At 36.0% G+C, this 144179-nt stretch overlaps 1 protein-coding gene across 25 annotated transcripts; it reads left to right on the top strand.

The window, feature by feature from the left end:
* The first annotated feature begins 12644 nt into the window (after nucleotides 1–12644).
* ZNF644 (zinc finger protein 644) lies at nucleotides 12645–117221 on the top strand. Of its 25 annotated transcripts, XM_019414113.2 has the most exons (11): nucleotides 12645–12926; nucleotides 13723–14320; nucleotides 35500–36108; nucleotides 38037–38190; nucleotides 42988–43048; nucleotides 64266–64301; nucleotides 93427–96464; nucleotides 96647–97252; nucleotides 99167–99289; nucleotides 114607–114709; nucleotides 115517–117221. In XM_019414113.2, the coding sequence occupies exons 5-11, from the start codon at nucleotides 43005–43007 to the stop codon at nucleotides 115707–115709; spliced, it is 4143 nt and encodes a 1380-aa protein (XP_019269658.2). In that variant the 5' UTR covers nucleotides 12645–12926; nucleotides 13723–14320; nucleotides 35500–36108; nucleotides 38037–38190; nucleotides 42988–43004; the 3' UTR covers nucleotides 115710–117221. The 25 variants fall into 25 exon arrangements, with proteins under 25 accessions (XP_019269658.2, XP_019269655.2, XP_019269657.2 ...); XM_019414110.2 differs by lacking the exons at nucleotides 35500–36108; nucleotides 38037–38190 and adding an exon at nucleotides 16987–17031; XM_019414112.2 differs by lacking the exon at nucleotides 38037–38190.
* The last annotated feature ends 26958 nt before the right edge of the window (nucleotides 117222–144179 follow it).

Consider the following 144179-nt stretch of genomic DNA (forward strand, 5'->3'; position numbering starts at 1 on the left):
ACGATTACTTTTCCTATAAAAAAATTCATTATTGGGGCGCCTGGGTGACTCAGTCAGTTAAGCATCTGACTCTTGATTGTGGTTCAGGTCATGATCTCACAGTTGTGAGTTTGAGCCCTGTGTCAGCCCCAGCACTGACAGCATGGAGCCTGCTTGGGAATTCTCTCTCCTCTCTCTCTCTCTCTTTCTCTCTCAAAATAAATAAAAATAAACTTAAAAAACTTTATTGGGGCGCCTGGGTGGCTCAGTCGGCTGAGCGTCAGACTTTGAATCAGGTCATGATCTCACGGTTCGTGAGTTCAAGCCCCGCATCAGGCTCTGTGCTGACAGCTCAGAGCCTGGAGCCTGCTTCGGATTCTGTGTCTCCCTCTCTCTCTGCCCCTCCCTTGCTCACCCTCTGTCTCTCCCTGTCTCTCAAAAATAAATAAACATAAAAAAAAGTTTTAAACTTAAAAACTTTATTATTACCCATAGGGATAAAGAGATTAATACTTGATCTCTTTAGGGATATTGCAGAAGAGTCCCCTTTTTCCATTTTGTTCCTTTGGAAAATTTTCATTGTCACAAGAAAGCTTCCCTCAGGGGCAATTACAAGACCATTTTGTCTTCCTGTGCAATTAAAAAAAAAGTTGCTTTTTTGGTCCTAGTGCTTCTTTGCAACATTTTTTTCTTATTAGTCAGGTTGGCTATCACTGCTCTTTTCCAAAACCTACTGCCAAACTCATCAATTTGTATCTTCAACCCTTGGGGATTCATTTTTCCCCTTTTCACTAAAAGAAACATCCCTTATGCATCTGTGTATATTTTTAATTTTATTTTTTTGGATCACAACAGTAGAGGAAATAGCATGTATAGATCTTTTTATATCTTGTTTTTTCTTTTATTACTGTTAACTGTCTCTTCTTAGTGCTCTTACAGACAGAATATTGACAGTCAGCTAGGTGACCACTGTGCCCTGGATTCTGGCCCCAAAACATGAGCTCATGTAAGATTTCGTACTCTACTGAAAACAGATTTACAAAAGTAGGAAGAAACTCTTGCTTTTCTGTCTTCCTTCAAAGCGGTGTGAAGGGATTCCTAACCCAATGGTCAATACGTCTAAATACACACTTGTATGCATTTGACTATTATACATCTGATATCTCTCTTTTCAGAAGGCAAAGAAACTAATTTAATGTGTCACTTTCATTGTATGCAGTAGAGCCACATTATTTAATATGTAAAGATTTCTCAATAATCTGTTATCCAAACTGAGTGAGATACCAGGTTAGCATTCATCTTTAGTGGAAGGTCATTGTGAAAGTTTATTGAATTTCAAGGGAAGAAAATACCTGGAGCTGTTGCTGACAGTGTACTAGATGGCTGTGTATACTTCCTTTCACCGTTGGGTCTCTAGCTATAGATCCTAGGAATTCAATATTGGCCATATACTTCTCCCAGCTCACAATACTCACCCTAGAAAGAAGGAACATAATTGAGTCCAGTTTGAAAATGGGGTCATGTGATGGAGTCACCTTGATCATGGATGGTCAAGTGATCTGTAACTGGTGTGAGTCCCATGGTGACCTATATACTTAGGTAGCGTGTGGTCTCCTGAAGTCTGCAAGGGATCACAGTAGAGCCTGGGGGAGCACATTGCTTATTTAGGCATGGAAGCCTGAAAGCAGGGACCATATTTATTTAGACTATTGTATCTTCACTGCCATTAGACGCCTCATACCTGAGTCAAAAGACTCAATATATATTTTCTGGGTGAACGGATGAATGAACAAAAAATGTCTTGATATGCCTAACAAAATGGTGGAACAGATGCCATAGAAATCTGAGTGCTCAAAAGATTTCAGAAGTTTCTGAAAGATGTGTTCAGAGAAGTGAGAGAACTGTTCTTTCACTTGTACTGCTGACTTGTGCTAGAGAAAATTACATAATTATACAGAAGTAGACATTCTTGTTCTCTAATATCAACGGAAACCCCGATGATGTCCAAATGTTAATGTCTGGGCTCACTCACTCTCTGCAGCAGCTGTTTCGGACTTGCTCCACTATCCTCCAGCCTTCTGCCTGCCTCCTTCAGGTCACTTAGTATGGAAAGGCTTGCTGCCAACTTTACAGAGAAATTGGAGGATAACATCTAGCAAAAGAAATAATCTCATCTGCCTGACACCTCATGTAGAAATGTGTCAAATGGGGGTGTTATCTCTCCCTGTCCAAGTCTAATCTTAATACCCTTCTATTCCATTCCTTCAAGGAACTCACTCCTTCCATTATCTCTTAGAAAATTTTTAGTTTTTCATGGAATCTCTTTATTGAAACTCTTTTATTGAAGCAATAAACTGTACATCTTTAAAGTATATAATTTGGTAAGCCTCCGAAGCCATTGTTACAATCAGGATAATGAAATGAACATATCCATCACCTCCAAATATATCCTTGTGTCCCTCTATAACCCCTTACCTCCACCCTTGTCTCTTTTTCCTCTTCCATGGCAGGCAAACACTGATCCGCTTTCTGTCACTATAGATTAGTTTGCATTTTCTAGAGTTGTGCCTAAAGAAAATCATACATTAAATATTCTTTTGGGTGGCTGGGTTTATGCACTCAACTACTGATGGACTTTTGGGGCTATTACAGATAAATCTAGCATGAACATTCTTGTATAAGCCTTTGTGTGGATGTATGTTTCTTCTATCTTGGGTAAATACTCAGGGGTGAAAGGGATGAACCATATTAACTACATGGTGTGTATGTTTAATTTCTGAAAGAAACCACCAAGCTTTTTTCCAAGGTTGTTGTATGATTTTACGTTTCCACGAGCAGCGTAGTAGAATTCTAGTTGCTGTATATCCTGGGCCACACTTGGCATGGTCAGTCTTGTCAATTTTAGCCATCTTCCAGGTATATTGTGGTATCTCTTTTGTGGTTTTACTTTGTATTTCACTAATGACTAATGAACATTTTTTCTGGGCTTATTTGATGTCAGTATATCTTTTGTTGGCAAAGTAACTGTTAACTCTTTTGTCTACTTTTTATCTGGTTTTTTGTTTACTTATTGAGTTTTGAGAATTCTTTATATGTTATGAATGTAAGTCCTTTAACAATTAGGAAGTTTGCAAAAAATTTCTGCCCATCTGTGGGTTTTCTTTTCATTCTCTTAACAGTCTCTCAAAGAACAAAAATTCTTAATTTTGATGAAGTTCATTTTATCATTTTTTTTCTTTTATGAGTAGTGTGTTTGGTGTCATTATTTCAGAAATCTTTGCCTAACTTGAGTTCACAAAGGTTTTTTTTTTTTCCCTAGGAGTTTTCCAATTTAGGTTTTACATGAGGTCTATGATTTGTTTTGAGTTAATTTTTATATATGGATTCAAAGTTTGCATATGGATATTCATTTTTTCCAGTATCATTTGTTGAAAACATGATTCTTAACTGAATTGCCTTTTCTCCTTTGCTGAAAATTAATTGACCATGTATTTGTGGGTCTATATCTGGGCCCTCTATTCTCTTCCATTTATCTATTTGTCTATCACAATGCCACACTGCCACACTATCGCGATTAGTATTTTCCATGCTGGTTACATCATAGACCACTTGCCAGCCTATGAATTGGCCAGTCACTGCAGCCAAGTGTTAGAGGGAGCAGGCTCACAAAGTACAAAGGAGAGTTGCTGAGAACTATCCATGTGGGCTGAGGGCAGGACAGTTTCCTTTAACATGTGCTATGGTTATATGGGCACCACGTTCTATCCTGAAAATATTCCACTCTTTCTCTGCCTGAAGTTTTACTCCCTTCAATAAATTTTTTAAGGGGGTGCCTGCCTGGCTCAGTTGGTAAAGTATGCAACTCTTGATCTCAGGATTGTGAGATCAAATCCCATGTTGGGCATGGAGCCGACTTAATAAAAAATACAAAAAAAGTTTAAAACAATAATAAAATATTTTTTTTTTTTTTACATAGTAGACCTTTCTAATCTTATAATTTCCTTTGAAAACTTCATCAGTCATTTCCTAATTGCCTTTAGGGTAAAGTCCAAGATTCTTGACCTTTGAGATCCAACGTCTGCTTTCCCTTTCAGTTTCAATTCTTAGCATTCCCCACTCTCCAGTTGTGCGCTATATTCTAGCCATGTGAATTGCGTGCCATTCCCCAAACATACCACCCTCTCTTGCTCTTCATAGGTATTTTTCATATGCTCCTTCTACATAGAAAATTTCCCTCCAGCTCTTTTCCCCAAGCTAGCTTTTAGAAGTCTTGTAAATCTTAGCTTAGCTATAACATCAGCTCAGTTCAGCAAATGTTTGTTAAACAACTACTATGAGTTAAAAACTGCACTACGAGTAAGAGATACAATATGGATATCTAACATCCTCATGTAGCATAGAGTCTACAGGAGGAAAAGGACATAAACAAGTATTTATCTTGTGAGTCTTAGTAAGTAAAATCCATATCTACAATGATGTAGAAAATAACATCTAATAAAATCATGTTCCCCGATAATGCAAAACCAGTGTGATACATCTGGCCATTAATCCTGTCCTCTGCCCAGTTTCCATTTTCAAATAAGTTAGACTAACATTCTTAAATTGGGGTGGAGAGAGGCAAGGTGAAGTGGAAGAAGTGGGATTCTGTATTCCCAATATTCTCTCGACCCAATCTTCCTGGATTAAGTAAGTGAAATGGGTGCCAAGTAACTGAAAGTAACTGAAAGTAACTGAAAGATTCCTAGAATCAGTGCTGTGATTTTGGAATTCCTGGCTAGTTACAGGACCTAGAATCACTCCTACTATATTTAAGCTGGAGAGGTTAAGTACCAGCAGATTGCTCCAAACTCTAGCTGAGTCGAGGATGAATTTTAGTCACACAGCCAGACCTCTGGAACTCTAGCCAGCAAATTATACAGGCTCACTCCAGTTGTTTCATTAATCTCATAATAATATGAACTTGTAATTGATGAAATCGAATTTGGGGGCTCTATTTGTTCAGTCGTGGTGGGGGTTACTGTACGTAGAAGACAAGTATAACAAAGGGAAAACAAAGAGGTATGTGGGTGTGAAGTAAGGGAGTGGGGCAAAGCCTCTCTGAGACAGGGATATTCAACTGCAGCTTGAAGGGTGAATAGGAGTTAGACCAGGTGAAGGAGTAGAAAGATGGTTCCAGGCAAGGAGAGCCTTCTCTGATCCCCCAGACTAGCTTAGGTCCTCCTCCTTGGTGTTTCCAAGGCCCTACTGTGTGCTTACTTCTGTCTTACATTTATCACACACACCCCAATGGTCTTTTTCTTCGTTCATCTCCCTCCATTAGACTGTAAGCTCCTTGAGGGCAGAGACTGAGTATTTAGGACCAAGTAGCCTATCAATTCCCTTTGTGTGAAGTGGAAACACCAAGAAAGACTCTCTGGCAGAGAGATTAAAAAGGTGATGCTCTAGGGGTGCCTGGGTGGCTCAGTCAGTTAAGCATCTGATTCTTGATATTGGCTCAGGTAATGATCTCATGGTTTACGATTCAAACCCTGGGTCTGGCTCTACACTGACAGCATGGAGTTTACTTGGAATTCTCTCTCTCTCTCTCTCTCTCTCTCTGTCTCTCTGTCTCTCTCTCTCTGTCTCTCTCCCCCTCCCTCCCTCTCTCTTTGCCCTTCCCCCATTTTCACTTTCTCTCTCTCTCTCTCTCTCTCTCTCTCTCTCTCTCTGTCAATAAATAAATAAATAAATAAATACTTAAAAAAATTGGGGGTGCTTTGTGCAGAAGAATTATAAATGTGTAGTGCAGACCCACAGGTGTGAGGATTGCTCCACAAGGAAAGGCACTTTTGTAGGAGGAAAACAGCATCCTTTCCTGAAGAAAAATTCAGCCCTGCACTATGGGCACGATTTGGTGAGTGGAAAACAGGCTGGATTTTAGCCTCCACTTCCTGCTTGGCTGAGTATCTTTGTGTAGTGTACAAACTCCACAGCTGTACGTAGTGAGCATGTGGATTTTTCACTACAGTCTCTGCAGTGACTAGTAAAGGGCCTGACATGTGGTAGGTGTTTAAAAAAAAATAGTCCATGGAAATGGAAGCTTAGACTAGGGGTCCCAGCGCTGCCTTAGCACCATGTGTATTCCAGATTGACAGCTAGGCTATGGAGGTGCCTGGCAAAAAAAATGGTGGTGCTGTGTGGAAGGCAGTCATTTCCAGCAGAAGGCTCACTATAGCCACTGAAGATAGCTCGTCATATCAGGGGAGTGATGGGTAGTTGGTAGGACCTGTTCTTAAGTATCCCTTAAGGAACTTTGGGGCAGTTTTATCTGTCCTGCAGCGGGAAGTGGTAACAAAACCCATGAAGGTTACTTCTGGGTTACTTTAGTAGCAAAGAAAGTGCTTGTGTATGAACTATCCTTCAATATTCTGTATCTTTTGGGAACATAGCCCAATTATAACTGATCAAATGAATTGAGAAGACAAAAGCTTGACATAGGTTTTAAACTTAGTAAGTAATGATATACTAGGGCAACTGAGTTTATGAAAGTCACCTTACCAAAACAGAATTTGAGGAGTTTCTAAAAATGTCAGTTTTCTAAGGCCTTGCCAATTGAAAGGTATGCCATTATTTTATGAACCCCTAAAAAAGAAAAAAATGCCACTTACAATCTAAGATTTGTAAAACATTTTGATTTCAGAGCTGTTACAATATTTAAAAGAAAGTGCTATAGAACTGATGGAATATGGATTACAAAACACTTCATCTTTTAAAAATTTTTTTATTTTTTATTAAAAAATTTTTTTGATGTTATATTTTTTTTGAAAGAGAGAGAGAGTGTGTGTCTGTGTGTGCACGTGAGCAATGGAGGGTCAGAGAGAGGGAGACACAGAATCTGAAGCGGGCTCCAGACTCTGAGCTGTCAGCACAGAGCCCGAATGGGGGCTTGGACTCATGAACCGTGAGATTGTGACCTGAGCCGAAGTCGGACGCTCAACTGACTGAGCCACCCAGATGCCCCGCCATCTTTTTTTTTTTTTTTTTTAAGATTTTATTTTTAAGTAGTCTCTATATCCAACATGGGCCTCAAACTTACAACCCCAAGATCAAAAGTTGTATGCTCCACTGACTGAACCAGCCAGGTGCCCCTCCATCTTTGTTTTGTTTTGTTTTAATATATTGTTATATATCTTTAAGGAAAATAAGAGTGATTTTCTCGGTGAGAACAGACTAACAGTTCAAGTTCCCTTGACAGGTACATCTTCATGGCAGAGTGCAGTTTGCTATCAAAGTTTCATGACACCATCTGTTAAGATCATTTTCATATCATTCCATGCTCACTGAGCAAGTAATTCGGTGTTCCTGGCACCCTTCTCTACAGGGGAGGGAATGTGTTGATCAATCTGTCTGAGAATTCTATTATGGTTGGCAGTCAAAACTTTTACTGTAAATTAATATATTAACATGTGATTTATGCACTTGTCTCATATATTTCATGGACCTGAGCTTGATCAATTATGGTCTAATTGATTCCCAACCTGCAAAGCTAAGAGCCAAACCCTAGAGGAAAATGACTCCATGGCATTATCGTTATCACATGAGGCACTAGTTGAACAATAAGCTGACCTCTTTCTTTGTCAACTTTAAAATGCAAGCAGCACTTTGAGCATGTGACTTTTGATCTGTTTGCCATAAGGCATTTTTGAGAGTCGAGAGTGTTCTGTTTACTGTCATATCTTCCAAGGAGCCCAGTACATACCTGGAACATTGTAGGCACCATGTGAATATTAGAAAAGAGAATGGCTCTATATTTTCAATACACCATTCAGGTCCTAGTAGAAAAGGATTAAATTCATTAGCTACCTGGAGACCAAAACCATTCTTCTATGTTGAAGTGAGGTATGTCAATCAGGAATGCATCTGACAGAGTTTGTAAGAAAAAATTTAATGTTCTGGAATAAAAAGAGAAATGGATAAGAAAAATGAAGATGACATTATTGTGTCATATTTTTAACCTGTATTTTAATTTCAGACTAAATTTTTCCTAAATCTATTTTTTAAAGATAGATTAAAGATATTTTAAAGATAGATAGGTACTGGAGGCACCTGGGTGGCTCAGTCAGTTAAGCGTCCAACTTCGGTTCGTGAGTTTGAGCCCTGTGTCAGGCTCTGTGCTGACAGCTCAGAGCCTGGAGCCTGCTTCCAATTCTGTGTCTCCCTCTCTCGCTGCCCCTCCCCCACTCGCACTCTGTCTCTCTTTCAAAAATAAGTAAAACATTAAAAAAATTTTTTAAAGGTTGTAACTACTGGGGTGCCTGGGTGGCCCAGTTAGTTAAGCGTCTGACTTTAGCTCGGGTCATGATCTCATGGTTCCTGAGTTTGAGCCTTGCATCTGGCTCTCTGCTCAGAGCCTGCTTCCGCTCCTCTGTCTGCTTCTCTCTCTGCTCCTTCCCCCCAACCTGTCAAAAATAAATAATATTTTAAAAATTAAATAAAGGTTGTAATTTTCCTTCTTCAATATACTTATAAAATTTAAGTAATATATGATAGAGATTTTAAGGTTTATTTTGAAGATATTTAATTTCATTTACAAATTGAGCTAGAGATATCAGAGTCAAAGTTCTAATTATTAGAATATAGTAAAAAGGAACAGATTTATACAGTTATATCTCCTAATTATTGATTACTAAAGAAATCAACACGTATAATGCAATATATTGGCTTACTATTTTATGTTCATTTTCTATAGTAAAGCACATGGGATGGCTGAAATTGCAGATGCCCTTTTTCCTTGGATGGATCTCAACCAAATATCCCAGAACATCTGGAATCTTTCACTGTGGAAAAAATAAACAATAAAGGCATTTCTCAAATTTAATGTGTGTGGAAATTTGATGAAGTCCTACTGAGGGCTTTCTTCTAACCAGGAGAAAGCTGGCTGGTTTGTTGCCAAGAATCCTTGAACAGTGGCATTTACCTATAGCCTCAGATTAGTCTGTCAGCCTTATGAGTCCAGTGGCTCAGTTGCCATTTCCCCTTCTTTCCTTTTCATTTGTTACTGAACCCACTGCTGTGGCTGAGTCATTCCACTGACCTTGCTCTTACCAAGGTCACCAATGATCTTGTATACCCAGTGGACACCACTTATCTTTCATAACCTCTTTGCTACATCTTTGCAGGATGTGCAGAGCCTCTGCTTTGTGTTCGCCAGTCCCATTTCCTTTTCCTCCAGGGCACACTGCCTAACTACATTTCCTAGGCTCCGCCTGCAGTTAAGTGGGACCATGTGATTAAATTGCTGACTAGTGGAAAGTGAGAAGTGATTTGTGCCACTTCTGGGTTTGGCCACTTCAACTTACTGCACTCATGATTCTCCATGTGTACTCTCTGTCTCTTTGCAGAGGATCTAGTAGGAGACTCTAAGACCTTCGCGGATGGCAAAGCCAAATGGTGGAAGGAACTTAGGTGCCAGAATAACTGCTTTGAGGCCTCCCCTCTCCTTCCCACTCACTGCAGTGGAGTGTGACCTGAATAATAATGAAACTTTACTGTGTGAAGCCATTGAGGTTATTTGTAATGGTGGTAAGCCGTTACCAATATTTCCTTGGCTTTGGTGATGTTACACTTGTGCCTGAATCTCCTTTTATGCCCCTGTCTCTCCATTTCTTTTTTTTTTTTTTTTTTTTCCTTTGAGAGAGGTGGGGTAGGGGCAGAAAGAGAGGGAGAGAAAGAATCTTAAGCAGGCTCCGTGCTGTCTCCACAGAGCCCCACACAGGGCTCTATCTCATGAGCCATGAGATCATGACCTGAGCTGAAATCTAGAGTTGGACACTTAACCATCTGAGCCACCCAGGCACCCCTCTCCCTCCATTTCTTGTTTCTTGGACTTCTCTACTTATTCCTTAAATATTTTTTTATTTAAGTTTCCATGGTCCACTGTTTTCTTTCTCTACATGTGTTCTGTGAACAAGCTTATGTACTTTCATGGTCTACTTCTAATATGTTGATGAGATAGAGTAGTAAATGTGTTTCTCAATATTAGATGTAATTTTTACTAAATATTAAAAAATACATGTATACTATCTATCTGTCTATTGTACCATGTTTTACAAGGTTTTGTTATAACTATGATTTTGAAATCTTTGTTATCTATTTCCTCAACTTCCCCCTCCCTGGTAAGTTGAGAGTTGGTTATATTTTTTGTCTAGTTCTTTTATTGGACCGTAAAAACTCCTCCTGCATTCAACTACTGTTTATTAAATATCTACGACAAATGGTCTTCTTTTTGCTGCAGTGCCCGTACGGCGCTTTTCATGGAGTAAGCAATTGGTGAATGTTGTTTGAGCACAATTATTTATTTCATGCTTGCTCTGTATAAGGCTCTGTGCTGATGTTAATGTGAGACAAAATTAAATATAAGACTTGATTTCTATTGACTTCATCTTTCTCTATGCCAAACATCCTTCTACTTCCACCCCAATTGGCAAACATTCTAATATTTGCAGTTCTACAAATAAGACTGCCTTATAGTCTCGGTACTCAGAGGGGAGTCCAGAACTAGTGAGGCCCTAAGATAAATCCAAAACTTGACTTTATTACTACGATAGTAGATTAATCAAGGTTTTTACTTTTTCTTTTTGCCTGGAATTTGGAAGTACTAGAATGTGGAGAACTACCTGCTTTTATCCAACATCAAACTGTATTTTCTTCTCACCTGTATCATTTGAGACTACAGCTTACTTTGGATCTTTTCTTGGGTAATTCCATTCACTGGAATAACTTTCCTCTTTCTCTCTTTCTTTTAAAAGATTCTTAGTCAGATGCACTTATCAGAGCATTATTTTATTACAGTGAGTAGAGGTGCTTTGTGAATTTTCTCCCAGGGTCAAACTGTTTACAACATCTTGATGTTTATTCTCAACTGCCATTTCCTTTCAATGTCTTTAACTATTTTGGCACTGTACTACATATCTCGTCCTTGGATTTTTCCAGTTGCTTACATATTTGTGTTCTTTTTGCATTACCTTATTCAAGCTTTCCACCCTTATCAAGCTTTTTGACATCTATTTTGTAAATAATTTCATCAACTATTACTACTTTTACTATTATAATTACCACTATTACTTGTACTACCATATCTATAGCATTACAATTTAGTTGCTGGATTCTAGTATCAACAAACAGCATCATTAGTGAGACAAGTTCCTGATCATGGTTGACTTCTAAGTGGTTCTATTTGCTTGTGGCAAGATCTGCCTGCCCATCAGTTAATTGGTAGTGTACGTTCAGAACGGAAGCAACAGAGTTTGTTGGCTTTTTTTGTTTTTGTTTTTGTTTTTTTGTTTTTATGGTAACTGCTTCTGTACGGATACAATGTCATGAAAATTTTCATAGTACATAGGATTTTTATTAATTGTAAGTCTAATAGTAAATGGAGAATGTCTGATTTTAATGATTCCACAGATGAAATGACCCAGAGGGCACCCCTCTCAATTGGCTGAAAAAAATTTTCATTTACATAGTATTATTTACCCATTTGTGTAAATACAGAAGGAAAATTCACATTTTAAAGAGTCTAAAGAGCTTCGTGACTTTGAGAAAATTACCTAGCCTCCCTTTGCCTCATTAGGTTGTAATGAAATTAAATGAGTTGGAGCAATGTTTGGTACCTAGTAAGCACTCAAAAGTGTTAGCCATTTTTATTATTAATTAATGCAGCAAGTGTAAATATCTGTTCTTGGGGATCTATGTCTGCTGCTGCTGTCATGATCATACAGGAAAGAGAATGTCCCTCATTCTTGTCAAATAAGCACAAATATGGTGTATTTCTCTGAATGCCAATAACATCTTGAGGGTTTGGAGAAGCACAGTTTATGATGGTTGCTAAGCTAATGAAAGGGTTTTTGTTGTTGTTGTTGTTGTTTTTTAAAGAAGAAAACAGATTCAGAAAAGATGAAACATTTATTAAGACAGGACTAGTAGATTCCTTGGGAACTTTTGGTTCATGTCAAACATGTTAGCAACTTCTTGTTTGCTCAGTTCGAAAGCAAGAGAATAGCCCCAAGTCAGTGTTTCTCAAAGTGTAGTGTGTGTAACTCTGTCCTCAGACTCTTGAGGTGGATGCTTGTTAAAAAGGATGATTTCCAGAACTCTTTTGGGACCTACTGATTCTTTGAAGGGTTAACCAGTATCTCAAGTGCTTCTTATATAACCTTAATTTGGAGACTTCTGGCATAATGAGTAACACAGGGACAAAGTATCCTCCCTGCACTTGAGATTTGAAAGAATCAAATTGGGCCAAACCCAGGGCACCTTTTAGGGCAGCCTGCTCCGCTAATTGAGTTGCCACATTTGATGCTTCGCCTGGCCATCAAGCATCTCCCAACAATTGGCTCCCTTAAGATCCAAACCTTCCTCTGCCATTACAGTTGTGACTGGCAATCTTGAGTTCCTTTGCTCTTTTCATCAACAGTAGGACAAGAAAAGGAATTTTGGCACTCTAGTGATCATGGAAATCAAATACGGGCCTGTTCCACCTTAAAGGGCCTAGGCTTGCCTAAGTGCTTGGGTCTTGCAGAGTTTGGGCACCACCATATTTGGAGCGTGCCTACTTTGGGGCGGGAACCTCCTTGAGAGTGATTAGGTCAGCGCTGGGGGAGGTGACCTTGTTTGGTTTCTGGCACCCGAGAACAGTGGTGCACTGTTTCTGCTGCCCCCGTTTGCCTAATTGGCCCAGGCGCTCCACCAGAGCAAAGCCGCCCTAGAACTCCTCGCTGGCCGCCCCCGCGGCTCGCAGCTCGGTAGAGGCGGGAAAGCAGCGCGCCTGCGCCGTGGGAACCGGGGCCGGAGGCGAAAAGCGGGGAGCGGAGGGGGGCCGTTGGAGCCGAGTAGCGTACAGAGCGGCGTGTGACGCGGGGACGCCGCGCGCTCCCAACGTCGCCCCGGTTTGACGCACACGGCACCAAACTGTGAGTTTCAGGGGTTATTTGGTCGGATTCTCCGGGACTCGAGTGGGTTTCGGGCCTCTGGGCTGTGGCGGCGGCGGGATTGAGGGTGGCGGAAGAACTTGGGGGACCCGACCTTCGGCGCTCGGGCCCGGGGAGCTACGCCCTAGGCTGGGTCCCAGCCATCCAAAAGGACGCGTTTTGCCGCACAGGCTAAGATGGCGGCGGCGGCCGAGGAGGCGGAGTTGGTGCTACACAAGGAGCCCGGGCCCCGGGTTCGGGGAGGCGGCGGCCGCGGCGGCCGCGGGGGGCGGCGGAGCCTGAGGTGAGCGGCGGCCGCCGCCGCGGGGCGGGACTCGGCGGAGAGTGGGTGGGGGGGGGGGGGGACCTTTCCGCGGCGGCGTCGGAGGATCCGGTAGCGGACACAAAGGGGCTGAGCTGGGCACTAGACTTGGGGGTTTTGTTTAGTCACATGAAGCCGAGCAGCCAGTGAGCAGTAGGGGGAAGGGGCCGAGATCCGGCGGCTTGGGGAGCCTGGCGGTCGCCATTGCAACGCACTGAGTAACGGGGCGGTCCGAGAGCAGTCACCAACCCCTCTCCGGGGCTGCTCGGTTTGGGCCAGAAGCGCCAGCTCTGGCATTAACTGCACACACCCCTCCCCTTACGTGGGACCGGGACCGCATAGACCTCCCCTCCCCCTGTTCTGCAAGATCTTATGCCGCTAGGTGCCTGGGAAGTAACAGCAAGAGGTAAATCGCCCAAAGTGTTTGGGTTGCCAGGGGCTTGGTGGGTGTCCAGCTAAAGCTTTTTGCTTCTCCAGGTCTGATTCCCTGGCCTTTGTGTCCCTGGGAGCTTAATCTCTGCCAGAGGAAAGCAGGTGTGCTCCACTTCTCCCGTGAACCTGAAGATGAGTTGTCCCAGACCCTTCTCAGTGATTGGAAACTTAGGTGGTGGAGCTAAAGGTTTCTTGTTACGAGACTTCCACAGACGACTCTCGTGTTGGGATCCATCCATGGTTTAGCAGCATTAGTGGAAAACTTTCCTTGAACTGCCTAAGTAACATTGACATAAATTTAGTTGTTATAAAACTTTCATGTCTAGACTTCAAATTTTGTGTGGTCATTGAGAAGTACTCAACAAGGGGGTAAACACAATGGGGGCCTAAATGATGGTCCTGTTTTGTATACAAGTCAATAATTACAACAGGAATACCAAAACACCATCATCTCTTCTGGCCAGTTCTGACTAATGCCAGGCTTGTTGCATCTGGATGATAGATTAGATTTGCCTTAATAGTATATTGCCTCTCTGCAGTAGTTTAGTTACATTTCTTTGGTCCAAGAAGAAGGAAAGCATTTCAAAAAATAGACAACTCAAGTTACTCAAAGGAAACCTGCTGTTTGCCTTCAGTGTCATGTGTAAGTATCCAGGGAAGTTGATGGCAGTAATACTGCTTTGGTAGCTTTGGTGAGAAAAAATTAGTTTTTATGAGGAAGTTAGAATTTTGACATTTTAATAGGTGAAACATGAAGGCTTGACCACTGTTGATGCAGTGATATGTATATCCCTGTTAAAACCTCTGTAGTGTGGATTTTAGAATTGTAAAGTGACACTGCACTTACGGCTACCTCATACTTTGTATATTGGTATTAACTAATGTTTGAAGTACAGAATTTGGAAACAACTAATGTTTTGGCCAGGTCACGTTAACAAGAGTAAGTTATGTGATTGCAGGGTTAAAGCACATTTGGATTGTTAACTTTAGATCTCTGTTCAAATTAAAATTTGAATTTTTTAATATGACTTAAAACTTTCATTTTCCTTGCTTCTTTCAGATACAGATTTTCCCCCTTTAACTTTTCATCTTTTAATAGAGAACACTCTTACTGTATTAACGAATAGGAGATACATCGACATTGGCAAAATGTATTACTGAATCATGTGGTTTTGGAGTGGAAGGAATCTCAGGGAACACCTAGTTTTACCCACTGTTTTATAATATATTAAGGACCAAGTATGATTAAGTTAGTGAATAATGGAAAATTGTCTTTTCAACTTCTACCTCATTGCTCTTTTCGTTGATCACGTTGGTGGGATGAAAAGGTGACTGTCTGCAGCTAATGGTTAAAATAAAACATTTAAATAAGTGTGGTTGAAAACACTTATTAGATACTATTATATTAATGAGAACTTCTGTGACAATAAGTTAAAAAGTTTCAATTAACATGGTGATACAGTTGTGAAAGTGACTTTCAGTGAAATAATTTCAGATACAAAATACAGACATTTCAGATAATTTGGGGCCAATGTTGCTTTTGAATTGTGAGGTTTTCAAAAAGCAGTCTTGACCCAGAAATTAAAAAAAACAAAAACAAAAAAACAGCTTGATGAACTTCTTGGAAGATTTGAAGTAATTGCCATTACTACAAATTATTACATAAGAAATGCGATGCTGAAAACAGTAATGCGAGTGCCTTCATTTTGTAATGGTAGCTTTTTTATTGGGTGAATGGACATGACAGATTAGCCCTTGTTAAAAGCAACTTTTTAAGATTTACTACTACTGAATAGTAGTAGATCTGTAAGATCTGTTAGGAAATTCAAAAGTAGCAAAATCACTTATGGTGGGATCCCTCAGTTCTTTAACTTCTTTGGATATCAAATATAACAAAAACTTTTAAATCATATTGAGGTTTTAAAGCTTTTATTGGTCATTTAGGGTACATTTAAATTATTGATTTTTCTAAGAACTACTTCTTAATTTTCAACACTGAGTAGATTTAATTACATTTTAGTCATGTGATAAATCGATTATTCTCAGATTATTAGTAATTACAAAGTGAGTGTTATCTGCAAACCTTAAATATTTTGCAGTTTTAATTTGTTATTCAAGTTATATGAGGAAGAGTTTTGGTGTGGTTGAATTGAGACTGTATTGGGTAGCATGAGAAGAGGGGAGACTCAAGGACAGTCACTAGAAGTGGTGAGGATACCTAAAATTTAGACAGATTGGTTGTCAGAAAAGATCAGGTTTATCCCAGACATACTGTTAGTGTTAGGGTTACCTATTTAGACTCTTCTCAGGGTGTGGGACCAAAGGAAAAGAGTGGATCTTATTTTTGTAGGAATGCTTTTCTCATGATTGCTTTTCAGGCAGTCTTAAAGGCAGCAGTTTGCCCTGAATTCAGAAATAGGTATGCTGAATTATCCAGTCCTAATTTTATACCAGTCCTTTTAAAAAGGTGTTTTTAATTTAATTGATAGCTGTATACAATAAAACATGAGCATAAAGAATAGCAATTATGATATTTTGGGTAGGTATTCAAATGAGCTCTAGTTTTTTACACTTATTATCATTAATCCCAATAAAGACTGTTTTGTAGATGGAATCTGTAAATGTTTACAAAGTTATGAGATACAGCAACGATTAAGGCAGTTCTAGATGTATTGTCTGTTAATAGAGAGAAATAGTTGCTTTTAATATTACAGACCATTTACATCTTTGAATTTTCAGAAAATTGACAGTAATCAATCTGATTCTAGCACTAGCTCACCCTGCTGGTTGGCTGAAGTATTTCTGTTCTTCTCTTAAAAACAAGTGTAAAGATCACTTGAGACCTAGAAGGTAGAATAGCAAATTAAATTCATGGTCTTTCTTCAGGAAGGTGGGGGTCTCCATGAAAAGGGTGTTTCTCATCTCTAGGGTCGTAGTTGCTCTACTGTTAATTTTTTTCTAAGATCTGCCAAATTTGAACTATGGAGTTACTATCTTTGAATTTAGGAGGAACTCTTAATTATGGGGAGATACTATGTTTTTGTCCTTTTCAAGGACAAGATTCAAGATAGGACATCCTTTGACAATTGAGAAATGTTAGCAAGAAAAACAAAAAGTCCTGTGACATAACTTTCCAGGAGGAGAAAAGCAGAGGATCTCAGGGGGAAGAAAAGAAGCATGCCAGGACAGAAGCAGCAGTGCACACTTCTGGATGGAGGAAAGTGAGGCTGGATTAAGATTAGTGTTTCTAAGATATTTCCTTTATACTCTCCCTCTACTAATCTTTGCTTTACCTCTTCTGTTTGCAAGCTGTAGCCTTCCCATTTCATTTGGGATTCTTGGAACTGTGATCTTGTAAGTAACTTTGCGAAAAGTATAGATAAGTGGTTTTTTCCTTGTAATTTAATTCTGTTGGTCTAGATTGTGGTACAGTTGAAGTTGGTTGGAGTGATAAATACAATTTTAGGTATTAAGCCTTTAGTATGTATGTCTTTCATTGAAGTTGAAAATACAGCTTTTAAAAGCTTTTAAAAGACTTTTTGTACAAAGTCCAGAAACTTAAATAAGTCAGGAGTGAAATGAGTAATTTAAAATAAAAAAAATGTAACGAAGTGTTAGGATGAAAGTACTTTACAGTTTACAAAGCATGTTTATCTGTATTCTATCAATTATCTATCTTTTATAAAAGATTAACACTTTTATCCTTTCTTCTGTGGTGTTTATCCTTTTATTTGAAAGCTGAATGCATATTTTTTTCATCAGTTTCTTGAGGAAGATGATAATATAACTAGTATTTTCAAAACACCATTTATTGGAAAGAGAATGATGGCCATTTGTTTGTTGAATGGTTTGTGAAGGTGGATAAAAGCCTTGCCTGTTGCTTACTGTTGATTTGCTGAGTATTACACACATACACACACAGACAAATGTGTATATATACACACACAGGAAATCATAGTTGCATTTATAATTGTATATGAATAAAGAGATAAGATGAGCTAAGGTTTAAAAGTGTAAGCTTTGAAGTAAAACTGATGGGGTTAAAATCTAGCTGTGGTGGGGGTACCTGGCTGGCTCAGTCAGTAGAGCATGTGCATGTGACTCTTGAGACTCGCTCTCAGGGTTGTGAGTTCAGGCCCACGCTGGGCATAGAGATTGCTTTAAAAAATCTAGCTCTGTGAGCATTAGGCAAGAGGATTTAACAATAATAATCTTCATAGAGGCTTAAAGTTTACATTACATAATTCATGTAAAGTCCTTAGCTTTCTGGTACACAATGGGTGCTGAGCAAATGTTAGCTTTTATAATAATAGTAATAGTTACTACTATTGTTTAATTTTTTTATAATAACTTGAAATTTTCACCTGCAAGTGATTTGGAATTACATACTTTTGCTAGTGTTCCTTTTTTAGACCCATGTCTACAAAGGGAGGGTTGTTGATAAAGGAAGTTAGATGTAGGCATCAAAGTGTGCCTTCTCCAGTTCTAGCAGCAGAAGCTATTAACCAGGTTCAGTATTTCAGGAGCACATTCCCTTTTAGTACTGTCAGCTGATGAATAAATGCACTTGGAAATGAGTGCATTTTAATGTGAAGTTGTTTCCCAGCCAATGTGTTGATTTATCTTGGTTAAAACATTCTGAATTTCTTTACTGTCCTTTAAATTTTTGACCATTAGTGGCGGGAAGAGGGTGAGTGGCTGTATGTATTTGTATATAATATACTTTTAAACCCCAGCTAAGAGAGAATAGCTTCAACAGCAGCTAGATTGAGAGGAGAGGTATGTTATCATTTTGTTGCTTTGTCTGAGTCAGGGGAATTTCCTCAAACAGCATTTCCTTTTGCTGTTTTCCTCTCCATACTTTGTTTTGTATTTGGGCTGGTATGGTCTTAAACTTACTTGTATCTTTAATTTTTCTTCTACCACCTATGTCCCCCACCACCAACATAGATTTTAAGCTTTTTATTTAAAAGCTAGTAAAAGTAATTTTAAGTTCATGTGGCAGAGAGGTGTGAGCATGAAAAGTTAGAAGTTTCAGATATGCTTAATATTTTCAGCAGTTTGGAAAATGAAGGAGAGAAAAGTTACCCATTTCTTATCACCATTATATAATCATTAGTATTAAAGGAAAGGGAGATGAGGGGCGCCGCGGTGGCGCAGTTAAGCATCTGACTTCGGCTCAGGTCATGATCTTGTGGTTTGTGGGTTTGAGCCCTACATCAGGCTCTCTGCTGGGCTCTCTGCTGTCAGCTTGGAGCCTGGAGCTTGCTTTGGATTCTGTGTCTCCTGTTTTCTCTGCTCCTCGCCTGCTCATGCGCGCTCGCTCTCTCTCTCTCTCTCTCAAAAATAAATATTAAAAAAAATTTTTTTTAAAGTTAAGGGCGATGAGACCAACATTAAGCATCTACTCTGTATTCCTTATAATAATGTTTGATGTATATATTCCCGTTTTATATGCAAGGAAACAAACTCAAACTCAGGTCATGTAGATAGTAATTAGTACAGCAGCCAAGTTTGAATCTTAGGTATATCTTGATTCTATAGATGAAATCTTTCTACTGTGCTTTCCCCTCCTTTCTATCTGTACTTTAACCTAATTATACAATTTGTAAGTTTTATTTCCTACTTATAAAACATTATAAAAGCATTTTTCTGCCTACTCTTATTTTAAGCGGTGTCATATTGCCCACATTGTTTATTCATACCACCAGATAAAGGCTCTTTGTCTTGGCTGCTGGATATTGGTACAATCATATTGGTCAAAGTGGAGACTGCCTTTTTTCTTTACTGAGTGACCAAGAAGAAAAATAATGAAGGTTAATCAGAACTAATACTCTTTGGGATTAGAAATGCTACAGGTTTAATAATATCTACCTGGTGAGACATTTAACTCAAAATTGGATATATGTAAAATGTAGATGACATTTTCAGTTTAGGCATGTGAAAACAACTTTTCCTATATTTTTATACTTTGAAATGCTGTAAGTTTCCCTGTTAGAAATATTTAAAAAGTGATATTAAAATTAAATAGGCACTTAATTTTGTTTGGTTACTATTTGTAATTCCTAATGTAATAACCTTTATAAAAGGGAAAATACTGAATTCTTATACTTTAATTGGGTGGATGACGTATATTTAAATATAATTTGTGGGGCTTTTATAAATAAATTGTACAGGGCAGCACTGACCAGTAGGAATATGTTGTTGTGCTACAAATGTGATTTAAATTTTTCTGTAGCTTTATTAAAAAATGAAAAGAGGGGTGCGTGGGTGGCTCAGTCAGTTAAGTGTCAGACTTGGGCTCAGGCCATGATCCTATGGTTCTTGAGTTCGGGCCCCACGTCGGACTCTGCTGACAGCTCAGAGCCTGGAGCCTGCTTCAGATTCTGTGTGTCCCTCTCTGTCCCTCCTCCACTCACACTCTGTGTCTCTCTTTCTTTCAAAAATAAATAAACATTAAAAAAAATTTTTAATAAAAAGAAATAGGTAAAATTAAATTTATTAATGTATTTTATTTAACCCAGTATATTCAAAACATTATTCCAATAATTGAGCTATTCTGCATTCATTTTTTTCACGTCAGGTCTCAGAATCAGAAGTGTGTGTTCTGTAATTAAAGCACATCTCAATTCAGACTAGCCAGACTACTAGTGCTTAGTAGCGACGTGGCTTTTGTATTGGACAGTGCAGATATAGTTAGTTCTGTACACATATGGAGAAAGGATAAAGTAGGAATTGAAATGAGCCTTAAAGGGTAGCTAAGAAAAGAGTCTGCTGGAGAACAAATCTGTAAAGTGATGGGAATTAAAATAGGAGACATAATTTGAAATCAGATAATAGAGGGACTTGAATCTAGTTTAAGGAATTTGTTTAGTATGGGGGATGTGTGTGTAATTGTATGTTGGAGGGTGCCTAATCATGTCTTGTACATGAGCAGTTAATATCAAATTAATCAAATTAATATCAAATATCAAATTAATCAAATATCAAATTAATTTAAGTGAGTTAATATGAGGCAGAACAAGGGGCACTTGGGTGGCTCAGTTGGTTGAGCTTCTGACTTGATTTTCGCTCAGGTGATGATCCTAAGGTCATGGGATCAAGCCTCGTGGTGGACTCCATGCTGTGTGTGGAGCCTGCTTGGGATTCCCACCCCCCTCCCCCTGCCCTTCTCAACCCTGCTTACGTTCTCTCTCCCTCTCTCTCTCTCTCTCTCTCTCTCTCTCTCTCTCTCTCACACACACAAATATGCGCGCGCACACACACACGCGCGTGCACGTGCACACACACACACACACACACGAGGCAGAACAGGAAAAATGCAGAAGAGTACTCACAAAGTCTTGTAGGTCTTCTAAGGGGAAAAAAGTGTGCTTAGGGAATATTGGTATTCTCTGATTAGCCGTATGATGGAGAATGATCAAAAAGGAATTGAATTGAGAAAAGGTTTTTAGATTTGACCATTTTTTGTAAGTTATTTTTATATGTTTTATTTAGGTATAACTTACATACAGTGAAGTGCACACATCTTATGACTACACCTCAGTGAAATTTTTCATAGAAGCATACACACACGACTTCTCAGATAAAGACAGTAAACATTTTCTATATGGAAAAAATTTCCAATTCCCCCTCCAAAAGTGACTACTGTTTTGGTCTCTATCACCATAAATAAGTTTAGCTTATATTTGAACTTGATTGTGGCATATTTGTCCTCCTTTCCAAGGGTAGTGAGAGTTGATGGCTTGAATCTCTGTCTTTTCTGTCCTTGTTTGGCATTATGTGAATTTGGAGGTAATCAGATGATAGATGGTTGGTACCATAGCTCTACTTTTTTTTTTTTTCCAGTGTGGTTTATACCAAGATCAGAGAGGTGTTTCTTAGTTTTCATTAATATTGATTCTTCAGAAGGTAGTTTTATGACTAGAAATTTGTTTAGAATGCAGAGATTTGAATTGCTTCTGCAGATAACATAGTTATCTGGCTTGCTTTCATTACAGTATTCTCTAGGCATATAGCCAAGAAGTAGGTAGAGGAGGTCTTGGATTGCCTCCTAATATAGAGGTCTTTTGGAACCTTTTTAATAGTAGCTTCTAGGCATTATGTAAGTTAGCTTTCAGGCATTGCAGGTTACTTAATAAGGTATTTGAGTGTTTCTGATTGTGATTGTAGGGATAAGAGTAAATTGGTGTACTTCTGTTTACAGCTAAGTATGCATTCTTAACCTGAAAGATTTTGACATTTATTTATGTGTAAAGAACCTAGAATGTTACCTTAAGGACAGTTACACAAACATTTGAATGGTTAAAATCCATGAGAGACACTTTACAAAATGAAAACTGAAGTGGAATTATTCATCATGATTTTGACTTCTAATGCTTGAATCAATTCTGTTTTTCAAACGGAATTAATGGTTACAACATTGTTTTTTATAAATACTGAGCAGCAGAAGCCTTGTTTACTACTGCAACAATTGGTGCTTTTGGGAGAAATATTTTTATTTCTCAAATATGTATTTTATAAAGTTGAAACAGTACCTAACAATGAAAATATGTATCTTTACATCCTAGTATGCCTAGTTTTGAAGAACAGATACGTTTCGTAAATTTGTACAGAAGTGGACATGAAAATACTTTCTCATTAACATTTGGATTATGAATGCTTTTGAACTTATGGAATGAGAATATATAAAGTTTTGTTTTTTTTAAATATGTAGTAAGTTTGCTTAATATACTGTAGCCCTAAGAATTTTATAGTTGTCTTGAAATAAAACCTTATATATCAACTTCTCTTATGTAGGTTTTGCATTTATGAAGTACAGAAGGCTAAAGCAAATTGGTTAGATTAGACATTGAAAAAGTGTGGTTATTATCTACAAAATATTAAGACTTTATATAATATCTTTTGGGCCAGATTTAGAAAACCACAAACAAAAACAACTAGAATGTTATTAATTAACAGCCTTAAGAGCTTTAAGAGCTGACTTCTCCAGATAGAAAAAAATATTTTTAAGGGTATGTTCTATGTTTTTGTGTTGTTTTGATGAAAATGAATGTTATATTTGTATTTAGTTTTGGGAGATTGGATTTTTTTTTTGTATGCAGAAAAACCTTATTTTTGTGGTTGTATGTTCTTCAACCTTTGCTTGTTTTCACTGGGGTAGTTATTATACAGAATTCACTTAGTATCTTACTAGGGTAAGAATGCTAATATATGGAGTAAAGGATATGGTTCCTGTTCTGAAGAACTTATGATTTAAGACACAACTTGAAGAGCACTTAATAATGAAGCATTTGAATTACTGAGTTGACAGAAAATAAAATGAATGGTATCTAGTAAGACTGGACTAATTAATTAAGCTCCTTGGCAAAAATATTTTTCTAATCTAGGTTTTGAAGAAGTGGTATGAAGATTGGTGGAGAGGGAAGGAATATTGGTGGAGAGGTAGGGGAATAGTTATGTTAAAAAAGCACAGAGATGGAAATTGTGGAATGTAAGCGTTTCCCTTACTCAAAATAGAGTCTATTTTAAATGAATGTAATGAAGAATAAATTTGATAAGATGTGGCCCGAGCTGGGGGAATCTAAAGAAGTTTGGATTAGAAATTAGAGATAAGGGATACTCCTTAAGGCCACTGAACAGAAATAAATGAATAAAAATAAAGAAAGATTAGCAGCCAGATAGAACATGATTGGAGAAGAGATTGAAGTCAGGAAGGCCAGTTGGAGGTTATTATCTTGGTGGGTGAGAGGGAAGAGTAAGGATGGGTAGTTTTAAAATCAAGCAAGTGGTGAACTATGTGGCTCCTGTTTGTCATGCAAAGTTAAAATAAGAATGGAACGCTTTTATTGTCTCATTGAAAATAAATTTACTTGGACACACAATTTGCAAATAAATTATTAACACTAACTGGGATACATTCACCTTGTTCTATTAAAAAACTGATGAGCTTTTAAGTTTGGTTTGAAAACGAAGTAACACCCAAGGAAGTTATGCTGTAGTGGTATTTTCTGAATTGCTAGTACTTTGAACTAAAAAAAAAATTACTTGAATATTAAGAAGAGCTTGTAATTGTAATGTTGTATTCTGAGTTATAATAGTATATTTTAGACATGGTTTAAGAGACAGTCTGATTGGTATAGGAGTTGGTGGGAAAATAGATAATAAAATTAATAATCTGGAATACCAGTGTTTAAATTTGTTTTAAAATAAATACTTATTTCAAAATTTAGGAATAGTTGAGAAGAACACAGTGTGTTGGTAGGGGAAAAAATAATCCTTATAGTTCCCTCTGAGCAGTAGCATTTTTTGATATTTAAGATGTAAGATGTTTGTCTATATTGGGGTTTTTAAGGGTGTTTAAATGGAATGGATACTGTGTCTTATAGTAAGATTCTTGTTTTTTTATTTAAAAAGATTTTTTAATGTTTATTTATTTTTGAATGAGAGAGAGACAGAGTGTGAGGTGGGGGTGGGGGGTGCAGAGAGAGAGAGGGAGACACAGACTCTGAAGCAGGCTCCAGGCTCTGAGCTGTCAGCACAGAGCCCGACACAGGGCTCTAACCCACAAACCGCGAGATCGTGACCTGAGCCAAAGTCGGACACTCAACCGACTGAGCCACCCAGGTGCCCCAAAATTATTCTTAAAAGAAAAGAATTAGAAAAATATGAAAAAGTTTAGAAGTAAAATAATTAAAATTTTTTATTTCCCTTTTTTAGAGTTATTAAATGGAACAGAATTTGGGAGTTTATAGAGCCTAGGAACTTAAGGTAGTATGTTAGTCTTAGTTTAACAAGTTTACATTTTAACTGTTCTCACAGTTAATAAAGACTTAATTTCAGTAAAGAAGTTAGTGAGATTTCTGGCAACATGATAAAATAGGCAAGTACATTTGACTGTGTCCAGGTTACCTGTTGAGACATCAACTAAAGTAAAAGAGAATAGGCTGTCACCTATTGTCACTGGAAGTAGAGATCCATCCATCATTTCTGAAATTGGTATTTTGGTATAAAGAGTATGGGTGAGATGGGATGACAGTAGAACTATTCACTCTTCTCTGATTATCCTGAACTATTGATATGAGAATAGGAAGCTTGCAGGAAAGCCCTCCTCTGAACCTCTTAAATATTTCCCTGTCTCTACCCATTTGTGCTTGGAAACTTCTTAGAAATAGACATATTTCCACCTTTGTGCACTGCTTGGGTCTACGTAAGCTGAGAAGCAATGAAAAATCATCACATGCTTGAGGAGAGGCTGCAGTTTGAAAGGCCAGATTGACTATTCCGTATACATTGAACCTACTGAAAAGCTCATACAGAAAAGAGGTGGAGGAGATAGAGATAATTTGTGGCTATGATGGGATCAAAAATCTTGTGCTATGGCATTGAATGCCTTAATGGTGACTCTGCCATTAAGAGTGGTAGAAATGGCATCCTAAGAAGATGTCCTTTAGTGTGATATTGCTTGTCCACCTTCCTCCTGGTTCATCTTATTTTCCAAGACTTACCAACTCCCTGTCAAGTTTGATTAACTGATAGCCTTCCAGCAGCTTTTTTTTAATTTAACAGGAATTGGTCCTCCTCACTCCCTGCCTTTGCAGATTGGATTAAAAATTTTTGGTGTGTAGTTTTATGAGTTGTATCTAAGACATAGTAGGAAATCTAAATCATTAAAAATAAAGGAATGGCAGGGTGCCTGGGTAGCTCAGTCTGTTAAGCGTTCGACTCTGCATTTTGGCTCAAATCATGGTGTCACAGTTCACAAGTTAGAGCCCCATATCAGACTCTGCACTACCAGTGCAGAGCCTGCTTGGAATTCTCTCTCCCTCTCTCATCTGCCCCTCCCCAGCTTGTGTGCTGTAGTGTGCACACGCTCTCTCTCTGAAAACAAATAAATAAAGTTAAAAAAAAAACAACAAAGGAATGGCAAAAATACTAAAACAAGTTCATCAATATCAAGCAAAGGATAAAACCTTTTCTAGAGTAAAATGAGTGAAAAAAGAAATTGTTTAATTAATAAAAAGTTAGAACTAAACTCTATCAGCTTGGAATTGTGTGTGATAAACAGCATTGAAACATGAAGTAATGTTTCTTTAGAGAAATTAGTAACACTAGTCTTTTTTTTTTTTTTTTTTAATTTTTTTTTTTTAACGTTTATTTATTTTTGAGACAGAGACAGAGCATGAACGGGGGAGGGTCAGAGAGAGAGGGAGACACAGAATCTGAAACAGGCTCCAGGCTCTGAGCTGTCAGCACAGAGCCCGACGCGGGGCTCGAACTCACAGACCGTGAGATCATGACCTGAGCCAAAGTCGGACGCTTAACCAACCAAGCCACCCAGGCGCCCCAACACTAGTCTTTTTAAGAGAGTTTAATTTACCTCTCAGAAATTAATAGATCAAATAAACTAATTAAGGATATGAAGATTTGAATAGCAATAGATTTTATTTAAAAGACGTATGTCAACCTTTGTTCCAAACAGAGAATACGACATTCTTTTCAAATCCCTGTGAATTTTTTAAAAAATCGTGTTTTGAGTTTCAAAGAGAATTTGGGTTCTAAATAAGAGGAATGGCGTAGGCCAGTATTTTTTTTTTTTTTTGATTAAACAATAAAACTAGATATTAAAGCCAAAATGATGTTAACTACTTGCTTGGATGATGAAAACTGTGTCCTGTTGGGATTTAAGCTTCAATTTCGTACTATTTAGAAATGAACAACAATGAGTATATGACATGAAAAAACAGATGAGATTAATATTCATTTAAACATGATGGGTTAAAAAACTTTCATTTACTTTGCTATCCCTACTAGAATTGGAATAATGGTTTTCGTTTGTTTTTTTAAAGGCATAGGGTGTCAGGGACAAAGAAAACTGAAAAGTTGATCACAGAAAACTCTGGAGGCTGAAAAGCAACACGTAGTAACTAATTTTGTAGATCTGAGAAAACTGAATTTTCTGCTTATTTTTGGGGAAGGCCTAGAATTGGTGCCGTAGATCCTGGGGTTCTTCAGAAATTGGTAGCTTCAGGTACTTTTGAAAGAATTGTCCAAAAGTCTATAATAAAAAATAAGCAACACTCATGGTACCAGGAGAGGGTTTCTTACCCTCAAGTTTCTTCTCTGTACTGGAGAACTCTACACACAGCTTGGGTTAAGGGTGTCGTACTAAATAGTATTGACTAGAAATCTACATCCAGGAATCCTCCCCAGCCTCTTTTTCTCTACTGGTCCTGAGAATACTGGGTGTCAGGCTTATAACTCCAGATGTGAGGTTGGAAGATTAATCCTGTCATAGCAAACTAATGATCAGGAAAAAAGGCCAACAGATAATAACAGATGTGGATTCACCCAGAGAAATGGCCCAGACTGGTCCACATCCTACAATGACACCTACCCATTAACGCATTTTATAGACAGCCTTTAAATGTTTCATTTTCAAATATGACATTAAGGATCATTTGAAGATAACCTCAGTATGAAAGAGAAAGAAATAGAAACAGTTCAAGAAGAAAAAAAGTTACTGGAATATGTTTGGAAGTAAGATAAATTCTATCTTTGAAGCAAGAAAGGATGCTTGCTTTAAAAAGAATCCTCAGAAAACAAAGAAAAGCTCTTAGACATTTAGAATATGAAATAATAGAAGGATTGGAAGTACAGGATATGACATTAATAGAAAAGCTAGAAATTTAGAATGTTATATATTTAGTAGAAAGTTGGAAGATAAAGTTGAGGAAATCTTCCAGAAAGCAGGACAAAAAGATACAAAGTAGAAGGTAAGAATATGGGAGGATCATACTTGGTGAATTCAACATGTAAAAAATGAGAATTACAGAATGGGGAAAAAAATGTGTGGAGGAAATTAATAAGTGAACAAAAAACTTGGGTTTTCACACTGACAGGGTGCACGGAATGCTCCGCATAGTGACTAGGGGGGAAGAACCCACGTCAAAGTACATCATGGTGAAATTTCAGACATTAGAAATAAAAGGAAGTTCCTAAGAGCTTTCACGTTTGAAGCATATAAAAGGGATTAGGAATCAGTAACAATGGAAAGTAATTGTTAATGGAATAATGCCTTCAAAGCATTTGAAGGAAAGGTATTTCCAAACTAATTCTATACCTTGCCAAGCTGTCAAGTGTGGGAGTAGGCTAAAGTTATGAAACATATGAGGTCGTTGGAATATTTATTTCAATTGCACTGTATCTCAGGAAGTTACTAGAGGACGTGGACTTTATCAAAATGATGAGGTAAATCAAAAAGAGGGATTATCCAGGAAATAGGATCCAGTACAGGAGATAAGTAAAAAGAATGCATACCTAAAATAATGGTGAAGGGAGATCCAAGGAGTGTGGCTGTGCAGCAGGTCTGAGAGTTATTAATTTAGATTGGAACGAGAAGCAAAGAGGATCTAGATGGTATGTCTTTAGAAACGTGTGTGTGCATGCACACAAAATAGAGGGGATTTTTGTGATTTTATTCAAAAGGGACGTTTATATGTAGTTTTCTTTTCCTGTGATGTCTTGGTTTTGGTATGAAGGTAATAATGGCTTCATAAAATGAATTAGGAAATGTTCCTTCCTCTTCTTTTTTGAGGAAGAGTTTGTGGAGGATTGGTGTCAATTCTTTAAACGTTTGGTTTAAAGGTAGATTGTACCAGAGAATCCATCTAATCCTGGTTTACTTTTGGTAAATTTTTTCCTTATTTAATCTCTTTAACTTATAATGCTATTTGGATTTTCTACCCCTTCTTGAATCAGTTTCAGTAGTTTTTCCCCCTAAAAATTTGTCCATTTTATCTAGGTTATTTAATGTGTTGCTATACAGTTGTTCCTAATGTTCCCATATAATCATTTTTATCATAACACCAGTAGTAATGATCCCTTTATCATTCTTGATTATAATAATTTGTCTTTTTTTTTTTTTTTTCTTGGCAGCCTAGCTGAAGGCTTGTAAACTTCATTGATGTTTTCAAAGAACCAACTTTTGGTTTCATTGATTGTTCTGTATTATTTTTCTGTTCTCTGTTTCATTTATTTATGCTGTAATCTTTATTTTCTTCGTCTGCCTGTTTTGGGTTTAGTTTGTTCTTTTTCTGTTTTTTTTTAAGGTCAAAGTTTAGGTTTTTGAATTGAGATCTTTTTAAATGTAGGCATATATAGCTATAAATTTCCCTTTAAACACTGCTTTCACTTCATCATTTAAATTTTGGTGTGTTGTGCTTTTGTTTTAATCTTAACGTATTTTATAATTTTCCTGTGTGATTTCTTTGACTTCTTGTTTTTTAGGAGTTTGTTGCTTAATTTCCACATATTAATTTCCCAAATTTCCTTCTGTAACTGCTTTCTACTTTCATTCCCTGGTGTTTGGAGAACATACTTTGTATTATTTTATTCCTTTAAAGTTCTTGAGACTTGTATTATTGCCTTACATATAGTATGTTCATGTACACTTGAGAAGGAAGTGTTCTGCTGTTTTGAGTGGAGAATCCTGTACCTGTCAAGTCTAGTTAGTTTATAGTGTTAAAGTCTTCTGTTTCCTTGTGTTGTTTTGTTTGCTTTTTTTTTTTTTTTTTTTTGGTCTGCCTCTATCCATTATTGGAAGTGAGTTAAATAAGTCTCCCAACTATTTTTGTTTGTTTTTGTCTGTTGTCTATTTTTCCTTTCAGTTTTATGTTTCTGCTTCATATGTTTGAGTCTTTATTCTTAGGAGTATTTGTTTATAGCTGATCTATAATTTTTGATGAATTGACCCTTTTATCATTATAAAATGTCCCTCTTTGTCGTCTCTAGTAACATTTTTTTTAATGTCTATTTTGTGTGATAAGAGTACAGCCATTCCTGGCGTGCCTGGGTAGCTCAATCAGTTGAGTGTCCAACTCTTGATTTTCGCTCAGTCATGATCCCAGTATCATGGGATTGAGCCCTGTCTCAGGTTCTGTGCTGAGTGTGGAGCTTGCTTAAGATTCTACCCCTTCCCCTCTGTCTCTCAAAAAAAAAAAAAAAAAAAAAAAAAAGAGTATAGCCATTCCAGCATTCCAGCTCTTTTTCTTGGTTATAGATTGCTTGGTATATCTTTTTCCATCCTTTTACTTGCAGTTTATTTGAATCAAAAGTGTCTTTGAACCTACGGTGTATCATCTCTTTTAGATAATGTATAATTGGGTTGTCTTTTTTTACACATTCTGTCAGTCACTTCGTTTTGATTGGAACGTCAAGTTTATTTGCATTTAATATAGTTACTGATAAGGGAGGATTTATGTCCACTATTTTGTTACTTGTTTTGTGTTTATCTTAAGGTTTTTTTTCTGTTGTTCTTTTTTCCTCTACTGTTACCTTCCTTTGTTCTAAATAGATTATTTTGTAGTACCATTTAAATCCCTTATTAGTTTTTTTTCACTATATATTTTTTCATTGTGGTTGTCCTGGGAATTGCAATTAATAACTTACTTCAATCTAGTTCAGATTAATAGCAACTTAATTTCAATAATATACAAAAATTTTTCTCCTGTATAGCTCCATTTCTTCTCTGTCCTTTGTGCTATTATTCTCATGCAAATTATGTCTCTATATGTCTCTTAAATCAGAAGAAAAAAGTTACACAATTAAAAGTTATTTAATGTTCTATATTTTATATAATATATTTTATGTATATTTTATATTGTATCTTTAATATTTACTTACCTAGCTACCTTTACTGTGCTCATTATTCTTCAGGTGGATTCAAGTTATGGTCTAGCGTCCTTTCATTTCAGCCTTAAGGACACCTTTCAGTATTTCTTGTATATTAGGTCTCCTGGTAACCAGTTCTGTCAGTTTTTGTTTATCTGTGAATGTCTTAATTTCGCCTTCATTTTTTGAAAAGTAGTTAAAGAATTCTGGGTTGATAGTATTACTTTTTCAGTACTTTGAATATGTCTTCCCTTTGCCTTTCTGGCTTCCATGGTTTCTGATGAGAAATTATTAATTTTATGGAGGATCTCTATACATGACAAGTCACTTATCTCTTGGCTGTTTCAGGATTCTTTGGTTTTTTAGTTTATTTATAGTAGTTCATTGAGTTTTTGGATGTTAGGTTAATATTTAGGGAACTTTTCAGTCATTTATTTAGATATTGGTTGTTTTTTTTTTTTTTAATGTTTATTTAGAGAGAGAGAGATAGCAAGTAGGGGAGGAGCAGAGAGAGAGGGAGAGAGAATTCCAAGCAGGCTCCACACTGTCAGTACTGAGCACGACATGGGCTCGAACCCATAAACCATGAGATCATGACCTGAGCCAAAATGAAAAGTCAGACGCTTAACTAACTGAGCCTTTCAGGCACCCCAGATATTTTTTCTGCCCTTTTCACTTCTCTGTCTCTCTCTCTCCCCCTCTTTCCCCCTCTCTCTGGGACTCCCATTATGTGTATGTTGACATGCTTAATGGTGTCCCCCAGGTATCTTAGACTCCTCTTTTTTTTTTTTTAATCTTTGATTTGTTTTTCTTTCTGTTTTCAGAGAAGTTAATCACAATTGACTTATCTTCAGATTCACTGATTTCTTTTTCTGCCTGTTCAAATCTGGTGAAAATTTCTAGTGAAGTTTTAATTTTACTAAAATTTTTTACATTTCAACTCCAGAATTTTTTTTATTCTTTATCATGATATATATCTATTTATATTTTCTATTTGTGGGACATCTATCTCATAACTTTCCTTTGGTTTGTTAGACATAGATTTCCTTTAGTTCTTTGAACATGTTTAAAATAAGCGATTTGTGAATGTGGTTGTTAAGTCTAATGTCTGTGTTTCCTTGAACACTTTATATTGACTGTCTTTGTTTTCCCATGTATATGAACGATTCTTTCTTTTAAGTCTTTTTTTTTTTAAGTGTTACTGTTTTTTTGTTGAAAACTAAATTTTTAATAATGTGGAAGCTTTGATAATCAGATATTCTCCCCTCCCCAGTGTTTGTTGTTATTACTGTTTGTTTCTGTTTGTTTATTCTGAACTAATATAATAAACAAAAGTGAATTGAGTAAAATCTGCTTTCTTTAATATGGGTGACCACTGAAGTCTCTACTCAGTGAGCTTAGTGTTCAACTAATAATTCAACAGAGGTGTCCTTAAATACCTGGAATCAGTGAGTCTCCCAGTTTTTGTTTAGAAGGTCTGTGTGTGTTGGGGCCTTCAGCATTCAGAAGAGAATTTTGTAACTTTGCCTTACTCTTAACTTGCTGCTTGTGTAGAGCTTCTCGTTAGCCAGAGGTGAGTGCTTAGGGCCTTCTCAGTTTTTTCCTGAGCATGTGCACATACGTGTGCTTACATATGACCATCTAGATTCTCAGGAATATTTTGGAACTTTTCGAAGCACCCAGTTTTCTTTTTAAGCTCTTTTGGTTAGCTTATTGTTTGTCTCAAGTGTTATCCACTGCCTTGGTCAGCTGCAATATGAAACAATTGCCTCTGATAGTTTTTGACAAATATCCTTGGGGCAAAGTTTTGTTTTGTTTTGTTTTGTTTTGTTTTGTTTTGTTTTGCATGGAGGGAGCTCTGAGGTCAAATTAAGATAGCTTTGGGAGTGGGGTCTTCCAGGAAACCAGACTGTCAAATAATGACAGTCCTCTGGGAATGTAGTAGTAGAAGCAGTCCACCTTCTTCTGCCCCCCTGATAGAGCTGCCAGGCTGTTAGTTTTCACCAGGTTTGTGGACTGTTGACTTTCAAAGCTACTATAAAGCTGGAGTGGGAGGCTGGGAATAGGGCAAAATAAAAATGCCACAGTTTGCTGGTCTTACTAAAATATAGCTATCTTTCTTGAATAAATTCTCCCCAGATTGCTGCAAGCCTTTGGTTAATTTCTAGTTTGGAAAATGTTGACACTATTTTTGCCAGTGTTCTTCTTGGTTTAATGGAGATGATGCTTTTCAAATGTCCTTATTTTGATATTTTTGCTTATGTCTTACTGTTGAGTTTTGAGAGTTCTGTATTCTGTTTTAGATGGCAGTCTTTTGTTATTGTAGTTTACAAATACTTTCTCCAACTCTGTCACTTTTTAATCATCTTAACAGGATCTTTCGAAGGGTAAAAGATTTTTGTTTTGATGAAGTCCAGTTTATCAAGTTTTTTCTTTTGTGGATCATGCTTTTGGTGTTATTTCTAAGAACTCTTTTTCTAGGTCTAGATCCTGATGATTTTTCTGTCTTCTACAGGATTAATAGTTTTTCATTTTATGTTTAAATCTATAATCCATTTTGAGTTAATATTGGTATAGAGTGTAAGATTTAAGTTGGTATCCTCTTTTTTCTTCTGTCTGTATATTCAGTTGCTCTAGCACCAACTGTTGAAAAGACATTTTTTTCTCTGTTGAATTGCTTTTACACTTTTGTGAAAAATTCAGCTAGCCATCCTCAATAGGGCTTTGAGGAGGTTTTAGAAAATATAGAAGGAATACAGGGAGTTAATTCATTTTCTCATGTAAGGTTCGGTCAGATCCAAAGTGAAAAATCCACATACAAGTATAACTACATTGTTTAGAAATCAGGGGTAGGGGAGGGATGGTTAGAGAAGGGGTGGTGGGTAGTCTTGATTTTCATAACAAGCTTTAATTGAAATCTTAAAATAATGTATTTGTATAATTTTAATTAAAGTAGAAACAAAATACTCTAGTATAATGCCAATGCTTTACTCAGGGGAAAAGTCAAAGCCTTAAATGTCTATATTTTTAATATTGTAATGTTTTTAATGTGGAAAAAAATACTCAGAATAACACATGGTAAAAATGTACAACTTTAGAATTCAGAAGTGCATACCTTCTTAACCCCTAGTCAAGAATTTAACACATTGCCACTCCTTCCACTCTGTTCCCTCCCAATCAGCCTCCCCTTTGTCTTTGGGAGGCTACCATCCCACCTTTTATGTAGTCGCTTTTTTGTTTTATATTTTTATTACTTAAAAATACATTTTTAAGGTATATATTTTTTCCTATTAATGAAATTTGCATAATTGGATCTTGGCTTTTTTCAGCATTATTTGTGAGTCATTTATATTTTCACATAAAATTGTAGTTCATTCAGTTTCATTGCTTTACAGGCATACCTCATTTTATCACACTTTGTTGAGCCTTGCAAGTGCTTTTTTTTATTTATTTATTTTACAAATTTCAGGTTTGTGGCAACCCTGTATCTGCAAGTCTGTCAGCACCAGTTTTCCAACAGCATTTGCTTTGCGTCATGTTTTTGTGTCACATTTTGGTAATTCTCACAACATTTCACACATTTTATTGCTATATTTCTTACGATGATCTGTGACCAGTTATTGTTGATGTCACTACTATAATTGCTTTGGGGTGCCAGAAACCACCATGGCATGGTAAACTTAATAAATGTTGGTTGTGTTCTGATTGCTCCACTGACTGGCTGCCTGTTCCCGTTTCTCTTCCTTTATTTGAGCCTTCCTATTCCCTGAGACACAATATTGAAAATAGGCCAGTTAATAATCCTACAATGGCTTCTAAGTTTTTAAGTGAAAGGAAGAGTTGCACGTCTCTCACTTTAACTCAGAACCTGGAAATGATTAGGCTTAGTAAGGAAGGCATGTCAAAAGCTGAGATAGACTGAAAGCTAGGCCTCTTTGTCAGTTAATGTGTGAATGCACAGGAAAAGTTCTTGAAAGAAATTAAAAGTGCTACATCAGTGAACACATGAATAATGAGAAAATGAAACAGCCTTATTGCTGATATGGTTGAAAGTTTTAGTGGTTTGGATAGAAGATCAAATCAGCCACAACATTCCCTTAAGCCAAAGCCTTATCCAGAGCAAGGCCCTTCAGGGGAGATAGCTCAGGGATAGAGCATTTAATTACAGAGCAAATCCCTCTCTTCAATTCTGGAAAGGCTGAGAGGTGAAAGGCTGCAGAAAAAACTGTTTGGAGCTAGCAGATTTTGGTTTGTGAGGTTTAAAGAAAGAAGCCTTCTTTAGAACATAAAAGTGCAAGGTGAAGCAGCAAGCGCCGATATAGAAGCTGCAGCAAGTTATTCAGAAGATATCTAGGTAAGGTAATTAACAAAGGTGGCTACACTAAACGACAGATTGTCATTATTGACAAAGCAGCCTTCTAGTGGAAGAAGATGCCATCTAGGGCTTGCATAGCTAGAGAGGAAAAGCCATTACCTGGCTTCAAAACGTCGAAGAACTGGCTGACTTGTTGGGGGCTAATGCAGCTGGTGAAACCAGTGCTCATTTATTATTCTAAAAATCGTAAGGCCCTTAAGAATTACATACATCTACTCTGCCTGTGCTCTATAAATGCAATAACAAAGCATGGTTGAGAGCACATCTTTTTATAACATGTTTCATTGACTATGTTAAGCCTACTGTTTGACCTACTCCTAGGAAAAAAGATTTCTTTGTAAATATTACTGACAATACACCTGGTCAAGAGCTCTGACAAAGATGTGTAATGAGGTGAATGTTGTTTTCATGTTTGTTAACACAACATCCATTGTGCAGCCCATGGATCAAGGAGTAATTTCAAGTCTTGTTTAAAAAGTGCATTTTGTAAGACTGTAGATGCCATAGTGATTCCAAAGATAGATCTGAACAAAGTAAATTGAAAACCTAGATTCAGGGGCGCTGGGGTAGCTCAGTCAATTGAGCATACGACTCTTGATTTCAACACAGGTCATGATCCCAGGGTCATGGAATCGGGCCCTGCATTGGGCTCTGCACTGAGCCTGTAGCCTGCTTAAGATTCTGTCTTTCCCTCTGCACCTCTCCCCTGCTTGCGTGCGTACTCTCTCTTATCTGTCTCTAAAATAAAAAAATAAAACCTGGATTCACCATTTTAGATGCCATTAAGAACATTCATAATTCATGAGAAGCGGTCATAATAACAACATGGACAGCAATTTGGAAGAAGCTGAATTCAACCCTCATGGATGACTTGGAGAGAGGTTCATGACTTCAGTGGAGAAAGTAACTTCAGGTGTGGTGGAAATAGCAAGACAACTAGAAGTGGAGCCTGAAGGTGTGACTGAATGGCTGCAATCTCATGATAAAGCTTGAACAGGTGAAGAGTTGCTTCATAGGGATGAGCAAAGAAAGTGCTTTTTAAAGATGCACTCCAGTCCTGGTGAAGATGCTGTGCAGATTGTTGAAATGACAACAAAGGATTTACATACTATATAAACTTGATAAAGCAACAGCGGGGTTTGAGAGGACTGGCTCCAATTTTCAAAGAAATTTTACTGTGGCTAAATTGTTTTCAAACAGCATCACTTGCTACAGAGAAATAGTTCATGAAAGGAAGACTCATTTGATGTGGCAAACTTGTCTTATTTTAAGAAATTGCCGCAGCCACCCAACCTTCAGTAGCCACCACCCTAATCAGTCAGCATCTATCAACTCTGAGGCAAGACCAGCAAAAAGATTATGACTCATTGATAACTCAGAAAATGGTTAGTATTTTTTAGCAATAAAATATTAAAAATATAATAATATAATATAAAATTAAGGTATGTACTTTTTTTAGACATAATGCTATTGCACACTTAATAGACTATAGTATAGTGTATACATAACTTTTATATGTACTGGGAAACCAAAAAATCATTTTACTCACTTTACTATTTTGCTTTATTGTGATGGTCTGGAACTGAACCCATGCTGCTTGTCAGGTGTGCCTGTATAGTACAGTACATTATATGAATATCCTACAATTTATCCATTTTGTTATTTGTGGAAACTTGGATTGTTTCTACTTTTTAGGCTTTTTAGGCTTTTATGGATAATGCTGCTATGTATTTACTTGTGCATGTCTCCTCGTGTACTCATGCACACATTTATATTGAGTAAATATCCAGGAGTTTAATAGCTTGGTTTTAGGGTACATTTATGTTTAATGTCAGAAGATACTAACGTTTTTTCCAAAGTGTTTTGTAACAATTTACAATCTCATCAACACTTTTGCATTTCAATTTTACCAACACTTTATATTGTTAATCTTTAATTTTAGTCATTTTAGAGAGTGTGTAGTGGTTTTAGTTCCCATTTGCCAGTTTCCAAATGTATCAATTGACTCCCCTTTTTTTCCTGAGTATGGATCACAATCTCCTCTTTGTGTAGGATATAATTTTGCTTGAAAACTGGACATTATATTAACATGTTTTAGTGACTCCAGTTTCTGTTGGTGTTTTTCTGAGATTTGTTGGGTGAGGTTTATAGTCTGGTTTTGATGCTTGCCCTGTGGTTTTCTTCTAGGGATTCCACTAGTTTTCATCTGTTCTCCTGGGCTGTGGTTCTGTCCTCTGGCACTTCAGCCTTGTAAGGCTTCACCTTCTTGTTGCCCAAATGGTGCACACTTGAGAAATGCGCTCTGTTGAAAAAGCATCAGTAGTACAGCTCTGTTTTTCAAGTGTAAAAATACTGGCCTCTGCCAGATTTTTTTCCCTTGACCCCTGCAGTTCTCTTTACATACTTCGTTCATCAGTCATCTGGTGATTTAGCAAAGTTTATGCTGATAATTTTTTCACTACTTCTCTGGTTCTCTCACTGCTAGTTCTCTCACTTAAATTTCTATTTCTATTTTCAGCTGCTTCTCCAGGCCTAAAATCTGATAATAATTCTGTATTATCTTTTTCCAGAGATAATTTTTGTTTGCTTGTGCCTCACCTGGGGTGACCAGCAATCTGGGATTACTTTATTTAAATTTTAGGGATTGAGTTTGTTTTGTTTGTTTGTTTGTTTGTTTTTGTTTTAATTTGCTCAACTAAAGTCTTTAGGTAGGGCTGCAGTACATGCAAGGACTTGTTTACTTCTGGCTCACTAGAGTTTAGTCCTTTGGAGTCTCAGTTTAATAGCAGGCAGTATTCAGTATGGCTCCCACCATTTCTGAACCTTGCATTCCTGTTTTGGTCCCCTTAGCTCTAAAACAATGTCAGAAATTATGATCAGTTTCTCAGCTGCCTCATCTGTATTGGTAAAAACCCCCAAGGCAAAGAAACATCCTTGGATGCTGGGTTTGTATCAGTAGGTTTCCATCCCATCTTGGATCTTGGCCAGGTCATTCTTTACTGTTGTGTTAACTTTTTGGTGCCTTCAGATTGATAGTTTTTTAAATATTTTGTTCAGTTTCTCTAGTAGGTACTTCAGTAGGAGGATTGATAAGTTATTTACTATTCTGCTATTACTACAGTTATTTCGAGAATGTTTGGATTGATGGGTGCATATAATGTCATTGTGGTAATGATTAAAGCTTTTGGCTTGGGTTTTTTCTATGGTCGCTTCATTACTAAGTATGTTGTGATGTGGCAGAGATGCTGCTGGCTGCTCTGACATACATAATTCTCATGGCTGTTATTTCCACTGAAGAGTGTATCTTTCCTAGTACTTGGAAACATCCTGGGAAGGATTCCCAATTTCCCACACTGGCCTGCCTCCTCATCTATGAACAAATTGCTGTGGCTGCCTGAGGAATTCTCATCAGCCTGGATGCCACTTGTTCATCCCTCAGTCCGGAGGCCTATGGTGCCACTTTAACAGTTGAGTGAACAGTGTTTTATTAATGGGCAGTCAGGGTGCCATTAACATAAATCGGAAAAAGGATGTTAGGTAAGATAGCAGATTGCTCGTTAATAGTTTTCATAGATCATTTTGGAGGACCCTGAAAATTTTCATTATATGGTTATATCTAGTAAAGCTGTCTAGCAACAGAATTTCACAAAAAATAATAGTTGACTGGTAACATTACTTGTAAAAAGGATTTTGCTCAGTTTATATGTCTCTTGAAATTGACAAACTCACAAGATGTTTTGTAGAGTCACTGCTAATAAAAGAGTAAAAGAGACTTTTATGTCTCTTTTTTCCTTGCCTTCAAAAATTGAGGTCAATTGTTAATCTAAAATAACTCTTCTAGCGACTCCTGGGTGGCTCAGTTGGTTGAGTGTTCAACTTCGGTTCAAGTCATGATCTCACAGTTCGTGAGTTTAAGCCCCTGTTCAGATTCTGTGTCTTCCTCTCTCTCGGCCCCTCACCCACTCATGCTCTGTCTCTCTCAAAAATAAACATTAAAATTTTTTTTAAATGCTTAAGAAAAATAAAAACCCTTCTAGGGATAAGAATAATTTAATTTGGTTTCTTTAGGATTGAGTTGTATCAGTGTGCTGTTACTGTGTAATAGACTACAGTAAAACCTTGGTTTGTGAGGATAATTTGTTCTGGAAATGCTTATAATCCAAAGCACTTGTATAGCAAAGCAAATTCAAGAACCATTGGCTCAGTTGTGATCATGTGATATTCGGTGTCACCTACTACTCAAATTGCAAGACATCACTTGTTTTAAAATTTATTAGAAATGTTTGCTGGTCTTGCAGAACACTCACAGACCAAGTTACTTGCAATTCAGGGTTTTACTTGTACTCTAAAACTTGGTGGTTTAAGACAAACCTTTATTGTTAAAACAAGTCTGTAAGTCAGGTGGGCAGTATTTCTGGTCTTGCCTGGACTCATTTATGAGTCTGCATTCAGCAGCAGGTCAGGAAGGTGGCGTTGGTGCTCTTGACTGAGTTCCCTAGGGTGGCCTGTGGTGGGACATTTGGTCTGTCCTGTTATCCTCCAGCAGATTAGAGTAGGCTTGTTCTCATGATGGTAGCAGGATTCTAAGAAGAACCATGCAAGGTCTCCTGAGGTCTAGCTCAGAATTTGTGAACTGACGTCTGTTACATTCTATTGATCTTCCTCATAAGGAAGCCTAGATTTAAGGGTAGGGGAAAACACTCTACCTCTTGATGGGAGAAACTGCAAAGCCTCATTGTCAAATGCATGAATAATGGGGAAGTGTAGAATTGGAGCTGTTTTTGCAGACAGATTTTTGATTCATGATGTAAAATTAATATTCTGTATTTGTTTAGTTCCAGGTTGACCTTTATTATATTTCAGGAGGAATTGTGTTTGGGTATAGAAGTTTAGGCAAGTATAAATTAAATATGTCAATCTGTTCAGAGGTCCAGATGATTCTAGTTACGTATGTTTCATTGAATATATCTAATGACATTCTGGAAGCATCGTTCATGCATTGAATTACCAAAATTGTAGTACCAGTTGTAGATGTTGAAAGAGGATTTATTTTCACCTCTACTCTTTTTTGGTTATAAATGACAATATTCTTTTTGTATTCATTATTATTACTCTAACTTCTTTAATTAGAGATTTCATTGTTTTCCCAAGTTTATTAATATTTGTATATTGTGATCTTATAATCCGTTTTATTGAAGTGTAATTGGTATGTAATAAATCATGTTTTATGTGTACAATTTGAATACATTTCGTATCTGTGTGTACCCATGAAATCATCACCACAATGAAGATTATAAACTTATCCTTTACCCTCAAACTTTACTTGTGCCCCTTTTAATCCTTTCATATTTATTGCTCCTCCCTTATGCAGTATATAATCTTTTTGTCTATATTTTTTTCAGTCAGCATAATTTTCAAATTCATATACATTGCATGTGTCATTAATTCACTCCTACTTATTCCATTGTAAAACTGTAAGGGTTCACATGTTGGTGGACAATTTTTCCTTCAATTTTTGGCTGTTACAAATAAAGGTGAACGTTTGTAAGTTTTTATATGAGCATATGCTTTCATTTCTTTGGGTAGATACCTAGAAGTGGAATGACTGGATTATACGTGTAGTAGTTGTATATTTGACACTTTAAGAAATGGTGAAACTTTCTACAAAGTTCTCTTTCAATTCTGGTGGCTACTGACATTCCTGACTGTGGCTGCAATCTTCAAAGCCAGTGTTTCAAATCTCTACTCTGTCTTCACCTTCTCTTTGTATAGTCACATTTCCCTGTCTCCTCTCTTTCAGGAATATATGTGACTGTACTTAGGGCCCACCCAGATAATCCAGGGTATTCTCTCCATCTCAAATTTTTAACTAATTACATCTGTAAAGACTTTTCTTTTGGGAGGAGCGGTCATACAAGGTAATATTCACAGGTACTAGGATGTGCATTCTCTTTTGCAGGGCCATTGTTTTTCATCCTTTCACACTCAGCAACTCCTAGTGGACTTTTAGTCCTCTCACTTTGATTTATAGTTTAGTTTGCAATAGGTCACAGTATCCAGTTCTGGGTAGGTAAAGATTGGTGGTAGTGGATGGCAGAGAGAATATTCTTGTCTCTTCTAGACATTATGTAGAAAACTCCAGGCCTGTGATTCTCAGTTGTGGCCCTGGAAATAGCAGCATGATCTTAGGAACTTACTAGAAATGCAAATTATTAGGCTCCAACTTAGAACTACTGAATCAGGAGCTCTGAGGGTGGGGGCTGGCAGTCTGTATAACATGCTCTCTAGGTGATTCTGATGTATGCTGAAGTTTGTGAACCACCTTTCTAGTTTATTGACATTATTAGTATTAAAACCATATTCACCTTCTTCTCCAACTCTTTTTTGCTTAAGTCCAATACTTTAATTAGTCCGGGAATTATAGTCCACAAACTTTGTTTTCAGTAGGGATGCAAACATTTAGAACCAAAATCTTGGTACTGATGATCAGTGAAATTAATTAATTTACTCTATAGAAGTTTGCATTGGTCTGATTTTTGTCAGTTGTATCTTACTTAGATGTAGTTATTTCATAAAGTAATATTACTGTATTCAGAAGTGATATGAACTTTTTTTCTCTAGTCCTGGAAATGTGAATTAAACTCATTAGCCTGAATTTTACTTATTTCCCTATGTACATTTTGGGATACAACACAAAATTTCTTATCTTTCATTCAGCCTACATTGTTGTACTTTTACCACGTACCATCCAGTGAAAATGCTGAAATAAGCTGAATGACTTCTTGGCCTCAGTGTGTCCACACTGTAGTTCAGAAAAACACACAAGTAAACAATTGATACAGAGCTATCACCAGTTGTTAATAGCAATTGAGAAACACAACATCGCTGAAGAAATTAGAGAAGGATCTTTCGGGATAACTAATATTCAAACTAATATTTGAATATTGCAAAACTAGTAAAAAATATGTTAGCAAAGTTAGAGACAGTAAGTGTAGTTTGCCATGTTAAAAAGCATGAAAGTTGAGTGTGCGTGGGAGCTGTTCTGGGAGTTGAAGGGGTTTAGTATTAGAAACCTGGAGTGAATGGGAGAGTAAAGATTGGGGATAAATCGATAAGGATGAGATCATTGATGAGTAGTGTTGAAGGACTTGAAGCATAGATGTGACATCTTCAGGATAGCTGTTTGAAAATGAGGACTTATATGATTCTGAGAAGGATGAATTTGAGATGATAGTCTGGAAACAGAGTAGTTACAGTAATCTAGGTGGGAATGGCAGTAGGTATGGTGGTGCCATTTTTGGGGAATAAGAATTTAAAAGAGTAACAAGCTTGTTTCAGATAAGGAGAGGAGATGTGTAGAGTACAGAATAAGACATACTGAGTTTTCAGAATTTGTGAAATGTGAAAAATTAGAGGTAGGTAATTTTTCAAGTATAAGGGAATGTTGGGGTGGCGGTCACATTATGCTAGATTGTAGGTTAAATTGAGGAAGTAGGAGAGTATCAGTATATACTGCCTTCTAGAATAATGGCCCATGGCATTTAGCAAATAATCGTTGTTAGTCATTATTACAGTTATTATTAGTGTATACTTTTATGCCATCTCATACTGTATTTTTATCTTCAGCTTTTTGGTGTACTTTTTGGCATGTATGTAATAGTATTAGACAAACATCTAGATAGAAGTGTGTGTTTTAACAAATACTGATTTTAATTATTGCTATACTATTAAAATTAATCAAAATAAGTTATTGTAAATCTTTAAAAAATTTTATTTATGGTTTATTTATTTTTGAGAGAGAGAGAGACAGACAGACAGACAGAGTGTGAGCAGGGGAGGGGCAGAGAGAGAGAGAGGGTGACACAGAATCCAAAGCAGGCTCCAGGCTCTGAGCTGTCAGCCCAGAGCCCCATGCAGGGCTCGAACTCACGGATTGCAAGATCATCACATGAGTTGAAGTCGGATGCTTAACCAACTGAGCCACCCAGGTGCCCCATATTGTAAATCTTTTTTAAAGATAACTAGAAAGATTAAGTTTCTCATTTGAATATATCTCAGTTCATCAAAAAGGTAGTATTTAGCAAGTTTCCTAAAAGTTTAAAATGATCGTGTTTTAGTTGAATGACTTTTTCAGATAGATGTTATATAAAGAAAATAATTAGATTTGCAGTTTTTAATTTAAAACAATAAGGGTGTCATAGAAATGTACTTATTTCTATCTGAAGCAGAAAACTAAATGATGGTCTTTGCATGTATTTTTTCAGGTTTGAGTTAATTTCGAATGAGATTGTTTTTGCAACGAGATGTTAATAAGACAAAATCTAGGTAAGTAGAAGACTTTGTTAAGTGTTACGTATCAAAGTAGGAATAATACAAAAAAACTTATGTTTTAAAAATGTGTCTTTAAGTTCAGAATTAATGAGTTTTTCAATAAAATTTTGAAATATGAAGAACTGACTTTTTGATGTACTTGCTCCAGTTGATTTGGTGGAAGTAACAGTAGAGCTATGAAATTGTGGAACTAAATTCTTCATTTTCCTTCTTTTATGTTGAGTTTAATGCAGTTTCCAGTGACTATTAAACATAGAAAATTGAGTTGGCATTTGGTTTAGCTATTCAGAAACCAGTTCAGTAAGAGATTTGCTAGATTGCTTCAATGTTTTCTTAGTGGATGGTAGTACTTGAGTAGTTTTTGCCTTTGTGAATTTTACTTTTTTGTTTCTATTAATGAAGCCCTTCTACAAATTGATTAAATTGGCCAAATTGTGTTTTTTTTATGTTAGTATTATGTTCAGAACTGTAAATGATAATATTTTTCTTATGAATATTTGTACTGAATGACTTTATAATTTAGCATTGTGCTTTGCTTTAATTTTTTAAGACTGTTGATTTTCAGGAAATTGAATTGTGATCATGTACTTGTTTGGTTTGGTATATGGGTTTTCAATAATATAAGCTGTTGAGATGTTAAAAGGATACATTTGCTGTCTTTTGGTAAATGAACATGGTTTCAGGATATAAGCAGATTAAAAAGAATACTTTGATAAATTGTAGTTAATTTGGTCTTTCTCCAATCTAACCAGATGTTTCAGCTGTCAGAAACTTGCTGATTTCAAAGTTAAAAAAAGAAAAAAAAAAGCCCAGAGTGAGAAGTGCTGTAGTTGAGTAATATGCAGTTAAACAGTGTATTCTCAGTAAGTGGTTTAGGCATAATTGGAAGGAGAGTTTCACTTTTATTGCTGTTACATAATAATTGTAATGACAGTGTGAAGAGTTCTTACTGTGCTCTATATTGTGTTAACTGCTTCTCATGCCTTATTAATCTTTATAGTACTTCTTGTAAGGTAGGTATTGCTGTATAGAAAATTTTTATTTTTTTTTTGTTTATAGTGAGCTATTTCTTTTCTTTGGGAAAAGTACACTGTTTTCACAGCATTTATTATAAAGAATACTTGCCTGTATATCTTCTTGTAGGGGAAAAGAAGCTAGACTTTTTTACATAACGTCTTATAGGGATTTTGTTTACTAATTGAATATACAGTGTCTGTTAGAACCTTTATTCTGATTTTCTTAAAAGTCAGATATTGCTTAAGGGATGACACTGGTTTAATTTATTCTGGCCTTATTCTACCACAATTATGTATGCATTTTTTCTTTTTTTAGTAAAATATGTACATTTTTACATAGATTAAGTTATAATTTATATGTGGTAAAATTTAAAGTATAGAGCTAAATGGGGTTTTTACATATATGTGCACACATGTGACTACCATAGAGGTCAAGATACAGAACATTTTCATTGCCCAGAAAATTCCTCATACTCTTGCCTTTCCAATCCAATGCCTTTCCCCCTGAGGTAAGCATCTTTCTGAATTTTATCAGCATAGCTTAATTTTGCTTGTTCTTGAATTTTATGTATATAGAATTCTGTAACATTATACTCTTTTGTATGGCTTTTTCCAATCAACATAGTATTTTTGAGTTTTCTCCATGTGGTTGTATCAGAAGTTCATTACTTTTTATTGCTGAGTAATATTCCATGCTACGTATTTTTTTCTCTATAATTTTTTTTATTCTCCAAGTCTCTGACCTCACTTGCCAGCATTCTACATTGCTTTTTTCCCTCTAGTTGTCCCCTTCATTGTTCCCCTGTCACCTGCGCAAGAAAATGTAGGCTCTGTAATATGGCATACAATGGTCTCACTGCAGCTATTCCAGAATGCTAGAATTATCTGAGTAAAATAAGTATGATGTTTCATATATTTAGTTTTAGTCCTGATTAAATGTTGTCACTCTTCCCCAGCCCCTTGTCTCCCCAGCTGCCATTGTCCTTCCTCCTCGTTGTCAGGTTATCTCCTGAAATAGTCCATCTGAAGCATTATCTTGTCCTTTGAGCCAGACCTAACACTTCCGCAGTAGTATGTTTTCTTTACTGGACTTTGGTGAGCTCTTTGAAGGGAGACACCACCAGTGTCTTACTTATCTTAGTAGCACAGTGCCAGAGTACTGTGTGTGCTTAATGAATGTTTGTAAAACATAGAACACTGAATAGAGTTCTGTCTCGGACAAGTAGGGATTGAGAATACTGGCTGGAATGGGGTGAGGACATTGGCACTTCGATTGCTATTGCGCTGTATGAAGGAGCCAATGAGGCAATACAGAAGCAGCATTATAGACATTTTGGAAGGAGAAATAAAACCTCCCTCGAGTCTTCTTTCAGTCCAGTTGAAAAAAATGGCTCGTAATGTTCTTAGTTGAGACCTTCAGGAAAACCGTGTTGGTTTTGATTATTCTTTTCAAATGAAGGTATTAATCCATGTTATGGCAATTGGAGTGTTTAGTACTAATGGTATTCTTTTTGTGAGTTTGTACTACTTATTTCTTTAAAGATTTTTAAAGATGTATTGGACTAATACAAGCAGAAGATTAGGAAGACTGGTCACATCTAATAAAGAAAACTTTTTCTCATTTTCCTGAGGGTAAAAAAAAATATTGGAGTAGAGAAGGAAATTGAATCATAGTCTGGAACTATGATAACATTTTTGATTTCTGTAGCTTAGGAAGCTTGCTGTTTGAAAAATATTTTTAAAAATTTTGTTTTACCTTTCTAGGTCTATAATATATATAAATAATACACTTTATTAAGAAATGAAGCTTTTAGAATATTTTAAAGCATTTTATACTAGTTTTTTTTCTTCCGTGTTTGAAATTTGGCTAGTTGGGTTGGCTGTTGTAGTCACCTGGGGGATTTTTATGCCTTCTAGCAAGTCCAAAGCAAGGAGAGGTTCTTCCCCACTGGGATCAATTTGTTGCTTTTCCTCTCTGCAGCCTCTGCCATAAAGGTTGAACACAGAGTTGGACATTGACCCCATCTCTTGCTGTTTCTTCTGATCCCTACAAGGATTTTCATAGACATAGATCTTATCAAATGTAGAACTTCAGTTATTTGTTTTATTTTATCATGGATGTGAAGTGTGTTTAGTTTTCTTGTTGATAAAATTTGAGTATTCGGAGAAATTTAACCTTGAGGTTGTTTGACTTAACATGTATTTGAAAGATTTTAGACTAGTTTTTCTTCTCAGAAGCTGATAGGTATACCTCAGTTTCAGATTCTTCCCCTTCGTTTTGCCCTTCAATAGTTTATATGGTCAGCAGCTGCTTTTTTCATTTCGCAGAGTTCCGAAGTCCAAGGATTTGAATTTCTTTATGAATATTTATCTTATGTTAGCTAATTTCCTTAATTTTCAAATTAATCTCTCTATGCTTCACTTTAGTAGCAGTGTAGTTGTGTTGCCCTTTGTTGTAATGTGAAAAAGAAAACTTTTAAATTAACAAAAATATATGTTCTTCATTCTAGATGAGATTGCACAATGTGCATTTTACCTTTTTCAAATATATTGCCAAGTAACATTTAGGATTTTGGAAATGTTATTTTTTAAAGAAGTCACATAAGCTTATTTGCATAAGAGCAAATAATATAGAAATGTTTCCAATAAGTAAAACTTCCCTCTCTCACCCAGCTCTGTACTCCCCATAAATCATCAGAAAGAACAGGTATATATTCTGCATCTTTCTCTTTACACTCGTCAATTATATCTTGGACATTTTTCCATATATGTATTACATTTAATGTAATTGTTTCCGTACTGATAGAGATACTTGGATAAATCTCAGGGTTTTTTTCCTGTTTATATAATGCTGCAATCAATATTCTTTACTGTGTATATATTTCACTAAATTATTGGAATTGTGTGAGAATGTAGGATAATTTGTAGCAGTGGATTGCAGGTGAGTGTATATGTGCATTTTAATTTCTGATATATATTGCAAAATTGCAATAAGATTGCATCACTTAACATTTTGTTAGCAGTGTTTGAGAATATCTCTTTCCCCACACCCCACTGAATATTAACTTGTGTTTTAATCCATGTCAGTGTAATCAGTGAAAAGTGTATTTATTGGTGCATTTTTTTTAATTAGAAGGATTTTAAATTTCTAGGTCTTTTGAGGAAGCAAAGTTAATGCGACACGAATTGGAACATCAAATTAATAAATTTAACAACAAGCCAAAGTAATTTTGCTACAAAACAAGCCCACTCATTATAGCGTAGCGGTGTTTCAAATGGTAGAGTTTCTACTGGTCATTGAGCTCCTTCATTCTTCCGATGGCAGACTTTTACTGTGCCAGTGGAGGTGGTGTTGCAGGTCCAGGCACTACCAACTACCATTTTCACGCAGGAATCCCAACGCCAGATCCCCACAGCTTGTCTTTTTATCTTGGTTTTGCCCCAGAAGGAGCAAGTGTACTTGATGTGCTGGCTTATTTCATTATTCTTCACCATTTTCCTGAGAGAGGCACCATAATGGGTCCTGTATTTATGACAATACCGACTTTCTTGGCGTGCTTAGCTATGTTGCCACAAACAAGGTCTGAGCCTAGAGAAAGCTGGTGTATTCCTTTAGTTGTGAGATTCCTCAAAGGTTTGCTGTGTCCCCTTCATCATAACTTAATTCCATCAAAGAATATATAATTGGCAAAGATTTTTCTCCTTTATTGTTAAATCCACCAATTAACATACTATTGTGTTTTATGTGTTGCATTCAGTTATTTAATATTGAATAATCAGATTGTTTGTCTTGTTACCTTCATACTGTTTACTTAGAACACATATTTCCTTGTGATGGATTTCTTTGTAATTTGTTCCAAACTAATGCTAGTGTAGTCTGTAAATAAAATAAAAATAAAAACCATTACTAAGTATTAGGTTAATTAAATTTAGATTAATGACATGCTGCTCAAAAGCTGTTGTTTCTTGTAACTAAAGCTTTAGAAAACTGTGTGTGTGTATGTGTGTGTATGTGTGTGTTTACCACCCTCAGCATGTGTGATAAGCTGTAAATGTCTCTTATCTAGCTTGTAGAAATTCCTAAATTTAAGATAAAAAAAGAAAGAGCTGAGAAAATCCATAACATTATGATGGCTTTCTCTGAATTGTTTTTATTGCCTTCTTTGGGGTGTATTTTTTTTTTGTGTAGTATTTTCCAATGTGATGCCTTTTCTCCTGGATATGATTATATCTGTTTGCCTATACCTCTGAAAACTCATCCTTGGTTTCACTTTGTTGTTTAATTTGTCTAAAAGGTTAAGTAGGCTGCATTGATTTGTTTTGGAAACTATTTTCTCATTCTACTTTTCCAAAGAAAGTTTCATCTAGACCTGTACTTGTTATAAAAGTTTATCCTCAAATCTGAAGTGGTTTTCAACTTGACAGTTAAAGGCAAAGTGGCAAATGTCATTCCAGTGTGTGAACAGGGAACCATAAAACTGCCCTGTCAAACTAAAGAATTTTGATATTACTATAGTTTAACCTTCTGTGGTAGGTCTAAACTATAAATAGAGGTGCTAAATAAAACAAGATATTCAGTAAGCCTTAACTGAAACATAATGTTCTAGGCACTTTGCTATATGTTAAGTGTGCATTGGTAATTTGAATTCTCAGTGCCATATAGCTAATTATAGCTCATGAACATAATACTGTCAGGTATATATAGGGGAGTATAGTTGCACTAACAAGGGAATTTTGAAGGGAAAGATCAGGAAGGGCTTTGTTAAAGGAAGGTGGTGTTTGAGTTGGGCCTTGAAGAAAAGAGTAGGATTTTGATTGTAGGATGGCCTTGGGAAAATGTGGGCAGAAGGGAGTATGAACTAAAAGTCTTATTTTAGTTGCTAGAAATTATTTTATAAAATGGTTTCATTTAACTGGATGTCCGTGTTATCAAAATTACTGGCATTTTCTTAAGTGTACTAAAGTTTATAATTTATTATAGTTTTGGAAGTCATTATTTAAATGGTTTCCTTGTTCTGTTTTTCAAACTTTATTTTTATTTTTTAATTTTTTTTAAGTTTATTTATTTTGAGAGAGAGAGAGTGTGCGTGTACACAGTAGAGCAGGGACAGAGAGATGGAGAGACAGAATCCCAAGCAGACTCTGCACCATCAGCACAGAACCCGATGTGGGGCTCAAACTCATGAACTGTGAGATCATGACCTGAGCCGATATCATGAGTCAGATGCTTAACCAGACTGAGCCACCCAGCTGCCCCCTAAACTTTTTTAACAAGTCTAATTTTGAACCAATCAAGAAATAAATTATACTGTGAAAGACTCCATACTGATCATTCACTTACATATTACACTGTTGTACTTAAGAGTATGTGATTTGTAAATAATAAAAGACTAGTGTGAAGTCAGATAGAGAATTGCAAAGATAGAAGAATTACAATGTAAGTCTTTTGGCCTCTAATCTACTGTTCTTTTGAGATGACTGACCATTAAAGAGATATTTGAAACATTTTAGGGTCTTCTATCAAGGCTGGGAACTATGGGTATATCTGTCATATGATCAGTTATCAGTATACTTAAGATTTTATTGATTTATTCATTGTTTTCTGAGTTGGTTATTACAGCTACATTGGTTTCGGCTCGTAACTGATACTAGTTATTAGTATGAAGAGGAAAGATGACGAAACATGTAATTACAATAAAATGTGATTAGTGTTGTTAGAGTTTGTGTTCCTGGATGGCAAGGACCACGTCTGTTTTATTTACTAATATGTAAGCACGGAGTATAGCACTTGACTCTCAATAAGCATTTAGTAAAGATTTATTGAATGATTGAATGGAAATATGCCAAGAAGTGACATTTAAACTAAAACCTGGAAGAACTGTTAATGATTTATCTAGATAAAAATTTGGGGAAGGACTGTTGTTAGCAAAAGAAATAACATGTGGAAAAGATGAGAGAAAAGAGAAGGAAAGATTGGAGCAACTGAAAAAAAAATGTGTATCTTTTTTAAAAAAAATTGTTTATGTTTATTTTGATAGAGAAGGAGCGCATGTGGGGGAGGGGCAAAGAGAGAGGGAGAGAGAATCCCACAAACTATGAGATCATGACCCCAGCTGAAATCAAGTCAGAGGCTTAACTGACTGAGCCACCCAGGCACCCCAAAAATGTGGCATATCTTGAGTGTAGAGTTCTACATGGAGTGGGGCGGGGTGAGCTGGTAGTGTCAAGAGATGAAAGGGAGAGTAAGTCTTAAGATATTTTATTGAGGGCTTTATAAACCATTTTAAGAAGTTTGGATTGGGTTGCCTGGGTAGCTCAGTCGGTTAAGCATCCAACTTTGGCTCAGGTCATGATCTCACAGTTGGTGAATTCAAGCCCCACATCAAGCTCTGTGCTGACAGCTTAGAGCCTGGAGTCTCCTTCAGATTCTGTTTCCCTCTCTCTCTGCCCCTCCCCCGCTAATGATCTGTTGCTCTCTGTCAGTAGACATTCAGTAGACATTAAATAGACATTAAAGACAAAAATAGACATGCAAATAGACATTAAAAAAAATAAAGGAGTTGGATTAACTCTAATGAGACATCATTTTAAGGAGTTAAAATGTGAAGAAGTGACGTGGTCAGATCTGTTTTTTAGAAAAAACGTCCCTAATTGGGGCATCTGGGTAGCTTAGCTGGTTGAGCATCCAACTCTTGGTTTTGGCTCAGGTCGTGATCCCAGGGTTATGGGATCAAACTCTGTGTTGAATCTCTCTCTCCCTCTGCCCCTCTTTCCCACATGTGCTCTCTTGCTCACTCTCGCTCTCTCACTCTCTCTCTCAAATTAAAAAAAAAACAACAGCAACAAAAGAAAAACATCCCTAATTAAAATGTGGAGAATAGGGGTACCTGGGTGGCTCAGTCGGTTGAGCATCTGACTTCACCTCAGGTCATGATCTCGTGGTTCATGAATTCAAGCCATGCGTGGGGCTCTGGGCTGACAGCTCAGAGCCTGGAGCCTGCTTCCGATTCTGTGTCACCCTCTGTCTCTGCCCCTCCACCTCTCATGCTCTGTCTCTCTTTCTCAAAAATAAATAAAGATTAAAAAAAAAAACATGTGGAGAACAGATTGGAGAAGCTAGATTGGATTCAGGACGACCAGTTAATAGCAGGAGAATACTGGCCTGACTTCAGAGTGGTGGTAGGGGGAATAAAAAGACTTAAAAATTATTGAAAAATGGTTTGCTCCTTATAGATTTATGCGATGCTGTTTTTATTAGAGTTTCTGGCCTCTCCTTATTAATTAAACAAGATTTAATACTATTAATGAATAAATAATCATACTATTGATGGCAGGAATCTTACCAAAGATACTTGAGTTGCTAAGAGTATGTTAAATGTGTTAAGTCTTGGATTTCCATTAACATTGTCTAATACATAGTAGCTAAATATGAATTCTGATAATATTTGGTGATGGAGACATTTTTCAGTCTGAGTAGCAAAGTTTAGGTTAAAACGATCCTGAAGACTTAAGGTTAATCATGATTCAGAAAATCATTTGGAGGGGGATGTAGGTGGGCGGGGGGGGGGGGGCAGGTAGAGAAAATCATTTGGAGAAAAGTTATATGAGTGGGACCTTGCCTGCTTTGTTCACCATTGTATACTCACCATCTAGAGTAGTTCTTACAGAGATACTCGATAAATATTTGTTGAATAATGTCACTACTTACATATATTTAATATCTAATCAAATTTTATTTTTAGTTAGATGGCAGAGTGGCAGACAAGTTAGTTTTTCTAGCTTATAAAAGATTATACTTTAAGTAATATTCTCCCCCTTAAATTTCCCTATAACCATACGTATTTATACTTCATTCCTTCCAACAGTGCCTAATGATGCCATTTCATAACTTACTTGCTTCCTCTCTCCCCATTCCCTAGTCCCTTGTAAGCAATAATGTTTGCAATTTCTGTAATTTTTTTTCATTTCAGGAATGTTATATAAATGGAATCATATGTATATACAAATGTACAACATTTTGGTGTTGTTTTTTTCTATCAGGACAATTCCCTCAAGATTCATCCAAGTTGTATATATATATTGATTAGTTCATTGTTTTTATTGCTAAGTAGTATTCCATGGTGTCAGTGTTTCACAGTTTAACTCTTCACCTATGGAAGAACAGACGTCTAGATTATTTCCATTTTGGGGCTATTATGAACAAAGCTCATATGAACATTTGTGTACAGGTTTGTGTATAAACATCAGTTACGGTTTCTCTAGAATAAATGCCCCAGAGTGCAGTTGCTGAGTACAAATGCTAGCTACATGTTTAGTTTTATCATAACTGGCCAAATTGTTTTTCAATAGTAAATAAGTGATCCAGTTTCTCCACATTCTTGCAAGCATTAGGTGCTAGAAGTAATTTTGAATTTTTTTCTATTGTAGCCATTCTGAAAAGTGTGTAGTGATATCTCATTGTGTTTTTAATTTGGATTTCCCTAATGGCTTATGATGCTCAACATCTTTTCAAGTGATTTTTTTGCATTTTTTATCTCCTCTTAAATGAAATGTCTGTTCATGTCTTTTGCTCAATGTCTAATTGGATTGCTTATTTATTTATTTTACTGTTGTTTTGAGAGTTATATATTAGAGCTACTGGTCCTTTGTCAGATAAGTACTTTGTCTAAGTACTTTCTCCCAGTCTGTAAGTTGTGTTTTTATGCTCTTAACAAGGTCTTTAAAATTTCAAATTTTGATGATATTCGGTTTATCTTTTTTTTTTTTTTTCAATTGTGCTCTTGTTGTCAGGGTCTAGGAATTCTTTGCTCTAAATCCTGAAGAGATTTCCTTATCTTTTTTTTTTCTAAAAAATTTGTAGATTTGCTTTTTACATTCAAGTCTGTGGTGATCCGTTCTGAGTTAGTTTTTTATGAGTTGTAAGATTCAGTTTGTGGTTCTTTTTTGTCCTGTGGACATTTAATTTCTCTAGCACCATTTTGTTGCAAAGGCTATCTTTCCTCTATGAACTGCTTTTGGAGCTTTGTCAAAAATTAGTCGGGCATATTTGTGTGGGTCTGTTTCTGGGTTCCTTTTCTGTTCCCTTGGTCTATATGTCTATCCAGTACCATGCTGTCTTGATGATTATAGGTGTACACTGTGTTGTAATTTAAGTGTATAGTATGTTGTAGTATACTGTGATACAGTATGCTGTAATGATTTTCCCACTTTATTCTTTTCAAGTTTATTTTAGCTAATCTAAGCCTGTACCTTTTCATATAAAGTTTAAAATAAGCTTGTTTATGTCTATTAAAATCATTCCCAGGGTTTGATAGGATTTGTAATAAACCTATAGATCAGTTTGGGAAGAATAAGTCTATACTATATTGATTGATCTTCCAATCTGTCTCTCCATTGTTTAGGTCTTTATTTCTTTCATTAGCGTTTGTAATTTCAGCACACAGGTATTTTATGTTTCATTAAGGAGATAGTATTGTGATTTTAACTTCAGGTTTTGTATGTTCATTGTTAGTATATGGAAATGCAATTGATTTTTTTTTCTTGAAGGTACGATTAACCTAAAATATATTATTAATTTTAAAGTATAAAATTTAGTGACCTTTTAGATTTACAATATTGTGCAGTTACACCTGTAACCAGTTTCATTATGTTTCATCACACGCAAGGAAACCCTGTACCCATTAAGCAGTCAGTCCTCATTCTTCCCTCTTCCCCCCAGCCCTTGGCAACCACTAATCTGCTTATTATCTCTATGACTTTACTTATCCTGGATATTTCATATGAAATGCTTTGTATAGTATGTAACCTTTTGTGTCTGGCTTCTTTCACTTAGCATAATGTTTTTGAGGCTGATCCATGTTGTGCCATATGAGTACTTCATTTCTTTTTATGCCTGAATAAGAATAACATTCTGTTGTATGGCTGTGCTATAGTTTCTGTATCCATTCACCTGTGGATGGACATTTGGGTTGCTTAAAACTTTAGGCTCTTGTGAATAGTGCTGCTATGCACATCTTAATCATTTTCAAGTTTATGGTTCAATAGTATTAAATATATTCACAGTATACTTATGAAGTATATTTTGTGAAACAGATATCCAGAACTCTTTCATTTTGTAAATCTGAAACTCGATACTGATTAAACAGCAGCTTCCCATTTTGCCCTTCCTCCCAGCCCTTGGTGACCACATTCAACTTTGTGTTCTCATGAATTTGACTATTTTAGATACCTCATATAAGTGGAATCATATAATATTTGCCTTTTTGTGACTGAGTTATTTCACTTAGCATAATGTTCTTAAGCTTCATCATTTGGTAACATGTGACAGGATTTTCTTCCTGTTTAAGGCTGTATAGTATTTCATTGTATTTATATACCACATTTCCTTTATTGATTTATCCATCAGTAGATGTTTGGGTTGCTTCCACCTCTTGGCTATTGTGAATAGTGCTGTTATAAACATGAGTATGCAAATATCCTTCAAGAGTCTTCCTTAAATTTTTTTGAATATATACCTCAAAGTGTTGTTATGGCTGGATCATATGATAGTTTTATTTCTAAGTTTTCTAGGAGCCTCCATCCTGTTTTTGCACCACTTTACAGTCCCCTAAATAGTTCACAGGGTTCTAGGTTGTCCACACCTTCACCAACATTTGTCATTTTCTGTCATTTCTTTGAGGGAACTATCCTAATGGATGGCAGTGATACTTCATTATGGTTTTGATTTGCCTTTCTCTGATGATTAATGATGATGAGCATTTTTTTCATATGCTTGTTGGCATTTGTAGATTATATTTAGAGAAACATCTTTTCAAGTCCTTTGCCCATTTTTTAATTGAGTTATTTGTTTTTTTGTTCTGCAAGAATTTTTAAAATATATTTTAGACATTAACTAGTTACCATATCTACATTTGGTAATATTTTCTCCCATTCTGTAGATTACCTGCCTGTTCACTCTGCTGATTGTGCCCTTTGATGCCCTTTGATGCATGGAAGTTTTTAAGTTTGATGTACTTCCATTTGTCTATTTTTGCTTTTGTTGTCTGTGTTTTTGGTATCATATTCAAGAAATTATTGTCAAGTTAAATGTCACGAAGACTTTTCCTCTATGTTTTCTCCTAAGAGTTTTATAGTTTTAGATCTTACATTTAGGTCTGTGGCTCATTTTGAGTTAATTTTTGTTTATGGTATAAAATAAGGATCCAGCTTCACCCTTTTGTATGTGTTTATCCCATTTTCCCAGCATCATTTGTTGAAGAGAGTATCCAGTTTTTGTTGAAAGGTTTTGGCATCCTTGGCAGAGATCATTTCACTGTTTTGTGAGTGTATTTCCAGACTGTCTTTTCGGTTCCTTTGGTCTGTTTGTCTTTATGCCAGTACCAGAATGTTTTGATTACTATAGCTTTGCAAATTTATTTTGAAATTAAGAAATGTAAGACATGCAATTTTGTTCTTCCTTTTCAAAATTGCTTTGACTTTTGAGATCCCTTGAGATTTCATATGAAATTTAGGGTAAATTTATCTACTTTTCCCCCAAAAAATGCCATTGGGAATTTGATAGTCATTATGTTGAATCTGTTGATTGCTTTGGATAATATGGATAATATGGACTTATTAACATTAAGTCTCCCAGTCCTTGAATACTGGTTATTTTTCCGTTTGTGTTTTCCTTAATTTTCTTCGGCAATGTATTATGATTTTCAGTGCACAAGTCTTTCATCTCCTTGGTTAAGTTTATTCCTGTTTTTTATTCTTATTGATGCTTTTGTAAATGAGATTGTTAATTTGTTTCAAGGTTGTTTATTGTTAATGTATAGACACAACTGATTTTTTTTAGCGTTTATTTTTAAGAGAGAAAGAGAAAGACAGAGCATGAGTGGGGGAGGGACAGAAAAAGAGGGAGACACAAAATCTGAAGCAGGCTCCAGGCTCTGAGCTGTCAGCACAGAGCCTGATGTAGGGCTTGAACCCACGAACCATGAGATCATGACCTGAGCTGAAGTTGGACACTTAGCCGACTGAACCACCCAGGCGCCCCAACACAACTGATTTTTGTGTGTTAATTTTATATCCTACAACATTGGTGAATTTGTTTAGTTATAATAGTTTGGGGGTTTTTTGTGTGTGTGTGTGTGTGTCTTTTGGGTTTTCTGCATAAGGTTGTCTATGAAGAGAGATAGTTTTATTTTTTCCTTTCCAATTTGAATGGCTTCATTTTTTTCTTGCCTAACTGCTCTTGTGAGGACTTCCAGTACTATGTTTGATGGGAGTAGCAAGAGCATACAACCTTGTCTTATTCCTGATGTTAGAGGAAAAGCTTTCTTTTCCATTGAGTGTGATTTTTACTTGTGTGCTTTTCATAAATGGGCCTTATTATATTGAGGTAGTTTTCTTCTATTCCTAGTTTTTTACCATGTTTTTATATCATGAAATGGTGTTGCATTTTGTTAAATGTTTTTTCTGCATCAATTGAGTGGTTATGTAGTGTTTGTTCATTGTGTTAATGTGGTATATTACACTCATTGATTTCATGTGTTCAATCATCTTTGCCTTCTGGGAATAAATCCCACTTGGTCATGGTGTAATAATCCTTTCAGTGTGCTATTGAAATCAGTTTGCATTTATTATGTTCAGGATTTTTTGTATCCGTATTCATCAGAGATACTGGTCTGTAGTTTTCTTGTGTCTTTGTCTAGCTTTGGTACCAGAATAAGTAATGCTGGCCTCATTGAATGAGATTGGAAATGTTTCCTCCTCTTCAATTTTTTGGAAGAGTTTTAAGAGAATTGATGTTAATTCGAGTCTTCTGTTTTTCCTTAATTAGCTCGCTGAGGACTTGTCAATTTTGTTGATCTTTTCATAAAGCCGACCTTTTGTTTCATTGTTTTTACTATTGTTTTTGTGTTCTCTATCCACTTATCTCTGCTGTAATGTATATTATTTCCTTCTTTCTTCTAACTTTGTGTTAATGTTTTCCATTTATAATTTCTAGAGTTGTAAAGTGAGGTTGTTGATTTAAGATCTTTTTTCTTTTGTTTAACTTATTTACAACTATACATTTCCCCTGTTAGCATTGCTTTCATTGTGTTCCACAAGTTTTGTTATGTTGTGTTTTCATTTTTCTTTGTCTCAAGGTATTTTCTAATTACCCTTTTTCTCTTTGTTTTGACCCTTTGGTTGTTTAAGAGTGTGTTGTTAAATTTTCACAGATTTGTGGATTTCCAGTTTTCTTTGTGCTATTGATTTCTAGTTTCATTCCATTTTGGTCATAAAAGGTATTTGTATCATTTCATTCTTGAATATTTATGACTTGTTTTGTGGCCTAACACGTGGTCCGTCTGTCCTGAAGAATGTTCCATTTGTACTTGAAAAGAATGTATATTCTGCTGTTGTTGGGTAGATTATTCTGTATATGTCTGGTACATCCAGTTTGTCTTATTGATAATCTTTGTAGTTCTATCCATTATTGCCTTTTTTGTGTTAATTGGTCTTTGTGTTGTGCATCATTTTCATTTCCTCTCATTTCCTTTTATGTGTATTTTTTAGTTCTCTTGTGTTTACTTTGGCAATTTCAATTAATATCTTAAGATTATAACATTCTAGTTTGAATTAATACCAGCTGTGTATCAGTAGTGTAAAAACTGTTCTTATACAGCTCCATCCTTCTTCTGTTTTGTTGTTACTGTCCTAAGTTACTTTATACAGTAGTACTGGCTTTTATGTTTACACATGTAGTTGCCTTTATCATTGTTATTTTTTTTATAGCTTTGAGTTATGATATAATGTCCTTTCATTGTAGCTGAATGATTCCCTTTAACATTTCTTGTGGGGCAGGTCTACTAGTGGTCAACTATCTTCAGCTTTTATTTATCTGAGACTGTTGTAATCCTCCATTTTTTTTTTTTTTTTTTAAGGATAATTTTGCTGGGTATAGAATTTTTGGTCAATTTTTTTTTCAGCACTTTTTTTTTTTTAAGTTTATTTATTTTGAGAGAGAGTGGGAAAGTGTGAGCAGGGGAGAGGCAGAGAGGGAGGGAGGAAGAGAGTGAATCCTAAGCAGGCTCCACTCTGTCACTGCAGAGCCCAGCAAGAGGCTCCATCTCACAAACCATGAGATTATGACCTGAGCCAAAATCGAGAGGCCACCCAGGTGCCCCTCTTTCTCTACTTTATTATGTCAGTGCTTTGTGGCCTCCATGGTATAGGATGAGAAATTAGCTTTTTTTTCTTTTTTTTTTTTTTAAGAGAGAGAGGAGGAGAGCATGTTCAAGCAGGGGAGTGGCAAGGGGGGGGAGAGAGAGAGAATATCTTTTTTTTTATAATAGATTTTTTATTTTATTTTATTTTAATTTATTTTAATGTTTTTATTTATTTTTGAGACAGAGAGAGACAGAGCATGAGGAGCGGAGGGGCAGAGAGAGAGGGAGACACAGCATCTGAAGCAGGCTCCAGGCTCTGAGCTGTCAGCACAGAGCCCGATGTGGGGCTCGAACTCACAGACTGTGAGATCATGACCTGAGCTGAAGTTGGACGCTTAACCGACTGAGCCACCCAGGCGCCCCCGAGAGAGAGAATATCTTAAGCAGGCTCCGTGCCCAGTGTGGAGCCCTACGTAGGGTTTGATCTAATGAGGTCTAATGAGATCATGACCTGAGCCGAAATCAAGAGTCCAATACTTAACTGACTGAGCCACCCAGGTACCCTGAGAAATTAGCTTGTAATCTTACTTACAGCCCAATGTATATGACTTCTCTCCTGTTTCTTTAACTATTCATTCATTGTGTTTGTGTTTTGACCATTTTATGTTAACGTGACTTAGTCTGGATCTATTTGGAGTTTATCTTTCTTGGAGTTTGTTGAATTTGTTGGCTGTTCAGTTTCATGTCTTTAATCAGATTTTGGATATATATGTCCATTATTTGTTGAAATATTCTTTCTACCTCTTTCTCTCTTTCTTCATCTCTCATTATAAATAGATTGGCACATTTGATGGTGTCCACAGGTCTCTTAGCCTCATTTTGCTTCATTCTTTAGTCTTTCTACTTCTCAGACTATATAATTTCAATTGATCTACTTTCACGTTCACTGATAGTCTCTTCTACTTGCTCAGATCTCCTTTTGAAATACACTAATGAATTTTTCATTTTAATTGTTGTTCAGCACCAGAATATTTATTTGGTTCTGTTTTATAAAGTTTTGTCTAATTCCTTTTGTATCTGTTTAGTGAGGTTCTCTATATTGAGTCATTATTCTGGTTTTTAAGTGGCTCTTCTAACACTGTCATACCTGCCACAAGTAAATAGGAACATTTAATTTGCAGGTTGGAAATTACTTTAAATGTCAATGGTATAAATATATCAATCAAAAAAAAGAAAATGACAGAGTAGCTAAAAGACACAACTCTATTATATGTAGCTTACAAGAAATTTACTTCAAATTCAGTGACATAAGTAGGCTGGAAATAAAAAGATGAAAAAGGATATACCATACAAATATTAACTTAAAAAAGAGGCAAGAATGGTTACATTAATTTCTGTTAAGTTGACTTCAGAATAGAAAAAATTACTAGAGACCAAGAGGTACATTAAATAATGATAAAAGCATCAATCTACCAGGAAGACATAATGATCCTAAATGTGTATATACCAAATGATAGAGTCCTAATCTACACTAAAAAAATAAAATAAAAAAGAAGATAAAGTTGAAAAAGGAAGAGATAAATCCACAGTTATAATTGAACACTTTACCATTCTCCTCTCAGCACCTGCTAAAACTATTAGACCTAAAACCAGCAAGAATATAAAAAAATCTGAATACGATAAACAGGATCTAAATGACACATATAGAACATTCTACCTAACCACATAGGAATACACATTTTAATCAAGTGCCCATGAAACACTCATGAAGATAGACAACCCCTTTCAGCAATGAAACAAGCCTGAAGAAATGTATAAGAATCTAAATCATATAGAGTGTTCTCTGACCATAATGGAATCAAATTACAGGTCAGTAATAGGAGAATATCTGTCTGTTGAAAATTAAACCTGCTTCTAAATAATCCATGGCTTAAAAATTCTCAGAAAAAGAAATTTAATGGAAATGAAAATACGACATAACAAAATACAAGGAATGCAGCTGAAGCAATGTTGAGAAATTTATAGTGTTAAAATGTTACATTTGAAAAGGGAAAGATTTCATATAATAGAGAATGAAAAGCAAACTAAGCCCAAAGTAAACAGAAAATGAAAATAATAAATTTAAGAGTAGAAATAAATGAAATTAAAGAGAGAAAAATCACTGAAATGGAAAGCTACTTGTATGAAAAATCAATAAACTCGATAAACTAGCAGGGCTGATAAAGATAGAAAGTAGATAAAAATTACCTATTTAATAATGTAATGGTGGATATCACTGTAGACCCTATAGATATTACAGGGATGATAAGAGCTTACTATGAACAATTTTACAGACATAAATTTAACAATTAGTATGAAATGGCCCAATATCTTAAAAACACAACCAACTGCAACTTACTCAATACACAATTAATGTTTAATAGACCAATAACTAGTAAGGACATTGAATTTAGAATTGTGAAACTTCCAGAAAAGAAATCTTTAGGCCAAGATGGAAGTTTAACTGGAAAATTCCAAACTGGAGAATTATTTTAAACAAATTTAAGAAGAATTAACACCAATTATATCTAATCTTTTCCAGAAAATGGAAGAGGGAACACTTTCCGTTTCATTTTATGAAGCTAGTATTACACTGATGCCAAAACTAGGCAGAGAAAGTACAAAAACAAGAAAACTGTAGACTTAACATCTCTAACCTTAGACGCAAAAAATTCTCAAGAAAATATTAGCAAATTGAACCAAATAATGTGTAAAAACAATTATATAGTACAAGCAGGTGGTATTTATTCCAGGTATATGATATTGATTGAACATTTGAAAGTAAGAGTCCAAGAGTTCATTCTTTTTCATGTTAATTCAGATTTCTCAGCATTATTTTTTGAGAAGACTGTCTATCCCTTTGGAATGTTCTTGACATCCTTGTCAAAAAATCGTATGATCTTATATGTGGGAGTGTAGTCTGTACCACTACCACACTGTTTTGATTACTGTAGCTTTGTGTAAGTTTTAAAATCAGTAAGTGTGACTTGTAACTTTGTTCTTCTTTTTCAAGATTGTTTTTGCTATTTAAGGTCCCTTGAAATTCCATGTAAGTTTTAGAATGAAATTTTTTGTCTGCAAAAATGCCATTGGGATATTGATAAGGATTGGATTAAATCTACCTCGAGTAGTATTAATATTTTAATGTTATTAAGTCTCCTAATCCATGAACACTGGATGTCTTTTATTTTTATCATCTTCAATTTCTTTTGGCAATGTAGTTTTTTCAGTAGTAAGTCTTTAGCCTCTTTGATTAGGTTTATTCCTAAATACTGTATTCTTTTTGATGCTTTTTTAAATGGTATCATTTTAAGTGGTTTTTTTTCAGATTGGTCATTGTTTATTTTGAGAAATGCAGTCAACCTTTGCATATTGTTTTTTCCCCCCTCTATTGTTATTTTCAATTTTTTCTTAGTTTTATTGAGATATAATTTGCATGCATCACTATATAAACTTAAGGTGTGCAGCATAATGGTTTTACTTACATATCCAGTTGATCCTTGAATAACGTGGGAGTGAGGGGTGCTGACCCTGTCCACAGTAGAAATCCAGGCATATACCTTTTGACCTCCCCAGCAACTTAATTCTAATAGCCAACTGTTGATCGGAAGACTTACCGGTAACATGGAGAGTTGATTAACACACATTTTGTGTGACACGTGTTAGGTACCATTTTTACAATAAAATAAGCTAGAGAAAAGAGAATGTTATTAGGAAAATCATGAGGAAGAGAAAATACATTTACAATATTGTCCTGTGAAAAATCTGCTTATAACTGGGCCCACACAGTTCAAACCTGTGTTGTTCAAGGGTCAGCTGCATTGTCAAATGATTACTGCCATTAGTTTAGTTAGCATCCATCATCATATAGATAAAATAGAAAAAGCAAAAAATGAGAAAGAATTTTTTCCCTTGTGATGAGAACTCTTAGGATTTACTCTCTTTAACACCATTCCTATATGTCTTAAGGTGGTGTTAACTATAGTCGTCATGTTGTACCTTCTGTCTGTAGTACTTATCTTGTAATTGGAAGTTGTATTTTTTAGCCACCTTTCTCCAGTACCCTCCTCCCACCACCACCTCACCTGTGGTAACCATAAATTTGGTCTCTTCATGAATTTGTGGGGTTTCTTCTCCTTTTAGATTCCACATGTAGATGAGGTCATACATCATTTGCCTTTCTCTGACTTACTTCACGTAGTATAATGCCTTCAGGGTCCACCCGTGTTGTAAATGGCAGGATTTCCTCATTTTTTACAGCTGAATAATATTCTGTTGTATATATTTACCACTTCTTCATCTGTTCGTCTCTCATTGGACACTTAGGTTGTTTCTATGTCTTAGTTATTGTAAATAATCTGCTATGAACATAGGTAGCAGATATCTTTTCAAGTTAGTGTTTTTGTTTTCTTTGGGTAAATGCCCAGGAATTGCTGGATCCTAGGGTACGTCTATTTTTTGAGGAACAAAATGCTGTTTTCCGTAGTGGCTAGGCCAGTTACATTTCCACCACCAGTATACAGGGGTTCCTTTTCTCTATGTATTTATCAGCATTTGTTACTTGTCTTTTTGACCATGACCATCCTAACAGGACTGAGGTGATACCTCATGTGGTTTTTAAAATTTTTGTTTAATGTTCATTTATTTTTGAGAGAGAGCACATGCGTGTGCATGGGGTAGGGGCAGAGAGAGGGGGAGACAGAGGATTCAAAGTGGGCTTCGTGCTGACAGAAGAGAGCCCGACATGGGGCTTGAACCCTCTAACCAGGAGATCATGACCTGAGCTGAAGTCAGATACGTAACTGACTGAACCATCCAGGCACCCCTCTCTCATTATGGTTTTGATTTGCATACCTCTACTCACTAGTGGTATTGAGCATCTTTTAATGTACCTGTTGGCCATTCATATATCTTTTAAGAAAAATGTCTATTCAGATCCTTTGCACCATTTCTAATTGTATTATTTGTTTTCCAGCTATTCAGTTGTGTGTTTATACGTTTGAGGTGTTAATCCCTTTTTATATTTATGGTTTCGAAATATTTTTTTCCCATTCTATAGGGTGTCTTTTTACTTTTTGATTGTTTCTTTTGCTTTACAGAAGCCTTTTAATTTGATGTAATCCCTCTTACTATTTTGTTGCTTGTTAAGGTGTCATATTCAAAAAGCCCTTGGGGCGCCTGGGTGGCTCAGTGGTTGAGCGTCTGACTTCGGCTCAGGTCATGATCTCGCAGTCTGTGGGTTCGAGCCCCGCGTTGGGCTCTGTGCTGACAGCCCGGAGCCTGGAGCCTGCTTCAGATTCTGTGTCTCCCTGTCTCTGCCCCTCCCCTACTAGTGCCCTGTCTCTCTCTCTCTCTCTGTCAAATATAAATAAACATTAAAAAAAATTAAAAAAAAAAAGCCTTTGCCAATACCCATGTCAATACCGTGTTTATTTCTAGGAGTTTCATGTTTTCAGGTCTTACTTACATTCAAGTCTTAAATCCATTTTGAGTTAATTGTTGTTAAGTGGTGTAAGGTAGGGGGTATGTTGATTTTTGAATGCTGCAACTTTGCTGAATTCATTTATTTCTGACAGGTTTTTTGTGGCCTCTTTAGAATTTTCTGCCTATAAGATCATGTCATCTGCAAACAAAGATAACTTCCTTTCTTTCTAAATTGAATGCCTTTTATTTCTGTGTCTTGCCTAGTTGCTCTGGATAGGAATTTCAGTACTCTGTAAATAGATACAACAAAAATGGGCATCCTTGTCTTGTTTCTGATCTTCGAGGAAAGGTTTCTGTCTTTTGCCCTTTAGTGCAATGTAAATTCTGGGCTTTCCATATATTGCCTTTATTATGTTGAGGTCATTTCATTCTATTCCTAGTTCATTGAATGTTTTTATCATGAAATAATGTTGAATTTTTTCAAATGTTTTTTTCTGCATCAACTGAGATGATCATGTTGTTTTCATCCTTATTTTTTGTTAATGTATATTACACTGATTGATTGTCTTATCTTAAACTATCCTTGCATTCCAGAAATAAACCATCCCCTGCCACCGCCCCATGGTCACGGTGTGTATACTTTTTAATGTATTGTTGAATTCTGTTTGCTGTGTTTTGTTGATGTTCTCATTTCCTTTTTTACTTAGATAATTGAAGGCACACAGTTGCCTTTCATAATGAAGACGTGCTACAGTATATAGTATTATTTACTCTGTCTTTACTACTAAGGAAAATATGTTCAGTGGAATGTGGTAATATATCTTTCAATAATCATTCATACATACCAATATTCAGTTGCACATGCCTCACATTAATCACAACATATAGTCATATGCTACCTGGATTCCACACTATGTTTTTCAATCATGGTTGCACCTTTAGCTCCCTAGGAGTTTCTTTAATATATATGTGTATTCTTTTAATAATTCTTTAAATATATATATTTAAAACTAACAGTGCCAGAGCCACATTCCTAAATTCTTCAGAAGGAGACTAAGTGTCAGTAGTTTTTAAAAGGTCTCCAGGTGCAGACATGGTTGAGAAACCTGTTTTAGATGATTCTGACTACATATTAGAGATACTATGGAAAATGGAAAACTATAGCAAAGTTGAATCAGAAACTCTAGGGAAGAAATTCTGGCAGTCTGTTTTTGAAAAGTCTCAATTTTTCCAAAGCACATTTACAGTTTTGACCACTAGTTCACAATTTTCTCAGCCACAGAAAAGGACAGTTAGCAAACTGTTTTAATTAAGGTCATTTACAGGGACTTCTTATGTAAAGCTTTTTATATTATGGACTCAAAAGAGATCCATATGTTTAATATATCAGGTAATAATAGCTGAGTTGTTCTCTTCTGACCATTAAGGAAATTGCTGTCGATATCTAGGTAGAAATATATCTCTGCTGCGTGGGGTGCAATAATAAGAGTAGGCAGGACCAAATTTTTTCTTAGGCAAGGGTGCTCATATGCCCAAACAGATACTCCTTTTTTTAAGCCCCAACATTTAGCGTAAAGCATGGCGGAGGTAACCTCAGTTTGGTGTATTCATAGGGCAAAAATAACTAGTTATTCACATATATTACAATGGATCCTTCAAATACAGTATAAGATAAGTGTATTCGTCTACTAGGGCTGCCATAAGAACATATCATGGACTGGGTGGCTTAAACAACAGAAATTTATTTTCTTACAGTTTTGAGGGCTGGAAGTCCAAGGGAGGTTTGGTTTCTCCCGAGGCCTCTCTCCTTGGCTTTAGATGGCCATTTTCTTGCTGTGTCCTTACATGGCGTTTTCTCTCTGCATACATCCTTGTTGTCTCTCTGTATGTCCTAATCCCTCCTTTTAAAGACACCAGTCAACTTGGATTAAGACTTACCCTAACTGCCTCATTTTAGTTACCTGTTTAAAGGCCTTGTCTCTAAGTATAGTCACAATCTGAATACTTGGGGTTAGGGCTTCAGTATATGATGGGAGTGAGGGCACAATTCAGTCTGTAACATTAAGTGGGTTCAAAATGTTCTGTGTAACTGAATGAATTAGTGAGTTGAATGCAATTATTTGGAATTGTTTTTTGCAATCTACATTTTACCATATCCTTAGAGTGCAATACCAACCAAGTCCAATAAACAACTTTTGGTTTACTGTGGCAGGTAGGTGTGCACCTTTGCCATCTGAAGGTATTTTAAAGTATTTAGAAAAAATGTCATAAATCTGGGAGGATATTGTAGCCTTACTTTATATCATTTATGATATGAATTTGTTTGAAAAATTCATTATGACCCATTTTAATTACTGTGATATTAATAATTAACAGTATAGAAACAGTAAAAGTGTGTTCTTTTGTTGTTTAAAGCACCTGAAAGCTAATGATATAACGATAAATGTTGCAAAGATTTATATTACTCTTACTTTCCAATTAGTGGAAATATTAAATAAGTTTTTATCTTTTGTGTACACACTGATGGCTAGGGAGAGGCAGTTACCCAGAAATAAGGAGTGTGTCTGGATAAAACAGTTACCGTTAATAAAAAAGAAAGTTTGCTTTGTTGAATTCCCATAATTGACTGATTGCAGGCTTTATTATTCACTTATAGTTAGCCTGCTTTGTCTGTGTCCCTTCATTTAGGTATTCAAGCACCTTCTAGTTGCTTACAACACAGTATATACAGCAAAAACATGGTTCCTATTCATTGGGAGAAATACATTCTTCAAAAATTAAATCAAATATTTGAAAGACATTAGAGCTCTGAAAGAAACAAAAGCATATGACAGAGGAACTTGACACAGAGTTTTCAAGGAGGGCTTCCCAGAGTAAGTGACATTTAGAGCTGTGATCTGAAGGAAGCTTAGGAGTTAAGGTTAGCTAAGTTATGTGATGGAGGGGAACAGAGGATTCCAGACCAAAAGAACTGCATGTGCAGAGTCCCTGTGGTGAGAAGGAACACAATGGGGAATTTGAGAGAGGGCCAGAGTAGTTGAATTCCCTGAGAACTGTGAGGAGTAAAGAGATGGAAAGGTAGGCAGGGCCCAGCAAAAAGCCTTTTCACGGGCGCCTGGGTGGCTCAGTCGGTTGAGCGTCCGACTTCGGCTCAGGTCATGATCTCATGGTTCGTGAGTTCAAGCCCCGCGTCGGGCTCTGTACTGGCAGCTCAGAGCCTGCAGCCTGCTTCAAATTCTATGGCTCCCTCTCTCTCTGCTCCTCCCTAGCTCATACTCTGTCTCTCTCTCCTTCAAAAATAAATAAAAACATTTAAAAAAAAAAAAAAAGCCTTTTCAGCTGTGATAAAGATTTGGGACTATGTCCTGAAATAGAGGAAAATGTTGTGTTACATAGAGGAGTGGTAAGCTTGAAAAGGTCACTCTGCCTCTAGGCATGAAGAAGTGATTAGAAAGAAACCAACAGATCCAATGAGAAAGCAGATGGATTAATTTTTAAAAATTATTTCTGCTTATGATCATACACAAAAAAGTAGTCACACTGGTACTGTATTAGGCGCTAGAGGTGCATCAGTGAACGAAACGTTAGTCTCTGCTCTCAAGCTTACTTTGTGGTAGGGGAGAGGAAACAGATAATCATATAACTATATAATCTGTCAGCTATTAACAAGTAATGTGAAGAAAAATAAGACCAGAGAGGGGGATGAAGAGTGACTAAGGGTGCTGTTTTATTTAGGAACTGAGACGATCACTGGAACTGAAGAATCTGTGGAGGAAAGGCACAAACAGGCAGAAACAGGCACAAACAGGCAGAAAACATTACATACAGAGTATGTGGGGCCTGGTCAAGAAATAGCAGGGAGGCCAGCATGGCTGGGGTACAGCGATAAGAAGAGTGTTAGGAGATGAGGCCTAGGACTGTGTACATTATAATTGGGTTGTACATTAACCAAATGACACTTACTACTAATATCAAAGAGTGTGTGTGTGTGTGTGTGCGTGTATAGCTTTCTACTAAAATTTAGTCATTTATTTTGCTGGTAATAGTTTACAAAAGTAAAATAGTATTATTAGGTTCTGGACCCATTTCCAGTATATGGAGGGTTGATTTCTATGCACACCACCATGCAGTTCTCCAGATATCAGCTTTGTGTCCTACAATTCAGCTCATTCTGGGGCACCTGGATGGTTCAGTTGGTTAAGCATTAGATAGACTTGATTTCAGCTCAGATCATGACCTCATGGTTTGTGAGATAGGGCCCTGTGTCAGGCTCTGCACTGACAGCATGGAGCATGCTTGGCAATTCTTTCTCTCCTTCTGCCCCTCCCCTGCCTGCTCACGCGTGCTCTCTCTCTCTTTCTCTTTCTCTCCCACCTTCTCTCTCTCTCTCTAAAAAATAATAAACATTAAAAAAACAATTCAGCTCAATTCTGATACTATTTCACAGGTTAATGTTACAGCCCTCTAAGACTCCCCCCACCCCTAAACTTCAGATGCCAGTTGCAAGCCCAGGTTGTGGTCTGCTTCTGATCAACTGGTTACCAGTTAGAGGTTCCCATGACCCTCTCCTTGAATTTAGGATGCAAGTTACAAGTCTGGGTTGTCACCTTGTTACTTGTACTTCAAACCTACTGGCTCTAAATCACAAGTTCCCATGATCCCCTCTTTGGGTTTGATTAATTTGCTAGAGCAGCTCACAGAACTCAGGAAACCAGTTTACTTACTAGATTTCCGGTTTATTATAAAAGGATATAACTCAGGAAGAAGTGTGCAGTTTCCATTGTCCTCTCCAGGCACACCACCCTCGCAGCACATCCCTGTGTTCACGAACCCACAAACTCTCTGAGCCCCATTCTTTTGAGGTTTTATGACAGCTTCCTTATATTTACAGGATTGATTAAATCATCAGCAATTGATCTAACCTCTAACCCTTCTCCCCTCCAGAGGTCAGGTAGGTGGGACCCATGGTTAGCATGGCAACCTCTGGCAAGCATTCCCCAGTCTTAGGTGATCTCCAAAAGTCACCTCATTAACATAACAAAAGGATTTTTTTATGACTCTTTACACTTAGGAAATTCCTACGGGTTTTAGAAGTGCCAGAAACTGGGAGGAAGACCAAATGTTTCTCATATATCACAATATCACAAGTATTCATCATTTAATAATTTCTAAGAGCTATTTTTCTTCTTTTTAAATAAGAAAAATAGTCATCAAAAATACTCAAATACAAAGGATTAGTGTTACTGCTCTCCCAACCCCCAGTTCACTATTGAAGTCCTAATCCCCATCACCGCAGAGTAGGACCTTAGGTAGGTATCTCGGAATACCTCAGAGTAAACCTTTTTTGGTGATAGGGTATTTACAGGGGGAATCAAGTTAAAGGTAGGTCACTAAGGAGGATGGCGCAAATCCACTTATAACTGATGTCCTTATTATAAAAGGGGTATTTGGACGCAGACATGCATATAGAGGAAGACAGTTTGAAGAGACCTAGGAAGATGACCCACAAGCCAAGGAGAGGCCTGAAACAGATCATTTACTACTCTCCTTACTGTCTCCCTGTCTTTAATGAGGGTAATACTGTTGTAAAACCTTCAGGTGCCTCCCCTGCATGTGTTTCACTAATTTCTAAAGCAATGTAAGTCTTTTTAAGAAAATCTGGAACTAAAAAACAAGCAACAAAAAGTAAACAATGTGGCATTATATTCATTGTTTGCTTTCTAAAAAAAACTTAACTTTGAAACTGTAGGTTTCTTCAGGGTAATACATACAGCTGTTTTCCAAAAAGATTGACCTTTTTGGTTTGTTTTCAGACTTTGTACCAAAATATTTCACAAACTTATTTACTTAAAATTTATTCTCAGATTGATTTTTTTTTTTCTATTCTAATAATGTATTTCAATGTAACTTTCTGTTGCTTCAGAGTGGTGTTTTATGAAAAAAAATTGCCACCACTTGGTGGCACTACTTGGCTTAAAAATGAATCAGATGGTCTGCTTCTGCTATTAACTGCTGTTCTGCATAAATCATTAAATTCACAGGGGAGCAGCTTGATATTAAGCAACTTAATGTTATAAATATTTGATTCTTATTTTGTAAACAAAATAATAATAGGTGTTGTAAAATTGAATTGTATTAAAATGTCATATGGAATATAAAAATATAAACCAAGGCTTAGTTTGGTAGAGAGGGAAGCCTACAAATTTTTGATAGGATTGTCTTTTAGTTCAGGCATCATCTTTATTTTTTGCCTTAATCATCTTTGTGTCTAAATGTCTGAAAAATATTTTTAATATTAGAAACAAACATCTTCAACTTTTCTTTAATGTTAGCATTTTCTAAGATGTGTATTTTATTTTGTCTTGTATAAAGCTATGAAATTGGATTTTTTTCAGGTGATCAAGGTAAATTAAATGTATAGGAAAACAGAAAATATAAAGGTGTTTCATTATGTCTTTCTGCAGCCAATATGCAGAGGATCTAGAAATGTAAGATGTGGAAAGTTATTACACCCCAGACATGACTTTTCTCCTAAGCAGTTGATAGCTAATATCATAGTAGCTAAAATATTTGTGTAATTATTGTGTTCTAAGTTGCATATACAGCATATAAAAGATGGTGATCCACGTCTTTAAAATTCAAATATGATACATCAAGAAAGTGCACAAAGTGTAAGTATACAGCTCAGTGAATCACCACAAAGTAAACACCCCACAGCCACCAGAGATCAAGAAATAGAATACTGCCAGCAACCCAGCAGCCCCTGTGTTTCCTTTCCCGATCACTCTTACTTACTTGGAGTAACCACTGGCTTGACTTCAAAGAATTATGTCTGTGTTTTTGTTTTTTTAACCCCGCCTTTGTGCTTTTATATAAATAGAATTATATAATAGTATTATTTTGTTTTTGCTTATTTTGCTTAACATTACATTTGGGAGGTTCATGGATTTTTTTCATTTTCAGATGTAGTTATAGCTCACTTGTATTTCATCAGTATCTTTTTTACTTTTGGACATTTGGATTGAATAATGCTGTCATAACATTCTTGTATGTGTTTCTTGGGGCACATGTACATTTATGTTGAGTACATACCAGGAGTAGATTAGCTGGGTGATTGGTGTATATGTGTTTAAATTTAGAGGATAACATGAGAACTGTTTTCAACATAGTTGTACCTGTCCTGTTAGTAGGATATGAGTGTTCATGTTGCTCTGAATTTTCACCAGCATCTGGTATCAATAGCTTCTTTAATTTTAGCCCTTCTGGTGGGTGTATTTCCCTGATTTCAAATAAGATTGAGTACTTTTTCACAAATTTTTTGGCTGTTCGTATATCCTTTGCTGTGAGGCTTCTTCTTTCCCCCACCTTTTTATTATTATTATAATTATTATTATTATATTCCTAATATATTCCTAATTTATACGAGTTACATAGTTTATGGGTATGAGCTCTTTTTTTTTTCCTTTTGGAGTTTCTGTCCTTTTTAAGAGTTTTTTTTTAATTTAAAAATTTTGTTAATGTTTATTTTTGAGAGAGAGAGAGAGCAAGCACAAGTGGAGGAGGGACAGAGAGAGAGGGAGACACAGAATTTGAAGCAGGCTCTAGGCTCTGAGCTGTCAGTACAGAGCGTGACGTGGGGCCTGAACTCACGAACTGTGAGATCATGACCTGAGCCAAAGTCAGACACATAACCAACTGAGCCACCTAGGCACACCCCTGTTTTCATATGTGGTAGATATAAGACCTTCATTTAGTTAGGTTTGTTAGAAAAATATATACCCACTTTGGCTTGATCTTTACCCTACTGTTAATATCTTTTGATGAAAGGAAGGTCTAAATTTTAATGTAGTTCAGTTTATCATTGTTTTCCTTTATAGTCAACGTTTCTTGCGTTCTGGTTAAGAAATCTTTCCCTGCTGCAAGGAAGTGAAGACATCTCTTATGTTACCTTCTAGAACAGTGGTTCTTAACTAAGGCAATTCTCCCTTCCCTCACCCCACACCTTCCCTACCTGTGCAGGAAATTTGGTAACGTTCACATTTTTAGTTTTCACAGCTAGGTGACTGGGGTATTCCTGGTGTCTAGTGGGTTGGCTAGGGTTGCTTGCTAAACATCTTACAGTGTACAGAATGCTAAACGTCCAGCAATGCACAAAACAGTTACCTAGCCCAGAGTGTCACTAGTGCTGAGGTTGTTAAGACACTGTCCTAGAGACTTTATTACCTAAAACTGATTCTATATACACTTGACCCTTGAACAACATGGGAGTTTGGGGCGCTGACCCCTGCATTGTCGAAAATTGCTATATAACTTTTGACTCCCAAAAAACTTAGCTACTAACAGCCTACTGTTGATTGGAAGCCTTAATAAAATAAGATAGTCAATTAACACACATTTTATATATGTATTATATACTGCATTCTTATATTAAAAGTTAGCTAGAGAAAAGAAAATGTTAATAAGAAAATCATAAGAAAAATACACTCATAGTACTGTAGTATATTTACTGAAAAAAATCCATGTAATGAGTGGACCTCTTTGCCATTCAAACCCATGTTGTTCAGGGGCCAACTAAATGTAAAGTATAGAGGTCACCTTTTTTTCTTAGGGGTACGCATTTTATGAGGCACCATTTATTGAAAAGATTGTCTCACCTCTGCTCTACAGGATCACCTTTGTCATAAATCAGGTGACCATATATACATGGGTCTGCTTTGGGGCTCTGTTTTATTTTGTTGGTTTACTGTATCTACCCTTACACCAAAATCATGCTGCTTTAATTTATGTGGCATTATAGCAAGTCTTTGTATTTAGTAAGACAGATCTTTCCACCTTGTTCTTCTTGACTCTTTGCGCTTCCATATAAATTTTTGTAGTCACGTGGTCAGTTTTACAAAAATTGAATTTATTCATTAATTTGAGATAGAGTTGACATCTTTATGGTAATGTCTTCCAGTCCATGAATGTCATATTATCCTTTCATTTATTTAGGTCAGGAGTCTCAAATTCTGCATTCTCAAGACCCATTTAAACTCCTAAAAAGAACTTTATTTGGTTATATCAGTGTATCTCAGCCTTAGCACAGTTGACACTTTGGGTCAGATAATTTATTGTTTGGAGGAAGAGTTTCCCATTAAATGTCATTATAAATAACATAATTTTGTGAAGAGCATACTTTCCAAAACAAAACTTAGTGGGAAGAGTAGCATTGTTTTTACATTTTTGCACATTTCTTTAATATCTCACTTAATAGAAAACAGCTGGATTCTTACACGTGCTTCTGCTTTAATCTGTTGGAATAGCACGAGTCCTGTAGACTCTGGACAACTCCATTTTACAATTTTGAGAGAATGGGAGTGAAAAAGGCAGATAAGGTCTTCGTGTTATTATGAAAATAATTGTGATTTTAAAGATCCCCTAATAAGGTCCCAGGGATCCCTAGAGGCCTGTAGATTGCACTTTTGGGAACAGCTGCCCTAGAGTTTGCAACATGCGCTGTTGACCTGTAAGTCTAATTAAGTTATTTTATATTTTTTAGACAATACAAGGAAACTAAAACACTAAAGATTCCATTAACTTCCTCCCCTTCTTAGTTTATTTCCTAGAATACGTATTTTTGACTGCATATTTGTTTTAAGCCCCATAAAAAATCATCGTTTTATGTCATTATTTTAGATTTACCCACATAGTAACCATTTTTGTTGCTTTTTATTCTTTCCTGCATCTTCAGTTCTCCCATCTATAATCACTTCCTTTTTTTGAAGAACACTTGTACTGAGAAATTGTCAGTTTTTGTTGTCTTGTCATGTTCTGTATTTCACCTTCACTTTTGAATGATAGTTTTTTTACTAGTTAGAATTCAGGGTAGGCAGTTATTTTCTTCTAACTACAATGTTATCCCTTTGTGTTTGGGCTTCTTTTATTTCTGTTGAGAAATTGGTTGTTACTCCTGTCAATGCCTTCCAGCCAAAAAGACCAGTAAGAACACAGTTTTTTATACTTGTTGCAGTGAAGGATTCTACATGTATTTATAGGACACCTTTGGGTGTTTTTTTAAGAGGGTATTAGAAAGAACCTATTATAGGATTTGGACTTTGGTTGGGTAATTTTAGAGAGAGTCTAAGGAAGTAGAAGTTTGCTGTGAATTTATTGTTGTCAGAACATGGAAACATTTTAATATTGCTATCTTTTTTTAAATTCAGGTGAAATTTATGTAGCACACAATCATTTTAAATGCACAGTTCAGTGGTAGTTAGTATATTCATAATATTACACAGCTCTCTTGTTTCAGAACTGTTTCAGTATCCTGTAGCTATTATGTAATATTTCCTATTTTCTCCTTCCACTATCACCTGATACTCTTTACTTACTATCTCCATCAGTTTGCCTATTCTGGATATTTCATATGAAAGGAATCCTGCAATACATGACCTTCATGTCTGACTTCTTTTACTGAGCATAATGTTTTCAAGGTTCATCCAAGTTGTAGCATGTACTTTGTTTCTTTTTTGCTATTATGAATAATGATGCTGTAAACACTCATGTACCAGTTTCTGTGTATACATAAGTTTTCATTTTTCCTGTGTATATGTCTAGGAGTTGAGTAGCTGGGTCGATTGGTAATTCTCTGTTACCTATTTTTAGGAAACACCAAACTGGTTTTCCATAGTGGATGCACCATTTTACAGTCTTACCACAATTGATAAGGGTCCCTATTTTTCCATATTCTCATCAACACTTGTTATTTTTCATGTTTTTCTTTTTTTAATTAAAAATATCTTAATGGGGGTGCCTGGTGACTCAGTTAACCATCCGACTCTTAATCTCATCTCAATTCTTAATCTCAGGGTCATGAGTTCAAGCCATGTTGGGCTCCATACTGGGTATGAAGCCTACTTTAAAAAAAAAAAAATCCTAATGGGTGTGAAGTGGTATCTATTCGTGGTTTGCATTTGTATTTTCTTAATGACCAAGATGTTGAACATCTTCTCACAGATTTGTTGGCCATTTGTATATCTTTTGACAACTGTCTGTTCACATCGTTTGTCCATTTTCTTATGCTTCTTACTTTTCTCACTCTTGCTTATATTCTTTCCTTTCCACTCAAAGAGTCCCCTTTAACATTTTTTGTAAGGCTGGTGTAGTAGTGATAAATTGCTTTAACTTTTGCATGTCAGGGAACTTTTGCATAACTCTCCTTCTGTTGTGAATGATGGATTGCTGGATAGAGTATTCTTGGTTGCAGAGTTTTTTTCTTTCAGCATTTTGAATAGATCCTGCCTCTCCCTTCTGGTCTACAAAATATGTGCTGAAAAATCCGCTGATAGCTTTTTGGGGTTTCCCTTGTATGTAACTGTTTTCTTTTCTCTTGCTTCTTTTAAAATTCTCTCTTTATCACTCTTTGCCATTTTAATTACTATGCTTTTTCTTGGTACAGACCTCCTTGGGTTGATTTTGTTGGGGACTCTCTGTGCTTCCTGGATCTGTATTTCTGTATCCTTCACTAAATTCATGAAGCTTTATTATTTCTTCATATAAATTTTCTGCCTCCTTTTCTCTCTGTCCTTCTGGGATCTCTATAATATGAATGTTATTACACTGGGTGTTGTGGAGTTCCCTTAATCTCGTCACATTTTTCCACTTGATTGCTTTCCCTTACTCTCTTCTCCAGATTGCTGATCTATTCTTCTGCTTTTTTTAGTCTATTTATTCCCTCTAGGGTATTTTGAATTTCAGCTAATAGAGTTAGTCATCTCTGATTGTTCTTTATGTTTTCTGTTTGTTGAGGCTTTCACTGAGGCCTTCCACTCTTTTCTCAAGTCCAGTGACTGTCTTTATGACCATTACTTTAAATTCTCTATCAAGCATATTATCTCTCTTCTGTTTATCTCTCTTGCTGGGATTTTGTCCTGTTTTTTCATATGGGTCATAGTCCTCTGTCTCCTCATTTTGACTAACTTCTGTATCTGTTTCTGTGTGTTAGGAAAGTGATCTATATCTTCTGCTCCTAAAAGTAGTGGCATTATGAAGAAGAGGTCTTGTGTCCTGCAGTGCAGTGTCCCCAGTTCACCAGAAGCTGTCACTTCAGGAATGTCTCCTGTGTGTGTTGCTTGCATCCTACTGTGGCTGAGCCACGTTTGCCTTCAGTCCAGTCATCTGCAATATTGCTCTTTGCCTGTTTTGGGCAGGGTTTGGTCCCTGTGGTGTTAGTGGGCCAGTCTCAGCCACCTTGCACTTGAGTTGAGTCTGACCAGGTGTTTGCCAGAGCTGTGGTAGCACCAGTCTGCAGGGTTTCCCTGTGTTGCCCCTGAGGAGCTTTCATTGGTGGGAGGAGCCTACAGTCAGACCAGATGTCTGCTGGCAGCCCATGCTGGGGCCACAGACAGACTGGTGTGTGTGGTTTATCTTCCCCTCTCCCTGAGGCATGAGTCATTTTAGAGTGGTGCTTGTCCCTGGCAAGGCTGCTTGCACACTGCCACCCTTGTGGTATTGCTTTGGATGGACTCCTTCAGGTCTGCAGGAGAGCGTGGGGACAGGGGTGCCAGCCAGGTCCATGCCAGTCTACTGCAGGAGAGAACTTACAGCTGCCAAGGAAAACTCTTGTCCAGGCTGGGATGGAGGGGCCGAGTCTAGAGAAGAATGCAGGGGTGGGGCACCCTGTTATGTTAGCAAGCTTAGGTAGAGAGTATTTGTGCTACACTGGTTCCCACAGGTTTACTTTCCAGGCTGGGAGTCGGGGGAGGGAAGAGGGAAATGGTGCCTGCCAGCTCTTTTGTTGCTGGAGAAGCCTCCCAAAGATCCCTGCTCCTCCAACACATTCTTTGAGATTAGTAAACAAATCTCTTTCCTGTATGCCCTAGGCATTTTTCAAACTGCTGGTTCTATGTTGTATCTCATCAGGACTGTTTGTTGTGCTGTCTCTTTTAGGGAAGGGACTCAGTTTCCTTTTGTCCTCCAGCTCTCTCAGCACCAAGCCTGCTGAGTTTTAAAGTTCCAGTCCTTTTGGTTTTCAAAGCCAAATGTTACAGGGATTCATCTTTCCAGTACAAGTCCCCCAATGTCTGGAGTGCTTGGCATAGGGTCTCTTCCTCATGCCTGCAGCATCCCTCCTATGGATCCCTCAGATTGGTCAATTTGGCTCCCAATTGTGTCTCCACGCTACCTACCCTCTTCTCTACATTTAGCTGTGGAGAGTCTGTTCTGCTAGTCTTCAGATAAGTTTTTTGGGTTATCTACGTTGATGTGGGTGTTATCTAGTTGTATGCATTGGACACAGTGACCCTAGGATCCTCCTCCTTTGCCATCTTAACACATTAGTTCTTGGCTGAGCCTTTGTCCATTTTTAAAACTGGGTTGTCTTTTTGTTGTCCAGTTGTTTATATATTCTGGATTCTAAACCCTTACTAAATATATCTCAATAATGTCCTTTGATGGACAAAACTTTTTTATTTTAATGAGTCCAGATTATCTATTTTTTCTTTTGTTCATCATGCTTTTGGTGTGAAATCTAAGAATTTATTGCCAAATCCAACATCATGAAGATCCATCCCTAGGCCTTCTTCAAAGAGCTTTATTGTTTTCAGCTGTTATATATATAGTGTTGATCCATTTTGATTTAGTTTTTGTATGTGATATGAAGCAGGGATCCAACTTCATTATTTTGCATGTGATTGTCCATTTGTCCCAGCACCATTTGTTGAAAAGACTGTTCTTTCGCCATTGAATGGTGTTGGCACCTTTGTTGAAAATCGGTTGGCCACAGCTGTTTGGGTTTATTTCTGGATTCTCAAATCTATTCCATTGGTCTCTGTGTCTACCCTAATGCCAGTACCACACTGGTTACTATAGCTTTGTAATAAGTTTTTAAATCAGAGGGAGTACCCCTACTTTATTTCTTTTCAATATTGCCTTTGCTTTTCAGAAACCTTTCCAGTTCCATATGAATTTGAGTATCAGCTTATCCATTTCTGAAAGAAAAAAAAAGGCCATTAGAATTTTCATAGTGATTGTACTGAATCTGTAGATCACTTTGGGAAGTTTTGTCATTTTAACAATATTTCATCTTCAAATCCATGAACATGGGATGTCTTTTCATTTATTTATATCTCCTTTAATTTCTTTCACCATTGTTTTGTCGTTTTAAGTATGTAAGCCTTTTACCTCCATAGTTACATTTATTCTTAGGTATGTTATCTTGGATGCTTTTGTAGATGGGATTTTAGTTTCTTTTGAGATCATTCATCAGATCATTCATTGATGGCTTAGAGAAACACAACGGATTTTTGTGTGTTGATCTTACAACTGCAAATTTGCTTGATTTTGTTATATTATCTCTGGTAGGGTTTTTTTTTTTTGTGTATATGTGGAGTCTCTGGTATTTTCCAAATATATAAAATCATGTCATCTGCAAATAGAGATAGTTTTATTTCTCCCTTTCCAATTTGGATGCTTTTTATTTATTTTTCGTGTATAATTGCTGTGGCTGGGACTTCCAGTACAGTGTTAAATAGCAGTGGTAAAAACAGGCAGTCTTTTACTTGGAGTGAAAGCTTGGTTTTCACCTTTGATGACTATGATGTTAACTCTGGATTTTTCATGGATGCCTTTTATTATTTAGGGAAACTCCTTTCTTTTCCTAGTTTGCTGAGTGATTTTGTCATGAAACAGTGTTGGATTTTAGTAAGTGGTCTGTGTCTGTTGAAATATTCATGTATTTTTTTTTCCTTTGGTCTGTTAATATGATGTATTACATTGGTTGCTTTTCATATATTGAACTGTCTTTGCATTCCTGGGATAAATCCCACTTGGTTATAATATATAATCCCTTTAATGTGCCATTGGATTCAGTTTGGTAGCATTTTGTTGAAATTTTTACATCTGTATTCATAAGGGGGTGTAATTTTTTTTTCAGTATCTTTGTCTGGTTTTGATTTTAGGGTAATGCTGACTTATAAAATGTGTTAAAAAGTGTTTCCTTGGGGCACCTGGGTGGCTCAGTCGGTTGAGCGGCTGACTTCGGCTCAGGTCATGATCTCGCGGTCTGTGAGTTCAAGCCCCACGTCAGGCTCTGTGCTGACAGCTCGGAGCCTGGAGCCTGCTTTGGATTCTGTGTTTCCCTCTCTCTCTCTGCCCCTCTCCTGTTCATGCTCTGTCTCTCTGTCAAAAATAAAAAATAAACATTTAAAAAAAAAAAAGTGTTTCCTCTTCCACGGGGCACCTAGGTGGCTCAGTCAGTTGAGTGACTTTAGCTCAGGTCACGATCTCATGGTTCCATGAGTTCGACCCCCACACTGAACTGTCTGCTGTCAATGCAGAGCCCACTTCAGATTCTTTGTCTCCTCCCAGCTCACATTCTGTCTGTCTCAAAAAATAAATAAACATTAAAGAAAAAAAAAAGAAGTGTCTCCTCTTCCACATTTGGAAGTTTGTGAAGGATTTGTGTTAATTCTCCACATGGTAGAATTTATTAGTGAAACCATCTGATCCTGGACTTTTCCTTTTTGAGAGGGTTTTGATTACCGATTCAGTTTCTTTACCTGTTACAGATATGTTCAGATTTTCTATTTATTTTTGAGTCAGGTTTGTGTTTCTAGGAATTTGTCCATTTCATCTAGATTATCTGATTTGTTGATATCTAGTTGTTCATGGTATTCTCTTAAAATCCTTTTAATTTCTCTAACGTCTGTATTAATGTCCTTACCTTTGTTTCTGATTTTAATTATTTGCATCGTCTCTTTTTCTCTTCTTAGTCAGCTTGTTAATTTTGTTGATCTTTTAAAAGAATCAACTTTTTATTTGTTTTGTTCTATTTTTATATTTGCTTATCTGTGCTCTAATACTTATTCCTTCTTTCTGCTGGCTTTGGGTTTAGTTTGCTCTTCATTTTTCTAGTTCCTTAAGGTGTAAAATTAGGTTATTGATTTGCTGTCCTTTTTAATGTAAGCATTTATAGCTATAAATTTCCTTCTCAGTATGCTTTTGCTGCATTCCATGTTTTTTTATGTTGTGTTTTGTTTTCATTCATCTCAGGATTGCCATCTTAATAAATTAATTATTAACTAATTAATAGGGAAGGCACATTGAAGCTGGGATAAACTTACAATTGGTAAAGAATTGATAATAGCAGTCAATTCATTTAGTGGCAGAAGGTCATATTTGATTACTTTGTGTTACACAGTAACCTTGTCTGAAGTGATTATTCTGTGAGATATTTTTATGTTCAACAAGAGAACAGTATGATTTAGCTGAAAGCATCAGAGTAGTTCTTGGACTTCAGGAGCTAGCTGCTTTCCCCCTCCCCTCCCCCCCCCCAGTCTAATTATTGTCTTTTTGTATCCTTTTTGCTGCTGCAACTTTTAAGATTTTCTCATTGTTTTGCATTGTCATCACTTTTACTGTGATGTATCTAAGTGTATTTTTCTTTTTATTATATCCATCTTAAGAGTTCCTGGTGCTTCCAGAAACTGTGGTTTGATGTTTTTTTGTCAGTTTTAGAAAATTCTCAGCCATTGTCTCTTCTAGTATTGCTTCTGTCCTGTTTTCTCTCTCCTTTACTTCTGGGATTCCCATTAAATATATGCTAGATCTTTTTCCTGGGTCCTCTTTTGGCTCTGTTCTTTCCTCCATTTTCTATCCTTTTGTATCTCCTTTCTTCATTCTTACTTTGTTCTGACCCTTTTCTAGTTCACTCTTCGTTTTGTTTTTGTAGATACTCTTTTTCTCCCAGTTTTACTGAGATATAATTGACGTTTTAACTCTTTAATTGTATCTAATTTTTAGTTTTATTGCATGGTGACCAGAGAATATGGTCTACATGATTTCTGTCTCTGTTGGAAATTTCTCCATGGTCATTGTAATATATAGTCAGACTTTATATAATGTTCCACTTACGTTATAAAATAAGAATGTCTATTTCTTGTTGTATAGGGCTATTTGATCATTGTCTTTATAGACATTTATCTTTTGTATCTCCTAAGAGAATTTTGGAAAACTGGCATTTTTAAGTTGGCATTTGGATTTTTTGTCATGAGTGAAAATAATTATCAGCATTTATACGTGTGTACATGCTGTAAATCTAATTTCTTCAAAATCTTTGTACTGTTGATTTAATTCATTAGCTTACAGAAAATGTTGGCCATATAACAATTTAACAAAGCCAAGTCTTCATAGCTAAATCAAAGTGTCAGTAACAAGGCGGCTTTACTTTTTTAGATTTAACTATCAGACCTGCCACTGTTGACAACCTTTTCATTTCTGAATTTTAATTCTAAAACTGAGAAATGGAATGAGAGGGGTATGAGAGAAAGGAAAGTAGGTATAGAGAGGTTGAAGGCATAGTGAGAGAGACAAGACACTGGGATCTTTCCTTGAGTTGTTTTTCAATGAACTAAGACTATGTAGCCTTTCTATATTGTTTGCTTTGCTGCCATATTAAGAAAATTTGTATTTCCCAAACTTCCTTCTATTTGGTTCCCAGAGGCTTTTACACAGAGCATTACCAGAGCAGTGTACAATACCAAGGTTCTGGATGATGGCATTCTTCTAGACCTTTGAGAGATTCAGTTAATAAATACAATGATCTATGCCCTTGTGACTTAGTTCTACAGGAGGGATACACAAACGATAACCATAATAAATAAATATATTATATAGTATGTTAGAAGGTGATAAGTGTTTTGGAGTAAAAAGGGGTGAACCAGTGTAAGTTTATTTGAGAGTGCCAGCAGAATAGAGAAAGTGAGGGAGTTTGGGATGTAATCTTAATCAAAGTGGTCCAGGTAGGCATTATTCAAAAGAAAATGGTTGATCAAAGGCTTGAATTAGGGAATTTGTCATGAGTATCTGGGAGACAGAGTATTCTAGCTGGGGAATGGTTAATAATACTAAGACCTTAGCATGGGAGAGAATGTGTTCAGGAAATAGTAAGGAAGCCAACGTGACTAGAACTGAGTGAATTGGGGAGGGGAGTAAGAAATGAGGTCAAAATGTTGCTGAAAAGGATCTTCGTAGGGCATTACAGGCTATTATAATGACACTGGTTTTTTCTCTAAGAGGGAAAGACAGGGAGCCATTGAAGGATTTTGAGGAGCATTATCTGTCTTAAGTTTTAAAACGATCCCTCTGGTTGTGGTGTTGAGAATAGACAGTAGCTGGGCAAGAGTAGATGCCCTAAGACCAGATTAGGAGGCTGTTGAATGAGTATAGGGGAGAGATAATAGTGGACCTGGATGTAGCAGTAGTGAGAAGTGATTGGATTCTGGATGTAATTTAAAGATGGTGGCAATAGGATTTCTTGATGGTTTTGAAATGAAGTATGAATAAATGAATAAGGAAGATTGACCCAAGGTTATTGAGCTGAACAAGTGATGGAGGTGGGGAAGGTTGCAGATTTGTATTTGGTAACCTTTCTTTTGTAAAGCAAGAGAAAGGGTGATCTTGAAAGAGGAGATGGGCAAAGAAAACTGGAATATTCTCGGTGTATTGACTTTTGGGGAGAAGTGTTTCAAGCCTCCCTCTGTGACGGTCAGTTTCTCTTAATACTTGTAGATGTTCACAATTTATGTATTTTGTAGCCATTTTGTTGTGTGCAAAGGGGTTTGTGAATATTATATCTTCTTGGTGACTTGTATACTTTATTATATACAATATTCATATTTAGCAGGTGTAGTGGTTTTTTGCCTTAAATTCCATTTGATTTTTCTGATAGTGAAGACATCTATTTTCTTATTATTAACATTTGCTTAGTTTATCTTTTCATCATCTTATTTTTAACCTTAACATTTCCTTTATGAACAACATATAGCATACTTTAAAACAAAACAAATACAAATACCTTTTTATTAACTTACAAACTTTATTTTTAAACAAAGTATTTAAGAATTTTTTTTAATGTTTATTTTTGAGAGAGAGACAGAGTGCAAGCAGGGGAGGAGCAGAAAGAGAGGGACAGGCTCTGAAGCAGGTTCCAGGCTCCCAAGCTGTCAGCACAGAGCCCAGCGCGGGTCTCGAACTCATGGACTGCAAGATCATGACCTGAGCCAAAGTCGGACACTTAACTGACTGAGCCACCCAGGTGCCCCATAAACTTTTTATATTTATTAAGAGGACTGATGTGTTTGGACTTCATTCTGCTTTCTTGTTACTTTCTCTTTGCTATGTTTTATTGTTACCTTTTAATTTAATCAGTCAAATTTTCTTTACAATTCCAGATTTGAAATTATATATCTTATTTCACCATTTTACTTGGTTACCCTTAACATTTTAATACATTTAAAAAAAATTTTCTTTGAGGGGCACCTGGGTAGCTCAGTCAATTAAGCATCTGACTTCAGCTTAGGTCATGATCTCATGGTTTGTGAGTTCGAGCCCCACACTGAACTGTCTGCTGTCAGCACAGAGTCCACTTCAGATCCTCTGTTCCCCTCTCTCTCTCTGCCCCTCTCCTGCTTGCACTCTCTCTCTCTCTCTCAAAAGTAAATAAACATTAAAAAAAAAAGAAAGGTTTTCTTTGAATCAGTATCTACCAGTTTGAACTCTTTTAGGCCTCTTTGTTCCCATATTATTAAATACCATATAACCCTCTTTTCTTAGGAATCCTTTTTGAACAATTATCAACAGTTAAGACATTTAGTTGCCATTTTCAGTGGTTTGGTTGCTCATTAATGCTTATTGATTCTCAGCTCTTTCTTTTTATATGCTCTTGTGTCTCTATGCCTGAGAATTACTCTATGAGTAATCTGTGCATGGTAAACTTTTGGAATCCTTGTTTGTCCAAAATGTCTTTTTTGTTGTTGTTATGCTTGAGTGGTAGCTATAGAATTCTGGGTTGAAAAGTATTTTCACATCTTTCACCATGATGCTGGCAAAAATGGTAAGACTGTAAGGAAATAGGCATTCTTACAGACTAGAAGTAGATATGCATATTGATAGAAATTTGGGGAAATGATCTAGAAATGTGTATTAAGCCCAAATACACATGCAGCTTTGAAAAATCTATACAATTGAGATAAAAACAGTACTATAAGGCTGTCTATACAAGGTTATTTACTGTAACATGTATATTGTATGATCCCATTTCTATAAAGATAATCACAAAACAAATACATATATGTGTATGCTTGTATGAATAAGAAAAAGGAGTGGAAGGATATACCAGACTCTTACATTGATAACTGAAGTGGGAGAGAGTGGGAAACGTAGAGGAGGCAATATTTTCAGACAGATTTGATTTTAAAACACCATTTTTCCTCAAAAATCTGATGACATTGATGAGGAATTGTGTATTCTTGTTTTTGTAGATAGTCTAGTTTTTGTTTTTGTCTTGTTTTCTGAAAATGAGCAGAGTTCTACCTCTTATTCCTAGAGATCTGAAATTTCCCTAGGACTTGTCAAGAAGCATGTCTTTTTCTTCATCCGCTAAGCACTGATTGAGCCCTGTTAATCTGAAGATTACTGCATTTCTTGAGCTCTGGCATTTTTTTTTCTATTGTGTCCTCCTCTTCATTCCCCTGGGGTGCTTTTCTGTAGTTCCTACATGATATAATTTATGGATGTAGATTTCATATTTATTTTCTCTTCTTGCTCTCTTTTTAAGAAGTCTTTGTTCTTTAAGAATACCTCTCATTTCATCAGCCATATTCACTCTGCTCTTCAACTCCTCTATTGAGAGTTGTTTTGTTGTTAATAGTTGTTGTTGCTTAGTATTTTTTTTTATTTCAGAGTTCTTTGTCACCCTTTCACTTAGAGCATATTGTACTTCTATACTTCAGACACAATAGTTTAAGGGCACCTGGCTGGCTCAGTTTGGTGGAGCGCACAACTCTTGATGTTGGGGTTGTGAGTTTGAGCCCCACGTTGGATGTAGAGATTACTTAAAATCATAAAAAGAAGCCGCAATAGTTTATAGAAATTGAAGATATTATGAATATTTACTTCTTTTTATTCTAGTGATTAACCTTATAATACAAACATTTAAATTTATATATTTCAATCACTTGTATAAAATAATAAAAAACACACTTAACACACCAATTTTAGCCATTTTTAGGATACACCTCCCCTCCACATTCAGCCTTTGGAAGAACTTTTCTGAGTGGTGAGTAAGTGGTAAACTTATGGATTGTATGCCTTTACTCTTGAATACTATGTTATCTGTCTCTGTATAAGATTCTACAGTCAAAATAACTTTAACCCCAAACTTTGAAGTTATACCACCTTTGACTGAACATTTAAGTCTTGACACTAAAAAGTCTGTTGCTTTTCTGATTCATATTTTTTGGCATAAAACCTATTTTTAGTCTTTGGTGTTTTTTTTTTTTTCTTTTTTTTTTATGTTGTTGTTTGTTTATTTGGGATTGTCATCTCCATTCTTTCCAGCAGTCCTCACCTATTACCGTTCTCATTTATGGTTTTATCCACCTTGGTATGCCTCTCTGTTCTTGTTCATCTCTTTTCATTTCATTGGCATTTTATGAGAGGAAAAATAAATGCATGTCCCTGATAGACCCTAAGGAATCAGAAACTCTTAAATCCTGAGTGGCCACTTCATGTCCTTTTTCCGTGGCGCACTGGGTCAAGCACTGTGATTCCCCTCTTTATTGCTCATTTAATATTGTTTTACTGAAACCCTGCTTTATCCCTGCAAGAGTGTTATTCTTAAAGCCCCAGCAACTCTTAAGACATACTGCTTCTTTCTGACTCTTTAGCTTCTGCCTGTTTATCCTGTTTATACCTTAGGAGTGGTAGTAAGGTACCAGGTACCAGAATAAATTTCTGCTTGTAAGGATCTCCTGCTTCATTCAGTAGGAGCAGTATACAAACTCAGCATCATCATTCCATAAATGAAACAAGTTAATGGCAAGCATCATAAAGAATTAACACTTCATGAGTAATTACTAAATGCTAGGCCCTGTGCTATATGTTTTATGTTGTCTTATTTAATCCACACAATCCTCTTAGTAGGTTTCATACATATTTTATTGATGAAGCAACTGAAATTTAAGGAAAGTTGGAATAACTTTGCCCCCAGGTGGAAGGTGTGGAACCATTTTTCAAACCCAGGCATGTGTGCGACCAAAAAGTGATTATCTTGGCATAGCGCACTATAAAATTTAGCTAAAACCCTCGCTTTTCTGAGGCTTTTCTTATCCATGGTATTTTATAGGACCTTCTACTTCCTCTGAACTATAGAATGTATAATCCATATTACTCACTTGGGACATAATGTATTGCTCTTTATTGATAGCAGTTTTTTATACATATGTGTCCTGTATTTTAGGTAGAAATACAATTAAAAAAAAAAAACTACTAGCAATACCATTTTATTAATCTTAAGAATAATTAAAATTTTCCCTGAAATGATCTCAGTTTTAAATAGCTTTAGTCTCCTTTTATAAAACAATAGTATACTATTCATAACAATTTGGTTTTACAGATATTGGGTAAATTGTAAAGCATGTGTTCTATAAGTCTCTTATGGTTCAAAAGTGCTACTTTTAAATGACACTTGTTTGAATAGAGCTGTGTACATTTGATTATTAATAAGTATTTGCATTTTCTAAATATTACATAGTGTTTAACATTTTGGTGAAATTTTGTAATTATTTAAATTCACAACAGATAAATATCTTTGGTTTTATAAATGAAACTCCAGAATTGAATATTTAATAAGGAAAACTTGTTAAATCAGAAAAAAGTAGTGGCTGGTTTGTGATTTGCCATCACAAAAATATGTTCCTTTTTGTTGTTGTTGTTGTTTTTAAGACATTGGTGCAAGAGAGATGCATATTCCTGTGTAATTTGCTTCAAGGAGAGCAGATTTCTTGTATTTGAATTTTTATCTTCCTGAATGAAGATAATTGTAGAATAGTGATTACTTTGGAATATTTGTCTTAGGAGATAATTGTATTTGGGGGGCTGATTTTAGAGAAAGAAAAAAAGGTAAGTTGAGTAAATGATAGCAGTAAGAGAGTTCACATATAATGAAAATATTTTACAGAAAATATAACTGGTTTTGTTTCAGTTTTCTAGTTCTCAGTGAGTATCAAACTTATCCATCTAAATATATAGAAGTTTAAATTTATATACTAAAGTTTAAATGTACATAATACAGGTAAATGGTTAAGTACTTGTTACAGATTATTGTAGAATTACAGAATTTTTCTTTCTACAATCTGAGCCGCTTTCAATAAAATAATGAAATAATTTTCAGTGAAATAATTTGTTCTCTTGATGTCATAATGTTCAAGTTTATTTCTCATTAGACTATAGACAATTTCGTATTTTCAAAATATGACTAATAATATGACTACCAAATGAATTAATGGAATCTTTATAATAAGAGTTTTACTTTAACTATAAAATCTACCAAAGTTTTTTTTAATGTACATAGTTTTAGGGCGCCTGAGTGGCTTAGTTGGTTAAACGACCGACTTTGGCTCAGGTCATGATCTCACTGTTTGTGAGTTCTAGCCCTACGTCGGGCTTTGTGCTGACAGCTCGGAGCCTGGAGCCTGCTTCAGATTCTGTGTCTCCTTCTCTCTCTGCCTCTCCCCTGCTCACATTCTGTCTGTCTGTCTCTCTCTCAAAAATAAATAAACATTTTTAAAAATTAAAATAAACATACATACAATTCAGTATGTACAGTTTTGAATTTGAAAGAGCAAAATTGTGTGAGTATTAGAAGGAAACATTTATTATGTTTCACGCAGTCTTTTAAGGCCAGATTATCTCTTCAACTCTTGTAAGGAATTCCTTCAAAGCCCAGTTGTTTGCATTTGCTGTCCTGTCACTTACTTTGATGTGCGTATTCTACTGGACCTTGGTCCTGTGGAATTGTCATGTGTTTGGGGCAGAAGTTTTATCCACAGCACTTTGAACATTCTTATCTTTTGCTTGAACAAATTCCTAGCCTTTTCTGAAAACCATTAGGCAAGTAGACATTGATGCTGATTTTGTACTTAAAAACTTCCTTTGTCACATTTCTTTTTATCTCTTGCTGATTATTAAATGTGTAAGCACAGTAATTTCTTAATGGCAAAATTTCTTTGCTCTTCAGAATTATTTCAGCTCTCAACCAGTTCATTCCATATGCACATATAATATTTATATTACCACTTTAGGTGTTTTATTATCTATCTTCACTTCTAATACAATTGTGTTTTGTCTTCCTAGGACTTTTAACACTTGCACTTCTTTTGCATTTATTGGGCACGATGGGTTAATGTTTATAAAATAACTCAAAACTAAGCACAAAGGGTAAATTCATCATAGACTGAAGAACACTAGAAAAGCCAAAGTAAAATAACGATTAATGGCAGTTAATTGGTTGAGAGCAGAGTTGACACACTGCCTTTGGAGTGTGGAGCTGACACATTTATGTTCATGTTAATTATTGTGGTAAAAAATTTGGTCTGTTTGAAAAAATATATAAAGAGGTTATCACTCATTTTAATTTTTAAAAAAAAAAAACGTGAATTGTTCTTGTTGGAGCTATGTGCATATGCACATCATATATCCTTTCAAAGCTGTGATGGTCACTCTTACCTTGTTCTCACTATATGAACATGTAAACAATGCAACAAGCAGTCATTCCGTAGCTGAGTAGGATTTAGCATTCTCGTTTGGTTGCAACTGTAATTTATTGCGTTGCCTCTTCTGTTACAAACTCTTCATTAGGAAATTAGCCTTTGATTAGTGAATATCCATTTGTTTTTCTGCTGTTGGTTTTCATTATTTTATAATTTTGCCATGTTGTTAAAGTTAGGCCTTTATAACTTCCCCACCACCTTTTGTCCTTCTTGTAGTTACCTGCCTCTTGAGGTAGGTTAGATTATGTTTACTATTTAGTATATCCGGCAGTAAGAATCACTTTGTGTTATTAGGTGTTTATGATCTTACTATTTGTAACATCTTCCTATTAAATAATGAGGATCATATATGGCATCAGGAATAAAACTACTGGACAAGTTCAATATAATTTTATGGTAGGTGGTAAAATCACATATAGATCTTGGTTTGTAATGACAGTAATGACAGGGCCACATGCTGCTGGAAGAAAGCATTATGTGCCGAATGTATTTTATTCTTGTTTTATTTTTCTGCTCATTATTTATGTATTTTCTGTTGGTTTGAACTCATTGAAAATTTTTGAGGGGGATATTACCCATACAAAAAACCTTTGTATGTAGTTTTCATGATGCAGATAGCTCTTTGGCCTGTGTGTTAGTCATTTAGTGCCATATTTTCATTGTTCAGGAATCAGCTTATCAACATATTACAAGTTAACTAAAGGATTATTTCTTTTCTTTTTTAATTTTTTTAAATGTTTGTTTGTGTTTGAGAGGGATCAAGAGTGCACGCAAGGGAAGAGTAGAGAGAGAGGGAGGCAGAATCCAAAATAGGCTCCAGGCTCTGGAGTTGTCAGCACAGAGCCTGACGAGGGGCTCAGACTCAGGAGCTGTGAGAACATGACCTGAGCCAAAGTCAGATGCTTAACCAACTGAGCCACCCAGGAGCCCCAACCAAAGGATTATTTGAAGTAATTTTTGATTTAGAGTATCTTTTTTAAATTAAAGTCCCAGTAGTATAATTTTCACTCCCATTTTTAGCTCATTATTTCAAATAACATTAAATGTTAATAATATAATAACCAAGCATTTAACATATAGAGTAGATGTCAGAGAGGATGTTAGAAAACATCTTATCCAATCTCCAGTGCCATAGTTCCTTCTACTGTGTTCTTGACAATAGTCCAACCTGCTGAGCCATTCAGTTCACTGTTGTGTGAGACAACCCTTTGCATTGTTGAGTGGTTCCTGTTTTTAGTTTTTTCTTAATCTTGAGTTGAAATCCATATCTTTATAATTCAAACATACCTTCTTTTATATGGCATGCCTTCAAACATTAGAAGACTATTAATTGTATTGACTAATTATTAGACTAAGCATACCAAATTTTCTCTTTATTTCATTACATGGTGTGCTGGATACCCTTATGAATTTCTGTATTTTTTTAGTGTTTCCTCTCAGTGACATCCAGAGTAGGATACTACTGGGGTGGTATGGTTATACAGTATACTCTGTCTTCACTTGCATTGTATACTAGGTGAGGCTTGGGTATATATATATATATGTTTGAACATTGTGTACGGTATATATAGACTTAACTATCACAGTAATTGTAGATGTAGTATTTCAGTTAATTAAGATTTGTTTTTGCAATTAGAATGACAGTTGTGAATGTTTTTTTCTTCTTGACCCAATCTCCTATATGACTAACTGAAGTTGTCATGTATTCTCAAGGATAATTTAAATGAACATGGGGTTTGTGAAAATCTGACAGATCTTAACTATAACTCAGCTAGTGGGCAACATTATAATTTATTTATAGCTGTGTAATATAGCTATTAATGAGCTAATGTAGAATGAGGGCAAATTGTATTATATCTTTGTATGAAATTATACTACATGACAAAGGTTGGTATTATGTAATAAGTACCCACAAAGTATTAACCTATTTGCAATAAATACGATTAATAATGTACATAAAAGAATGAAATTAAGCTAATTTTATCAAAAATTATTCATGAACAGAAAGTGGACAGCATAGATTTGATGACAGGAAGGTTGTATCTAATCTGAATTACTGAGTGACCTAGGAAGCTTGCTTAGAGGGATTACAGAATAATTATGTTAATATGCAATTATCACCTCATTTCTTCTGTAGTAACCTCAAGATGTAGTGTAGTGAGGGTGTTATAGCAAGTGCTGATAGTTTGCAAAAATACTGATGTTTGAAATTTCTAAGACAATAAGTCTAGCTTGAGGCATAAAAGTGATGATCTGTCATCTTGAAGACAGATCTGACCTTTGTACTGTTTTTTTTTTTTTAATGCTCACAGTGTATAACTACAGGCAGTTATAGCTGTAGAACTCATTATGATTTTCTAGAAACCGAAATATGTTTTATGTAGATTTAAAGTTCCATTTGCAGCTTTTTATAAGTGTGTGAATTTTTTTCAAGAACATTTTAAAAGTCATTTAAAAGAAAAATTCTGTGGTTATATGATGACATGGAGGAGGACATACTAATAGAGTCTAAGCATTTTATTAAAATATCCTATTTGATAATAGCAAATTCACTGAAATTTGAGGAGTCCAAACAATATAACATTAGTTTGATTATTTTAATTTATTAGCTTCCCTTTTTTGAACTTTATGAATGATGTCTACCTTCAAATGTGTCCCCTACTTAGTTACATTAAATAAACTGGTGTTGATGGCTCTGTTACATATATTTGACTATATAAAGATAGTTGGAAGAACTTTGAAACAGTGTGAAATTAGGTTATTGGTCAAATGGTTTCTTGCCTAGATGCCACATAACCATCCGTGAATGTAGGGAAATAAATTTTGGTGTCAAAATTCTAGATCCATTATTCACTGTAACAGATTTTGATGATTCAGTGTTCTGCATTATATCTCAATGCAACAGCTATGATTTTAGAATACTGTTAAGAAAAAATGTACTTGGAACATGTTTTGGTTAAGATATATTCTAAAATTAAACCAGGAAAATTTTTTTATTATTGCTAAAATACTAGCTTACTGAAACAGTTTCTTATAGCGTATTTTTAAACTGATGGAGTAGATTTTTTAATATCAATGTGCTAAAAAGAAATTTTCTGAAAAATGAACAACCTCTGTTTTTGAGTAGAGAGATCATTAATTTGGGGACAAGTTAGGCATATTTCTTTAGGTGTGAAGGAAAACTTTGTTAAAGACTTCATTTTATATTTTAACAATATCTAATCTAATCTTTTGTTTTTTTCCTTCTGCTAGATGTGTTTAGAGATAGAGGATATATCACATACATATATTCTTCCTGTGTTTTTGTGGCAAAACAGTTTGGTATCTTTAGAATGTGAACTTATGGAAGACTCATATTAAGGCCATTCTGGTAATGAGAATGCAGTCTCCAAGCAGACATGATATTCTCATAGTTTGTCACCCTGCTGTTCAGGGGGTACCAATGAAGTTGCTTTAAATGGGAAGCGTCTGTTCCATCTCTGAACCTCTAACACCAGAACAGATGGGTGGAACATGGAACATAGAAGGTTGTACCTCTGAGGTGGTAACAGTGAAGCCACTCATTAACACTGAATTTACCACTTCGTTAGCAACATTGCTTCCTGTTGAGAAAAGCTAATACAGGCTTTCAGATTGACTGAGCATATATTTGTCTACCCCTGTGATTATAATAAGTAGGAACACTAAGTGTCTTTCAGGCTACTTTTTTAAAAATTCTGTTGTCCATTTCAGATTTATGAGACTGTTCCTATTTGGACATTTTACCTTTTTATGTAGTTTAATGAGAAATGTCAGGAATGGGTAATAGTATAGCATCAAGATTTGCTTTTCTTTTCATTGACATTTACACACTCTTCCCTAACACATGTTTATGTGCTGCCCATTTTTAACTTCTGTGTATGTGATGTAGAGACTCCTGCTGGGTGCTGCATTAGCACCATTTTGGGGTGATAGCATTGAATATGATCTTATTGGAAGTCTATTTTTATTGCTGTGGATGTCTGCCAATCTCAGAACAGAATTCTGAGACCTATGAGGGGCAGAAAAATTGTTGGTATACATAATAATGCCAAAGAAAAGATATTTGCAGTATTATTTATAATATTTGTTGTATTAAAGAACACATCTTGTGGAAAGAATAAGCTCGTTATAAGCGCTTGTTCTCAGTTGTGAAATACGAAAGTAATTAGAAATAATTCTTTTATTCTTTAACTAGACTTAATGTTTTACAGCACATGTAGTTGGTACCATAAGAGATTAGAAATAATGAACTGTATTGAAAATGTTTTAATTTCTAAATATCAGATTAAATTCATGCTGTCTTAAAATAGTATTATTACTTGTTATTCAAGTAATATACAAGTACAAATTTAAGTACTATGAAGGAGAAGAAGAGAGCAGAAACCTAGCATGTCTTGTTTGCGGTTTTCCGAATAATAGAGCAGTTCCTGGCAAATGGTAAGGGCTCAATAAATATTTGGAGAATGAATAAACTGTACTTACTACCATGTGCAAAAGGAAAAGAAATAATGGAATTTTATGCCAGTACTTCAGATAGTTCATACCTAGGGTTGCCAAATTTCAGATTCTTTAAATTGTACTTGACGATTATTGGATATTTTGAAGGCCTTGCTATAATTGCTGAGTCAAGAAGTCAGAACCATGATGGAATTTGCATTAGTTGAATGGGGTATCTAAGTTTCATGGGAGGAAAATTGTCTCCTCTTACACACTTTTGCTTTGATTTTACAGCTATGTTTTTATTCACTCAACATGTTAGTCCTTTATTCACCAAATACTGCCTGAGCACCTTTGCCAAGCACTGTGCTAGGTTCTAAAGATATGAAGGTGACTAGGTATAGTCCCTGCCCTCAAAGAGTTTACATTCTTCCAGGGAGACAGGTAGTTCCAGTATAATGTGCCCATTTCTAATATTGCTGCTCTCTAGATGTTTTGTATATATTCAATATTGGTTGTTGTTGCTTAGCACAAAGAAAAAAAATAACCTAACCTTTTTTAAAGTTTTTCTTCATTCTTGGAAAATTATTAGGACCTCCACATAAAAAGAATGGAATTATGCTAATAAAAATGTGTACTTTGAACTCTCCATACATTCTACTAGAATTTTTTTTCATGCAAATCTAAATTTTTTTTCTTCCATTTTCTAGACTAAATGTGTTAAATGGGCTTGCCAACAATATGGATGATTTGAAGATAAACACCGATATTACTGGTGCTAAAGAAGAACTCCTAGATAACAACAGTTTTATCTCAGACAAAGAGAGTGGAGTTCATAAACCAAAAGATTGTCAGACATCATTTCAGAAAAATAATACACTCACTCTGCCTGAAGAACTGTCAAAGGACAAATCTGAAAAAGCCTTAAGTGGAGGCCAGTCTACTCTATTTATACATGCTGGTGCTCCTACTGTTTCTAGTGAAAACTTTATCTTGCCTAAAGGAGCTGCTGTTAATGGACCAGTTTCACACTCCTCCTTAGCTAAGACTTCCAGTATGAATAAAGGCAGTGTTTCATTAACCACTGGACAACCTGTGGATCAGCCAACAACAGAATCTTGTTCAGCTTTGAAGGTGGCACCTGATCTTCAGCTATCTACACCACAGAAAGTAAATCAACACCAAGTTTTATTTTTGTTATCAGATGTAGCACATGCTAAGAATCCAACCCATTCCATTAAAAAACTACCTACCTCTGCTTCCGTTGGTTGTGACATTCAGAATTCAGTAGGGAGTAGTATAAAGTCAGATAGCACTTTAATAAACCAAGTAGAGGTGGGTGAGGATAGTGATGATTTATTGGTAAAAGATGATTGTGTCGATACATTAACAGGAATCTCCTCAGGTACAGATGAATTTAGGTCAGAAAATGAGACAAACTGGGATCCCCAAAAAGAGTTCATTCAGTTTCTTATGACTAATGAAGACACAGCGGATAAAGCTCCAGTTCACTCCAAAGTAGGTCTAGAAAAAAAGAGAAAGCGGAAAATGGATGTAAGCAAGATAACTCGTTACACTGAAGATTGCTTTAGTGATTCAAATTGTGTACCCAATAAGTCAAAAATGCTAGAAGTAGACTTTCTAGAACAGAATGAAGAACTACAAGCAATAGACTCACAGAAATATGCATTATCAAAAGTGAAGCCTGAATCAACTGATGAAGACTTGGAATCTGTGGATGCTTTTCAGCATCTAATTTATAACCCAGATAAGTGTGGCGAAGACAGTTCACCCGTTCATACTAGCACTTTTCTTTCTAATACCTTAAAAAAGAAATGTGAAGAAAGTGATTCCGAGTCACCTGCTACTTTCAGCACCGAAGAGCCATCATTTTACCCCTGTACAAAGTGCAATGTGAATTTTAGGGAGAAGAAGCACCTCCACAGGCATATGATGTATCATTTAGATGGGAATAGCCACTTTCGTCATCTTAACGTCCCAAGGCCATATGCTTGTAGAGAATGTGGACGGACATTTCGAGATCGTAACTCACTTCTAAAGCATATGATTATTCACCAAGAAAGAAGACAGAAGCTGATGGAGGAAATTCGCGAATTGAAAGAACTTCAGGATGAAGGAAGAAGTGCACGATTACAGTGCCCTCAGTGTGTGTTTGGTACCAATTGCCCTAAAACATTTGTGCAGCATGCTAAAACCCATGAAAAAGATAAAAGGTACTACTGCTGTGAAGAGTGTAACTTCATGGCAGTGACAGAAAATGAATTAGAATGCCATCGAGGCATTGCCCATGGAGCGGTGGTAAAATGCCCTATTGTCAGTTCTGATATAGCCCAGAGAAAAACGCAAAAAAAGACTTTCATGAAAGACTCTGTTATAGGATCATCCAAAAAATCAGCTACCTACATATGTAAGATGTGTCCTTTTACGACTTCAGCCAGAAGTATTTTAAAAAAACACATGGAGTACTTGCATTCATCATCATGTGTTGATTCATATGGTAGTCCACTTGGACTTGATAAAAGAAAAAGTGACATTCTTGAAGAACCTATAGATATTGATAGCACTAAACCATTAATTAAACAACAGTCAACCACATTTCCAAAGAACTCTGCTTTAAAACAAGATGTAAAGCGAACATTTGGATCATCCTCACAATCAAGTAATTTTTCCAAATTCCATAAGCGTCCACACAGAGTACAAAAAGCTCGAAAAAGCATTGCCCAGTCAGGTGTAAATGTGTGCAATCAAAACAATTCTCACAAGACTGTTATGATTAAAAGCAGCACTGACCAAAAACCTAAGTATTTCCATCAAGCAGCAAAAGAAAAATCTAATGCCAAGGCGAATAGCAACTATTTATATAGACACAAATATGAAAACTACAGAATGATCAAAAAATCAGGTGAATCATATCCTCTACATTTCAAAAAAGAAGAAGCCAGTTCACTAAACTCTTTACATCTGTTCTCATCATCAAGTAATTCTCACAACAATAGTTTTATTTCAGACCCTCAAAACTCTGACACGAAAAGGCCAGAAAGCTTCAGAGAACACAGGCGTGTAGCTGTAAAGAGAGTAGTTAAGGAATCCAAGAAGGAAAGTTCTGTTGGAGGAGAAGACTTGGATAGCTATCCAGATTTCTTGCATAAAATGACTGTTGTTGTTTTGCAAAAACTTAATTCTGCTGAAAAGAAAGATAGCTATGAAACAGAAGATGAAAGTTCCTGGGATAATGTTGAGCTAGGTGACTACACTACACAGGCCATAGAAGATGAAACCTATAATGATATTAATCAAGAACATGTAAACTTATTCCCGCTTTTTAAAAGCAAGGTAGAAGGTCAAGAGCCTGGAGAAAATGCTACCCTTAGTTATGACCAAAATGATGGCTTTTATTTTGAATACTATGAAGATGCTGGAACTAATAACTTTTTGCATGAGATACATGATCCTCAGCATTTAGAAAACGCAGAAACTTCATTGTCAAAGCATAGTTCTGTTTTTCACTGGACTGATCTGTCTCTTGAGAAGAAATCATGTCCTTACTGCCCAGCAACATTTGAAACAGGTGTTGGGTTATCAAATCATGTTCGAGGACATCTTCACAGAGCTGGATTAAGCTATGAAGCCCGTCATGTTGTATCACCGGAACAAATAGCCACAAGCGACAAAATGCAACATTTCAAAAGAACTGGCACAGGGACACCTGTTAAGCGAGTTAGAAAAGGTAAGTTTCCACGTGGATAATTTGGGTTACTATGTCTATTCAGATTGAAAGAATTTGAAGGTTTTGTTCAAATTTGGTCTTTATTAGAATAAAGAAAAAATTTTATTTTTCAGAGTTAATTGGCTTTAAGATGATCACTTTACAAAAAATTCTGATGTTACTCTTAAAAAATTTTTTTTTAGCTATAGAGAAGTCTGAAACCACTTCTGAACACACTTGTCAGCTCTGTGGTGGTTGGTTTGATACTAAAATTGGATTATCGAATCATGTTAGAGGCCATCTGAAAAGACTTGGAAAGACCAAATGGGATGCTCATAAATCTCCAATCTGTGTTTTGAATGAAATGATGCAAAATGAAGAAAAATATGAAAAAATCTTAAAAGCATTGAACAGTCGTCGTATTATTCCCAGACCATTTGTAGCTCAAAAACTTGCATCAAGTGATGACTTTCTATCTCAAAATGTTATACCTCTTGAAGCATACCGTAATGGCCTAAAGACTGAAGCTTTATCAGTGTCTGCGTCAGAAGAGGAAGGGCTGAGTTTCTTAAATGAATATGATGAAACAAAACCAGAACTGCCCAGTGGAAAAAAGAATCAGTCTCTTACACTGATAGAACTGCTTAAAAATAAAAGGATGGGAGAAGAAAGGAATTCTGCTATTTCTCCTCAAAAAATTCATAATCAAACTGCAAGAAAGAGATTTGTTCAGAAGTGTGTTCTTCCATTAAGTGAAGACAGCCCGTTGATGTATCAGCCACAAAGAATGGACTTGACTATGCACTCAGGTAAGAGGATGTTTATGACTATTGTGTATAATTTAAACAGTTTAATTATGCTTACTTTTATGGAATATTTGTAGGAAATACTTCTTAGAATGTTTTTACTTAAGCTGCTTTTTTTGCAGAGCAGAGATTGGTTATACTGTCATTTCTATATAAATCATCAGTTGATGCTCATCAGCACTGAATTCTCTGTGCCTCATTTCTTGGTCAGAATGTAAGGTGAGAACAAAAAACAAAAAAAAAAACCCAAAAAGCTGATCTGTAAAAATAAAATCTGCTATGGCTGGGGAATGGTCCTATGGATGGGAGGTTGACGTTGTTCAGAAGCATAGCATTACTGGAATGGCAAACCTGTTCTCTATTTGCCAGTGCTCCAAGATGATAATGGTCTCAAGATTTAGCTATTGGTTTTCCTTCTGCTTAGGTCAAACAAACAAACAAAAATAGGCTCTTTAAACTGAATGGATTGGTGTCTGTTGTGTGTTGTGATTAACCCAAAGAAACTTCTCCTTCTCCAGTTCCTCGTTGTATTGTGGGATAGTTCGGTTTTGGAGAACTGTTGTGAGTATAAAATATTTGTTTGGGGTTTTGCAGCGGTGGTCTAATGGAACAGAACAGATGTTGAGGTTAGTGCTTGTGCACCAATAGTTTTTCCTTTTCAAAAGAACAGTTTGTATTGGCAAATGATGTAGCAGATGAAATAGCCTAACTATATTTGTTATTGCTAAGTCTGGTTTATACTTTTAGATTAGAAAAATTTTAAGTGTCTTTGTCGGTTTCTTTTGGAGGTTAAGAATGTCGATGATTGATTAACTTTGTGGTCCAGCCCTGAGTTGAACGTGTCTGAGGTAAAAGTAACTGGTCAGTGGGTTAATAATGAATACAATTACTATAATGTTGATTTGTTTACTTGGGACAGCCCAGATATTTGTTTGCAGTTTTGATTTAAGGAAAGATTACCTTGTGTTGTAAGTGGTCTAAAAAATTGTCCTGTATGAATTTCTGGTTAATACGGTTCTTTTGTACGAAGAGAGTCTTTCAAAGTCAAATTTTGAACATTTTTCAGAAGAAGAAAATGTAAGAAAGGTGTGTCAGCTGTGTTGACTGAGGTGTAGTACACTTGAGAGATGGAAACCGTATTTGTGGCTATCATAGCTCGTGTTGAAGAAACCAACTGAAACGAGTTGGGGGAGTGAGAATTGTCTTAGAAGTTAGGAGTTTCTTATTGTTTTCAACATGTTTTCTTTCCTGTGATGATTAAGATGTTAGCTTGTTGATCATTTATTTAGCACAAAGATTTTAGCAAAAAACTTCAAATCATTAACTTTCATTATTGATTGCGCATTCAGAGTAATGAACATAAAATGCCCTGAATAAAATGTTGTGTCTAACAGCTGCTCAGTGGTGTGTTTTACCACCTTTTCTCCCAGCCTTCATCAGAAAGCCTAATTTAGTATTGAGCCTTTTACGGTTTTGTGGGTAAAACACTTTAATTACCACTTTGTCAACTAGACTTTTTAATTCTTTGTATTGGTAAGTTGCAAGCTTTGAAACTTCTCAACTGAACAGTGCTCTTCAAATCACAGGATTGTATTTTAGGTTTAGGAAATGATCTGCGTAACACAGAAATCTGCAAGAAAGTGATAATAGGTGTTAAATCCAGAGGAGCTTAGAGGTTCAAGGCACTCCTCTTCCACCTTTCCAAAGAGCATGGGTTGGCTCTAAATACTAACTACAAACTAATAACATTTAACTTAACCCCCCCCCCCCCGCCCCCCGCTCCTTATTTTAAGTTAAGCTAATTCAATGAACGTTTTTTAAACCATCTTTATTGTGGTACTTTTCTTCACGCTTTTAGCTAAGAAAATTTCACTTTTTGAAGTGAGAACTGGATTATAGTTTTCTTTTGAATGATAGGTATGCCTGTGAAGCTTAGAACATGTGTGCATTGCAATACGACGTTTACAAGTGCTGTTAGCCTGTCCAACCACTTACGCGCTTATGCACGAAAGAAGAGTGCTGGACTTTTGACTGGTACAGGTATGTTTGAACAGATAACACAGCAAGTCTGCTTGATTCAGTACACTTTTTTTCCCACCAGACTGGTGCTAATTCAGATGATATTTATAGCTTTCTTTGGTAAGCACAGTTGAGTCTGAATATACATTAAATTTCAGCAACTTGTAAACTGTTAGATATCATTTTAAGCAAGTTCTTCTTTTTCATTTGGCTTCTATTGACTTGATTTGGGAAAAATAAATAAATAACCCAATAGAAGTGTGGGACTTTTGAGTCTGCCTAATTCCCATTGATTTTTAAATTACACTATTTTTTGATTTTTAAATTTATTTTTGTGAGTAGATTCCAGTAAGGCAACCTCTCTTTAGTAAAAAGGATTGTAGTTCTAGCCTAACGAAATGCTTTATTAGGAAAGAAAATTATTGTGAAATTTCAAATATGTACCTTAAAACTAAGCAAAACTAAGGAGTTTTCATTAGTCTGTAGATGACATCTTTAAAGGGATAAGCCTTAAAAATGGCCCATGTTGACAACTGAATAGATTTTTCTTTTAATACTCCTAAACTATGTTTAGGATTAATAAATACAGCCAACACATAAATCTCAACATGCACATTTCTGTGTTATTTTTGGTTGGTTAGCCCAGCCTTGCAGATACTCTTCATATTGCCAGCCTGTGAAAAATTGTATTAGCTTACTCATATGTAATACTGCTTCTTACCCTACAAAAAGCCTTGCTCTTTTCATTTGTAGCCTTTCAAGCTACCCTGCTTTAGCAAATCCCATTTCTCTCATGTCTTAAAATACACTCTTTTCTAAATATATCTACATAAATCCTTTTGCCTAAAACTCTCCTTCCAGTCTTTTTATTTCTCTTGCTCTTTTAGATCACTGCCTTCTGCTTCCTTCTAGTTGCTGTTTTCCCAACTTTTTTGTTCTTCCTCATGTCTTCCCTTGGCTTACATCCAATATGTTCTTGCTACCAAAGAAACACTTGTATTCATACTAATGTCTTTCTTCTGCTTCTTTGCTTTATCCTTTGACTTGATATACAAATGACCAGGGATGACTGTTGACTGCATTAAAAGAATAGAGTGAGTTTTACTTTACTGGATTAGTAACCTCCTACTGTGAGGTTTTAGGTTTTATAATATTACTCCTACCTTCATCAGGCTTGAAAGGGGATTGCAGACATTAGAGGCAGGGAGGCAGTGAAAATAAAAGACTGTAGAAACAGAACTTCACAGTTATTGCTACCACAGTCACTGACTTTCACTGTACACTTACTATGTGTCAGGCTCTGTGCTGTGCAGCCGAATTGCGTAACATTTAACCTTCACACCGCCATATGAGTTGTAGGTGCAATAATTCTCTCAGTTTTACAGAACACTAGGTCTTAGACAAGTCAAGACTTAAGGTTAAGTTACCCAGATTTATGTAGTTATTAATAGCAGAGTGGGAAAATCAAGGATTTCTTATCCTAGACTTTTGTTTTTAATCACGATGGTCTGCCACATACAGAACAAAAGCAGTTGAAAATCCTAAAAGAGGTTAGGTTTAAAGTGGGGAGCATTCTGGTGAAGACTGAATAAATGAGTCTTACAAAGAGCAAGGACCCAAGAAACAGGCCTGGATTAGATTTTCGAGGACTTTAAAAAATATTTCAGTCTGACAATTCAGACAGATAATTGCAAATATTCAGTGAGGCGCATCTCTCCAGTACAGGTTTTGTAGACCATTAAAAAATGCTTTTATTCCGTCTGAAAATCTTTTAAAACATAGTATTAATTCTTTATAAATAACTGATTGTAGCCCTCCACTGACCAGGGGTGCATTCTAATGAACACTTTATTGTCTAAACAATTTCATTATTAAAGAAAAAGTTAATATAGGATGAATGGGGATAGATTTCTTTGGTCATCAAGAAAAAAAGAGAACATTACTTTTTAAATATCATTAAATACTAACCAAAATGTCAGAAGAGTTAGAAAATAAAAGGTGTGTGTTTGGCAGTCCTAAGGCAAAGAGAAGGGAAATTAAAAGCTGAAGAAAGTCTTAGGGTGGTATTTTCCACAGCACATAACCACTTTTAACAAAAATAAAAAACTCATGCACCTTTTCTTAGAAATTCTGAAACATCCCCCCTCATTTTTGAAAGCTTCTTGACCAGTAGAGCTACACAGAAGATGTCTTTGCTGCTTGCTCATGCCAACTGCAAAGTTTTTTTTAATAAGCTTTCTTATTTTTTGTTTTCCAAATGAAACATTCTGTATTATATTTATAAAGTCCACATGCCTGTTTTCTTCCTCTGTATCAGTTGCAGTGGTGTAAGTCAGTGGTCCCAACCTGTAGTTTCCGGAGGGTTCCACCAGGTTATTGTAAGAGATTCATCAGTTCATATGAGTAACAAGCATTATTTCTCAAAAATAGGTAAATGTTGTTTTGATGAAAAAAGTACAGAATCATTTGAAAAAATCTTTACCTTAATCTAAGTATATCACAAGACTGAAGCAATGTAAAAGGAAAATAGGTAGGACTAAAGCCTCCATAAGAATGTCTGGGACCCATGTTCTTAATTCAAGTAGTCTTCATTCATGTGGATTTTATTTATGTGACCTACTCTTGAAGAAAAAGCTTAGGTATCCCTACAGTATGCTAAAGGCCGGCTTGGTTATGATAAACCCCAAATAAACCCCAAAGCTTCCTTAGAAGACACCGGCTCCTGGCCTCTTCTGTGGGAACTAGTGGTCTTTGGAGGGAGAGAAATATTCTAGCTAGCCTGAATAGACCCAAAAGAATGCTTCTCTACTTCCCCAAATAGCTGTCTTATGAAAGCTGTGGACCCCATCCCAGAAACATGCACTTATTTCATCCACAGATAAAAAGTTTTCTATATATTTCTGTATTTAGGTATATCCCCTAAAGGTTATCATCTGTGGACACTTCCTCTAGCAGAAAGCTGAGAAAGGGGAGATGACAAAATAAAAATGAAGCAGACAGAACTGGGAATCAGGAAATGTAAGAAATCTAAGCCCTAAGAGTTAGAAAATGCTTAATATGCCAGAACTGTGTAACACCAAAACTAATGTATTTGGTCACAAACATAAATTAAAATACAACATGCTTCCTAACTTTAGTAAAAGGAAATGATGAATAATAAAGTAGGAAAGCTTGGAATTAAAGACATAGAAGGGTAGCCATACCTGGGACAGAGTTCAGTTGACAAAAAAGAATAAACTTCACAGATTAAAATTTTGCCCAGAACTGACCCAGTTTGTCATCCATTGGGCAGGTTCCAGTAATTGTTTAATAATTTCCATGTGCCTTCCATGGTAGATGCTCATTTATGAAACTTTTTTTTTTTTTACCTTTTTTAAAATGAATTTTTGTCTAAAGAGGCTAGTGCCAAAGGGTTTACTTTATATTCTGTATTGTAAATTCAAGGCATACTTATTATTTTTTAAGGCATACCTATTAAGAATTTATTACAGTTAACATAGACTGCACTATTGGTAGACTTCTTTTTCAAGCTTTATTCTCTTTAGGTTAACTTTTTACGTGGTCATACAGACTTTTTCCTGGGTAATTCTTTATATAGTCTAATAATAAGAACATTGCATAATTTTCATTAAAAATCAGAAATTTCGTGTAGTTCGTATTAAATGCTTTTGGACTTCTAATTTTACTATTGACTTTTTTGTGTTTAATATTTAAATTAAGTGATGCCCTTTTTATACTGGCAGTATTAAAAACACGGTATCACTAAGTTATTAATAGAGCAACTGTACTGACTGGGTTAGCCCTTTTGTAGCGGCCGAGTAATAGAAAAGTGCCTCTTTCAGAGGTGTCCTGGATTGGACGATAAGTTACATGGTACCTTGGTTATTAAAATTTCTAAAATATTTAAAATTATTTAAGGCAGAATATATTCTATCAACTTAATCTGCAGTTAGGAACCAAAAAAGAAAAATATTTTGAGGTCAAAGCAAGTGAATTCCAACAGGTGAAGAAAGGGGAAACAATTAAAGTCCGAGTAGGTTGTTGTGAAAGGAAATGTATCAGTTAAGAGGAAAGCATGTTTGCACAATGGTGCACAGTGGTGCAGAGCCATGTTATCTCTTAAAAAGCAGAGAGAATAACAGTGGTGTTCAGCATTTTTATTGGAATTCCATTTTACATCTTGACCCTGTAATACAAATGCACATTAATACACATACTCACTTGGTCACTCATTCCTCACCTGAAGTGATTGTGATGTACTCTAATAATTTCTATTTTATTCTTTTTCATTAAAAATAATGCTGGTCATGACCCAGTAAATTGATTTACTACTTACCAAGAAGTTACTACCCACAGATTGGAAACACTCCCCTCAAGTGACTCTTTTGCTTAGGGACTGGTATTGACCAGAATCAACAATAGTAACATGTTAGAAATCATAATACTACTTCTGTGGCAGCATGTAAAATTATTTTACTCGTTGTATTCAGGTGTTTATCGGTAGATCATGTTTTTTAAATAAAATGCTGACCTGTACTATTTAAAGTAAATTAGAGATTCCTAGTTATTTAAAAAAGTAATGCAGGGGCGCCTGGGTGGCTCAGTCGGTTAAGCGTCCGACTTCGGCTCAGGTCACGATCTTACGGTCCGTGAGTTCGAGCCCCGCATCAGGCTCTGGGCTGATGGCCCAGAGCCTGGAGCCTGCTTCCGATTCTGTGTTTCCCTCTCTCTCTGCCCCTCCCCCGTTCATGCTGTGTCTCTCTCTGTCTCAAAAATAAATAAAAACGTTAAAAAAAAAATTAAAAAAAAAAATAAATAAAAAGTAATGCAAGAAAAACATTTTTATATGCAAATATATTTGGGGAAGGGGTTTCATTTCATTATCTTCAGAACACTTCCGTGACAGCATTTTAGAAGTAAAGCAGGATTATTACTATTCTACACCAACAGACTCACCACCATCATAATTAATGCATAACTTTTCCAGTGAGAAAAAGAAAACTTAAAAACTTGGCACCAGAGTCTTTCAGTCAATACTACCAGTGCAATATGTCTACATTCTTTTTTTAGTAAAGTCAGTGTTTTATTTTTCATACCACCCACTTTTAAATAGAATAGTAGATTGCATGTTACTTAATAGGATCTTTTGCCTGTTTTCAGCTTTAATGATCTAATTGGCCACAGAGGCCTGCAACAACAAGTGCTAATGAATGTGTAACACAGTGCCAGGTGCTGAGCGGGTGTATAAGCCACCAGAAAAGTAATTCTTATATTGTGGAATGTGCTATAGGAACACTTTTCTCCTGCAGTGGAAAGAAAAAAATAGTATTGTGAAAGCTTCTTAAGATGCATTAAATTACTTGTCTTTTCATGAGTAGACGTCTCTGCAGTGTCTTTTAAAACATTTTTGTAATGTTGCATCTTGAGGAAATTGCACGCTTTTATAGTGATTCATTCAGCCTGAAAGAGTACAAAGAGAACATTTTTATCTTCTTATTATGATTAAACTTCAAAGGAGCAAACTAGCTTCTAGTTAAAGCAAATACCTTGATAATTACTCCAGAGTAGGCTATCTGGAAGATACCTGGGAAGCATGAAACATGTCCCTGTCATCAAAGAACTTAGGAAAGCATTATTGCAACACATACAAAACTATCAAAGTTAGAGACCTATGCAAGATAGTATACAAGTAAATGGAAATAAAGTATTAAGTGCTGTAGGAGATAAAGGTGTTTATTTTAGTCTAGACCGTCTTTTGAGGGGAGCTGGGAATTAAGTTGGGTCCTTTTTTCCTGCTGTCATTATAATGTGTCTCGTTACTAAATAGAGCCTCAAAAAGAAGGAAAAAGGAAAAAATGAGAATAGTTCATGCACATATGTTTCTTGTCATTATGTTTGAAGTGAAAGTAAAACCTAGTAGTCAAAGAAAATTTTCATTCATTCAACAAAATTTTTAGTTCTTTTATCATACCAGGACCGTGCTAGAGGCTGTAAAGACTGCGCTTCAGCTCCATAAACATACTTAGGATCCTGTGGGATAGGTACAAAGATACTATTATGGTGGAAAAACTTTATAAGGTTTCAGCTAGACCCTGAACTTGAAGGATGGGTAGTTTTAGGAAGAAGAGACAAAGTGGAATGTTCTCAGTAGAGAAAAGAATGTAGTTTAGGCACGAAGGGATGACATTTCGAGTTCAAGAGGTACTGAAAGATTCAGTTGCGGGTGTTTGGGAAGATGGTAATGTCAGAAAGGTAAGGTTGATACTTTTGGATGCTTGCTAAAAAATTTAGGAAATCATTGAAGAATTTTTTTAAATAAGGAAATAATGTGGTCAGACAGATGGGTTTCTGTGTTTTCTTGGTTATAACTTATCTCTGTAGTACCATCCTTCATTAAAAGTCTATATCTGTACATATTTATGTGCACAGTAATATATCATTATTTGGGATTAGCACAGTAATAAATTGTTCAAGTTGAGTAAATTTTCCAGGTAATTGAAGACTAGTATCAAACTTGATTTTACCCTAACCATTTTGATGGTTATGTTTCTAAAATGTTGTTCTTATTTCTGCCTTGTGAAACTGTAGACTGAGTATAATTTAACCATTTGAGTACATAAGTGTCATCCTTATGGATACTAAGTGTTTTATTATGCCAGCAAGAAATGGGCTATTTGCCCACAATACGAAAAATTGATTGGCCATTTGCCCACAATACGAAAAATTGATTGATTCAGTAATTCAACAAGCAGTTCTTTTAGCTCATGCTCTGGTTTATGCATTGTGATAAGTACTGCAGAGATAAATTGCATCTTAGAGTAGAACCACATAATATATAACTTTAATACAAGGCAAATCGTAAGTGCCATTGGTACTTTTGGCTAGACCAAGACTCAGCAAGGTTTTAGGAAGTCACATTTGATTTGGACCCTGAGGATAGCTAATTGAAATGGAAATGGGGTTAGGGGTAGGGAAGGAGCATACCTATAGGAGGGAGCAGCTTGGGACAGTGTGGAAGTTTATTGCAAATACTTAGGAAGTAGGAGATAACAGGAGTAGAGGTGAACAGGTAAAGGACATGGAATGCCAATCTTATGGTGATGGAATTAGCTTTGTAGTGAGGAACAAGGGAGGATTTTTTTGTTTTTGTTTTTGTTCTTTTTTTTTTTTTCTTTCTTTCTTTTTTTTTTTTTTGAGAATTTGAGAAACGTTAAAGGATTTGGTGGGGAGGTGGAGAAATTATAAGTGAGGTCATTTTAGGAGTCTTGAACCAGGACAATGACAATAGGAATGTAAAGGAAAGATAATAGATGCACAGATAATACTATGGAAGTAAAGTAAGCAGAACTTGGCAGATTAATTAGAAGTAGAAGAAGAGGACAGAGACAGAAATGGCTTAGGTTTTAAATCTTGTTACTAGGAGGATGGTTGTACTAAAACAGTTAATGAATCTGCTGCGGTGGGGTTTCCTAAAAGGTTAGGCTTCATTACTTATCCAGCAACACCTAATCATCCAGCTATCCACTGTAATAAAGCAAATAACCACACGTACTGAATCGGTTAAGTTTGTGGTTAGGAAAATGGAACCCCGAAAAATGTTGTACCCTTGTGGCACAAAATGTTTACATTTTATGATGCCCTCTTTTGATGTCATTAGTTATAAATTTTAGGGATTCTCTTTGATTGATACTCTTTTTTGACCAGCCACTTGTTTTTCATAAAAATCCTAACGAGTCCCCTACCATTCCTATTGGTGCTGTTACTAATTTTCTGAGTTTTGCTTTTTATATCTTGTTTGGATCTTTTTAACAATTGAACTAACCTGGACTGTTATGTTTTGGGATTTTTTAACATGTCTAATATCTTTATATCCTTTGTTATAATCTTTTGTGTTCGTTATGATTTCCATTCTAACATGAATTTTTTAATGCTGTTTATAATCTGGGTTAAGATATAGTTAGACCTTAGAGTAACAGGGCATGTTCTAGGCAGAGCTGAATGTAGGTAATCAGCATTAAGTAGCTTTATAGAAATAGTAAAACAATACACAGACTCTCTCTTTTGGAGGTTAAGGTGAGAGGATGACTTGTGGAGACTCTGCTGGTCCCTCATGTGTCTAAGAACTGGAAAAATAGGGCTCACTATTTCTTTGTTGTGTCTGGGATGTAAGGGATAAGGTTAATTCTTGCTCTGCAGTGTTTAGAGCGTCTGTTTAATTGTGGCCTTAGCTGGAAGTTAACTCAAAGTAGAGGAAACCTGGTCAGCACCATGTTTGATTTTAGTTTGGATTTTGGCTGGAATGTGTAAACATGTGAAAACTGAATCAGAGATCTGTTGGGGTTTGTGTGTTTGTGACCTTTAGATTTACCATTATAATTATTGTGCGCCCTGTGTAAGTTGAACATGATTATGTTGAAAATAATTTAACTGCAATATTAAAGTAAGGTAGATTCCTTACCTAATTTACTTTATAGTCAGAAACAGTTAATTACTCCTACTAAATATGAAATGATATTTTGGAAATACTGAGACTTTCAGATGTCAGGGAGTGTGATTATATTCAAATAATTCTAAACAAAAGTGATTTATAGCAGATTAGTTATGTATTTTAATGTCTATTCCAATTTCAGGTGTGTCTTAGTCTTAGGAAAGTGGTCAGTATTGGTAAGTGCCTATTTTGCTTTAGTAAAACAGCATGCAAGTTCAACCCACGTTAAGGAGGAATTTTAAATGTTTTTTTCTTTACCTGTTGCCACAGAGAAATAGTAAATTTGCTATCTTTAACTCCTAACTGACTAGTAAGCTACTCGTAGCCAGAGTATTGTTAGTGTGTAACTTTTGACAAGCTAAAAAAACTTGTATGCCTCCACTTTCTCTATTTATAGAAATCTGTGATAAAGTATCATACTTAGGTATAGCTTTTCCCTTTATGTTTTAGGGACATAGTACTCAAAATATTCTTTTACTAATATCCCCTCTACTTTGAAATAGCAGAGACTTCTACAAGTTGAATATACTTTTTTTCTTCCAAGTAGACCCAAGTTTAAATAAAGGCTATCTTCATTTGCTTGAACTCATTCTCTGGGCCAAACATAGATGCCTGGCTATTGCTGCCCTTAATATAACTCTTAATTTGTAGGGCAAACTCAAGGTACCTGCCTTTTCTAGACTAATACTTTAAGCAATAAACCTCATACTTAAAGCAAAGGAAATCTGCTTTTCAAGTATTTTTGCATTCCATCCTCTTCTAGGCAAAATGTTAAATCATGCAGGATCTGATTAACTTTGCTATGATTGTTCTGTGATTCTATGTTAGTTACTGTTTTTAGTCATTGAGAATGGAAACTCTAAAAATTGGTGAAAGTATTGTTCTGTGATTCTATGTTAGTTACTGTTTTTAGTCATTGAGAATGGAAACTCTAAAAATTGGTGAAAGTAACTTAAAGTACTGAAAAAATATCCAATTTTGGAGGGAAAATGTCAGGAGAAAATAATGGTGAAAATACACTTCAGAGGTTGCTAATTGTATATCTTATCTATATGCTTAATTCTGATTAGAAGGGGAACATTGCTTTTCATAAAAATAAACCACTTAAACTGCTTTATATGTATCTTGGGAATAATGATTGGTTTGATGATGGCAGTATACCTAAAAACAAAAAAATTGGTATTGGGAGTAGGGAAGTCCTTTTCCATTTTAATGGGTTGTAGAGAGTAAGATTTAACAATTCTTCTCTTAATAGCTATTTTTTTTTTTTTTTTTTTTTTTTTTATGAGCCAAGAGATTAAGAAGTGGAGCTGAGGGCTGCCTTTCTCATTTAGAGTGGTAGATACTCAGGACCCAGAACTAGTTACACAATTTGTAGGGTCCCGTGCAAAATGCAGATGTAGCGCCTTGTGTTAAAAAATTAAGAATTTTAAGGGGCGCCTGGGTGGCTCAGTCGGTTGGGCGGCCGACTTCGGCCCAGGTCATGATCTCGCGGTCCGTGAGTTCGAGCCCCGCGTCGGGCTTTGTGCTGACAGCTCAGAGCCTGGAGCCTGTTTCGGATTCTGTGTCTCCCTCTCTCTGACCCTCCCCCATTCATGCTTTGTCTCTCTCTGTCTCAAAAATAAATAAAAATGCTAAAAAAAAAAAAAAAAAAAATTAAGAATTTTAAGACTGTGTACGACAAGAGCGTTAAACTGAGTGTGGGTTGCTTTGTGTCTGCTCAAGTCATATACCCATGAAGGCTGTTTTGTAGGTACTTTATGCAAAGATAAGAGTGTACACTGAAGAAAGAAGAATTTGGCTCTCTCTATCCCCCATCCCTACTTTATCCAAGGTAACGGGTTTCTTCCCCGATTCTTCCCCCCAAAAATGCCATGTTCCTTTTTCAGTTGGGACTGAGGGAAAGAAAATGTTCTTTGCACAGTCTGTTATGTGCTTGGGACTTACGAACTGTGAAAGATTAATGACAGCAACTAACATTGAGTTTATCAGCTCACACTTGTGTATCCCTTGGGACAGGCATATGCATTCTCCTCCCACCTCTCCACTGCCATTACCTATCTCCTCCACTACCAGTGTGTTAATGGTGGTAGAATGATGATTTAACCTATTTATGTCTTTTTTTATCCCTCCTGTCTTCCTGAATGAGCTCATAGCTGCTATTGCCTACCCATCTTATACAGACCAACTAGATGGAGAAGAAATTTTTCTTCCCTCTACTAGGGCTATACCATACCTCTTATTTTGGATAGGTATAGCCTGGCCATTACATTAAGTTTCACTTTACCCCGGAGATACCAACAACCAGTTAGGAGCAAAACTGATGAAATGGGACTTTTAAATAAACGGGCAGGGGAGGATGATTGCAAATGAAAATATTTTGGAGGTGAATGTTAATTTAGCTTAGTTATAATGTGCTCCTTTACCACACTGAACTTTGGATGTTTCTAAGAAATAAATCCTCATTTTTTGAGATCATTTGTGTAGTGAACTAAAAAGAACATGAAATTCATTGAAACAATTGTATTTAATGGGCAGTAAGGTGGAAAGGGCAAAAGTACTTACTTAATAATGTTAGAGCCTAAAGTAAATTCTTTTTCTTCTGGGTATAAAACTAAATAATGCTCAGAAAAAACAAACTTGAATTTGTATCTCTTGTGTTATTTATTAATTTGTTTCTCACTGATCTGGTTTAGTGCTTTAGACACACTGTTGTTGTTGTTGTTGTTGTTGTTGCTGTTGTTGCTATTGTTGCTGTTGTTGTTATATTTTGTAGCATAGCAGTTTGGTGTTCTTTTTGAGGGCTCATAAGTCTATTGTATTTCTCTTTCATTCCTATTTGATCAAACAGCTGTTCTGTTATATACTGAAAGGTATATTCTAAAACTTTGTATATGGCCTTACAGTATAATTCACTCTCTTTACAAGTAAGTTAAATACTCCCAGTAGCAAATTAGATCCTTTATAAATCAGATAACTGCAAAGGTGTTTTTAACAGTTTTCTGGTTAAAATCAATCACTTAAACATTCTTTACCACCCTGAATAGGAACCTTAGGAAGGTTTGAATGACTGAATTTGTTCCTTTCTGAAGATGCAGTTATACTCAAGAGAAGAAAATTAAGAATTTCTAAAACCAATGTAGTATTTTGTGTAAATACATTTCAAGTACAGAAACAATGTTAGATTTAAACTACTTTGGAAGAGATAAAAGTGTTTGTGTTTTTATTTTTTGACACTAACAAATAAGTGCACACATAAAATCCTATTACAGGGGCGCCTGGGTGGCTCAGTCGGTTGAGCGTCTGACTTTGGCTCAGGTTATAATCTCATGGTTTGTGGGTTCGAGCCCCATGTCGGGCTCTGTGCAGACAGTTCAGAGCCTGGAGCCTGCTTCAGATTCTGTGTCTCCCCTCTCTCTGCCCCTCCCATGCTCATACTCTGTCTCTCTCTGTCTCTCAATAATAAATAAACATTAAAAAAATTTTAAATCCTATTACAAAGAAAAACTTTGTGTAAATTTATGTATTTGGCAGATTATTAATGTAAATAACTTTGTTAAACTTTTGACTATTTATCACAAATATTGATAAGCCCCATTATACTAAAACTGAATGTGTTAGTGTTGTGTTCTAATGTTCTAGTGACTCCTGGTACAGTCCAGAATAAAACTGCTTTTCCCTCTAGATATAATAAAAACTGTTGAATGAGAACATTTGTGTAATAGATATGTTTGTACATCATCTATTTCATGTAGTGGAACATTTTGTGTAAATCATCTTTTTCATGTAGAGAATACCATATGGGTGTCCCTTTTGTGTGCATATTAATATGTTAAATACTCATTTTTTTTTTTTTTTGCAGATTTTTCTAAAATGTTTGGGCTGTAATGCAGGTGTGAAGTTTGGATGTTGGTATTAGAAAAAACTATTCCTGTAAAATGTATTCATGTTTTATCATCTAAGATAAATAAGTGACATTTCAAGGGATAAGAAATTTAAAAGTGATCATGGAGGGGCACCTGGGTGGCTCATTCGGTTAAGCGTCTGATTTTGGCTCAGGTCATGATCTCATGGTTTGTGAGTTCGAGCCTTGCGTCCAGCTCTGTGCTGACAACTCAGAGCCTGCTTTGGATTCTGTGTCTCCCTCTCTCTCTGCCCCTCTCCCACTCATGCTGTCTCCCTCTCAAATATAAATTTTTTTAAAAACAAGAATTATGTAAAAGTGATCATGGAGATATTAAGACACCAAGGTATTTAGGTATAATTACCAAAGGCCCTAGGTTTTTTAATATACTTACTTTATGGACAAGTTTTCCAAGGGATGCTCAGTGCATGTGTTCTCTGAACTTACTTGGAACACTGGGTAATGGAGATTCTGTCATATGCTGAGAGAGTTGTCCTTTCTGAAGTCATAATTCCTTTAAGTATTAATTACTATAAAAACTATGGCATTTTCATTTAAAATTTAGATCTGATCATTCATAAAATAGCCTGAACCTCAGTTTCTAGAGTCCGTATAACATCAAAAGTCAGAAAAATTCTTCTTCCTGTATTAAAGTCAAAATTCTTTCTACACCTCAAAGCAAACATGTCCAGTTCCATTTTTAAAGAACCACAGCATCTAAATATATAATAAAACATTGTATTGCATACTTGCCTATCACCCTCTGCCCTTATCCCTCAATTTGCTTTACACCCTTAACGTTAGCATTCTGTGAACAAATTTTTAAAGGATTGTTATAATGCATTCTGTTTGTATCCTACAGTAATTTATTTACATTTTAAAAGGAATTTGAATACAGTGTGGCAATTTTGACAACCAGCAAGCTCATCAAAGTAAGATTCTACCTATAATCTCATGATAAACCAAATGCTTACTCTGTTGCACATAACAAAGACAGGGATTGTGTGTGGTTTACCTTATAGATAGGGAAAGAAAAGCTGACATCTAGTAACACTTAGCCCTTTGAGTTCCCTACACTCTTTACTTCTGTCTAGTGTATGAATTGCTTTAAAGTCCATTTAAATTCAGATTGTTCACCAATGCAACTAGGGGGGAAAAGGTGCTACTTGCAAAGCACTTGATACCTCACTCTTTCTGCTGGTTGTGAAGAACTTAGTTTCAACATATAAGCTAGACTGATCAATGAAGAATATGACTGCTAGCAACATATTCATTTAAACAAATGATGCCGAGGTGTGCTACAGGATGCTATCTGTATGGCATAGTAGAACAAATTTCCATTCATATGCTGTCTAAATGTCAAAGGTTCAATTATTGGGTTTTCCTTTGAGTATTTGTTGAGTTTCTACTATGTGCCAGGCTCTTGACTGAGAAAACTAATGAGATTTTTCTATTCCAGATTTTGGTTGTTTAGCTTTGAATTAGCCATTCTTTAATACTTAACTTGATTTCCTACAGTTCTTTACTTACTAGATTCTTCTTCTGAGCATAAGCAAAGGAAGACTCTGGGCCCAAGCAGGATTTTACTTTTTAAAAGGCAGGTGACAAGAAGCAGAAACCAGTGGCTTGAATGAGATTTGTCTAGGCTTCTCATGGATTTTAATTTTCTATATGACATTTCTGTTAGCATTGCTACTTGACTGTAAGGAACTGTGTTTACTGGTTTTGTAATAGTAGCATCTGTTCTTTTGGAATCTGGACTTTGAACAACTCATTTCACAGAGTCATTGGATAGCCAGTTCCTATTCTTTCTTACCTAGAATTTTTCCAGGGGATTTCACATGGCAGGTTGACAGAAGAAAAGCCATTTGTGTAACTCTTCTGTTACATTTGTTTCCCTTCCCCTTGGATCCCTAGAGATAACTCTTACCTTCTCTTCCTGCTAATTGACCAGCAGCACCCTGGAATACTGTCATCCCTTTGTCCAAAGGAATGGTGTAGTTGTATTCAAAGACCAATAAAATGTTACGTTCTGTCTATTCCCCCTATAAAAAATACCTTTTTTTCCCTTATTAAGTTAGATTTTATAGAATAAGTGATTGAAGGAGAAGTCAAGTAATTGAAAAAATTTTTAAGACAGCACTACAATTTTGATCGACTTTAATATAAAAATCTTTTTTCCCATTTTAGTCACGTTTTAAAAATATAGATAGGAGATAATGTAAATTGAAAAAAATGTGAAGAATAGTTAGCATTACATTTCTGGTCCATTTGTAAACTTTTGTGAGATAATCTGGATTTATATTTCTTAGTAAAATTAAACATGTATTATTGTACATACAATACAGGTTGAGTTAAAATTTGAGAGTTGAGCTTTTTTTGCTCTTTCATGTATAGGGCCAGCATATAATTTTAAGAGCTATTTGCTATTAATAGAATTCAAAGTGTATTTGCCCTAAAATTGATTTCTCATTGAGCTTTTTATTTGTTGGTGATGATCTTTTACTAGGTTTTCAAAGCATGTGAGACCTACTTAATGGAATAGTAATCAAATGGAAATTTAATATCATGATCTTAAGTAAAAGATTATAATTTTCCTGAAAATAAGGAAGATTAATGAGATATTAAAATAATGGACTTATGGCCATAAGAGGAAAGATTACTATTGTAATAATTGACCAATTCAGTAATTTTAAGTTTAGTTACATTTTCTCAGTTCTAGTTTGGTATGATAAAGCATTATTTGAAAAAGTAGTACAAGAAGAATGTATGCAGGTAATATCACTGTAATTAAAGACCCCACTGCAAGTTAGTGCATGCTTCAGGGTACACAAAAGAATGTAGACTTTTTCTAACTTGATTTAGATGGTCTTGACCTCTCTAGAAGTATGTATTTATGTTTTGGAATATATAAGAAACGTTAAGTCTTTCTCTTCCCTTTTTTAGCCTTAGATTGTAAGCAAAAGAAATCAAGGTCAAGATCTGGAAGTAAGAAGAAAATGCTAACGTTACCTCATGGTGCTGACGAGGTTTACATTCTCCGATGCAGGTATATGCCTATTTTGCCAAGTCTGCTCGGTTTCTTCAGACTTGCTTTGAGACATATTAGCTGACTTATTTGGGATTTTTAATTTGTGGCAGAAGGTGCATTCTCAACAATCAAGTTCTAAATGAACTTTTGGAGACAGGCTTAAATACACTGTATTTCTCATAATACGCTATATTTCAACAACTGATGAATAAATTTTTTATATTTATCTCAGAGTCTCTGATACTGTTGATTTATGAAAGTAGCTTTTTTTTGTTGTGGTATTTATTTGCTTTGTTGGGTTTAATTTGATTTGGTTTGATTTTTTTTTTTTTTTCCTTAATTGTCTTGAGTTTCTGCTTCTTGGGAATGCGTTTTCTCTCCACTCATACTTCTAACTAAGTATAGCTATACAAACTCATTCCCACCTCCTTCTATACTCATCCTCATGCAGTTTAAGGAGTTCTGAATTGGGGAAGGGTCTTTTGAAAACAGTGGTACATTTTGGAATTATAGTTGTTTTAAATGTATTGAGATGTATAGGCATTAAGACCTTTTAGTTAATTTAATTTAATAGTAATGTTCCCACCTCTACAAATATTACTAGAGGTAATATAGCTGTTAAACCTATGAATTGGCAGTTTTATATTATATTAAATCATTTTGACTTTGTATGTATTTAAAAACTGTTGTCAAGTGCTCCCATATATGGTAGCATCTCCAGGCTATGGTAAACTCTACCTCTTATGTGTATGGATTTTATGTGACTTGGTTTTAAATAAAGGGAATTGGTCATGTTAAGAGAACTGTTATCAACTTCTTCTATAGGTTTTGTGGCCTAGTCTTTCGTGGACCATTGTCTGTTCAGGAAGACTGGATTAAGCACTTACAACGACACATTGTAAACGCTAATCTTCCACGGACTGGAGCTGGCATGGTGGAAGTCACGTCACTACTTAAAAAGCCTGCCTCCATTACAGAAACTTCATTTTCTCTACTAATGGCAGAAGCAGCTTCATAGAACAAGGAAACCTTTTAAATAGCAAATTTAAATTGGATGTACATTTGAAATTCTTTGTCTTTTTTTTTTAAAGCCACGTTAAATTATCCGTTTATAAATACTAAAGCAGGAATATGGGGAAAAGTGAATTACAGTGACATCAGAGCAAACTGAGTACTTCAAACAGTAAGTAGTCTATATATTTTATATAGGACGGAAGCTGTGTTTTTAAGGTTTACTAAGTTTTGTCAGTTAATGGTGTTCACTCGATGAAAGATCAGTACATGTAAGCAGTCATTAATAAACTGTTGCACATGAATAACTTAAAGACAGACTTACTGGAAAATTACATTTTCTGCAGTGTTACCAGAATCAAAGTTCTGTTTATTCCCCACAAGACTTGCATTGAAAAATAAGATATTATATTTTGTTTGTATGTATTTAGTGTTTTGTATAATACCAGGAACCGCTAAACTAAATTTACTCAACTTAGGGCATTAAATATCATGTACTTCATAGTTTGAGACTGTTCACTCAAATAGGGCAGAGTACTATTCTATCTAGATGTGTAAGTGTTTTTTTAAAATCACATGGAACGGTTTTTTTTATACTAAAAAGTGGAGGGAGATTTGTTTAAACAAGTATTTCTAAAAGAAATATGTACATAGTCCTGGAAATTATTTGTGGTAAGGAAATATTCTTTACTCCAGTTGCATTTCTCAGACAATAAAGTGGTGCATCCATGCTACCTCCTACTTTGTCAACAAAGATGCTATTTACCCTTTACATTTTTGTATCATAATAGATTTAAAAAATCTAATGTTCTTTATTGCAAGACATCCCTTTTGTTAACAGATTTGTTTCTTTTTAATGTTTTACTTAAATTTTGACATGCTTACAGGACAGGTTTGCCTCTTACTTTATTTAACATTGTAGAAATGTAATTAATGAACAATGCTCACTACACAATTTAGAATAGGCTTTCTCATTTATATTCCAAATTTGATCAGTTAGCAAAACTTAATACACCAATTGAAATATTTCTACATATGATGAGAATGTTTACAATTTAAATTTTAGAACTTGTTTTGGATGTGACTATATGTACGAAAATCGTGTAACACTATGCTCATGCTAAGAACCGACATAACGGAATTACTGAAATAAATGTGCTGTGAGGAATGGAAAATATGGTGCAGATGTCTTGGTCATGATAAATTGTGATTCTTTTAAACTCTTTCCAAAAACAAATTAGTTCTTTTAACCTGCAATCGGATTCCTTTACAAATAACAGTTTTTGTATGCAAGCACCATTTCATTTTATTTCATGTAGTATGGCTAATACTATAGTTGAAACAAGGATATGCATTGATAATTTTCTTCGTATGTAAATAAAGTTAAAAACAGTTAAAATAAGGAGTATTTTGGTAGAGTATATACATACCTCACTGCCAGTGAATTGCTTTCCTATGGTATATCTCCTTACCAGAAAAATCTCTAAATAAAAAAAGACTTAAAGAAAATTATAACGTCTATATTGTGAAGCATTTCTTATTTTTATCACTGGTGGAAATAGTCCACTTGTGGTTGTGTTTTATGTTGTTTAAATTGTTTATACTGAGCAGGCTACTTTATTCACATACCTTATATGTGAAATTAGGAAGTGGGATTAGGTGGAACATTTTCAACCAAGGGTCTCCTTATCTCTGGGGTACTAGATAGAGGGAAAGTACTTTCAAGTTATTTTTGTTTTTTGAAATCCCTGATAGAAACTGTGTATTTCTCTGTAAAGATGAGGCTAGCTAAAATTTCAGATTCCTTTACTTCTGACTCAAAATATACCAAGTCTGTGTATACCAGTTGTCTCTTACTGAGAGACAACTCTTACTGAGCATGTTTCATTGATAGTTATAAATGAATATATTTTTTAAATTGGAAGACATATTACATAGCCTGCAGAATTCACAAATTAAAAAAAATGAGGATTCCTCAAGGGAAGACTAGCATCACTAGAGTTGAGTCCCTTTCAGCTCTCATTTTTATAGTTCTCTGATTTTATCTTATTAAGCAAACTGTCAAGATGTAAGAATACAAGTAGTTTGACCACAAATTTTATAAGCAAACCTGGATTATAATTTTTATGTTAAGCTATATTTAAAATAAATATTTCTTTTTCTTAATGTACATAGAATTTAATCTAAGTAGAGTAATTCAAATTAAAAACAGTAAACTATAGGGATTCCTAAAAAGTAAATTAAACAAAAAATATTTTTCATGGTAAAGATATTTGGGTTTCAAAATTTGAAAAATTCTTTAGGAAGCCAAGTTTATCCGTTATTTGACAACTAGGAAATTAAGACATAATTTTCATTTGGCTTCTACTAGAAAAAAAATTCATATTGTCTCAAATTATGGTATCACAATATAGCCTGATTCAATATTGAGTATTGCCTATTTTCTTTTAACTCTTTTTGTTGTTGTTGTTACCTAAAATATTTGAGCTTCTTTAGTATTAGAGCTTTACTTTCTTTTTTTAAAAATCTGGTTAAAAGTGTTTATTTATTTAACAGCATCAAGACAAAAAAGTTAACTTCTCTAAAAGTAGTACTTTCTACTATGCTTCTTTAGACTATATTAGAACCATGGTGTAGCTAATATCTCTATTTTGGATTTCACATATTTAATTATGGGTTAAGGAGATGATAGTTTTTCAGTAATAATTTACTTATTTATTAAATGTGTTATTTATTTTTGAGAGTACAAGTGGGGGAGGGGCAGAGAGAGAGGGACAGAGGATCTGAAGCCGGCTCTGCGCTGACAGCAGCGAGCCCAGTGTGGGGCTCGAACTCATAAACTGCGAGATCATGACCTGAGCCAAAGTCAGACACTCAACCAACTAAGCCGCCCAGATGCCCCATCAGTAGTGATTTAATAGATAGACTTTTCTTATGGACATACATATAACCTCTCAGGAACTATACAGTTAAAACATATTAGTCTAAACAATAGCTTTGATTTTTTTTTTTCCCTAAGAAAGTGTAATATATGCTCATTTTAGAAATATTATGAAAATGCAACAGTAAAAAGGGGAAATAACCTTGGTATAATCACTCAAAGACATTTACTTTTACAGCTTGTTATATTTCTTTCTCTTGCTGTTTCAGTGAGCTTGTGATTGTGTGTATTATATAACGTATACTGTTTTCCAAATTTTTTCAAATGTTTATTTACTTATTTATTTACTTATTTTGCGAGAGATAGAATCCCGAGCAGACTCCTGCTGTCAGCACAGAGCCCCACGTGGGCCCAAAAGTGAAATCATGACCTGAGCCTAAATCAAGTCAGACCCTTAACTGAGTGAACCACATAGGCACCCCATGTTTTCTCAATTTTAAATTTGAGTGGTGCATTGTGTAGACTAACCTTTGAATATTAGATCTGGAGCATTTTCTAGTACCAACAACCAGTTCTCTGATTCTTGAGACATCAACTGGGTATCCAAGAATTTGATGCAATTCTAACATTAACTACCTAGAGTTAGCATCAGACTCCTTAGGCTCAGTCCCACAACACCCACACTTCAGATGCCAGTCACAAGTATCAGCTCACTTGTACTTCTCACAATCTGGCTATAAATTGGGGTTCCTGCAACACCCTGTTCAAGTTCAGTGATTTGCTACAAGAGCCTTATAGAACTCAGGAAAATACTTGACTTTGCCAGTTCATTTTAAAGGACGTAACTCAGAAACAGACAAATGGAAAGGGATGCATAGGGCAAGGTATGCATGGAAGAGGGTGGCATGGAACTTCCATGTCCTCTCTGAGTGCACCAGCCTCCCAACATCTTGATGTGTTCACCAACCTGGAAGCTTTTTGAACTCCATTGCTTAGAAGTTATTATAGAAGTTTCATTTACATAGGTATGGTTGTTTTAATCATTGGATGCTGATGATTAGCTCAATCTCCAGCTCTTTTCCCCATCCCTGGAGGAGTTGGTGGGACCAGGGTGGGGTCGGGGTCAGAAGGGGTGCTGAAAGTTCCAATCCTTTAATCATGCTTTGGGTTTTCTGGTGACCAGTAACCATCCTGAAGCTATTTAGGGGTCCCAAGCCACCGTTTCATCTCATTATTCTTGCAAGTTTAAGCTGTTGCTCCTTTTAAAATAAGCTGTTCTGTAGTTCTGGCTCCTTTTTAACATATTTAATTTTATCTCTAGTTTTCTAAAGTTTTACTATCATATTTCTAGATGGGAATTTCTTTTTTATTATTGTCAAGCTTGGGATCTCTGATGGGCTTTTGGAAATTTCCTAGCTGTTGTCTCCCAGCTGTTGCTTCTGCCTCATTCTCTCTTTCCTTTGTAACTCCCAACCAAATGTATTTTAAATCCTTCTCACTGTGTCCTCTAGGTTTTTTAACATTTCTTCTCAGTTTTCTCTGTTGGTGTTTGCTACATTTCAAATAATTTCTTTTGACCCATCTTCCAGTTTACTAATTTTCTAAGCTACAGTATACTAAATCCCATTTACTGAAGTCTTAATTTTGGTTGTAATATTTTTCAGATCTAGAATTTACATTGGTTCTTTTTTTGGATATACTTTTTATTGTTTCTAGTAGCCTATGTGGCTGTTATTTCTTTGAATATGGTCTGTATAGTTATTTATATATTCTTCTGATAATTCCAAATAATTACGTGTCTGAGCTTACTGATGTTTTCCCTGCATCTTGTTCATGGTACCTTGTTTTCTTACATGCCTAGATGTCTAACAATATGCTAGATATTATATTTTGAAGCTGTTAATAGAACTATTTTGAAGCCTAGGATAGTATCATAGTATCTTTCTCTGCCAGAGAGTAGGGTATCATAGTATCATAGTATTTACTTCTGCCAGATGAGTAGGGGTTCTACCAGTTTAGAACACTGTAATTCCAAATTCAAGATTTATATTTTCCTGGTCTACCAGATGACCCAAATCAGGCTATAAAAGCTACATCATGGGAAGGTTCATACACCCCTAGTTCATATTTTACCCTGTGAATGTAATTTTTTTTGTACAAGTTCCCTGCGACCATTGAAATTGCAACTTAGTTTCATAGCTATTTCTTCCAGATATGCTGTGTCCTCTGCAAAAGTAAAAGGTTTTATTACAGGGCGACCCCATAAGGTTTCTTGTCTTCTCTTAAGAGTTTCACCAGATAATTCTTTACTATCTTGTTATCTCTTTGCTGCTTATATGATGTTTTTGTTTTTATTAACCCAACCTTTTTAGTTGACCACAGTGAGAGAAATTATTGAGATTATGTAGTCCACCATTATCAGAATCCAAAGTCCTTACGTAAGTTTTCGAGAGAGGGGATTTTATATGTTTTTCAGTTCTATTTTCCTATAAGAGTTCTGTTATATAGTATGCATCTAGTCAATATTCACTGAATGATTAAGTGAATAAGCTATTATTTTAGAGCTTATTTAAATACCTTATGGGATATGTTCCCCTTGTTTTTCTTCTTAAAAATAAATTGTGGTTATTCTTTTTTTTTTAGTTTTTATTTAAATTCTAGTTAGTTAACATACAGTGTAATATTAGGTTCAGATGTACAGTAGAGTGATTCAACACTTCCATATAGCACTCAGAGTGCTTCCTTAATCCCCACCACCTACTTAACCCATCCTCCCCCGCCCCCCACCTTCTCTCTGGTAACCATCAGTTTGTTCTCTATAGTTAAAAGTCTGTTTCTTGGTTTGCCTCTCTCTATTTTTCCCTTTCCTCATTTGTTTTGTTTCTTAAATTCCACATAGGAGAGAAATCATATGGTATTCTTGTGTTTTGCTCTTCCTGATATATTTTAGGATTACTTTGTCAAAATCTCTTTGAACTCAGATCTTGCTTTTAGAACTGCACTGAATTTATAAATTGTGGAAAATGGGAAATATGAGTCTTCTCTTTTAGGGATATGGTATGTTTTTCCATTTATCTTCATGTCTTACAGGAAAGTCTTACAGTTTTCTTTATGAAGAATTGCACATTTAAAATTTATTTCTCTGTATTTTAGTTTTGTTGCTGTTGTGAACAGATTTTTCCCAAAATTTTTAGTTGAACGTTACTGATATAAAGGGAAATTACGGATTCTCTGCGTAGCAGTCATTTATATCCTGTCACATTGCTGAACTCTCTTATTTTAATACTTTTTTTGGTTAATTTTTTGAAATTTATGTAGCCAGTCATATCCTCTGCGAATTGTGATATTTGTCTCTTGCCTTCCAATACTTATTCCTAGTCTTTTTCTTGTGTTCTTATATTATCAAGAATCTCCAGTACAGTATTGAATATTAATGGTGATAGCTTGCATTCCTCTCCTGCTCCTGATCATATAATGGAAACTTTTGTTTCATCATTAAATATAATTTGCTGGGAGTTACTTGTAGACACAGTTTATTGAATTAAAAAGAGTTTGTTTCTTATTGGATAAGGGTTTTTCATTTTCTTTAAAAATTTTTTTTCAACTTTTTTTTTTTTTGAGAGAGAGAGCATGAGCGGGGGAGGGGCAGAGAAAGAGGGAGACACAGAATCCAAAGCAAGCTCCAGGCTCTGAGCTGTCAGTCAGCACAGAGTTCCACGCTGGGCTCGAATTCATGAACTGTGAAATCATGACCTGAGCCGAAGTTGGACACTTTACCAACTGAGCCACTCAGGTGCCCCTTTATTTTCTTTTAAATAAAAAATAGACTCTCAATATTAGCACATTTCTCCAGCCTCTGTTGAGATTTGAATGTGCTTTTTCTCATTTAATCTGTTGATGTTAATAAAAAACATTAATAGACTTTTAAACATTGAACCATCCTTAAATTTTTCCTTAGTCTTGATGGATTCTTCATACTATGAACTTAATTTGCTTTTATTTCATTAAAGAATTTTTTCATGTATGCCTATTAGTGATCATGGACTTTTCTTCTATATCTCTCTGGATTTGGTATCCAAATTATGTTAACCTCATAAAATGATTTGAGAAGTTTAAATTTACCTATGCTCTGAAAGAGTTTTCATAACATGGATGGACAATTTTGCTTTCTTAAAGATTTGGTAGTCCTCATATCCATAAACTCAGGAGCCTGTTGCCTTGGAGAGACACATCTTTTGACTACTTTCACTATTTATTTTATAATCGTAGGTTGTTAGATTTTTTTCCCCCTCTCAACCAATTTTAGTTTATTCTCTTACAAGAGTACGTGTTTCTCCTAGATTTTCTAAAATTTTGGAAAAATTTGTACATACTATTCCCTTCAAGTTATTGTTTCATCACATTACTAATGTTTACTTCAAGCTTGTATTAGCTTTTTTCCTTAAACTTACTGAAGATTTTATGTTTTTGTTAGTCTTTTCAGGAACTTGCACTTGGTATTTTTTTCATCAACTCTATTTTTCTACCTTCCACAACTTAAGGCTTATTTTCAGCCTTTTGGTTTTCTAATAACTACATGTAAGACTACACGTTTTTACATTTATATCAGATTTGACCATTTCCCATGGATTTAGATATATAGAGCTATCGTTGTTTGTTTATTACCTTACATTTCAACTTTGATTTCCTTTTTAGCCAATTTCTACCTTTTGGGAATTTGTTGAAATTTTGTGTGGCCTGAGATACATGGTTACTTGTTGGCAATGTCTCAAGTGTGAAAAAACAATGTGTAATCCGAGTTTTGGGGTACAGAATTTTATAGATATATTTGTGATATAAATCATATATTAAACATGCTATGTACATAAATTACATATATAAATATATATTCAGGATTTAAATGATGCTATTTAAGTTATATCTTACTCATATGTACTTCACCTTTCATATTCTCTGAAAGATATGTTAGCATCCCAGTATGGTTGCCACAGTGCCTGTTTCTCTTCACCCTCAGTTTTTGCTTTCTGTGTTTCCAGTCATTGTTCTTAAGTATATGAAGGTTCACGATGACTACTGAATCTACTTGGATTCAATAAAAGCACGAAAAAAGCCCTATTTTTAATTTCTGTTATTTACCTGATAGGCATTTTCCCCCTCCTTTCTAATGTCATTTTATTTTAGATTTTCCTCTCGTCAATGATATATAGCTGGATTTTCTTATCTAATACACCTAGTTTGAGATGAATAGGTGAATATAACCGTTCATATTTTTGTGCTTATGTATATATTTATACTTATTCTTGCCATATTATCTTACGCTTTCTATGTATTGTGCTTTCTTGATGTTTCTTTTCCTTTCCTATCTTTTATTGAATTGAGTTTTCTTTGTTGATTTAAGTTTACTTATTTATTTTGAGAGAAAGAGAACACATAAGCCCAGAAGGGGCAGAGAGAGAGGAAGAGAGAGAATCCCAAACATGTTCTGTGCTGCCAGCTCAAAGCCCAACTTGGGGCTCATTCTCACCACTGTGAGATGACCTGAACCAAAATCAAGAGGAGGAGGCTTACCTGCCCAAGCTACCCAGGCGCCCCACTTTGTTCATTTTTTTATACATATATATTTGTATTGAGGTCATATAGGACAAAGAAAAATCTCACTTTCCTTTAATACAGGTAGTTTTCTAGATTTTCTTGGAATATATATTTTTTTCAAATTAAGTCTTTGCTATGGTCTCTATTTTGTGTACCCCACCTCTCCCCTGCCACCAAATTCTTACTTTGAAATCCTAACATCCGATGGCGATGGTATGAGTAGGTGAGACCTTTGGGGCTGATTAGGTCATGAGGATGGAGCCCTCGTGAACAGGATTAGTGCTTTTGCAAAAAGATCTCTAGCCCCTTCCACAGCGTGAAATATCTGTGACGTGTGAGAGGGCCCCCCACTCCAATCTGACCATGTTGGTTGGCATCCTGATCTTGGACTTCTAGCCTCCAGACCCATGAACAATAAATGTTAGTTTATAAGCTACCCAGTCTGCGGTATTTTTTTGTGGAATGGACTAAGACTTCAATTTAATTAAATCTTTAATCCACTTGAAATTTGTTTTTGCTTATGTTATAGTGTAGGAGTCTGTGTCTCTCTTCTTCCAGAGTGGATAGCCAGTTATACCAACACCAATTTATTATTCTATACTTTGTCCAACAGAACTGAACACTACTTTTGTCATATATCAAATTTCAGGTATTCTGCGATCTGCATCTGGAATCTCTGTTCTGTTTAACTTTTTGTCGGAGGGCGGGGGGCGGGGGGGAGGGTGTCTTTTTTAAGGCTAGGTTCTGGTAACTGGCAAAGGAAAATTCCCTGTCCCTCTTTAGAATAAACTGTACTTAGCTTTCTTTACTGTAAGATCTTTAGAGTGATTTTACTACCTTTCTCTTCTGTTTCAGAAAATTCTCTATTTTCACAACACTGAGGACTCTATCCTCATCCATTTATATTTAATTTCACATGGCTAACCAGTGTTTCTGTTTCTCTTATTCCATCTTGAGGTCTCTTTTCTAGTTTGTTTTTTTACTTTTGCTCTGAAAGGTGAATAATAAGTTTACTGAGCAAAGGATCCTCGAAGACAGTCCTCTCCTTTCAGGGTGGTAGGTGCTATTTGTCTCAGGGTGCATAGACCAGCTATTTCATTGCCAGTCTGAGTTTTTTCCTTTTAAGTAACTTGATCTTTCTGTTTATAAGATTGTCTCTTTATCCTTAGAGTTCAGGAACTTGCCAAGTATACCCAAATTTGTGCTTTTCTCATTGGTACAACCTGGAACATAGCAGAATTCAGGCTTTCTATAACTCAGGTAAAAATTTTTTACTATTCTCTGTTGAATAGTTTTATCTTTTCCATTTTTTTTCCCTCCTTTCAGAATTCCTGTCATCTGCATTTTGTATTTCCTTGACCTATTTTTCAAATCTTCTCCCTCATGATTTCCATTTATGTGTTTGCTTTGTACTTTGAAATATTTCTTGCACTTACAGTGACCAACCTCCTCTTCAATTCATTGAAAACTTTATTTCAATAATAAAATAAAATTTTGTTTCAAAAATGTTACTAAGCTTTCAGAAATGTGTGTGTGTGCACTGCAGTTGAATCTCAAATGATATGATTTATTTTCATTCATGTTTTCATCTTCTCTAGTATTTCTGTTTTACTGAGTATGTATTTAATTATTTTGCTGATTTCCTCTCTAGTTGCTGAAATGCCTTAAAGGAGTTATTTTTCTTTTTCAGCTCGTTGGATTCAGATCTGTTTGTTGAGATATCGGGATATCCTACATGTTAATAGTCTTCCAAGTAGTGAAAAGTGAAGTGACAGTCCCTTGCTGAGGTACCTGAGGGACATCCCTGATATCTCTCAGGCCTCTGTAATCTCTCAGTGTGTAGGGCAGGGAGGATTCAGTCTACCCATTTCGTTCCTTTGGGGCTTAAAAAAGATGTAATATGCTTACGTTGGGGCCAGATATCTCTGATTGTCAAGTTCCTTCTAGGATCCACCACCCTCTCGTCCTCACCCCTGAGCTTCACCACCTGGAAAAGAAAGTGCCATATCAGTTCCCTTTTCTCTCAGGACCCTAAGAGAGCCCCATCCCTCACTTATATTTACACCAGTTACCTCTAAGTCTCAGCAGTCATTTGGCTTATAAAAAGCTAAAAGCTTAGTCGTATTGAAAGTAGAGGAAAGGAATTTGTTAAAGTCACACCTGTTCCTTGGGGCACCTAGGTGGCTCAGTTGGTTAAGCGTCCAAGTCTTGGTTTCAGCTCAGATCATGATCTCACAGTTCGTGGGTTCCAGCCCCACATGAGGCTCTGTGCTGACAAGGAGTCTGCTTGGGATTCTCTCCTACTCTCTCTGCTCCCCACCCCCCCAATAAACACATACATACATACATACATACATGCATAACTTTTAAAAAATCACACCTATTCCCATAATTTCCTCACCCTGAAAACTTGTAACAATTATTAACTTAATTTTTAATTAGCATCTACTATCATCAGTATCTGCGTCTCTTCCCTCCAATACCACAAGAACCTTGGCATGTTTTATTTCCCATTCAGCAGCCTATTTTTTTCGATCCCCTGAAATTTGGCTTCCATATTTATTAAATTTGATTAATTATATTAAATCTCTATTCTTCAGTACACATCTTTTTATAGTCTGTGTGAAGAATACATAAAGCACGGTGTACCAAAGTAAAACACTTATATGTAATTGTTTCACTTCCAAAGTAGACTTGTTACTTTTTTCATGGAAAATTTTTAATTGAGGTAAAATTAACGATTTTGTTTTATTTTTTTAATGTTTATTTTTGAGAGAGTGAGAGAGGGAGCACAAGTGGAAGAGAGGCAGAGGGAAAGAGAAAGAGAGAAAATCCCAAGCAGGCTCTGCACCGTCAGCACAGAGCCCCATGCAGGGCCCAAACCCACGAACTGTGAGATCATGACCTGAGCCAAAATCAAGTCAGATACTTAACCGACTCAGCCACCCAGGTGCCTCTAAAAACAACTATTTTGAAGTAAACAATTTAGTGTATTCACAGTGTTGTGTAACAATCATCTCTCCTTAGTTCCAAAATATTTTCATTACCCCAAAAGGAAACCCTGTACACAGTAAACAGTTGCTTGCTCCCCAGTGCCCCCATCTGTAATCCTGGTCAACCTCCAATCTGCATTTTACCTCCATGGATTTACCAGTTCTACCTTAGTATCCTTTTTTAATCAGTACTTTTAATTTTAACCCTTGAATATGTATTAGTTTTTTTGTCACCTGTGGTTTTATATATGCATGTCTTCCTCTTGGAATTATTTATCTTTTGCTGGAATATATCCTCAAGGAACTCTTTTCAGAAAGGGCTTACAGGTGGTAAGTTCTCTAAGTCTACATATCCGAAGATATATTTATTTCCAGTTTGATTAGGGATAGAATTTTCATAGACTTTTTGAGAAGCCTGGCTAGAGGCTTGTCAATTTTGTTTATTTTTTCAAAAAACCAACTCTTGGTTTCGTTGCTCTGCTCTACAGTTTTCATAGACTTTTGAAAATACTATTCCATTGCCTTCTTACATCCAGTATCATGGGTAGTCTGGTCCCAGTCTGATCTAATCCCTGTTTCAATCTCTTTTTCCCCCTCTATTTGGAAATTTTAGTATTTATCCTTTTATACTTATTTACCAAGATATGTCTTTATTTTTGATTCATCCTGCGTAGCACTTTATGGACCCTCTCATTTGAGGATTTATGTCAATTTTCTGTCCTGGGACATTTATTTTTATTTTTATTATTTCTTTGCTTATTTGTTTTAATTCTTTTTGCTGTATCCTTGTGGAACTTAGAACTCCTAAATCTGTCTTCCATGTGTCTTATTTTTTTCCTTTTACACTTTTTATCTCTTTTGTCTTCTGTATTTTCAGTTCACTCTTCCAATACACTAACTGACTCTAAAACTATGTTCATTCTGCTAATCAGCCTACCTGATGAGTTGTTTCAGGGGTTGGTATTTTGGTTTAAGTCTTCTTTTTGCTCTATTAATTGTTTTGTCAGGGATTAGTTTTTATTTGTTGAGCTTGATGCCTTTCTTTCACGGTGTTAGTTTCCCTCAAATATTTGGTGATTCTTGCTTGTTCATCTTAAATTTCAAATTCCTTGTTAGCCTTCTGCAGTGTTCTATGAATTCAGCCTATTTCTGGTTATCACAGGGAAAGAGTACAACCAACATCAAGGCTTCTAGATGTGTAGACTTAGTTTCTTTTTTGGTATTGTAGAACAGTACCATGCCTCTGCCCTGGCTAAACTGAAAACACCTTAACTCTTGGCCCTTTCCACCATTAGTAGCCATCTATCTTCCCATGCATAGTTTGGGTTAAGGTTTCCCCTTTCAGTCAGATTCCATTTATCATCTGTGTTTTTGGGGATTACTCATAATTTCTGATTAATCAAAATATACTCTCTTCTTTCCCAACACTATTAAAGACGTTTACATTTTTTCTTTTTATCATTTTCCTAAAAACTGGAGGATCCTGAAATATATGTTCAATCGACATCTTGATCAAAACTTCAGAAACTAATCCATATATTATTGTGAATATGTAACCCAAATCACTTCTCCAATGATTTCTTAGTCACTGGGAACTTCAGTATGTTGCACAGTCTATAAGACATATTTACATGAAAGCCCTTTTTTGATTAATAGGAGAAAAGTTCATGTAATTGGAGTGGTATGTTATTTCCTTAAGCCCTTCTGAAATCATGTTATAGGATGTTGTAGTTATGTTCAAAACAGTGTTCTTTTTAGCTGCCCCAAATCCTCAAATTTTTTTTCTGAATATAACTTATAAATCAGTCCTTTTAGAATATCAGAACAATGCTTTCTACTCACTGCTGTCACTAGATATATATTTTATGGAGATGCATTAGGAATAGATAAGAAATGAAAGTATTTTATTTTTTTTAGAAATTAATCTGAAACATGGATTTTTTTTTTTTTTTAAGTAATCTGTACACCCAATGTGAGGCATGGACCCACAACCCCGAGATCAAGAGTCATATGCGTTACTGACGGAGCCAGCCAGGGGCCGCAATATATGATTAAAATGAGTAAATTTTTTACCCTATGATTTAAATTTTATATTCTGCTTTTAATTTTTTATTTGTTTTTAGAAGGTGACATTTATTGTTGCTCATTTCTCTTTCCTCAAAGTGATGAAGCTGCTGATTTGAAATGTGTATTTTGGTGCCATTTCAGAACCAAAATGTTACTTACCAAAGGTGAAAAATATTATGTGAATGTGGTTTCCTGAGATACCTGCTCTCCTTTTATATAGTATATTCAAGCCCTTTGAGAGGTCTAAATATTATAGATCATAGCTCATGAGACCTCTTCTCACCCAGAAGGGCAATATAATAAGGACTTAAGGCCATTCACTAAAAAGATGGAAGAAACTTATGTTCTCTTATATATAACTGTAAAAGTCCGTTTTCTCTGTTAGACATCTGCTACTGCTGTATTTTCTGCTATATTTCAGGAGGCAAATGTCCTTAAGACTAACGCTAACGTGGCTCTTTGAACTGATGATCAGGAACTCCACAAGGGTATGCAGTCCGCTATGTGGTTTTGGGCCCTCACAGTTTTTAAAAGGAAGTCAATTCCTCACATAATTGCAGCTAAAATCAAAGGGTTCTAAATAGTAATACCGGCACAGCAGTAAATGTTATTTTATTCTCATGACCCATTTTCTTGATGATCCTCTGAATTGCCTAAAAACACATGCCAAATGCAGTTTGTGCAGTTAGCAGTAAATAGATTCAGTTAAGGCTCACTTTATGTAAGATCTACCAGTATCTTTAATAAATTACATACATTTTTATTTAACTTTTCAGAGAAAAGAAAGGTCTGATCTCATTTGTTCTTCATTGCTACTTCTGGATTCCTCCCTCTCTCCTCTCTAAAATCCTCTGCTTTGAAGCTCAGACTGTCCAACATTTCACTCCGCATCCTTGTTGCAGTTAACTGACAGTTCCCCAGGATGCCACAGCCTTGAAGGTTTTTAGCTCCTCGTCTGTCTTTGCAACACTACCCATGTTCTAAATCTTGAAGATTTCAGTGTCCATGAGAAAATGACATTAGAAAAAATTGCCCAAGAAGGTGAGGGAGCTAGTTATATAATTATCTTAGGGAAAGTGTAATGGGCTGAGGGAACAAGTGCAAAGACTGAAGCAGAGCATGCTTGGTGTGCTGAAGAACCGCAAAAAGGCCATTATGGCTGGAGAAAAGCCAGGGACAAAGGAGGAGATAAAGTCTGAAAACAGAGCTGGGTCATATAGGGCCCCTATGCCATTGGAAGGCATACCAGATCATAAGATTTTTCTAGCAGATTTATCCTTCACTGTATTTCAGGCTCTCTGATGATCATGTCCTAAACCTTGTCTGTATCCATAATTATAGGCCTATCTTTTTTTTCTCGGTTTTAGTATTCATATTCTCTGAATTACCATTTATGGTCATTCCAATTTTACTCTCCCTGATTTCAGTGATTCTTCAACCCCACCAGGGCCTACAATCCATTGATCTTTTATCATTTTTTATTGACTCCGCCTCCCACCACTCCCTGTTCTTCCTTACTCCCTTATCAAAATTATATTCATCAGCCCTTCATCAGGATCACCCTGTTGTAGTCACTCATCCTTTGTCTCTCTCTCTCTCTCATTTTGTGTACTCTCTTGACAAAAGTCTCAACCCCAGCTAAACCAGCTCTCCACACTTAAACGTTTTTTTCTCCCATGTTAAACAAATTGTTTAAAATAAAAACTTTTGGCCTCCATTAGAAATGGTGGAGGCTGGGGCGCCTAGGTGGCTCAGTCAGTTGAGCGTCCAGCTTCAGCTCAGGTCATGATCTCACAGTTCGTGGGTTCGAGCTCTGCGTTGGGCTCTGTGCTGACAACTCAGAACCTGAAGCCTGCTTCGGATTCTGTGTCTCCCTCTCTCTCTGCCCCTCCCCTGCTCGCGCTCTCTCTCACAAAAATAAATAAACATTAAAAAAAAAATTTTTTTTTTTTTTTTAAAGAAATGGTGGTGGCTGGAGAGCTGGCTCCAGCTACCACCCATTTCCTTTTTTCCTTTTTAAAGCAAAATTCCTGTCAGAGCCATATATTATAACAATGATAACAATAAATAACATTTATTACGCACTTGCTGTGTGCCAGGCATTGTTCCAGATATTTTACATATATTAATCTTGTTTTATTTTCATAGCAGTCCAATGAGGTAAAAAAAAAAAAAAAAAAAAAAATACCACTTTTTACAATGAGAAAAAGGCATGAAGAACTTGGTTTCCCAAATACTTGCTGACAAATAGTGATCCTGGAATTAAAATCCAGGCAGTCTGTCATCAGAGCCTGTGCTCTCAACTAGACCAAAGCAAAGCAAATTATGTTCTAAATCTCAGTTCTCAGACACATTAGCAGCACACTCCAGTTTCCAAGAATGAGTGTATCCTACCCCAATCCTCATTCCTCCTGAGCAGTATTGTAGTAAGTTCTGGCTGCAAAGCCACGATATAATAATGTGGAGTTTTCATGTAACCAGAAGGTTCAAAGTGATTACTTTTAGGCAAAGGACTCTCTCTTGCAACATTTTGACTTTAGCCTTTTTTGGTTTCCTTGTGCTTTGCATTTCTCTCTTGCCTCTCCTGTAAATTCATCGGTAAGAGGCTTAAGGCTGCCTGTCTCTTTGGTAGAAGCTCATGCTCATAGTATGCCAAACAGGAACCAGATGGGGAAAAGGAGTTAAAGGAGAGACTTTTCTGATCCTGATCTCTAGTTCAGGGGGAAAAAAAAAAAAAGAATACCTGAGCTGCATCAGATTAGTAATAAACAAGATTTCTTTGTCTGAATTGCCCCCTTTTCAGTTGCTGCTTTGGAATATGTGGTGGCAGATTTTAATCCAAAAAAAAAAAAAAAAATTAGGGACTTTGCACTATTTGTCAAAGAGGAGGGGAAAAAAACCTAATGACATGATTTTAAATTCGTCAGGGGCGCCTGGGTGGCGCAGTCGGTTAAGCGTCCGACTTCAGCCAGGTCACGATCTCGCGGTCCGTGAGTTCGAGCCCCGCGTCAGGCTCTGGGCTGATGGCTCGGAGCCTGGAGCCTGTTTCCGATTCTGTGTCTCCCTCTCTCTCTGCCCCTCCCCCGTTCATGCTCTGTCTCGCTCTGTCCCAAACATAAATAAAAAACGTTGAAAAAAAAAAAAAATTTAAATTCGTCAATTGGAGTTGTTTTCTCTAGACCCTAATCTAATATTCCCAGAGAACTTCTTACTCAAAGAACTTCCTATGATACATTATTAATTTGTCAATTCTTTCTTACATCATCTTTGGGGAGAGAGCAATTCAGTTAAACATTTAGTATATTTTTTTAAATAACTACTGACTTAGAAAATTTTAGAAAGTAAATCATCAAAATCAGTTTTAAGAAGAGGGAAACATCAGAATCACTCTAGAATGCCTTTCTCATTGGCAGAGGTCACATGCCCCTTCCTAAACAATTGCTGGCAAGGAGAAAGGGTTTCTATGATTGGCTTTTCCTTTTCTGGAAGGAAGGTTGTGGAGTCAGCCACCATCCCAAAGAGGATTTGTTTCTTATTTGATTTTTGTTTGGTTGGTTTTTTGGTTCCTTTTTGAAAGTTATCCTCATGTTAGAAATAGTTTAAAATTCCCACTCTAAAGAACAGGCAAGCTTTTCCCAGCCATGTTGTTGCCCATCCCAACCGTCCCCATACCCATTATATATAGTATGTATAGTGTATATAATTCTGCCTCTCTGTAACCATGTTTTAATTATATTCAATTTGCAAAAATGTTAAAATTTTATTCACAGTGAAAGGTCTAATCTGTTGAAGGGAACTGATGTTGATGTGAAATCACTAGAAGAGAATAAAAAAAGAATCGACCTACAAACGACCGTGGCAAAATGAAGTTCTAAACATTTCCCAAGTGATTACTTTTTACTGTGGAAGTTTTATTTCCCAGAAAGCATAAAGCTGAATAGTCTTGCCAAACCAGCTGAAGCTTAATGAACAAACTCTATTGGCCCTTTAATAATAAAATCTGAACCGTTTATCTCTTCAGTTCTAAAAATGCATATAAGTTGGCAGAGATTTGACTTAAGAGTTTTAAGTCCTATATATAGCTTTTGGGTGACATGATCTCTTTTTCTAGACATCTATCTGCCTCAGGGCTTTGGTCTAATTACTTTTAGTAAATAAACTATTTTCATATAAATGGTTTAAAGAAGAGCAATATTACTAGGATTATGAAGACCAAGAGTATAATGTTACAGTCTAAAAACCCAAGGTTTTACTGTGATACTAAATGTTTAACTGAATTGCTGTCTCCCCAATTGTACCTGTGTTGGATGTTGCCACTTTTCTATTGCTGGAAAGGGCCTTTTACAAAAGCATGTTCAACGTGAATACTAATCCTTATAGCAAGTCCTTCAGGTTAATGCCAATAGTGTGCATGAGGACAAAATCGTATTTATACCATGTAATACTCCAGAGGGATTAGGTACTGAGCAGCAGCTGTAGAGAAAAAGATGATAGGTCTGACAAGGCAGAACAGGCTAGAGAGTCTGATTTCTGAAAGTGGAGATCAGAGAATAGAACTAGCACTAGGAAGTATTAGGAGATTTCAGCTTAGAGCAGTTTCAGTCCAAACCCAGTGGGTATGCTTAAAGAGCCAACCAGGAAAAAAAACGAAAACAAAACCAAAAAATCTTTGCTTCCTTATATGGACTTAGGGAGGTATTCTGGGAAAAAAGCATGTCAAAACTCCTTCAGGAAGGAAGAGGACTTGTGATTCAAGAGTCATTCTGTTTCTGTGCCTTTGCCACCAGTTTTCACACAACTGCTTTCTCTGATACTACACTGTCAGAGACACCCAACTGATAGTTGGCTTTTTCTTTTACTGAATAAATACAACTTTTTCCCCGACCATAAGAAAGAAGAAAACTATGAGATAGAAGATCTGTTTCCATGGCTTTAAAAAAAAAAAAAAAAAAAAAGGGTAGTATTTCCCACTGTGTTCAATTGATGATGGTGAAAGGAGGAGAAGGAGGATGACAATGAGAAAGGCATTTTGAAGTTTAGTGGCTGTTAGGGGAAGGAAGTTGAGAATAGTGGAAAGAATACTAAACCAAGTATCGTAACTTGATTTTTAGGTCTGGGTTGTTCCCTACTTTAGCCAAACATAAGACTCTGAATTCATATTAGTTTTAGTTTCTCTATCAATAGGAAGTAGACTATATGATCTCTTGCCCTTCTACCTCTAAAATTCTGTAATTATGACAGCAAGTATCTACACTAACGCCTGAGCAGTATCGAGAATATGAAAAACAGTATATAGAGCGAGGTGTCCTTTTATAATTAAGTTTATGCCTAGTTATAATTGGTTTATGGAACAAAATTTTTTCCCAGACCCACTGTACCTCAGAAAGGATTGAACAGTTCATTCTGGCAAAGAAAAGGCAAAACTGTTAGCACATCATACTGCCACATGAAGGCTAACAATTAGACATAAAGCCAGACAAAATCGCAAGGAGAGCCATAAATAAAAGAGAGTCTTAATGTGATTTAAATACCGTGACTGAGTTGCATTCAGTGTTAGCCTGGTCACCAAGTCCAATGCGACATTATCCTCTATAGAGATGTATTCTAGCAAAAGACTTCTGCATCCGCCATCTGTCCCTTGACTCAGGGAGCACATCTCACTGAATGACACATAACCCAGTGGGATGCACCAAATTTGCTTAAACATGAGCACATCCTCTTCTCATAACAAAGGCTGGATATGACCCTAATTTTATATCCTATAAACTATGTTGAGGAAATTATTAAAACAACAGTCTTCTGGGGAGGCCTGTAACCATCTACTGATCATGTTTTCTTTGTCACAGCCACAGTTTCAAGAAATACTGTAAATTTCAGCTTAAATTGAGAAGCAAATTAGATGTGCTTTAAATTTAAAAATTCGTTATGAATTTAGAAGTAAAAAAGTGAACTGTTTGTGACTAGATGATCTGACCTTACAAACACAAGAATTTGAGCAGAGTTCCAAAAGTTAGAGTTTGTGTTCTCTGTGAACAGCCTTCAGGGAATTGTGCCAGAGGAGCTCTACTTAAGAGAAATTTCTCTGAGGTTCTGATTTTTTTTTAGTTTATACCTTAAACTGTGATTTCAGACGTGTTCCAGAATAAAGGCAATCACATCCAGTATTTCCTGTCTCTAAGATAGAGTCTACTGCACTGCTTGTATTTTATATTACTTGAGAATTATTTTCCTTTAGAAGGAACAGTATGATTTGCCTAAATGGAGAGTATTTTTTTTTCTTTTTAAGTATATCTTTGGCATTCCTCAGAGTGTTAAATATTTTATTGGCTATTGGGAGGAAAGGATTCTCTATTATGTAAATGGCACCCCAAACCTACAGATCCCAAGTTAATACTGAAGACTTTTTGTTAGTCTCTGGTGCCCTTTCTGGTAAAGATAAATGCTAAAGAAGGGGCAGTATGTGGAAATAGGAATAAAACTAAAATGACCATTTTTCTTCCAAGTTATATAACACTATAATGCTTTGTTGCAATAATATGAGGAAACCTTATGCAAGAACTGAGCTGTGATTAATAGAAGCAAAAAGAAGTAGAAACATCATTCCTTAAACACAGCAAACTCAAATAGGAAGGAAAATAGTCTTTTAAATGAGAAGCAAAAAGTTGTATGGAAGTGTTGAATCATTATATTGTACACCTGAAACTAATATTACACTGTCTATTAACTAACTGGAACTTAAGTAAAAACTTTTTGAAAGTTCAAAGTGTTATGAGAAGGAAATGTTAATGCTAATGCCAATATCATATGAACTGTTAATTAGAAAGTAAAGTGGAAATGGAGCGTGTGACTAATAAAGTAAATACCATGAAATTCTGGGGAAAGCCTAGTTAAGCTGGACTTCTTCAGGGCTACAGCACTGAGGGGATTTTCTCATGTTTCACGAATTGACCCAAATTATTATGGAGTCAAATGATAGTGGAGTCCCTATCATGAAGGGTAGTGAAATGAATGAAGACTGAAAGAGAGCATCATAATGCTGACGTTGTCAGATGTCCAGTCACGTGGACTTGCGAACCTGGCAAATTGCTGAAATTAGTATGGGGGAAGAAATCTTAAGTTATAAACTAATTTAAAAATGAGAGCAATAAGCTAGGCAATGGCAGTTTTAACATATTTTAAGAACTGAACCTATTCATCCAGTTTAGTACCAGGCCCTAAGCTTCTGCCTCGAGTGTATGGCCCACCTGAATATTAAGGGCCATTATATGGAAGATGATGACCAGCTGTTCTCTTTCTCCCCTGAGTTCCAAACAATAAGAAATGGGCATAAGCTTTGGTGTGAAGGATTTAGGCAAAGAATGAGGAAGAATATTGTAAATTGAAGTGCATTACTGAGTGAATTTCATTCTATGGAAGTCTTTTAAAAAGTCATTACTGTCACTCAAAACACTTACAGTCTGTCTGTGACATACATAGGTAGCCCTACAGTAAGAAATGTGAATAATTACACAACAATTAGAACGTCTTTGAGCTGGAGAGTAATCAGCCCAAACACCAAGTAATGCAAGAGAGAAGCATGAAAACACATAACCACAAAAACGAGAGAGAGAGAGAGAGACATGTATAGATCAACATAATGACAGCATTTAGCTAATTAAACTCTCTGGAAATGTTCTGACTGCTTTTGGAAAGCAAAGAAGTCTTCATTTTTAGCTTTGTCAGTTGACATAATTTTGAATTGAGTCTGATTCTCATTGGCATCTATGATCTATGTATACAGTTTCTGGAACAGCCTTTTCCTGGAGAAAATTTTCAAACAAACATTTGGCATCAGTGGAATATTTTGTATCACACCATCAGTATTTTTCATTGTACAGCCTTTGACTTCCATAAGATTCAAGCTGTCTTAGAGTCTCTGAGAACCCTAGGGCATTAGATGAATGCCAGGTATGTTACACTGAGAGATTAGATCCCAGGGAACTGGAATTCTGAGAACTAGGATGCCTGACTGAGATTGAACTATCTATGTATCCTGGTATAGATACAGAAAGATATTAGTGGTATTTTAGATTAGAATTTTTAGACTTCATCCAAACAACCTGTTAAAAGCCACGTTCTCTTGTACCTGTGAAACCATAGATTCAGTGTAAGAATAATGCGTTCAAGAAGATTTAGTCCGATGCAGTGGTGTGCTAATGTTTAATTCCTGGTTTTCCGGGCAAGGAGTGTGTGGTTTTGAGGGGTGGAGGATTGGAAGCAGAGGTGGTAAGCAGGTATCTGATTTGTAGCATTGGCCAATTTCTGTGATACAAATGCCCCCACCACGGCCAACTGCAAGCTACTAAAATGACATCAGTGAAAACAGAGCTGGGAAGAGGTTGCCTCTCGTTATTCCTGCACATGAGTGGTCCTACATCAGGTATACGTAAAACATCAAAGTTCAAAAATCTCACTCTGTGTCATTCAGTGGCAATCAGCATTGTCATCATGAAGTACAACTTCTCGCTTCCACCTTCTGGCAAGTGGTCTGAAAGCATACCTTACAAACACGTGGCTTCTCCATCTGAGAGCTGTGATTTTTTTTTTTTTTAATTTTTATTTACTTTTGTGAGAAAGGGAGACACAGCATGAGCAGGGGAGGGGCAGAGAGAGAGGGAGACACAGAATCTGAAGCAGGCTCCAGGCTCTGAGCTGTCAGCACAGAGCCTGACATGGGGCTTAAACTCACAAACCATTAGATCACGACCTGAGCCGAAGTCAGATGCTTAACCGACTGAGCTGCCCAGGTGCCCCGAGAGCTGTGATTTTTAAATCTTACTAAAGACTTTATTATTTAACATAAGACTCCCCTATGATACTGCTCTTTTTAGCAGTGTCACCCAGTCCTTTGTATGTTCTAATTGCTATAAACAGCAAATGAAATGTTTATAGGTCAACAGAACCAATTCTTAGGAGCAGTAAGCACAACCTTCAGAATAGAAAAATAGTTTGGGAGGCATGTTTTATTTTGGATTTTAGTATTTTTGGTGTTAAAAAGACTGATAACACACTGAGAAACAGTAATTATCATTCAACATGAGCCTGGCTGGAAACACATTGCATAGCAGTTCAAGAATTTATTTGCTTATTTTTGGAAACAGTAGAACTATTACATTAACCTATCAGTTTATGGTCATCTCCTCCTTTTTTCTTTTTTTTAAGTGTCTCAATTTTTTTTTTTTTTTAATGTTTATTTTGAGAGAGTGAGAGAGCATAGGGGAGGGGTGGGGAGAGGAGAGTGAGAGAGAATCTCAAGCAGGGTCCATGGTGTCAGCGCAGAGCCCAGTGGAGGGCTTGAACTCAGGAATGGTGAGATCATGACCCAAGCCAAATTCAAGAATTGGAGGCTTCAACCAACTGTGCTACCCAGGAGCCCCCTCCTCCTTTCTTCATTCTCTGACCTACACATAGTTTTGTAAACCCAAGATACATGTGTCTCATCCCTTTTGTCTCTCTGTGAAAATAAGAATTGTAAAATTGTAATGGCATTGCCCTCCCCTGTGCCAGAATTCCCAGATGCCTCGTGTTCCTGACCGAGTAATTCATTTACTTATGAATTCCTGCTCTTTGTATTTAAAAGACAAAACCACTTGGCAAAAACCCTTCTGAACTTTCAGAGAGAAAGCAAATGGATTCTTAGGACACAGTCATTCCAATCATGCCATGGTTAATATTCATTCTAAACTGTTGATAACATTTAGGATAACACCTATATTGCTATTTACAGTGAACTTTCACATGTATGTCCTTCCCATTACATAATACTGAGTAACATTATTGGTAACATGAAATGTCACTGTCCAGTCTTAGAGCCTCTGCCAATAATTAATATGTATTTATTCAATAAGTAGGTGATAGGTGCTTTCTGTGGTGAGCCATTATGGAGTCTGTCAAGATGAATTAAGACCAGTCCATTAGTATTTGACTTAAACTGGGCAGGGGTTAGAAATGCTTGCACGTATTTAAACTATATGAAATTCTTATTTTCTGTCATCACTGGGAGAGAATTTAAGCTCAAATAGGTCATCACCATGGCCCTAATAAAAGTTTTGTTGTTGCTAGGTTGGTTGGTTTGGTTGTATTTCTTTTTTTTTTTTTTTTTTCGATAATTGTTTAATATAAACAATAATTCAATCACAGTTGACAAACACATGAATAAGTCAGTGAACTGTATGTGCCTGCCACACATCTAAGGTCATTCCCAAGATATACTTCTTCAGTGAATTTTTCCCTGACAGTAACAGTTAATGACAGTGTGACCCCAATCATCTTAATTGCTGAGAGTTAGCACAGTTATTCTGCATTGCTATTGGCTAATGAATCAGATTCATTGGCTGGTTCTGACAGGGCTGACATAACATGTCACTGACTAAGTGACAGTTCTAGAAGAGGACAGGAAGTATGAGGAGGGAAGCAAACGTTCGTCAGTACACTAAGACAAACTAGCACAACACCACAATCTGTGCTGAAGCAGGAAATGAAAAAACACACAGAGGGCCTCCTGATCATTTGCCTTAACATCACATTTTTATTCTCTCATATTCAGAAGGAAAAAAAAATAGTGGTAGAATGATATTTCTGAATCTGTCATTTATAAATTGTAGTTTGGGAGAAATTGAAATAAGTTACATGGGGGTGAGGAAGAGACAAATGAGATCTTAATAATTATTAAGTTGGAGTGGACCAGGGGGAAGCATCAGAAGGTAAGTAGAAATACAGAAGTAAATTGGGTGTTTCCACCAAATACCAAGCCATATATCTAAGGAGAGACCATCACTTCTTATTCACGATGTAATTAAGTGGAACCATGTGAAACTGCTGATAGTCAACCATCTTTGACCTACAAAAATGGTCATGGGTGTGGTTTGACCTATAAACTATTGGAAACAAGGTATATTTGTAAAATATATTTTAAAAAGCACACTGAATTATCCCATGGCTTGTTACAGAGAACAAGAAAAACAATAATCCAAAAAAAAAAGTTAGTTTTTTAAAAACACTATAGTCAACTCCTTAACGTCAAATACCTATGGGTTTTTAATCCAAAATACTCTATATGCTTGGGGATGATGTTTGCAAGGGTTTTTTTTGGAAAGAAAATAAGCTAGTTAAGGCATTTTCTATTAGCTCCAAAGGAATGTAACACCAGGCAGTGTTTTTCATTTTTAAGGATCTGAAGGACGCTAACTATAGGAAAGATCAAGAACAGTCACGTGCTGGTGAGTACTAGCCAGTGTTTCTGCACTGACTGTGTAAAACGTTCTCAGCTGTGGAGTCTCCCACCCACGATGTAACTTTGACCTATGTTGCTGTCCACAGGTCCTCCACCACCCTATAGCAAGCAGTCCATGGATGTCTGCAAGCAAGCTTTGGGGCCTGGCTGTGCCATCCTTACCCTGGCCCACCCCTGGGCACAAGTGGGATGTGGACTCTGAACAGAACCACCAGTGTATTATTTCTGCCACTTCTCATCCATCATTTCTGGGTCATTTGAGACCAGCTTTCTGTGTTTGCTAACAGATCTTTATATATATATATATACATATATATATATACATATATATATATATATAGGAATATCATATATATATACACACATATATATCATCCAGCCTTATAAAGGAGACTCTGCCATTTGCAACGACACAGATGAACCCGAAGAGGACGTTATGCCAAGTGAAATAAGCCAGACACAGAAAAATACTGCATGATCTTAGTTACATGTGGAGCCTAGAATAGTAGCCCCACTGGTTACCACGTGGGGAAAATAGGGAGATGTTGGTTAAAGGATATAAAATTGCAGTCTACAGGATGAATGAGGAAAGCTAATGTACAACATTATGACTGTAGCTAGTAATACTGTATTGAAAACGAAATCTAAGAAAATAGATTTCACATGCTCTGACCACACACAACACACACACACAGGTAACTGTAGGAGGAGATGGATATGTTAATTTGCTTGACTCTAGTATCCTATCATTACGTATATCAAAACACCAAGTTGTACATCTTAAATATATACAATTAAATGATAAAACAGGAACAATGTTTTTAGCCTTGAAACTGAAGTTTGAGCAGGGCTCAGTAGGGAAGCACTCTTCCTTCTCCCAGTTAGTGTTAACTAGGGCTGCTCAGTGTTGAATCTACAGAAGGCTCATTCACTCATGTGTCTGGTGGTTAATACTAGCTATCAGCTTTAGCTGGGCTGTTGCCTTGAACATCATCATGTAGCCTCTCCATATGTTCTGGGCATTTTTCCAAAATGGTGGCTCTCACCATTTATCACTCACGCCAAGTTTAATTGTCTCAAGAAAGAGCTGGGTGGAAACCATCACCTTTTCTCCTTACTCTGCAGCTTAGCAAGTAGCCTTGAAAATAACGACCCACATTCTAGGTACCTCAGGGAGCAGAGTGGACTCCATTCACAAAGAATTGTCATTACTTGAACTGTCTGGTGGCTCTGTGGGAAAACAAATAGAAGCTTTACCTGTTCGTACCTCAGAATTCCTCCAGTGCTACAGCTGCTGCACAGGTGGGGTTTGTTGAAATATTTACAGGGAAATATTTTAGTTGCTGCTGCAAGGGGTGATAACAGGGCAAACAGTATATTGATGAAAAAGCTTGGAAGAAAAGACTGAGAAATACAGTGTCCATAAAGGCTTTGAAAAGTTCTTGACATGGACATTTAGAAGGCCACACACATGCACAGGGCTGTGTGCATGCTTAGGAAGGCCCGAGAAGGCCCTAAGCTATCCCCTCTGACCTTGAGGCTCTATAAAAGCAGAAAGTGAAACCTAAGGCACAGTTGTAAACTGCCTGATTGAGTACTGAAGGTATGCCTCAACCCACACATCAAGCCCCTTGGCAAAAGCCAGTATTTTGTGGGTTCCAGGCATTTAAGGAAATCTCTGTGCGATTAACTGATCACTAAGCCAACTAAGAAATTGCAGTGGTTTCACATAGGAAGGGATACAGCTTTACAGGATTAGTTTGGAAAAGCCACTAAATAACAGACCCTAAGATGAGAGAAAGAAACCCAGATTTGCCACATAATATATCCATTTCTCTAAAAACAGTGCATGCTATGAAACAAAGTATGACTCCTCAAAAAAAAAAAAAAAAAAAAAATAGCCAATAGGAAGTGTCCAGGAAAAGCCCAGGTATTGGACTTTGTAGACAAAAGTCTCAAATCAGCTATTTTTTTTTTAAATGTTTATTCATTTTTGAGAGGGAGAGCACAAGCAGGGGAGGGGCAGAGAGGGAGAGAGACACAGAATCTGAAGCAGGCCCCAGGCTCCGAGCTGTCAGCACAGAGCCTGGTGTAGGGCTCGAACCCACGAGCCATGAAATCATGACTTGAGCTGACTGCTAAGATGCTCAACTGACTGGGCCACCCAGGCACCCCATTTTTTTTAATGTTTATTTAAAATTTTTGAGAGTGCCCAAGTGGGGTATGGACAGAGAGAATCCCAAGAAGGCTCCATGCTGTCAGTGCAGAGCCCAATGCAGGACTCCATCTCATGAACTGTGAAATGATGTCCTGAGCCAGTATCAAGAGTCGGACACTTAATCAACTGAGCCACCCAGACACCCCTCAAGTCAGCAATATTAAAAATGTTCAAAGGAAGTCCCATTTAAAGAACTAAAGTATCAGAATGATGTCTCACAAATAGAGACTATTAATACATAGAAATTATAAGTAAATGGAAATTTTAAAGTTGGAGAGCATAATAAAAATCCACTTGAATGGCTCAACAGATTTAAGCTAGAAGAATGAATCAGAAAGATTCAATAGAAATCAGTAATAGAAGGAAAGTTGGGAAATTCACAAATATGTGGAAATAAACACATTTCTAAACCAATTTACACAAAACTGTAAAGGAAATTATAAAATACTTTGAGATCTACAGAAATGAACACAATATAAAAAGTATGGGATGCAACCAAAGTGGTAAGTAGTAAAAGGTAAGTGTGTAGGCACACCTGGCTGGCTCAGTCGGTAGAACATGTGACTCTTGATCTTGGGGTCATGGGTTCAGGCCCCACATTGGGCATAAAGTTTTTGCCTTTTATTATTTTTTTTTTTTTAATATTTTATTTCTGAGACAGAGACAGAGCATGAGTGGGAGAGGGGCAGAGAGGGAGGGAGACACAGAATCAGAAGCAGTCTCCAGGCTCTGAACGGTCAGCTCAGAGCCCAGCACAGGGCTCAAACTCACAAACTGTGAGATCGTGACCTGAGGCGAAGTCAGTCGCTCAACCGAACCACCCACACACCCCAAGTTTTTGCCTTTTAAAAAGAGGCAAATGGATAGCTGTACATGCCTACATTTAAAAAGAAGAAAGATCTCAAATCAATACCTATCCTAAACTAGAAAAAGGAAAACCAAACCCAAAACAGGCATAATAATGAAGATAATAAAATAGATGACAAATACAATAGAGAAAATGAACATAACTAAAAGTTAGATCTTTCAAAAAATCAACAAACGACAAAACTCTAAATAGATTAAGAAAAAAAAGGCTGAAACTACTAAAATCAGAAATGAGAGGACATTACTACTGACTTTACATAAGTAAAAAGGATGATCGGGAGATACTATGGACAATTACATGTCAACAAATTAGATAATTGGATGAAATAGATTAATTCCTAGAAGTACTTAACAGCCAAAACTGATTTAAGAAGAAATAGAACACTTGAATAAACCTGAATACAAGAAAAGAGATTGAATTAGTAATCAAAAACCACCTAATACAGAAAAGCCCAGGACTAGAATTCACTGGTGAATTCTTCCAAACATTTATAAATGAAAAAAAATGTTTTTAATTTTATTTTGAGAGAGTGCTAGCAGGGGAGGGGTGGAGAGAGGGAGAGAGAGACTCTCAAGCAGGTTCTGCA

Source organism: Panthera pardus, unplaced genomic scaffold (genome assembly GCF_024362965.1).
Source record: "Panthera pardus isolate Hobbes unplaced genomic scaffold, ASM2436296v1 HiC_scaffold_11, whole genome shotgun sequence".
NCBI lineage: Eukaryota > Metazoa > Chordata > Mammalia > Carnivora > Felidae > Panthera > Panthera pardus.

Excerpts from the sequence above, each read along its gene's own strand:
- ZNF644 (XM_019414110.2), top strand. The coding sequence starts at position 43,005 with ATGAGATTGTTTTTGCAACGAGATGTTAATAAGACAAAATCTAG. Across the intron at positions 43,049-64,265 it reads GTTAATAAGACAAAATCTAG|AAATAAACCATCCCCTGCCA; the intron begins GTAAGTAGAAGA and ends CTTGCATTCCAG. Across the intron at positions 99,290-114,606 it reads TGGACTTTTGACTGGTACAG|CCTTAGATTGTAAGCAAAAG; the intron begins GTATGTTTGAAC and ends TCCCTTTTTTAG.